This window comes from Rutidosis leptorrhynchoides, chromosome 8 (assembly GCF_046630445.1).
Source record: "Rutidosis leptorrhynchoides isolate AG116_Rl617_1_P2 chromosome 8, CSIRO_AGI_Rlap_v1, whole genome shotgun sequence".
In the NCBI taxonomy this organism is placed as follows: Eukaryota; Viridiplantae; Streptophyta; class Magnoliopsida; order Asterales; family Asteraceae; genus Rutidosis; species Rutidosis leptorrhynchoides.
The window spans coordinates 234,589,456-234,733,634 of NC_092340.1; the positions used below are offsets into that span (position 1 = coordinate 234,589,456).

At 32.9% G+C, this 144,179-nt stretch overlaps 1 long non-coding RNA gene across 1 annotated transcript; it reads right to left on the reverse strand.

Moving 5' to 3' along the window:
• Positions 1-28,515: 28,515 nt before the first annotated feature.
• Positions 28,516-99,845, reverse strand: LOC139863075 (uncharacterized). The gene is made up of 3 exons (XR_011764392.1): positions 99,766-99,845; positions 29,177-29,408; positions 28,516-28,825 (listed from the first exon to the last, which is right to left on the reverse strand). It is a non-coding gene; the product is annotated as an uncharacterized lncRNA (long non-coding RNA).
• Between the last annotated feature and the right edge of the window lie 44,334 nt (positions 99,846-144,179).

The following is a 144,179-nucleotide window of genomic DNA, read 5'->3' on the forward strand; positions in this document are numbered from 1 at the left end:
GTACTCTTGTAATTTCGAGACGTTTCTTATCAATAATTGGAACCTTTTTGATTGTCTTTTGTACTTTTGAGCTTTTTGGTCGTTTGCGTCTTCAATTCGTCGAATCTGTCTTTTGTCTTCACCTTTTATTATTTAAACGAATATCACTTGTAAATAGAACAATTGCAACTAAAAGCTTGTCTTTCTTGAGGAATAATGCTATGAAATATATGTTCGTTTTTAGCATTATCAAATATTCCCACACTTGAGCGTTGCTTGTCCTCAAGCAATATCGTCTTGAAATACTAGAATCACTTCTTTATTCTTCACACTTTGTACATCAGTGATTTCTATACGGCGGTATAAACAATGGTAGTAACGATATGGTTTACAGTCCCACATGACTATAAAAATTTAGATCCATTAAGGAAATTGGATCTTTATGAAAACATTTGATCTTTTGAAAATTAAATCTAGTTTTTACCCTAGATAAGTTTTCCGGAATAACCCTTTACCGGTGTTTGCAAAATATTTTTGTGGGTTTGGTGGGTTTCAGATTTGAAAATTTTAGCTCAAAACTTGCGGTTTTGTGTCACCCACTTGCTAACCTTGTATTTGGAAAGCAACACGTCCAGTTTACTTGTCCCGTATATTACCTTTCGGTAAACTACTGTCCGGTTGTAAAGGAAAGCGTTGAACAAGCAACTGTTAAGGCAATGTCCCGTGACATGCTTTTGATTATGGTCTATAACGTGTCGGACGCAATTACTATCCTTGGTAGGAGCAATAGTAAAGCTCACCCTTATAATTTTTCGGTATGGCACAAGGTCCTGTCCTTGACCACTATGCAACCACCGTTCTTACGGTTGACACCCGATTTAGTTCAGGTGACCTAATGAATTCCAGGTGAATTCCTAGGATTTTACGTTCAATGGTAATGAACGCATTGAAAATAGGGTTTTCAGAAAACAAATCGGTTTGTAATTTTGATCAAAATATTTTCTCGTTCAAGCTCGAGTTTAGATATCATTGAATTCCATGAGTTTGAATTCTCAATCTTTAAGATCAATCTCTAGGATTGAGTAATATCAGTCTTAAAAGCTGATTTTTAATCTTTAAGGAGATTATCCTTTCTGGGGATCTGATTCATTAGTCTTATCCAGCTAATTTGCATGGTGCCCCCCATTGTACGAGATAAATCCTTCTCATGGTTAGGATAAATCTGACCACATGGCGACCCTGTTTTATGCTGAGGTCCGTGGATTTCCTGCTGATTTTAGTGATGACTTTTCTAGATTTTTCGTCAACCTACAACTGGTCTGGACGACAACTTCATGACCTAAATCAAGAAGCGCGTGTCTTTTTCGGAAGACTTTACTTCCTTTTAATGATGGAATTGATTCATCGTGTAGATCCATCTCTTCTTTTCTTTCATTGGGTAAAACAGTTTAGTTTAGTTCAAAGCAAAAGTATTTTCAGTTATTTGTTACAGATATATGTGACATATGTTTAAAATAACTTGGTAAATTTTCCCACACTTGGCTTTTATTTTCCTTTTTATCGTCCTCTATTCCATTTTAAATGAATTTTAACATTTTAGTTTGTTTCTCAATTTATGTCCTTTCCGAGGTAACAATAATTTCGGTGTTAAAACCTAGTTTTATCGTTCATAAATATGTATAAACATGATTTGAATTCATTTAATTGAAAATTTTGAAAAATTTTACTAGAATTGGGTAGTCAGTATATAAGACTAGGGCTGTTCTTTTTTATCAGAGAGCACTAGATTCTAATACAACTACTGCTTTACTAGTATTTTTAATGGTAACCAAGTGTATAAAGTAAAAATTTTTAAAATCCGAAAGAATTTAACCCCTTCCCACACTTAAGATCTTGCAATGCCCTCATTTGCAAGAAATTAGTAACAATTTAAATTATTGAGGGTGATTTGTGTGAAAATGATTAAATTTTTACCAAAGTTTCCAAATATATTGGCGTTTGTTTGCTGAATGATAAATGGTGCACATCATTTGTTCATTCCGTCTTGTTGTTATTTCACATATATTTTGCATCTTGTCGTCAAAATTAGTTGCTTTTGCTGAACTTAATGCCAGTCTTTGAAAATGCGTTGTTTTACCCTGTTGTGTACATAAGATAAACTGCAAACACATATACATATTTTTGAAGTTTGGTATATTACCCCACATTCAAAATTATTAAAATCTAAGAATAAAAGTTAGATAATTATAAAAATGATTACAATATTAACAAAAGTATTAAACGTATCAATAATTACAAATTACAAAATAAAAAAAAATAATAAGTAAACTAAGGATGATATTGGTACCAATAGGGGTTCCAGGCATAACCATAAGTGCTATAGAATGCTTCGGCAGGGTCATACGTAGGATATGGTGGCTGCATCTCTATAGACCAAGGAGGGAAGATGGGTTTCGGTGTAGGAATATAGTTTCTACCTATATGTTGGCAATGAGCTATGATTTGGTTCTGATGAACTTGCCAATCTTCAAATGCTCTCTGTCTAGCATTTTCGTATTCCTGAGAAGCTATAAACCTATGCATTTCTTGCATCTCATTCCCCCCTCCTACATTACCTTGCTGCTGGTTTCTCTCCACCTGTGGATGTCTACCATGGTATCGTACTGCGGCGTTATTTCGCCTCTTCAAAACTTTCGCACCATGGTATACATTTAAACCTATAGTATCGCGGGGTTCCGGTTCTTCTACTAATAATCTCCCCCGACTTATATCCACACCGAGATATTCACCAATCAAAGTAATAAAAATACCACCTCCTATTATGCTATGCGGTCGCATCCCCCGAACCATAGCTGATAAATAATAACCCACACAATATGGTATACTTACAGCGCTTTGTGGGTCTCGAATACACATATGGTAAAACAAATCCTGTTCATTTACTTTTTCTTTGTTCTTACCCCTTTGTGTAATCGAATTAGCTAAAAACCTATGTATCACTCTTAATTCGGCTCTATCTATATCCAAATAAGAGTAATTTCCCCCTTTGAAACGGTGATGGCTTGTCATTTGACTCCACACACCGTGTGTATCAAAATTTTCATCTATCTTTCTACCGTTTAGTATCAATCCTCTACAATCGGCAGACGCTAACTCCTCAGGCGTATATATACGTAAAGCCTGAGCCATGTCCAGTAAAGACATGTGGCGCATCGAACCGCCTAACAAAAATCTAATAAAAGAACGATCGGTTAAACTAGCTACCCGATCATTCAACTCTATACTACATAACAATTCTTCACACCATACTTTATATACAGGTCTACGTATGGTGAATAAACATACCCAGTCATTAAAAGAAGAATTACCATACCTCTGTACAAGTAATTCCCTAATTGGCCCGGCCAATTCTACAGCTTCTAAGGGTCCCCATTCTATGACCCTCGGTACCTCAACAACCTTAGAATGAAGAGTATGCAAACCCCGTTGATATTTTGGATAATCTATCCAAAGTCTGTCAAATCTCAGGTTCGGGTGCAACTCTTCCAAGTGCATATCAGAAAAGGTCATGACTGGATGAGGTATATCCTGCTTGAAGTAGTTTTCCACCTCCTGTTGTTCCAAATTCTCAGCAGGAGCATTGCGGGCTTGGGATGAAGATTCACCCCTTTCATTCTGCAAAACACATCAAACACAATTTTTGTGCATCCAAATATGCATTAGTGTCAGCAAAATCATCAATCAAAATAATTACAATGACATTATCAATTTATATCAAACTTAAGCTCATTTTCACATTTTTATCAAATCTACACTTTTTCAAATAAGCATATACGAAAATGTTCGCCAAGTTCATAAGCATTCAACTCAAATAACATGTCAAAATAATCATTACTAGCAATTAAACAAGTCTCAAATGGCATTATCTTTCAAAAATCAAGTTCATGAATTTTAGACTTGAAAAAGTCCACTTTAATTCTCAAAATCATGTTTAGGCTCAAAGTTTGGATCATTTAACTACCTAGACATGTTACACTACTCAATTTAGCAACAATTCATGACAAAAATCGGCCATAACCTGTTTATATCAAAAAGCCCCAAATTTGCTCAAGAACACAAACCCTAGATTATTCAAAATTTGAAGTTTAAGGCTTCTAATCATGTTAAACAGCATCAATCTAGGTTATACAAGCATAATATATAAACAATTTAAGCCTAATTACACTAAAAAGCATCAAAATTAAATTGGGAAAAAAATAGCTCAAGAACACTTAATTTCGAATTAAATGGTGTTTAGGTGTAGAAATTTACCGTTTTTCTTGAGTAATTCTTAGATAGCATCCTTCTCAACATGATTTTAGCAAAAGATTTGGTGATTAACGGTTAAAAATTGTGATTTTTGGGGTGTTTTTGGGTGGTTTTTCGGGGTTTTTCGCAGCAGTTTTTCGGTTTTGAGGTTGTGAACTGATCAGTTCGGGTGTTTATATTTTTTTTCTGGGTTTTGGTCCCTCCGCGACTCGCGGTGAATAACCCTTCAAACTCCGCGAGTCGCGGAGTTTGTTATATATATATATATATATTTTTTTTTATAATCAATAACTTATTAAAACAATTAAGTAATTAATTTTAAAATTTTGTTTCCCTTGTTATTTAGGACGAGGTCGTTTCGGATTGATGTCCTAGTCCGTCCCTCGACAAAATTTTAAAATTTGTCTTTTTGTAGCGATTGTTTTAAAAGCTAAGATTTTTGGTTTTTTAATGTTTTTGGCATACTTTAATTTAATAAGATTAAAAATAATGATAATAAAAGTTCTCGTCCCTTCCTCGGGTAAAGCAATTTCGGTTCAAAGACCTAGTCTTCAACTTACGACGAATTTTAAAAATCATATTTTTAACTTAATGAGATAAAGTAAATTTTTGTTTTTAAATTCACACAACTTAAATATAAAATTCAAAATTAATATTAAAAATTCACACCAAACTTAAAATTTGAAATGCATAAAATTAAAAATTCATATTTTAAAAATTAAAAATTTACACCAGACTTAATTTAAAAATTCAAATATTTACAATTTTAAAAATATTGTTTTTACAAAGTTTACAATATTAATTTAAGATTTAAATATTTATTTTAAAAACATGGTAAAAATAAAATTAAAAATCTTTTTGGCTTTTTATCCCACTTTAATCAATCAAATATTATCAAAAATATGCGCCCCTCTTTTCGGTAAAGTAATTTCGGTTCCAAGACCTAATTTAACTCATGACGAATTTTTGAAATATTTTGGGTTGATTGATTAAAGATATTTATACCTTAAGAATAAACGTTAAATTTCGCAGTGATGTAATAAATTTTTGAATGATATCAATAATTTCGGTCGCCAAACCTAATTTTATTTAATACCAATTTAATACTTTTTAGCGAACAAATTAGCGTTTATTATCAAAAGGTTAAAAAAATAAAAAAATAAATAAAAATAAAAACTGTACAAACATACCTGTGAGATAAATTTCTTAGTTATATGATCTATCCCATTCATAAGATAGTCGGTTTAATTGGTTTTCCATGGCTACATAGGCGTAACCTCGAGCATTCAGTGTCTTTTCTTCTAAACATATGAACGGTCCGTCTCTGCATAAAGTAACAAATTCGGTATTTGAATAGGTTTGATTATTTGAACATTTACCTCCATGTGACCATTTTCCGCATTTGTGACATCGTTCTAGGTGTCGTGCTCTTCTTTTCGCTGCGGATTTTGATTTTCCTTTACCAAATTGTAACTTATTATCTTCGCATCTGGATTGTTTTCTAACTCCGTCCATTCTTTCTCTGATTACTGATACTATTTCACTCGGTAGTATGTCATTATTACGTTTAGTGATCAAAGCGTGTAGCATTAGACCATGGTTTAGTTCACAGGCAGTCTTCATTTCGTAAAAACCTAAAAAAAATAAAAATTCAGAATGGGGGGAGAAGACTAGTTCTTTAGGGTCTGCTAGGGAAAGACCATTCGGGTTCCATTTTCGAGAACTACACGAAAACAGACAATCTAACTCTAACAGAAATACATATTATCCTTTAAAGACTTGATTCTCCCCACACTTAGTTAGCTGTGGTGTCGAAATTGTGATTAACTTCGTTGTCGACTTCCATCGGACCATGTATGTAATGTTTAACTCTGTGACCATTAACTTTAAATTCAATCCCATTTGAATTTATTAATTCTATCGTTCCGTATGGGAAAACTCTTTTGACTATGAATGGTCCAGACCATCTTGATTTCAATTTTCCAGGAAATAGCTTGAATCGTGAATTGAAAAGAAGAACTCTGTCTCCTTCTTTAAATTCTTTTGGACTTCTGATTCTTTTATCATGCCATTTCTTCGTCCTTTCTTTATAGATTAACGAATTTTCGTATGCTTCATGTCTTAATTCTTCTAATTCATTTAGTTGACTTAATCGTAGACGTCCGGCTTCATGTAAATCAAGATTACATGTCTTCAAAGCCCAAAATGCTTTGTGTTCAATTTCTACTGGAAGATGACATGCTTTTCCATAAACAAGTCTAAAAGGTGTGGTTCCAATTGGAGTTTTGTAGGCTGTTCTAAAAGCCCAGAGTGCATCCTCCAATTTAATGGACCATTCCTTCGGATTTCATCCTACGGTTTTCTCTAGAATACGTTTTAAAGCTCGGTTGGTATTTTCAACTTGTCCACTTGTTTGTGGATGATATGCGGTGGAGATTTTATGAGTTACTCCATATCTTTTAAGAACTTTCTCAAGTTGATTATTACAGAAATGAGTACCCCGATCACTTATTAAAGCTTTCGGTGTTCCAAACCTTGCAAAAAGACGTTTTAAAAAGTTGACTACAACTCGTGCATCGTTAGTTGGGAGAGCTTGTGCTTCCGCCCATTTAGATACATAATCAATGGCTACGAGTATATATAGATTATTATGAGATTTTGGAAATGGACCCATAAAGTCAATACCCCAAATGTCAAATACTTCACATACTTGGATGATATTTTGTGGCATTTCATCACGTTGACTTATTTTTCCGGCCCTTTGACATGCATCACAGGATTTGCAAAGAAGGTGTGCGTCTTTGTAAATTGTAGGCCAATAGAATCCAGCTTCATAAACTTTTCTTGCTGTTAGTTGAGGCCCATAATGCCCTCCTGTTGGTCCTGTGTGACAATGGTTTAAAATTTTACTAGCTTCATCTCCAAATACACATCGGCGTATTATTCCATCGGGACAACTTTTAAACAGATGTGGATCTTCCCAGAAATAGTGTTTTATATCACTGAAGAATTTCTTTCGTCTTTGGTACGATAATCCTTTTTCAAGAAATCCACAAACTAAGTAGTTTGCATAGTCTGCAAACCATGGGATTTCTTTATAATCTATCTTCAATAGATATTCATCAGGAAAGTTGTCTTGTATGGCTGATTCATATAGAACTTCTAACTCAGGATTTTCAAGACGAGAAAGATGATCAGCGGCGAGATTTTCTGCTCCTCTTTTATCTCGGATTTCAATATCAAACTCTTGTAAGAGTAAGATCCAACGGATTAATCTTGGTTTAGCATCTTGTTTTGAAAATAGGTATCTAAGAGCAGAATGGTCGGTATAGACCACCGTTTTTGCTAGAACGAGATATGATCGAAATTTGTCAAAAGCAAAGACAATAGCAAGGAGTTCTTTTTCAGTAGTTGTATAGTTTGTTTGTGCTCCTTGTAATGTCTTACTAGCATAATATATAGGTTGAAATCGTTTTTCAATCCTTTGTCCTAAAACGGCTCCCATTGCAAAATCACTTGCATCGCACATTAGTTCAAATGGTAGATTCCAATTTGGTGTTATCATGATCGGTGCATTAGTGAGTTTCTCTTTAAGAATATTAAAAGATTTGATACACTCATCTGAAAAGATGAATGGCGCATCCTTTTCTAGGAGTTTATTCATAGGAGTGGCAATTTTAGAAAAATCTTTTATGAAACGTCGGTAAAAACCGGCATGCCCTAGAAAACTCCTAACTCCTCTAACATTGGTGGGATGTGGAAGTTTAGCAATTACATCTACTTTAGCTCTATCCACTTCAATTCCTTCTCTTGAAATTTTATGTCCAAGAACGATGCCTTCTTTAACCATGAAATGGCATTTCTCCCAATTAAGTACTAGATTTGATGTTTCGCATCTAATTAGCATTCATTCCAGATTAATTAGACATGATTTAAATGTATCACCGAAGACTGAAAAGTCATCCATGAATACTTTCATGTATTCTTCTATCATGTCGTGAAAAATCGCCATCATACACCTTTGAAAGGTTGCAGGGGCGTTACAAAGTCCAAATGGCATGCGTTTGTAAGCAAAAGTACCATAAGGGCACGTGAATGTGGTTTTCTCTTGATCTTCGGGTGCTATTGGAATTTGAAAATATCCGAAAAATCCATCTAGAAAACAATAGTAACTATTTCCGGCTAATCTTTCCAACATTTGATCTATGAAAGGTAAGGGAAAGTGATCTTTTCTGGTGGCGTCATTTAATTTTCTATAATCAATACATACACGCCATCCTGTTACAGTCCTAGTAGGAATAAGCTCATTTTTTTCATTTGTGATGACAGTCATGCCACCCTTCTTTGGCACGCATTGAACTGGGCTTACCCATGGACTATCAGAAATTGGATATATCAAACCTGCATCTAGCAGTTTAATAATCTCTTTCTTAACTACATCTTGCATATTAGGATTTAGTCTTCGTTGGCGTTGCACATACGTTTTATGACCTTCTTCCATAAGGATTTTATGCGTGCAATACGAAGGACTTATTCCTTTAATATCATGAATCTTCCATGCAATGGCTGGTTTATGAGCTTTCAACACAGAAATGAGTTGTGATTTCTCATTTTCAGTAAGAGAAGACGATATTATTACAGGTAATTCAGATTCACCATGTAAATAAGCGTATTCCAAATGGTTTGGAAGTGGCTTTAACTCTAATTTCGGAGGTTCTTCTATCGATGATTTATATCGATATTTGTCTTCTTCTTTTAGCATTTGAATTTCTTCTGTTGTTGGTTCATATCCATTAGCTATAAGTGTAGCTAACATTTCAGCTTCATCAATTGGTTCATTACCTTCTCCTAAAGAACATTCTCCTGTTCCTTGTAATTCTGGAAATTCTTCTAATAATTCTGCATGTGCATCTATAGTTTGAATATAATAACATGTATCATCTGCAGATTGTGGTTGTTGCATTGCTCTATCAACTGAAAAGGTAACACTCTCATCCTCTATACTTAGGGTCAGTTTCTTACCGAACACGTCTATCATTGCTTTAGCCGTGTTTAAGAATGGTCTTCCTAATATGAGAGGAACTTGAGAATCTTCTTCCATGTCCAAAATAACAAAATCTACTGGAAATACTAAAGTACCAACTTTAACTAGCATGTTCTCCATTATCCCTCTAGGATATTTTATTGATCTATCGGCTAGTTGTATGCTTATTCTGGTTGGTTTCAATTCTCCAAGGTCTAGTTTAGCGTATAGTGAATACGGCATTAAATTTATACTAGCACCTAAGTCTGCCAATGCTTCTATTGAACTAAGACTACCCAGAAAACATGGAATTGTGAAACTTCCTGGATCAGATAGTTTTTCTGGTATCTTATTCAACAGCACTGCTGAACAATTAGCATTCATAGTAACAGCCGAGAGTTCTTCCATTTTCTTTCTATTTGAGATTAGATCTTTCAAGAATTTAGCATATCTTGGCATTCCTGAAATCACATCAATGAAAGGAAGATTTACATTTATCTGTTTAAACATATCCAAAAATTTGGATTGCTCGGCTTCAAGTTTTTCTTTCTTCATTTTACTCGGGTAAGGAAGTGGTGGTTGGTATGGTTTAACATAAGGTTTATCCTTAACTGTGTTATCTTCATTAATTTTTTCAACTACCGGTTCTTTTTCCTTATCTTGATCAGGTTGTGGTTCTTGTGGAGTAGGAATAGTTTCATCAGAAGTTTCAGGTATTTCAGGTGGTTTAAGTGTTGTACCACTTCTTGTGGTAATAGCTTTAGCTGTTTCATTTCGGGGGTTAGCGTTTGTATCACTAGGTAAACTTCCCGGTTTTCTTTCACCTATTAACCTTGCTAGGTTACTTACTTCTTGTTCCAGATTTTGAATAGAAGCTTGTTGATTTCTAAATGCTTGAGCATTTTGTTCATTAGTTTGTTTTTGAGATGTGAAAAACTGCGTTTGAGTTTCAACTAGCTTCGTCATCATATCTTCTAAATTCGGCTTTTTATCATCGGTTTGTTGTGGTGGTTTGTTTTGAAAATTTGGTCTTTGCTGATTGTAAGTATTATTGGATACTTGTTGATTGCTAGGACCTTGTTGGTTGTTGTATGGAATATTTCGGTTATAATTCTGGTTTTGATTGTAAATTGGTCTTGGCGGTTGATAATTATTCTGATAATTATTTCCAGGCCTTTGGTTTATGTATGAAATATTCTCTCTTTGTTCCATTGTTAATTCAATACTGAGACAATCTTTTGTCAAATGTGGTCCTCCACACTGCTCACAACTAATTCGTATTGAGTGAATATCTTTAGTCATCTTTTCCATTCGTCTCTCCACAGCATCTATCTTTGCGGAAATGGAATCTAAGTCATGACTAGAATCGGCTCTAGCTGCTTTAGATGATCTAATGATATCTTTTTCTTGGTGCCACTCATGTGAGTGGGAAGCAGTGTTATCAATAATTTTGTAAGCATCAGTTTCGGTTTTCTTCATAATAGAACCACCAGCTGCTATATCTATGTCTTTCCTTGTAGTGATGTCGCATCCTTGGTAGAATATTTGTACTATTTGACAGGTGTCTAAACCATGTTGCGGACATCCTCTTAACAACTTTCCATATCTTGTCCACGCCTCATATAGAGTTTCATTTAGTTTCTGTGTAAACGTAACAATTTCTGCTTGAAGTCTTACGGCTTTAGATGCAGGAAAGAATTGTTTAAGAAATTTGTCAACTAAAACATCCCATGTATCGATCGCCCCTTCAGGTAACGATTCCAACCAATCTTTGGCTTCTCCCTTTAAAGTCCAGGGAAATAACATGAGATATATCTGTTCATCCTCCACTTCTCGTATTTTAAATAGTGTGCAGATCCTATTAAAGGTACGTAGATGTTCATTTGGATCTTCCTTCGGCGCACCACTAAATTGGCATTGATTAGTCACCATGTGTAGAATTTGTCCTTTGATTTCATAATCTGGCGCATTAATGTCTGGATGAGTAATTGCGTGACCTTGGCCAGTGCGTTTAGCTCTCATTCGGTCTTCCATACTTAAAGGTTCCAGATTCTCCATAATTGAATTTGTTGAATCGGTATCACTAGATGATTCTGATTTAATGGTTCGTTCCTCAACAATCTCTGTTTGAATGATTGGTGGCTCCGGAGGAAAGTTTAGTGGTTCAGGATCTACGAACCGTTCCTGAATATTCTCCGGATTCTCAATTGTGAGGTCGGGTTCAAAAAATGGATTATCGGAAATTTGAACTGAAGTACTTGGTCTACTGGATGACGATTCTAAAGAAAAATCAACGGCGGTTATATTTGCTAAATGTCTTGATCTAGTTACAGGTGGTGAACGTACAAAAGGTGATGAACGTCTTGCTCGGTGCATTCACTGAATATCCTATTAGTTTTTAAAAGGAAAGAAAAATTATAATAAGTTATCCAATCAATAGACTTTTCTGATTTTGCCCACGTTTCGAATAGCCAAAAGATGCAGCAGAGGGGCAGGATTCGTTTGGTCTCAATATAATTGAGGACTGTTTGGCTCCAATAACCCGGTCCACGTACAAATCCAACTATTACTACGAACCAGAAAATTTTGATGTCTATTAATTTAACCACTTAAAATAAATTTTCGTAATTTTAAGAAATTTAGATAAGAAGTAGAATAAAAATCTATGTCCTAAAACTAGAATAGCGAGAAATAAGAAAGACAAAGAGTTCGTCGAAAAAGGTCGAAAAAGAAAAAATGGTTGAAAAATAAAAGGTGACGGAAAAATAAAAGAAACTTATAAAAACTTAAAAATACTTGACTAACCTAACCTTATTACTACAATTAACTTAAAATTATAATCGCAAATTGAAATTACTAATTGGAATGATAATTGATACATAGTAAAAGTCGTCTAAAAATATTAAAGCTTACAGGAAAAACTAAATCCCAAATGGAAATAACTTAAAAAGAAACTAAAACTTAAAAAGGCGTCGCAAAATTCTAAAGCACCTAAATCTTAGTCTAAAGAAAAAGCACTTAAGGAATTCTACGGCAAAGCCTAAAAATCTAGGAGTAAAAATAACTATAGCAAAAACTAAGTTTAAAATTAAATATGAGCTAAAAATACAAATATTATGCTACAACGATTAAAAAGGGACAAAATATAAAAATATATAAAAAGTTGTAAAAAGTACAATTTTTATAAAAATATTATTTTTATATTATTTATTTAATAAAACTACTAATTTTATAATTTAATTAAACTTATTTAAACTAAAATATAAATTAAATAAAACTTAAATTAAAATAAAACTTAATTATAATATTAATTAGGGTTAATAATAATAATAATAATTAATAATCCGTAATAAATGCTGAATTAGGGCTTCTGTCCGTATGTCAGGTACCCTCCGCGAGTCGCGGTAATTAATGCAGAAAACCCCGCGAGTCGCGGAGTTCAAAAATTCAGATGACAGCTTTAAATTCGACGCGTTTTTTCTTTATTTATTTTTTTTTTATTTTCTGTTTTTAATTTTTTCTATAAATAAAAGATAGTTAATAAAACTTATATTTTTATAAACTAAAATAAAAATAAAGAAACTTATAAAACTTAAATATTTAACAAAATCTTAAAAATACTTATATTTTTGTTTTTCTTTTTATATTTTTGAATAATTAAAACGTATTTTTACAAAAACGAATTTTAATAAAAGTTAACTAAAAATCTTTTTTTTTTTTATATATATTAGCGTTGCGCTTCCGGCGTTTAAGAGTGTTCCCCGGCAGCGGCGCCAAAAATACTAGATGTTTTAGCAGAGGGGTACGAAATAGTTTATATTTTACTAGGAAAAACTATTAAATACGATACAATTTTACACAAGATATTTATTTATTTATAGAATGGATATACTTAAACCTTGCTACAACACTTATAGGCAGTGTACCTAATCGTACAGTAGTGTAGTTTTTAGTAAGTCCGGTTCGTTCCACAGGAAAATCTTTAAACAAAGCTCAACGCTATATTAGTTTACTTTTATAAAAATACAAACATATATATAAGTAATATTATTATTATAAAGGGGGTTTTTACCGTTTAATGACCGGTTTGTCGATTTTAAGACTTCAGTCGCAGTTAAAACCTAATGTAAAATATAAAATAAATACAAGACTTAAATTAAAGCGTAAAGTAAATAACGATAATGAAATTGCGAATAATAAAAGTGCGATAAAATAAACTTGCGATAATTAAAAAGTACGATAATTAAAAGTGCGATTAAATAACAATAAATAAAAGTGCGATAATTAGAAGTGCAATTAAATATAAAATAAAGGAAATTAAATATGAAATAAAAGAATTATGCTTATTTAAACTTCCGTAATCATGATGTTTGACGTGTTGATTTTAGTTTTATGCCCATGGGTTAATTGTCCTTTGTCCTGGATTATTTAATATGTCCGTCTGGTTTTTGTCCATAACAGTCCATCAGTCATAAATATAAAGTGCGAGTGTCCTCGTCAAATTATTATTATACCCGAAGTTAAATATTCCAACTAATTGGGGATTCGAATTGTAACAAGGTTTTAATACTTTGTTTAATGAATACACCAGGTTATCGACTGCGTGTAAACCAAGGTTTTACTACTTTGTTAACAATTACACCAATTACCCTTGAATGTAATTTCACCCCTGTTTTAATTATTCTAGTGGCTATTAATCCATTCCCGTGTCCGGTTAAATGAACGATTATTCGTACATATAAATACCCCGCCCATCGTGTCCGATCGAGTGTATATGGTAATTTATAGGGACGCCCAATTGTAAATCTTTATATTAATATTAACAAACTTTCATTTAGTTAAACAAATATAAAGCCCATTAATAGCCCATAGTCTAATTTCCACAAGTGTCGTTCTTTTGTCCAAACCCCAATTATGGTACAAAGCTCAATTACCCAATTTTAGTAATTAGCCCAACATCATGATTACTTCGTTTTAAATAAGCATAATAATAACTTAGCTACGAGACATTAATGTAAAAAGGTTGAACATAACTTACAATGATTAAAAATAGCGTAGCGTTACACGGACAGAATTTCGACTTACACCCTTACAACATTCGCTAACATACCCTTATTATTAGAATTATAATTAAAATTAAAATTAAAATATAAATTATATATATATATATATATCGTATATATGAGAGAAGAGAGAAATAGATTATAAATTGCGATCAGAATTCGGTTGCTTTTATAGGAAAAGTTGAAATTTGGGGCTCCGCGACTCGCGGTAAAATCCTCTTCAAACTCCGCGAGTCGCGGAGGATGAATTTACAGCTCAGTCCTTGGAGTCTTTCTCTGCCGACGGTTTTTTATTTATAAATATAATATATATATAATTAATATAATTAATTATATATTATATTATATTTATATGCATAGTTAACTTGTAATTTTTAGTCCGTTGCGTCGAGCGTTAAGAGTTGACTCTGGTCCCGGTTCCGGATTTTCGAACGTCCTTGCGTACAATTTAATATATTGTACTTTGCGTTTTGAATCTTGTACTCTTGTAATTTCGAGACGTTTCTTATCAATAATTGGAACCTTTTTTATTGTCTTTTGTACTTTTGAGCTTTTTGGTCGTTTGCGTCTTCAATTCGTCGAATCTGTCTTTTGTCTTCACCTTTTATTATTTAAACGAATATCACTTGTAAATAGAACAATTGCAACTAAAAGCTTGTCTTTCTTGAGGAATAATGCTATGAAATATATGTTCGTTTTTAGCATTATCAGTAGCGCAGCCTGTACTGCGGCTATGTTTGAAGCTAGAAAAGTATGGAATTCCTCTTCATTCATATTCACGGTGTGTTGAGTAGTCGGTGCCATTTCCTTCAAAATAGTCAAATGGAACAAGTTAATCATACAGAATATTAAGAGTAGTTAGTAGTATTTCGTAGCATAATATGAACTCATTTATAAAAGCTTTTTCTTCATATTAGCGTTTTATAAGTTTAAATTCGGGTAGTACCTACCTGTTAAGTTCATACTTAGTAGCTAATATACAATTCAACTACTACAATTCTATATGAAAAACTGATTATAATAATATTTCGCGTTCAAACTTTTACACAATATTTTACAAACTTACAATACCGCTTATTTTACATATAGCATGAAATATAGCACACAATAAATTTGATACAAGATGGTTGTGAAGATAATTCTAGCTAGTACACAAGTCGTTCAGCAAAGGCAATAAAGACACGTAATTCATACGTCCAGAAACAAGTCATGCATTCTGGTTTTACTAGGATTACTTCCCATCCTTGGTCTTGTGGAACATAACCGTTATGGCCGTTGATAAGACAGCGTGTTGTAACGTCGTCAAAGGGGCGAGGGTTACGTAATGTCCAACAGTCCCGTAACAATCTAAAAACCTCATTTCTTACCCCAATTACCGACTCCGTCACTTGTGGGAACGTTTTGTTTAATAGTTGTAGCCCGATGTTCTTGTTCTCACTTTGGTGAGAAGCGAACATTACTAATCCGTAAGCATAACATGCTTCTTTATGTTGCATGTTAGCCGCTTTTTCTAAATCACGAAGTCCAATATTCGGATATATTGAGTCAAAATAATTTCTTAACCCATTGCGTAAAATAGCATTTGGGTCCCCCGCAATATATGCGTCAAAGTAAACACATCGTAACTTATGGATTTCCCAATGTGATATCCCCCATCTTTCGAACGAAAGCCTTTTATAAACCAAGGCATTCTTGGAACGTTCTTCGAATGTCTTACAAACTGATCTCGCCTTAAATAGTTGTGCCGAAGAATTCTGACCGACTCTAGACAAGATTTCATCAATCATGTCTCCGGGTAGGTCTCTTAAAATATTGGGTTATCTATCCATTTTGTGTTTTTATACTGTAAAATAGACAAGAGTTAGATTCATAAAAAAATACTTATTAATACAAGCAATTTTTACATATATCATACAGCATAAGGACACTATATTACATATATTACACCACACGAATACAACTATCTTATTCTGACTCGCTTGTTTCTTCTTCTTCGGTTTTGGTTCGTTTTGCCAAGTTTCTAGGGATATATGATGTTCCCATAATACGAGCCGTCGTTTTCCACATTGGTTTAGAAAAACCTGGTGGTTTAGAGGTTCCCGGGTCATTGTTACAACTTAAGGACTTCGGGGGTTGACGATACATATAAAGTTCATCGGGGTTGGAATTAGATTTCTCTATTTTTATGCCCTTTCCCTTATTATTTTCTTTTGCCTTTTTAAATTCAGTTGGGGTAATTTCTATAACATCATCGGAATTCTCGTCGGAATCCGATTCATCGGAGAATTGGTAATCCTCCCAATATTTTGCTTCCTTGGCGGAAACACCATTGACCATAATTAACCTTGGTCGGTTGGTTGAGGATTTTCTTTTACTTAACCATTTTATTATTTCCCCCACCGGTTCTATTTCTTCATCCGGTTCTGATTCTTCTTCCGGTTCCGATTCTTCTTCCGGTTCCGACTCTTCTTCCGGTTCCTCTTCGGGAACTTGTGAATCAGTCCACGAATCATTCCAATTTACATTTGACTCTTCATTATTATTAGGTGAGTCAATGGGACTTGTTCTAGAGGTAGACATCTATCACATAATATCAAACGCGTTAAGAGATTAATATATCACATAATATTCACATGTTAAAAAATATATAGTTTCCAACAAAATTTGTTAAGCAATCATTTTTCAAGTAAACACGGTCGAAGTCCAGACTCACTAATGCATCCTAACAAACTCGATAAGACACACTAATGCAAAATTCTGGTTCTCTAAGACCAACGCTCGGATACCAACTGAAATGTCCAGTTCTTATTGATTAAAAACGTTCCATATTAATTGATTTCGTTGCGAGGTTTTGACCTCTATATGAGACGTTTTTCAAAGACTGCATTCATTTTTAAAACAAACCATAACCTTTATTTCATAGATAAAGGTTTTAAAAAGCTTTACGTAGATTATCAAATAATGATAATCTAAAATATCCTATTTACACACGACCATTACATAATGGTTTACAATACAAATATGTTACAACAAAATAAGTTTCTTGAATGCAGTTTTTACACAATATCATACAAGCATGGACTCCAAATCTCGTCCTTATTTAAGTATGCGACAGCGGAAGCTCTTAATAATCACCTGATAATAAACATGCTTAAAACGTCAACAAAAATGTTGGTGAGTTATAGGTTTAACCTATATATATCAAATCATAATAATAGACCACAAGATTTCATATTTCAATACACATCCCATACATAGAGATAAAAATCATTCATATGGTGAACACCTGGTAACCGACATTAACAAGATGCATATATAAGAATATCCCCATCATTCCGGGACACCCTTCGGATATGATATAATTTCGAAGTACTAAAGCATCCGGTACTTTGGATGGGGCTTGTTGGGCCCAATAGATCTATCTTTAGGATTCGCGTCAATTAGGGTGTCTGTTCCCTAATTCTTAGATTACCAGACTTAATAAAAAGGGGAATATTCGATTTCGATAATTCAACCATAAAATGTAGTTTCACTTACTTGTGTCTATTTTGTAAATCATTTATAAAATCTGCATGTATTCTCATCCCAAAAATATTAGATTTTAAAAGTGGGACTATAACTCACTTTCACAGATTTTTACTTCGTCGGGAAGTAAGACTTGGCCTCTGGTTGATTCACGAACCTATAACAATATATACATATATATCAAAGTATGTTCAAAATATATTTACAACACTTTTAATATATTTTGATGTTTTAAGTTTATTAAGTCAGCTGTCCTCGTTAGTAACCTACAACTAGTTGTCCACAGTTAGATGTACAGAAATAAATCGATAAATATTATCTTGAATCAATCCTCGACCCAGTGTATACGTATCTCAGTATTGATCACAACTCAAACTATATATATTTTGGAATCAACCTCAACCCTGTATAGCTAACTCCAACATTCACATATAGAGTGTTTATGGTTGTTCCGAAATATATATAGATGTGTCGACATGATAGGTCGAAACATTGTATACGTGTCTATGGTATCTCAAGATTACATAATATACAATACAAGTTGATTAAGTTATGGTTGGAATAGATTTGTTACCAATTTTCACGTAGCTAAAATGAGAAAAATTATCCAATCTTGTTTTACCCATAACTTCTTCATTTTAAATCCGTTTTGAGTGAATCAAATTGCTATGGTTTCATATTGAACCCTATTTTATGAATCTAAACAGAAAAAGTATAGGTTTATAGTCGGAAAAATAAGTTACAAGTCATTTTTGTAAAGGTAGTCATTTAGTCGAAAGAACGACGTCTAGATGACCATTTTAGAAAACATACTTCCACTTTGAGTTTAACCATAATTTTTGGATATAGTTTCATGTTCATAATAAAAATCATTTTCTCAGAATAACAACTTTTAAATCAAAGTTTATCATAGTTTTTAATTAACTAACCCAAAACAGCCCGCGGTGTTACTACGACGGCGTAAATCCGGTTTTACGGTATTTTTCGTGTTTCCAGGTTTTAAATCATTAAGTTAGCATATCATATAGATATAGAACATGTGTTTAGTTGATTTTAAAAGTCAAGTTAGAAGGATTAACTTTTGTTTGCGAACAAGTTTAGAATTAACTAAACTATGTTCTAGTGATTACAAATTTAAACCTTCGAATAAGATAGCTTTATATGTATGAATCGAATGATGTTATGAACATCATTAGTACCTTAAGTTCCTTGGATAAACCTACTGGAAAAGATAAAAATGGATCTAGCTTCAATGGATCCTTGGATGGCTCGAAGTTCTTGAAGCAGAATCATGACACGAAAACAAGTTCAAGTAAGATAATCACTTGAAATAAGATTGTTATAGTTATAGAAATTGAACCAAAGTTTGAATATGATTATTACCTTGTATTAGAATGATAACCTACTGTAAGAAAAAAAGATTTCTTGAGGTTGGATGATCACCTTACAAGATTGGAAGTGAGCTAGCAAACTTGAAAGTATTCTTGATTTTATGTAACTAGAACTTGTAGAATATATGAAGAACACTTAGAACTTGAAGATAGAACTTGAGAGAGATCAATTAGATGAAGAAAATTGAAGAATGAAAGTGTTTGTAGGTGTTTTTGGTCGTTGGTGTATGGATTAGATATAAAGGATATGTAATTTTGTTTTCATGTAAATAAGTCATGAATGATTACTCATATTTTTGTAATTTTATGAGATATTTCATGCTAGTTGCCAAATGATGGTTCCCACATGTGTTAGGTGACTCACATGGGCTGCTAAGAGCTGATCATTGGAGTGTATATACCAATAGTACATACATCTAAAAGCTGTGTATTGTACGAGTACGAATACGGGTGCATACGAGTAGAATTGTTGATGAAACTGAACGAGGATGTAATTGTAAGCATTTTTGTTAAGTAGAAGTATTTTGATAAGTGTCTTGATGTCTTTCAAAAGTGTATGAATACATATTAAAACACTACATGTATATACATTTTAACTGAGTCGTTAAGTCATCGTTAGTCGTTACATGTAAATGTTGTTTTGAAACCTTTAGGTTAACGATCTTGTTAAATGTTGTTAACCCAATGTTTATAATATCAAAAGAGATTTTAAATTATTATATTATCATGATATTATGATGTACGAATATCTCTTAATATGATATATATACATTAAATGTCGTTACAACGATAATCGTTACATATATGTCTCGTTTCAAAATCATTAAGTTAGTAGTCTTGTTTTTACCTATGTAGTTCATTGTTAATATAATTAATGATATGTTTACTTATCATAATATCATGTTAACTATATATATAACCATATATATGTCATCATATAGTTTTTACAAGTTTTAACGTTCGTGAATCACCGGTCAACTTGGGTGGTCAATTGTCTATATGAAACCTATTTCAATTAATCAAGTCTTAACAAGTTTGATTGCTTAACATGTTGGAAACATTTAATCATGTAAATATCAATCTCAATTAATATATATAAACATGGAAAAGTTCGGGTCACTACAATACATGCGCTATTTTTTTTATAACTATTTTATTAAATGCTTTTGCAATCTATATTTTTGGACTGAGAATACATGAAATGCTTTTATAAATGTTTGACGAGAAAAACACAAGCAAAACATTCCTCGAATGAATTATTATGCAGACAGAAGTTCTGTGGATTATTATTGAATTAGTTGGACGTTATAATTACCACCAATTGTTGTGAATATTTTTCCCTGATTATTATTGCTTGGTAACCTAAGAATTAGAAACGGGTATGGCCCTAATTCACGCGAATCCTAAAGGTAGCTACCGGGTTTAACACCCCCATCCAGAATGTTCACTAGACGGAAGAGCTAGTGGGTGTGGTGTTTAGTACTTCGAAGTTTATATATTATACAGACGAGATGTTCTGTTTTGGGGATATTATTGATGCGCATTATATGTTAAGGTCGGTTACCAAGCCAAGCAATGAATGCAAATTGAATGTTATGTATCGAGAGAATGATTTTTATACACCGATTATGTGTATTATTTTTGTGCACGAGATATGTGTACGGTTATTAAAAATCGCGAGGCAACCTACGGGGGAGAAAAGAATACGAACCTACTCTGCTAAGCATTATGAAAAATGGTTTTGTACACGAGATAGGTGTACTGTATTTAAATCTTGTGTTCTATCAAAATAATGAATTTTATTGTTTTATGATAAACCTATGAACTCACCAACCTTTTGGTTGACACTTGAAAGCAAGTTTATTCTCATGTATGAAAGAAATCTTCCGCTGTGCATTTGCTCATTTTAGAGATATTACTTGGAGTCATTCATGACATATTTTAAAAGACGTTGCATTCGAGTCGTTGAGTTCATCAAGAATATTATTAAGTCAATTATAGTTGGATATATTATGAAATGGTATGCATGTCGTCAACTTTCGATGAAATGAAAGTTTGTCTTTTAGAAATGAATGCAATGTTTGTAAAATGTATCATATAGAGGTCAAGTACCTCACGATGTAACCAAATGTAATGTATTCGTCCAGATGGATTAGTGCGGGTCTCTACAATAAGGACCTCTGCAAAACACTAACACGAAATGAATTACAAATAGAAAGGGTTGCCGACTCATTTCACATCCACCTGAGCTGAGTGATCCAAAATCAGTCTTTAAATGTGTTGGTAACTTCAACCAAAATTACCCAAACGGGGCAAAATAAGCACTTTTATCTTTAAATGGTTAAGAATGAAACCTTCAACCAAAATATATATATATAAATGATTTTTAAAACACGAAATTTGACAATACACTTATTACAACAAAGTTTAACTTATCCAAATCAACTACTTCCCAATTTCACACCAAAATGTTCAAAATGTTCAAAATATTCAATGGGTCCAAATAGACATCAAATGGTTAATAACATTATAGCACATAAATGATTATTGGAACTTTTCAAAATGAAACGGAGTAGTATCCTTGTAGTTTATATTGTTTGTACGTGTGCACCTGTGTGTGAATGTGGCAACGATGTTTTACATAGGGTGTATGATGATAAAATTTGTGGTATGTAGTGTGACAGAATGCATGCATTTATTTAACTTGCCTTTGTAATGTTTTACCCAGCAACACGCTACAACTATGATAACTGGTTTTTCTAGTGAATCGAACATTTTTATATCAAAGTCTACTCGATCAACAGTAAAGTAAGAATGACTATGATTTTTTGGATACTAACTCAATCATCAAACACACAATAAAAAAGAAATATTAAATAATGATGTGTAAGCTCTTTGAAGGAAAAAAAATAGATATTTGATTGGAATACTGAATAAAGAACTCTGTTACCTCATGAAAGTGAATTCAAATTCCTACCAATAGCATGCTATATTCTTTTATGTACTAACGGTTCCCAAAAAATCCTTAGCATCATAAAAGTAATTTATCATAGAACTATAGATGTAAAGAAGAAATGAGTAACTGAAAACAGAGAGATTAACTTTATGATAGTTAATAGCTTCTGACTTACTTATATATCTAGCTAGGTTTCATTCCTTCTGCTCCCCTAATTTATCAAATCAAAAGCATATTATGTTAGAATATTTCATATTATGTGGCCTTTTACCATTTGTATCCTTATGTTTGCCTGAATGACATAATTAACCCTAACTAACTTTTGGCGGTTATTTGATGGAAGTAACCGCCATAACCAACATAACTATAAATACATGGGATGTGGTCATTTCTCATAATCTTTGTCAATTAACTATTCTCTCAACATAAACACCAATAACTTGTTGTGAGAAATCTCTCCATCGGATCATTGACATTATTATGGAATCGGCAATCCCTAACGAGTCTTCATCATTCATTCTCAAGATCGTGTCGGTTCTACAATCAAGTAAGTTTTCTTTTATGGTGATTATATGATTACATAAGATTAATCCTAATCATGATGATGTTAATTCAACATGTGGTATCAAGAGCAATGTTGAAATTACATCTTATGATCACAATACACTTATTTTAAATATGCTTGAAATTCTTGCGGCATAAAATATTTTCTGTGTACATCTAAATTGCCAAGTCACGAATCTTATTTGGTAAAGTCAATCACGTTGAATAAGCAATTAAATTAATTGCCTACGTGTGATTTTAAGAACATGTGGATATATCCATCAGTTTGCAAATTTCATGATATCTAATGCCTGGATGTTTTGAATTTACTGAAAATTTCATAATATATAACTTCATCATGAAGTTTAACGGATAACAGTTTATAAATAAATAATTTCGTGAACGTATGTTTTGGTTTCACCATGATGATTACTTAATTAATTTTAAGTCAAAAGAATTGCATGAACCAGTGGTCAATTAAATGTTACTGACAATTGAAAGATAATGGTCAAAACTATTTTCATTGACAGTTATGAACTTGAATCAACCGTTTATAAATTACAACTAAAGTGAATATATCGTTTAACGGATAATGGGTTCACCGTTTGACCCTAATATGTGGATTATTCTTAAATATTCCATTAATAATGAATCATTTGTGTGCAATAGCATTATATTTGTTCAATATCTATTATATCCGAAATTTTAATAGTATAAATGTGGTTACTCCATTAATGATAAATGGTGATGGTGATTTATGCATATCCATCTCATGACTAATTATTTAACGGAGAGTAATTATTATCTATTAATATAAACAATCCACGACTAATATTTCGGATATAAGCAATTAAAACAATTTCAATTAAGAATCAGAACTTTCTTTTAACTGTGATTAATTCATAATTAATGTGATATGATGGTAGCTTTTATGTTAACTTTCTTTTATGAAGGTTGTTTAAGTTAAAATAAAAGTCTAAGTAATACCATATTGCACAATTATTAAAGTTGTTACGCAATGAACCCAACGGCTATTTGTGTATCAACTTGAACAATGAAATATATAACAAGCATAATTTGTATGTATGTTACGTTTCTGCCCAACGGTGATACGTGATATGCATGAATGCTTAGTCTTGATAAAGATGTATAAGGATTCAATTGTCAACTAAACCAACGTGAGGTTGATAAATTGGACAAACATCTTATATGCCCTATAATTTTGGTGTTCATGATAGGTTTTATGTTTATAATGACATGCTTGACTTTACTAAAATATATCCCATTAATTATTTATTAGCTTTATTTGAGCATGCATTTCATTCTCAATCCATATCAACATCTACCTTACCTTTAAATACGGATTACTTATCCGGAATTGAACCTTTAACTGGTACTAACTTCTCAACATGGAGAGATCAAGTGAAACTTACGGTCGAAGTAATAGACCTCGATCATGCGCTTCTTACAGATCCTCACACTGCTCTTACTAATGTTAGTACTGATCCTAGTACAACTAATCATAAAAGTGTTTATGAACAATTGGAGTGATCTAACTATACGTCCCTCATGATCATTAAAAGCTCCATATTCATTCATTCGAGGAGCCATTCATGTCTCCGAGAATGCAAAGGATTACTTAAACTTCGTAAAGAAATAATTTAAAGGGATTTCAAAAGTCCATGAAAGCACTTTGATTCTCATAATGTTGACTACCAAGTATGATGGGGTTATTGGTGTATGTGAACACATTATGTTGATGAGCGATATGGAAAATAAACTTAAAGGCATTGCCATGAAAATCAATGAAGGTTTCTCCCTATGCATTTTGATCCTTCTTTAAAGATCAATTATAATACGCAAAGGGTAGAGTGAAAAATGAAACAACTGATTGTCATGTGTGTACAAGGGGAAGAACGCCTCAAAGTTGAAATAACCTGATGTCGCTCATATTGCTTTCACAAACCCAATAAGAGAAAGGGCTCATAGAATGGAAGAGGTTTAAGTGGAGATCATTGTACTCCAAATAAAGTCCAAAAATTGGGTGCGAGTACTAGATCATTCCAAGGCGGTTCAAAATATAAGTTTTATCATAAGAAAACATATTCAATGGACTGCCCATAATTCAAGGAATGTCTAGCAACAAAAGATATATATGAATCTTTCATTTGATGTTCCTATTAATTCATGGTGTATTAACTATTTGTCAATGATACACACTGCTAATTCTTTATTGGGATTCCATACAATGCGTACATTAAAAAAGAAACCTAAAACGGTTAAAGTAGATAATTGAGTTGATTTGAACGCAGAAGTTGTTGGAACTGTTTTCATTAATATTGAAGGTGGCTTTTGTTTAAATCATTATGGAACTCTGTACGTACTCATAATGACTCTAAACTTAATATATATATCTAAACTTAATACGGATGACTTTGTATTTACGTTTGGATACAATAAGTTATATATTAGTTTAAAGTTTTCTCGTGTTGTTGGAAATGGTTATCTTGAGGGAAACCTCTTCAAGTTATGTTTAGATGATCATTTTTCGGAATCTCTATTATCATTTAATGGTAATGAGAATGTATTTCGAAATAAGTGAAAATGAGATCTAGAAACCTCATCAATGTTGTAGCACCAACGTTTATGCCACATTTCACGAGACATAATGACTAGACTTGTGAAAGATGAATTTATACCCCCATCTTATTTTCTCATATTTTGAACAATGCGTAGAATGCATATAGGCTCAAATGACCAAAGGAAATAAGAAAGGTTCCACGTGAAATACCGGATTATTAGCATTATGTGGATATTTTCCTTTAGGCATTGGTGGTCATAAATCATTCATTATTTACATTGAAGATTTTACTACACCATATGAAATCTGGACATGAAGAAAACCCAGTTTGTAACATTTACGGGTTTAGGTGATATCTAGCCGAAACAAAGCTATACGATCCTAAACACGGAAATTGGACTTAAAAACCATTAGTTTCTCCATCATTAAGTACCAATAACGATATAAGGGTTACCGACTTAATTGCCCGTCTAACAGTACAAGAATTGTCGAGACACACGATGCTGAGTTTCTTGAAAATGCTAATAACAGTGGGAGCGCTATATTTAAAAGAACCGGATTACAAGTGGCTCGAGATGATATACCAATAATTCATGTGCCCATCTCGATTAATACGCCACTTGACACCTCGAATTACTTCTCATGATCATCCAATTAATGTCGAGAAAAATGAACCGAACCCTGTGACTAATGTTAAACCACAAAAAACTCAATAGTCGTTGCGCATGTCACAGCGACAAAGGCGGCCCACGAATTATGGCGATTACTATATCCATTTGAATGAGGATGATTTTGACTTAGGGAAATGCAATGACACTGTATCATTTTAGGATGCCATTACTTGTGACCAATTCGCTCATTGGGGGAAGCAATGGAATACGAGTTGAACTCAATAAGAAAAAGTGGCGTTTGAAAACTTGTTAAAATACCATATGGAATTGTTGAACGATACAAAGCTCGTTTGGTTTCAAAAGGGTATAATCAAAATGAGGGTATTGATTATAAAGAAACCTTTTCTCTCATGTCGAGAAAAGACTCCCTAAGAATCGTAATGGCCTTAGTAGCTCATTTTGACTTGGAGTTACATCAAATGGATGTTAAACGAAATTTCTTAATTGAGATTTACATTATGACGTGTTCATGTCCCACCCACATGGTTTCAAATTAAAAGTCATGAACATTTAGTTTGTAAACTCACGAAATGTATTTATGGGCTTAAGAAAGTATCTCGTTAATGGTATTCAAAATTGATGAAGTAATAAAGAAACACAACTTCATTAGTAATCAGGTAGATAATTGAGTGTACCTTAAGATGAGTGGGAGCAATTTTATTTTACTTGTGATTTAGGTTGATGATATCCTCTTAACAAGTAATAATGTTGATTTGTTGCATGATTCAAAACTTTTTCTATCTAGAAACTTTGATAAGTAAGATCTTGGTGAAGTTTCTCATATTGAGAAAGTTGAAATTCGCCAAGATTGAACCAATGGGATATTAGGATTATCCCAGAAGGCATAAATTGAACGTGTACTCAGTAAGTTTAATATGCAACATCGCACCCCACGATCACTCATGTGGTTAAGGGTTGATATTTTGAGTCTCATCAATGTTCTAGAACTGAGGTTGAACATGAGGAAATGAGGCGAAGTCCTTATGCTTCCATAATAGGAAGCTCAACGTATGCTCAAGTTTGTACTCGACTAGATATCGCAAATATATGTAGCCTGTAAGTCAGATTCTAAGTTACTCCTGGCCTACATCACTGAAAAGTTTCTAAGAAAGTATTGTGATATCTATAAGAACGAAGGAGTAATACAAATTAACTTATACTAGATATGAAACCTTGTAGTTATTAGATACATGGATTCTGGCTTTGCGAAATGCAAAGAAACTAGTATGTAAACTGTGGGATATATTTTCATGCTGTCAAGTGGGCTTATTATTGGAAGAGTCAAAAGCAAGTGCTAAGGATGACCTCAACAATGATGGCTGAGTAAATTTCAGTTTATAAAGCGGCATATCATTTAATGTTGTTGAGACACTTGATCATTAGACTCATAATTTATAAATCCATAACAAGGCCATTAAAGTTTTATTGCGATAATAGCGCATTCATGAACTTCTCGAACTGTACGTAATAGTTCGTTTGAAGTTGATTTATACCTCGATACAACGTATTTATTTGTACGTGAAAGAGTGAAGGAATAACTTATATGTATCGAGCACATTAGAACTCATGAAATGCTTGCGGATCCACTAACTAAAGGTCTACAACCCAAACGATTTATGATTCATGTCGCTAAATTGGGTTTTTATTTAAGACCTTACGTAATGTTGAAGTTAGTGTATAATTTCATGATAACGTTTGATTTTAAAACAAGCGCTTTAAGTAAATATCCTTCACTATTATGTCTAGTTTGTCTATTATTACTTCACTCGTGCACACTTATGTTTCATTGTAGACAAACATAATTATGTACCACATTACGCACTTGTCATTTTGGCTTAAAGAAATCATACATTTTATATTAGTACCATTAGTATAATTGATGGGGGTCCCGTGTCAAACGCGATACGTAAGGCTGTATCTTTTTGCTATGGTACTGTATGAAATTATAATGCTTAACTTAAACTTGGCCAACCTAATTTTCAGTTTATTTACAAATGGTAAATTCGGCCAAGTGGGAGAATGTTAGAATATTTCATATTATGTGGCCTTTTACCATTTGTATCCTTATGTTTACCTGAATGACATAATTAACCCTAACTAACTTTTGGCGGTTATTTGATGGAAGTAACCGCCATAACCAACATAACTATAAATACATGGGATGTGGTCATTTCTCATAATCTTTGTCAATTAACTATTCTCTCAACATAAACACCAATAACTTGTTGTGAGAAATCCCTCCATCGGATCATTGACATTATTATGGAATCGGCAATACCTAACGAGTCTTCATCATTCATTCTTAAGATCGTGTCGGTTCTACAATCAAGTAAGTTTTCTTTTATGGTGATTATATGATTACATAAGATTAATCCTAATCATGATGATGTTAATTCAACATATTATTCATATATGTATAAATTACTAAAATTAATAGCATATTATTTGAATTCATAGAATTAAAATAAACAATAAATTCTACTAAATTTGAATCATTAGAATTCAGACCATTGAAACCCTTTCCATTTTCCACTGTGAATGTTCAAAATTTTGTACCTTGTTAATATAACTCTACATGTTGTCGTTTGAAACGTAATCGATTACAAAATGATCCCCATTATCATAACTTCAAAAATTCTACATAATCCGGTCACCCTATATCTACGGCAATACCATCCACAGTATATACATACTCTTTGAATGGACCCAGGGGGTTTAGCAGCATCACCAGGCATCCCACTCAATTTTTCCCTTTCTTACCATCAGTAGTCATTTTAGACATAACCTGGTAGGATGCAATAACACCGTCATTACTACTAATGGCCTTTACTACTTAAAAATGCAAAAAAACAATATAATCAAACAATCTACATAATCTATCATTATAAAGCAGTACCAATTGATCCAGGATTGGCTTCTAAAATATACATACAGTGCCCAGCTTGTATGCAAATTATAAAAAAAAAAGAACCCGTGAAACACTACCTTTAAAAACTGATGAGGCTGTAATCTTTCAACGTGACTTACCATTATCAATAGCTTAAAATGGCAACAACAGCATATCCGGAAAATAAAAAAAGATCGATCGAAAATCAAAAACGAAAAACAACGGGGAAAAAAGAAGGTAAAAACATACCTAACGCAAAGTGATGAAGACTTAACTTTTCAAACCTTCACAAACATTCGCAAACTGATAAAACCCTAATTTGTCAAACCATCGCAAAGGGGCGTACCAGTTGAAACCACTGCAAATCGTCGATTAAAGCAATCCCAGATGGTCGCGGCCGGTAAAACCATTGCTACCGTCGATTTTGGAAACCAATTGTGTGCGAAGAAAGCAGATGGGAGATAAGAAGTCTGAGAATAACCTGGAAGTGTATAGAAGACAGATATAAACCCTAGAATGTACCGTAGTGAATATTTGAAGGAAGGAAATGATGATAATACCCCTCAGACGATTTATAGAGTAAAATAAGTTGGTGAATAGTAGAAACATGTATTCTATTGATATATTATTAATATTAATATTAATATTAATATTAATATTAATAATTTACTCTTTATGAGGGGATAAGTTAGAAATGTGCAGATTTGTAGAAATATTTAATATGTATTACTTGAGAATTATGTTGTTTGTGTGTGTACATCAAATGGCAACATCACTGAGGCTATTTATAGCCATTATATGTCGGCTATGCTTCTTCAAGAAGCTTCTGATTTTTTGACAAGCTATTTTTTACTCCTTTCTAGTTAACATCTTCTAGTACATGCTTAGTAAATATCTATTAGCTACTATCTAATCTCACTAGTTAATTCTAGATTAGTCTAGAAAAACATTAACATTTTAACACTCCCCCTTAATATTTTTCGATGTTACTCCGAGCCTGTTGCGTAGGAACTCGAACTTTGGTCTTGGTAGTGCTTTGGTGAAAATGTCTGCAGTTTGCTCATCAGTGTTGCAGTGTTGTAATTCAATATCTTTCTTGGCTGAGACTTCTCGGAGAAAGTGATATTTAATGGCAATATGTTTTGTTCTACCATGGAACACCGGATTCTTCGCCATTGCATTTGCAGACTTGTTGTCGCTAAATATTTGAGTAGTTTCATCTTGTTTCTCTCCCATATCTTCTAGTATTCTTCTTACCCATATTGCTTGATTAGCTGAGTTTGCGGCGGCGACGTACTCGGCTCCGGCTGATGATTGTGCTACTGTTTCTTGTTTCTTTGATGCCAAAGAGAATACACCAGATCCAAGTGTGAATGCGTATCCTGAAGTACTTTTCATGTCATCCACCGATCAAGCCCAATCACTATTTGTGCATCCATGAAGCTTCGAATCTGTAGTGGGCTTGTACCATATTCCATAGTCCATGGTACCTTGCAAAATCTTAATATTCTTTTAGAAGCTCCATAATGTATTTTAGTGGGGTTTTGCATAAACCTGGACAGTAGACTCCTTGCGTACATAATATTTGGCCTTGTTGATGTCTGATAAAGTAGGCTTCCAATGAGACTTCTGAATCACGAGGTGTCTGCTTTCTCAGATCTATCTTCTTTTCTCAAATTCGCATTAGCAACTAGTGGTGTGGGGACGGTTTTACAACCGTATAGTTTAAACTTTTTCAAGAGATTTTCTGTATATTTCTTTTGGCATATGAAGATGCCTTCATTTTCTTGACTAATTTCAATGCCAAGAAAATAGTGCATCAATCCAAGGTCGCTCATCTCGAACGTTTTCATCATGTCTTGTTTAAACTCTTGTATCATTCTCTCATTGTTTCCCGTATATATAAGATCGTCGACATACAAGGAGATGATGAGAGTTTCAGAGTTACCTTGGGTTTTGATGTCAGAGTTACCTTGGGCCGTGAATCCTGAACTTGTGAAGTAGATGTCAATGTGACTGTACCAGGCACGTATCGCTTGTTAAAGTCCATATAAGGCTTTCCTTAGCTTTAGCACTTTATCTTCCTTTCCTTTCTGGATGAACCCTTGTGGTTGCTCTACACATATTTCTTCTTCTAGAAATCCATTTAGAAAGGCAGATTTCACATCTAGTTGGTAAATCTTCCACCTTCCTTGAGCTGCTAACGCCACAAGTGCTCGTATAGTATCTATTCGTGCTACATGTGCGAAAGTCGGTGTAGTTGACTCCGGCTGTTGCGAGTAGCCTTTAGCTACTAGCCTTATTTTTGTTTTTGTATAAAACCATCAGGGTTGAGCTTTGTTGGGGTAGAATGTGGGTTAACTTGAGATTATGCTTAATGACTATACTATTCTTAACCCATAACAATAAGTGTTTTGATAATGACATGTGCACATAGCTAAATGTGATGGTAGACATGTTGACATAAATAAACAAGTTCACTAATCAACACTTACTCTAGCAAAAGACCAATACCAAAGAAAGCTTAAAATCAGGGCCGTCTCGCTAATTTTGGAGGCCCTGTTCAAAACTTAAAAAAGGCCTATATAAATGTTAATTTTTTCAATACGTATAATATATAATACTATGATAGCGTAATTAATAGAATTAAAAATTTTCAAAACAACCGCTGCAAAGTGTTATTCTCAAATAGTTGTCAACTCGTTATAGTTACACTATTGTTTATATAAGACCGTAATCCTAACATTTTTGGTAACGAAGTAATTGGTCAACTCTTTATAGTCAATACTCTCATTATATTGTTTTTAATACCTATAAACATCAATTTACTAAGTCTTTCTTGTTAGATGATAGACCGCAAGTAAGATATTCCGTTACGATGTACGAATAAATGAATTATTATATAGTTTTTTCAAAATTTTGGGCCCCTTAAAAATTTGGGGCCCTGTGCGACTGCACACTTTGCACATGCACCGAAGACACCCCTGCTTAAAATGAAAAATAAGGTACATGGCGAGACCCACGGTCTACCGCAGGTCAGACCATGGAGACTTGCACCCAGATTTTTGAAATCAGGGTTGCACGGTCGACTCCTCGACTGACCGTGGATCGACAGCAAAATCCTACTGTCCGGATTTTGATCGAAAAATGTTTTACCACTTCCAGGCATATATAATTTATAAAACCTGTTCAAACATGCTTAGGATAGTTGCCTCTTTCATTCCCAAAGGAGCTTTGGTCACTAAAACACTAATCTTGGTTAAACACGCCTAATGACACCTCAATGACAATTAAGCCTTGATTAAGGATAACACATAAGTGTTATAGGAAAATATGTACATTTAAAATGTATCTATACATACTTAGGATGATCACCAAGTCCCAACCAAGAGTTGCACTTTCCTTGTACATATGTTGGATATTAATGTATGCTTATACATTAATCTTGAAAAATGCCACTTTGCAAGTAAAACTTACATAGCCTTAGTTTAATGCTATGTTATCACTATATGTTTAATTCTAAATAATTTAGTGATCTCTTGCTAGTCATTACATGAATTTTACTTGACTACTTACTATTAGTACATGTGTATTATTTGACTATGTGTTAAGTGCTAAATGTTAAGTAGTTAGTTAATATGTATATGTATCAAACTTGTCTTGCTATTTGTTACAAGTTGGAACTAGTATTTGGACTATTTCAATATAAGCTTGTGTTACTTGGATAATATTTAGAATGTCATAATCTAGTAAACTTAAAAGACAATGAAACATTAACACACATAGGGTTTCTTAAATCTAAAATTAAGTTTATGAATAAGTTTAAACTTGATGTCTTGCAACATGCTTAATTGTTATTACTTGCTTAATTTGTCAAGACATCATTAACACACTTAATTAATTACAAACACGTTCAAATTTGAATACTAGCATGCTTTATGATTAAAGTGGGTTTGTATCATCAATGGCATGCTGACCAACCAATAGAGATTTAGGAATTGTGTTAATTACAAATAAAGGATTATGACAAAACTGATATTGCCTCAAATGATTATCATGACTTGTATCCAAGAATGTTAGACTTTCCACTTTGAGCATGATAAGTCACTATCAAGGCAACACATCCAAGGTAAATGGACATTTAATGCATATAATACTTGTATAGGATGTTGGGTATCTTTTGCAGATGTTAAATGAATTAAGTGTCTAAAGAGTGATGTCCAAAACTGATTCAAACGGCTATACAACAGATAGGTTTTTTGGACTGGACCGCGTGCGCACGGTCGACCGTGGTCCAAGCCACATAAGTGGCTGACTTTTTTATCTCTCCATATATATAGAAAGGCTTGGAGAACTTTAAGGACTTGGACCTCTTGCATGCTACTGCTCAAAATCATCAGAGAATCACAAGAACATAACACTCATACATATGTTTGTGATTAGCAAGAGAAGTTCTATAATCTCATAGGTTATAGAAGGGGTCTTTGTAAACTTACTTTCAAATTCTTATCTTTGTGAGTTTACATAATGTTGTATTAATCCTTAGAATTGTCTTAGAATTGTCATCACTAAAAAGGGAGAGTCTTTGTAGTTTGTAATTAGAAGCATATGCTAGCTTAGCTATCATCTTCCTTAAGGGGAACTAGGGAGTTGATTAATCTCATTGGGATTAATACTTGTCCAAGATGAAGACAAGTTAATCTAAGTTGGAGGTAATCCTTTAAACGGATAGGATTAGGTTTGTTGTCTAAGGAGAAGTACAAGGCTTGTAAATCGGATCTCCACCGGATTTGGAGAAAGGTGCTTAGTGAAGAAAAAATCCCGATTAGTGAATCGGGGAGTGGATTAAGGTGGATTAGTTAACATCCACCCGAACCACTATAAATCCTTGTGTTTATGTTCTTTACTTTACTTTCTGCATTATTACAAACATAAACACACCACTCATTGGTTTGAGTTGATTGACGTGATTAAGTATTGTTCAAATCTTATTGATCATCGAAAAAGTTTTAAAAATCATATTAAGTAACTATTTACCCCCTCTAGTTACTTACAATTGGTATCAGAGTGGTTGCTCGTACATTTGCTCTAGAAACATTTTTAATTAAGTCAAAAATCATTTTGGACAAAAACCCGAGTCAAACATTCTTGGGATCAACTCAAACGATGACATATCTTGAAAGATTGGCTAATGAAGCACCAATCTTTGATAAAGAGGATGTACATGTGTGGAAGAAAGATTCGAGATCTATGTCAAATCAAAAGATTATGATATGTGGAGAATCATCACTGGAGGAAACCATGTATCTCAAGAATCTACAAACATGGTGAAATCAACATTCCAAAATAATGAAGTAGTGAACAAAGTGAAAAAGAAGATTGATGCCATATCACTACTTCAAAGAGTTCTTCCTAGTGAAGAAAGGGTTAAAATGCTTTCATGTGAAAGTGCAAAGGAATGTTGGGATAAACTATGTCCTCAAGTTGAAGAAGCCTCTAGTTGCTCAATGAAGAATGGGTTTGAAGAAAAGGTAACAAGACTTGAATGTCTTGGTGGGAATTGGTTGGTTGATCAAGATTGAGATGAAGATGAAGACTTTTGTCTCATGGATTCAAGATACTCACCAAGTCAAGATGCTCGTAGTGAAGATGAGGTTGAATCGTGCTATCAAGAAGAAGAAGGCGAAAGCTCAAGCATTCAAAGTAATGAGGTATATGTATTCTATCCTTCTAATTATGAAATTTGCTAGATGAGTACAAAGCGGTAAAATTTGTGTATACAAGTTGTGACAAAGTAAAATTGTTGGAAAAAGAATTACAAAATGTAAATCAACTCAACAAAATTTTAAGTGATAAAAACAATTATTTGAAAAGATCTTTAAATGACAAAAATGTTTTTAAAGATAAAATTGCTTTTAAATCTAGTCACAATTCTAGTAAACACAAACAAAGTACTTGTCACACCCCCAAATAGGGCCTGGGGTATTTGTGACTAATTATATCAAATCATAGTTGTATAAACGAGACCGACTCTATATGAGACATTTTATTGAGTTTTGCAGCGGAAGATAAATATATTACATTGTATTTAGAGCATTAAATATTTTTAAATGAATTGGTAAGTAATGCATGAAGACTCCATGCATGGCAAGAAATCATTATCAAAGCAGCAGATATACAGCGGAAGCAATATTTAAGTACGATACGATATGATAGTTTGTAGTAAATATGCATATGATGGCACTGAACAAGTGCAGAGTTGTCCTCGGATTCACGAACCTTTAAAAGTTTTTCCAAAAAAAATGCAACAGACAAAGCTCGAACCCGTGACCTCCCGCTAACCAGCTAACACTCATAACCACTCCTCCGCCCCTTTCATTTCTGATTATATTCGTTTTATAAAATATATAACTCGTATTTCTTTTTGAACTTCATCTTCTTCTTCTTTGATTTTTCTTCGACTATACTTAATAATTTATTCTAGCTAGTTAACTGTTTTAATTAGGATATAAAATGAAACGTAACAAACAAGAAGTAAATGAATTGATTTTTAAAAAAAAAATGTATAGAACTGCAGAAGCAGTCTGGTTACTCGCGAAAAAAAATAACTCAAAATCAAATTTCGAATTCTAGTTTGTTTTAGATAAAAATTATAACACAACATATGTTTTAAATCATTCCTATAATCTTTTCCAATCATCAATTTAACAGGAAAAATCAAAACAAGTTCGAATTTCTTCATAAACAAATCGTTTGACTTTTTGCTCAAAAACTTTGACTCCAAAATTAGTAATCGATTTTAAGAATTGAAAACCAATATTTTGCAGATAGTTTCTTTATGTGAATCCATACCACTCTGCACTTTTACATTTTTAAAAACGATTTGAATTCGAGGTTTTTGAAAAATGAATCAATAACAGAGATATCGAGCATATTTTAAAAAAAATCGTTTAATTGAAATTGATAATTGATAATGTAAATACGTATGGTATATCACTTAACTGGAATGAATTTATTTATAGCCATGGAACTTGAGAGAGACAAGATTATAACCAGTAGATGAAATCAAGATCAATTAAAAAATAAAAATGGCGATAAAAAAATCATCACGATTAATAAAAAAATAAAAAGCTGGATCACGATTTAATTTTAAATTAAAAGCAGATATGATTAAAAGGAAATAAATAAAAAAAATAAAAAGTGAATTACCTAATTTCTAACCTAATTTATATTAATAATTAATATTAATAATAAAATAATAATACTTTTAATAATAATAGAATTAATAATAATAATATTAATAATAATAATATAAAAATAATACTAATAATATAAATAATAATAATAATAATAATAATAATAATAATAATAATAATAATAATAATAATAAAAATAATAATTATACTTTTAATGCTATTAATAATAATAATAATATTAATGGTAAAATAATGATAATAATATTGATATGTCAATATTAATAATAAAAATGATAATTTTAATTATAATTAGTAATAATGATAATAATCATTATAAATGTTAATAATACTATTAATAATAATAATATTATTATTAATAATAAGTTGTATTTAATGTTATGCGAGGTGTATATAAAATAGCTTAAATTTTACTAGGAAATACTATTAAATACGATACAATTTTACACAAGATATTTATTTATTTATTGAATGGATATACTTAAACCTTGCTACAACACTTATAGGCAGTGTACCTAATCGTACAGTAGTGTAGTTTTTAGTAAGTCCGGTTCGTTCCACAGGGAAAAAAAATCTTTAAACAAAGCTTAACGCTATATTAGTTTTATTTTATAAAAATACAAATATATATATAAGTAATATTATTATTATAAAGGGGGTTTTTTACCGTTTAATGACCGGTTTGTCGATTTTAAAAACTTTAGTCGCAGTTAAAACCTGATGTAAAATAATAAAAATAAATATAACTTAATTTAAAGCGTAAAGTAAATAACAATAATGAAATTGCGATAAATAAAAGTGCGATAAAATAAAATTGCGATTAAAAAGTACGATAATTAAAAGTGCAATTAAATACAATAACAATAAATAAAAGTGCGATAATTAGAAGTGCAATTAAATATAAAATAAAGGAAATTAAATATGAAATAAAATAATTATGCTTATTTAAACTTCCGTAATCATGATGTTTGACGTGTTGATTTTAGTTTTATGCCCATGGGTTAATTGTCCTTTATCCTGGATTATTTAATATATCCGTCTGGTTTTTGTCCATAACAGTCCATCAGTCATAAATATAAAGTGCGAGTATCCTCGTCAAATTATCCTTATACCCGAAGTTAAATATTCCAACTAATTGGGGACTTAAACTGTAACAAGATTTTAATACTTTGTTTAATAATTACACCAGGTTATCGACTGCGTGTAACCCAAGGTTTTAATACTTTGTTAACAATTATGCCAAGTGTCCTTGTACATAATTTCACCCCTGTTTTAATAATTCTAGTGGCTATTAATCCATTCCCGTGTCCGGTTAAATGAACAATTATTTGTACATATAAATATCCCGCCCATCGTGTCCGATTGAGTGTATATGGTTATTTATAGGGATGTCCAATTGTAAATCTTTATATTAAAATTAACAAACTATCATTTAGTTAAACAAATATAAAGCCCATTAATAGCCCATAGTCTAATTTCCACAAGTGTCGTTCTTTTGTCCAAACCCCAATTATGTTACAAAGCCCAATTACCCAATTTTAGTAATTAGCCCAACATCATGATTACTTCTTTTTAAATAAGCATAATAATAACTTAGCTACGAGACATTAAATTAAAAAGGTTGAACATAACTTACAATGATTAAAAATAGCGTAGCGTTACACGGACAGAATTTCGACTTACACCCTTACAACATTCGCTAACATACCTTTATTATTAGGATTAAAATTAAAATTTAAATTAAAATTAAAATATAAATATAAATATTTACGTATAGATATAGAGAGGATGGATATATGATATTTTTTACGTCGAACTGCGCTGGCTTTTATAGGAATTTTCGTCCAGGGGAGCTCCGCGACTCGCGGCATTTTTTACCTTCAAACTCCGCGAGTCGCGGAGTTTGTTTTTACAGCTCACCCAGCTTTGGCTCTTTGTTTGCCGACGATTTTTAAATATATTATAATATATATATTAATTTTAAGAATTAATTATATATTATATTATATTCATGTGCATAGTTGACTTGTAATTTTTAGTCCGTTGCGTCGAGTGTTGAGAGTTGACTCTGGTCCCGGTCCCGGATTTTCGAACGTCCTTGCGTACAATTTAATATCTTGTACTTTGCGTTTTGAATCTTGTACTCTTGTAATTTCGAGACGTTTCTTATCAATAATTGGAACCTCTTTGATTGTCTTTTATACTTTTGAGCTTTTTGGTCGTTTGCGTCTTCAATTCGTCGAATCTGCCTTTTGTCTTCACCTTTTATTATTTAAGCGAATATCACCTGTAAATAGGACAATTGCAACTAAAAGCTTGTCTTTCTTGAGGAATAATGCTATGAAATATATGTTTGTTTTTAGCATTATCAAATATTTCCACACTTGAGCGTTGCTTGTCCTCAAGCAATATAGTCTTGAAATACTAGAATCACTTCTTTATTCTTCACACTTTGTACATCACTGATTTCTTTACGGCGGTATAAACAATGGTAGTAACGATATGGTTTACAGTCCCACATGACTATAACAATTTAGATCCTTTAAGGAAATTGGATCTTTATGAAAACATTTGATCTTTTGAAAATTTTAATCTAGCTTTTACCCTAGATAAGTTTTCCGGAATAACCCTTCACCGGTGTTTGCAAATTGTTTTTGTGGGTTTGGTGGGTTTCAGATTTAAAAATTTTAGCTCAAAACTTGCGGTATTGTGTCACCCACTTGCTAACCTTGTATTAGGAAAGCAACACGTCCAGTATACTTGCTCCGAATATTACCTTTCGATAAACTACCGTCCGGTTGTAAATGAAAGCGTTGAACAAGCAACTGTTAAGGCAATGTCCCCTGACATGCTTTTAATTATGGTATATAACGTGTCGGACGCAATTACTATCCTTTGTAGGAGCAATAGTAAAGCTCACCCTTATAATTTTTTCGGTCTGGCACAAGGTCCTGTCTTTGACCATGCTATGCAACCACCGTTCTTACGGTTGACACCCAATTTGGTTCAGATGACCTAATGAATTCCAGATGAATTCCTAGGATTTTACGTTCAATGGTAATGAACGCATTGAAAATGGGTTTTCAGAAAACAAATCGGTTTATAATTTGATCAAAATATTTTCTCGTTCAAGCTCGAGTTTAGATATCATTGAATTCCATGAGTTTGTAATTCTCAATCTTTAAGGTCAATCTCTAGGATTGAGTAATATCAGTCTTAAAAGCTGATTTTTGATCTTTAAAGGAGATTATCCTTTCTGGGAATCTGATTTATTAGTCTTATCAAGCTAATTTGCACGGTGCCCCCCCATTTTACGAGATAGATCCTCTCAAGGTTAGGATCAGTCTGACCACATGGCGACCCTTTTTTATGCTGTGGTCCGTGGATTTTCTGCTGATTTTAGAGATGATTTTTCTAGATTTTTCATCAACCTACAGCTGGTCTGGACGACAACTTCATGACCTAAATCAAGAAGCGCGTTTCTTTTTCGGAAGACTTTACTTCCTTTTAACAATGGAATTGATTCATCGTGTAGATCCATCTCTTCTTTTCTTTCATCGGGTAAAACAGTTTAGTTTAGTCCAAAGCAAAAGTATCTTCAATTATTTGTTACAGAAATATGTGACATATGTTTAAGATAACTTGGTAATTTTTCCCACACTTGGCTTTTATTTTCCTTTTTATTGTCCTCTATTCCATTTTAAATTAATTTTAACATTTTGGTTTGTTTCTCAATTTATGTCCTTTTCGAGGTAACAATAATTTCGGTGTTAACACCTAGTTTTGTCGTTCATAAATATGTATAAACATGATTTTGAGTTCATTTAATTGAAAATTTTGAAAAATTTTACTAGAATTGGGTAGTCAGTATATAAAACTAGGGATGTTCTTTATTATCAGAGAGCACTAGATTCTAATACAACTACTACGTTACTAGTATTTTTATGGTAACCAAGTGTTTAAGATAAAAATTTTAAAAATCCGAAAGAATTTAACCCCTTCCCACACTTAAGATCTTGCAATGCCCTCATTTGCAAGAAATCAGTAACAATTTAAATTATTGAGAGTGATTAACGTAGAAATGATTAAATTTTACCAAAGTTTCCAAACATATTGTTGTTTGTGTTGAATGATAAATGGTGCACATCATTTGTTCATTCCGTCTTGTTGTTATTTCACATATATTTTGCATCTTGTCGTCAAAATTAGTTACTTTTGCTGAACTTAATGCCAGTCTTTGAAAATGCGTTGTTTTACCCTGTTGTGTACATAAGATAAACTGCAAACATATATACATATTTTTGAAGTTTGGTATATTACCCCACATTCAAAAATTATTAAAATCTAATAATAAAAGTTAGAAAATTATAAAAACTATTACAATATTAACATAAGTATTAAATGTATCAACATTACAAATTATAAAATAAATAAAACTAAGTAGACTAGGGATGATAATGATACCAGTAGGGGTTCCATGCATAACCGTATGTGTTATAGAATGCTTCGGCTGGGTTATATGTAGGATACGGTGGTTGCATCTCTATAGACCAGGGAGGAAATACGGGCGATGGAGTAGGAATATAGTTTCTACCTACATGTTGGCAATGAGCTATGATTTGGTTTTAATGAACTTGCCAATCTTCAAATGCTCTATGTCTAGCATTTTCATACTCTTGTGAAGCTATAAACCTTTGCATTTCTGTCATTTCATTTCCCCCTCCCACATTACCTGGCTGTTGGTTTCTCTCAACCTGTGGATGTCTACCATTATATCGTACTGCGGCGTTAGTTCGCCTCTTCAAAACCTTCGCACCATGGTATACATTTAAACCTATTGTATCGCGGGGTTCTGGTTCTTCGACTAATAATCCCCCCGACTTATATCCACATTGAGATACTCAGCAATTAATGTAATAAATATACCACCTCCTATTATGCTATGCGGTCTCATCCCCCTAACCATAGCTGATAAATAATAACCCACACAATAAGGTATACTTACAGCGCTTTGTGGGTCTCGAATACACATGTGGTAAAACAAATCCTGTTCATTTACCTTTTCCTTATTCTTACCTCGTTGTGTAATCGAATTGGCTAAAAACCTACGAATTTCTCTTAACTCTGCTCTATCTATATCCAAATAAGAGTAATTTCCCCCTTTAAATCAGAGATGGCTAGTCATTTGACTTCATACACCATGCGTATCAAAATTTTCATCAATTTTCCTACCGTTCAATATCAACCCTCTACAATCGGCAGATGCTAACTCCTCAGGAGTATATATACGTAAGGCCTGAGCCATGTCTAGTAGAGACAGTGGCGCATCGAACCTCCTAACAAAAATCTAATAAAAGATCGATCGGTTAAACTAGCTACCCGATCATTTATTTCTATACTACACAATAATTCTGCACACCATACTTTATATACAGGTCTACGCATGTTGAATAAACGTACCCAATCGTTAAAAGTAGAATTACCATACCTCTGTGTAAGTAATTCTCTAATTGGCCCGGCTAATTCTACAGCTTCTAACGGTGCCCATTCTATTACCCTAGGTGCTTCAACAACTTTAGAATGAAGAGTATGCAAGCCCCTTTGGTATTTTGGATAATCTATCCAACGTCTGTCAAATCTCAAGTTCGGGTGCAAATCTTCCAAGTGCATATCTGAAAATGTCATAACTGGATGAGGTATATCTTGTTTATAATAGCTATCAACATCCTGTTGTTCCGCATTCTCTGGAGGAGCATTGCGAGCTTGGGATGAAGATTCACCCCTTTCAGTCTGCAAAACACATCAAAAACAATTTTTGTGCATCCAAATATGCATTAGTGTCAACAAAATCATCAATCAAAATAATTACAATGACATGTCCAATTTATATCAAACTTATGCTCATTTTCATATTTTTATCAAATCTACACTTTTTCAAATAAGCATATACGAAAACGTTCGCCAAGTTCATAAGCATTCAACTCAAATAACATGTCAAAATAATCATTACTAGCAATTAAACAAGTTTCAAATGGCATTATCTCTCAAAAATCAAATTCATGAATTTTGGACTTGAAAAAGTCCACTTTAATTCTCAAAAATCATGTTTAGGCTCAAAGTTTGGATCATTTAACTACCTAAACATGTTACACTACTTAATTTAGCAATAATTCATGACAAAGATCGGCCATAACCTATTTATATCAAAAAGCCCCAAATTTGCTCAAGAACACAAACCCTAGATTACTCAAAATTTGAAGTTTAATGCTTCTAATCATGTTAAATAGCATCAATCTAGGTTATACAAGCATAATACATAAACAATTTAAACATAATTACACTAAAAAGCATCAAAATCGAATTGGGTATAAAATTGCTCAAGAACACTAATTTTCGGATTAAATGGTATTTAGGTGTAGAAATTTACCATTTTTCTTGAGTAATTCCTTGATAGCATCCTTCTCAGCATGATTTTAGTAAAAGATTTGATGAAAAACGGCTAAAAATTTCGAAATTGAGAGTGTTTTTTCGTTTGCTTTCGCAGTAAAATGAGTTGTGGGTGTGTGCAACTGAGCTGTTCGGCCCTTTTTATTTTTTTTCTGTAGTTCGGTCCTCCGCGACTTGCGGTGTTGGACCCTTACAAACTCCGCGAGTCGCGGTGTTTTTTTTTTTTTTTTTTTGTAAAAACCTTATCTTATAAAACAATTAATTAATTAATTTTAAAATTTTGTTTCCCTTGTTATTTAGGACGAGGTCGTTTCGGAACGATGTCCTAGTCCGTCCTTCGACAAAATTTTAAAATTTGTCTTTTTGTAGCGATTGTTTTAAAAGCTAAGATTTTTGGGGTTTTTTAATGTTTTTGGCATACTTTAATTCAATAAGATTAAAAATAATGATAATAAAAGTTCTCGTCCCTCCCTCGGGTAAAGCAATTTTGGTTCAAAGACCTAGTCTTCAACTTACGACGAATTTTAAAAATCATATTTTTAACTTAGCAAAATAAAGTAAATTTTTGTTTTTAAATTCACACCAAACTTAAATTTAAAATGCATAAAATTAAAAATTCACACCAAACTTAATTAAAAATTCATATTATAAATTCACACCAAACTTATATTATATTTTTGTTTTTATACATTCAAACTTATATTAAAAAGATTAATTTTTTAAATATTTACAATTTTAAATATATTGATTTAAAAAGTTTACAATAATTTTTTTTAATACTAATTTATTAATTTTAAAAACATGGTAAAAATAAAATTAAAAATCTTTTTGGTCTTTTATCCCACTTTAATCAATCAAATATTATCAAAAATATGCGCCCCTCTTTTCGGTAAAGTAATTTCGATTCCATGACCTAATTTAACTCATGACGAATTTTTGAAATATTTTGGGTTGATTGATTAAAGATATTTATACCTTAAGAATAAACGTTAAATTTCGCAGTGATGTAATAAATTTTTGTATGATATCAATAATTTCGGTCGCCAAACCTAATTTTATTCAATACCAATTTAATACTTTATAGCGAACAAATTAGCGTTTATTATCAAAAGGTTAAAAATAAAAATAAAAATAAAAACTGTACAGACTTACCTGTGAGATAGTATTCTTAGTGATATGATCTATCTCATTCATAAGATAGTCGGTTTAATTTGATTTTCCATGGCTACATAGGCGTAACCTCGAGCATTCAGTGTTTTTTCTTCTAAACATATGAACGGTCCGTCTCTGCATAAAGTAACAAATTCGGTGTTTGAATAGGTTTGATTATTTGAACATTTACCTCCATGTGACTATTTTCCGCATTTGTGACATCTTTCTAGGTGTCGTGCTCTTCTTTTCGCTGCGGATTTTGATTTTCCTTTACCAAATTGTAACTTATTATCTTCGCATCTGGATTCTTTTCTTACTCCGTCCAATCTTTCTCTGATTACTGATACTAGTTCACTTGGAAGTGTGTTATTATTACATTTAGTGATCAAAGCGTGTAGCATTAGACCATGGTTTAATTCACAGGAAGTCTTCATTTCGTAAAAACCTAAAAAAAATAAAAATTCAGAATGGGGGGAGAAGACTGGTTCTTTAGGGTCTGCTAGGGAAAGACCATTCGGGTTCTATTTTCGAGGACTACACGAAAACAGAAAATCTAACTCTAACAGAAATACATAAAATCCTTAAAAGACTTGATTCTCCCCACACTTAGTTAGCTGTGGTATCGAAATTGTGATTAACTTCGTTGTCGACTTCCATCGGACTATCTATGTAATGTTTAACTCTGTGACCATTAATTTTAAATTCAATTCCATTTGAATTTATTAATTCTATCGTTCCGTATGGGAAAACTCTTTTGACTATGAATGGTCCAGACCATCTTGATTTCAATTTTCCAGGAAATAGCTTGAGTCGTGAATTGAAAAGAAGAACTCTGTCTCCTTCTTTAAATTCTTTTAAACTTCTGATTCTTTTATCATGCCATTTCTTCGTTCTTTCTTTATAGATTAACGAATTTTCGTATCCTTCATGTCTTAATTCTTCTAATTCGTTTAGTTGACTTAACTGTAGACGTCCAGCTTCATGTAAATCAAGATTACATGTCTTCAAAGCCCAAAATGCTTTGTGTTCAATTTCTACTGGAAGATGACATACTTTTCCATAAACGAGTCTAAACGGTGTGGTTCCAAATGGAGTTTTGTAGGCTGTTCTAAAAGCCCAGAGTGCATCCTTCAACTTAATGGACCATTCCTTCGGATTTGATCCTACGGTTTTTTCTAGAATACGTTTTAAAGCTCGGTTGGTATTTTCAACTTGTCCACTTGTTTGTGGATGATAAGCAGTGGAGATTTTATGAGTACTCCATATCTTTTAAGAACTTTCTCAAGTTGATTATTACAGAAATGAGTTCCCCGATCACTTATTAAAGCTTTCAGTGTTCCAAACCTTGCAAAAAGACGTTTTAAAAAGTTGACTACAACTCGTGCATCGTTAGTTGGGAGAGCTTGTGCTTTCGCCCATTTAGATACATAATCAATGGCTACGAGAATATAGAGATTATTATGAGATTTTGGAAATGGACCCATAAAGTCAATACCCCATATGTCAAATACTTCACATACTTGAATGACATTTTGTGGCATTTCATCACGTTGACTTATTTTTCCAGCCCTTTGACAAGCATCACAGGATTTGCAAAGAAGGTGTGCGTCTTTGTAAATTGTAGGCCAATAGAATCCAGCATCATAAACTTTTCTTGCTGTTAGTTGAGGCCCATAGTGCCCTCCTGTTGGTCCTGTGTGACAATGGTTTAAAATTTTACTAGCTTCATCTCCAAATACACATCGGCGTATTATTCCATCTGGACAACTTTTAAACAGATGTGGATCTTCCCAGAAATAGTGTTATATCACTGAAGAATTTCTTTCGTTTTTGGTACGATAATCCTTTTTCAAGGAATCCACATACTAAGTAGTTTGCATAGTCTGCAAACCATGGAATTTCATTATAATCTATCTTCAATAGATATTCATCAGGAAAGTTATCTTGTATGGCCGATTCATTTAGAACTTCTAATTCGGATTTCAATATCGAACTCTTGTAAGAGTAAGATCCAACGGATTAATCTTGGTTTGGCATCTTGTTTCGAAAATAGGTATCTAAGAGCAGAATGGTCGGTATAGACCACCGTTTTTGCTAGAACGAGATATGAACGAAATTTGTCAAAAGCAAAGACAATAGCAAGGAGTTCTTTTTTAGTAGTTGTGTAATTTGTTTGTGCTCCTTGTAACGTCTTACTAGCATAATATATAGGTTGAAATCGTTTTTCAATCCTTTGTCCTAAAACGGCTCCCATTGCAAAATCACTTGCATCGCACATAAGTTCAAACGGTAGATTCCAATTTGGTGTTATCATGATCGGCGCATTAGTGAGTTTTTCTTTAAGAATATTAAAAGATTTGATGCATTCATCTGAAAAGATGAATGGAGCATCTTTTTCTATGAGTTTATTCATAGGAGTGGCAATTTTAGAAAAATCTTTTATGAAATGTCGGTAAAAACCGGCATGCCCTAGAAAACTCCTAACTCCTCTAACATTGGTGGGATGTGGAATTTTAGCAATTACATCTACTTTAGCTCTATCCACTTCAATTCCTTCCTTTGAAATTTTATGACCAAGAATGATGCCTTCTTTAACCATGAAATGGCATTTCTCCCAATTAAGTACTAGATTTGATTGTTCGCATCTAATAAGCATTCGTTCCAGATTAACTAGACATGATTCAAAAGTATCACCGAAGACTGAAAAGTCATCCATGAAAACTTCCATGCATTCTTCTATCATGTCGTGAAAAATCGCCATCATGCACCTTTGAAAGGTTGCAGGGGCATTGCAAAGTCCAAATTGCATGCATTTGTAAGCAAAAGTACCATAAGGGCACGTGAATGTGGTTTTCTCTTGATCTTCGGGTGCTATTGGAATTTGAAAATATCCGGAAAAACCATCAAGAAAACAATAGTAACTATTTCCGGCTAATCTTTCCAACATTTGATCAATAAAAGGTAAGGGAAAGTGATCTTTTCTGGTGGCGTAATTTAATTTTCTATAATCAATACATACACGCCATCCTGTTACAGTCCTAGTAGGAATAAGCTCATTTTTCTCATTTGTAATGACAGTTATGCCACCCTTCTTCGGCACGCATTGAACTGGGCTTATCCATGGACTATCAGAAATTGGATAAATTAAACCTGCATCTAGCAGTTTAATTATTTCTTTTTTAACAACATCTTGCATATTAGGATTTAGTCTTCGTTGGCGTTGCACATACATTTTATAACCTTCTTCCATAAGGATTTTATGTGTGCAATACGAAGGACTTATTCCTTTAATATCATGAATCTTCCATGCAATAGCTGGTTTATGAGCTTTCAACACAGAAATGAGTTGTGATTTTTCATTTTCAGTAAGAGAAGACGATATTATTACAGGTAATTCAGATTCACCATGTAAATAAGCGTATTCCAAATGGTTTGGAAGTGGCTTTAACTCTAATGTCGGTGGTTCTTCTATCGATGATTTATATCGATATCTGTCTTCTTCTTTTAGCATTTGAATTTCTTCTGTTGTTGGTTCATATCCATTAGCTATTAGTGTAGCTAACATTTCAGCTTCATTAATTGTTTCAGTTCCTTCTCCTAAAGAACATTCTCCTGTTCCTTGTAATTCTGGAAATTCTTCTAACAATTCTGCATGTGAATCTATAGTTTGAATATAATAACATGTATCATCTGCAGATTGCGGTTGTTACATTGCTCTATCAACTGAAAAGGTAACACTCTCGTCCTCTATACTTAGGGTCAATTTTTTACCAAACACGTCTATCATTGCTTTAGCCGTGTTTAAGAATGGTCTTCCTAATATGAGAGGAACTTGAGAATCTTCTTCCATGTCCAGAACAACAAAATCTACTGGAAATACTAAAGTACCAACTTTAACTAGCATGTTCTCCATTATCCCTCTAGGATATTTTATTGATCGATCGGCTAGTTGTATACTTATTCTTGTTGGTTTCAATTCTCCAAGGTCTAGTTTAGCGTATAATGAATACGTCATTAAATTTATACTAGCACCTAAGTCTGCCAATGCTTCTATTGAATTAAGACTACCCAGAAAACATGGAATTGTGAAACTTCCTGGATCAGATAGTTTTTCTGGTATCTTATTCAACAGCACTGCTGAACAATTAGCATTCATAGTAACAGCCGAGAGTTCTTCCATTTTCTTTCTATTTGAGATTAAATCTTTCAAGAATTTAGCATATCTAGGCATTCCTGAAATCACATCAATGAAAGGAAGATTGACATTTATTTGTTTAAACATATCCAAGAATTTGGATTGCTCGGCTTCAAGTTTCTCTTTTTTCATTTTACTCGGGTAAGGAAGTGGTGGTTGGTATGGTTTAACATAAGGTTTAGCCTTAACTGTGTTATCTTCATTAACCTTTTCAACTACCGGTTCTTTTTCCTTATCTTGATCAGGTTGTGGTTCTTGTGGAGTAGGAATAGTTTCATCAGAAGTTACAGGTATTTCAGGTGGTTTAAGTGTTGTACCACTTCTTGTGGTAATGGCTTTAGCTGTTTCATTCCGGGGGTTAGCATTTGTATCACTAGGCAAACTTCCCGGTTTTCTTTCACCTATTAACCTTGCTAGGTTACTTACTTCTTGTTCCAAGTTTTGAATAGAAGCTTGTTGATTTCTAAATGCTTAAGCATTTTGTTCATTGGTTTGTTTCTGAGATGTGAAAAACTGCGTTTGAGTTTCAACTAGCTTCGTCATCATATCTTCTAAATTCGGCTTTTTATCATCGGTTTGTGGTGGTTTGTTTTGAAAATTAGGTCTTTGCTGGTTGTAAGTATTGTTGGATACTTGTTGATTACTAGGACCTTGTTGGTTGATGTATGGAACATTTCTGTTATAATTCTGGTTTTGATTGTAAATCGGTCTTGGCGGTTGATAATTATTCTGATAATTATTTCCAGGCCTTTGGTTTATGTATGAAATATTCTCTCTTTGTTCCATTGTTAGTTCAATACTGAGACAATCTTTTGTCAAATGTGGTCCTCCACACTGCTCACAACTAATTCGTATTGAGTGGATATCTTTAGTCATCTTTTCCATACGTCTCTCGACAGCATCTATCTTTGCTGAAATGGAATCTAAGTCATGGCTAGAATCGACTCTAGCTGCTTTAGATGATCTAACGATATCTTTTTCTTGATGCCACTCATGTGAGTGGGAAGCAGTGTTATCAATAATTTTATAAGCATCAGTTTCGGTTTTCTTCATAATAGAACCACCAGCTGCTATATCGATGTCTTTCCTTGTAGTGATGTCGCATCCTTGGTAGAATATTTGTACTATTTGACAGGTGTCTAAACCATGTTGCGGACATCCTCTTAATAACTTTCCAAATCTTGTCCATGCCTCATATAGAATTTCATTCGGTTTCTGTGTGAACGTAACAATTTCTCCTTGAAGTCTTACGGCTTTAGATGCCGGAAAGAATTGTTTAAGAAATTTTTCAACTAAAACGTCCCATGTATCAATCGCCCCTTCAGGTAACGATTCCAACCAATCTTTGGCTTCTCCCTTTAAAGTCCAGGGAAATAACATGAGATATATCTGTTCATCCTCAACTTCTCTTATTTTAAATAGTGTGCAGATCCTATTAAAGGTACGAAGATGTTCATTTGGATCTTCCTTCGGCGCACCACTAAATTGGCATTGATTAGTCACCATGTGTAGAATTTGTCCTTTGATTTCATAATCTGGCGCATTTATGTCTGGATGAGTAATTGCGTGACCTTGGCCAGTGCGTTTAGCTCTCATTCGGTCTTCCATACTTAAAGATTCCAGATTCTCCATAATTGAATTTGTTGAATCGAAATCACTAGAGGATTCTGATTTAATGGTTCGTTCCTCAACAATCTCTGTTTGAATGATTGGTGGTTCCGGAGGAAAATTTATTGGTTCAGGATCTATGAATTGTCCCTGAATATTCTCCGGATTCTTAATTGTGAGGTCGGGTTCAAAAAATGGATTATCGGAAATTTGAATTGGAGTACTTGGTCGACTGGATGACGATTCTAAAGAAAAATCAACGGCGGTAATATTTGCTAGATGTCTTGATCTAGTTACAGGTGGTGAACGTACAAAAGGTGGTGAACGTCTTGCTCGGTGCATTCACTGAATATCCTATTAGTTTTTAAAAGGAAAGAAAAATTATATAAGTTATCCAATTAATAGACTTTTCTGATTTTGCCCACGTTTCGAATAGCCAAAAGATGCAGCAGAGGGCAGAATTCGTTTGGTCTCATTATAATTGAGGACTGTTTGGCTCCAATAACCCGGTCCACGTACAAATCCAACTATTACTACGAACCAGAAAATTTTGATGTCTATCAATTTAACCACTTAAAATAAATTTTTGTAATTTTAAGAAATTTAGATAAGAAGTAGAGAAAATTCTAAGTCCTAAAAACTAGAATAGCGAGAAATAAGAAAGAAAAAGAGCGCGTCGAAAAAGAAAAGGGTTGAAAAATAAAAGGCGTCGAAAAATAAGAAAGAAAAAGAGTGACTTATAAAACTTTAAAATACTCGACTAACCCAACCTTATTACTATCACTAACTTAAAATTAAAATTGCAAATTGAGATTACTAATTAGAGTGATAATTGATACATAGGTAAAAAGCGTCGAAAAATAAAAATAAGAAAGTAGCGCGTTGAAACTTAAAAAGGAACTAAAAACTAAAAACTAAAAGTTGCGTCTAAAAATATAAAAGCTTACAAGTAAAACTATATCCCAAATGGCAATATCTTAAAAAGGAACTAAAACTTAAAAAGGCGTCGCAAAATTCTAAAGCACCTAAATCTTAGTCTAAAGAAAAAGCACTTAAAGGATTTTACGGCAAAGCCTAAAAATCTAGAAATAAAAATAACTATGACAAAAACTGAAACGACCCGTCCTAATCCACCTGGACGAAATCATCAACATTTGGTCCCATTGCGATGATCGACTCCAAGTAATGTCCTTAAATTGAGCAAATGCACAGCGGAAGACTTAATTCGTACCTGAGAATAAACATGCTTAAAAGTGTCAACCAAAAGGTCGGTGAGTTCATAGGTTTATCATAACAATCATTTCAATATTTTAATAGACCACAAGATTTCATAATCATAAACATAATACACTCGCAAGTGTATGTAAAGCATTCTAAGTGGTTGAGCACTTGGTAACCATACTTAACATTTAATCAACGTCGCATATTCCCTTTATTATGAAATCTCACTACACCGTACCAAGTGTAGTCACCAAAACGAAGTACTGTGCAACCGTTGAATACTGGTCGTCCAGTCCGGTTGGGGTTGTCAGGCCCGATAGATCTATCAACAGGATTCGCGTTTACAATGCCCATGTAAATAGTAGTTACCAAGCTACAGGGAAATATGCCAGTGGTACAACTCAACGTAGAATATATTTTTAAGTACTTGTGTCTATTTTGTAAACATTTATAAAAGCAGCGCATGTATTCTCAGCCCAAAAATATATTTTGCAAAAGCAATTAAAAAGGGAGCAAATGAAACTCACCTAATGTATTTTGTAGTAAAAATACATATGACGCCATTGAATAAGTATATGGTTGGTCTCGGATTCAAGATCCTATATCATTTATATATATATCAATACATATACTTGTAATCGAACAATTATATATATTATTAGTGATTTAATTGTTATTTTAATTAGGTGTTTTATTAATAACCTAAATTAGTTATTTTCATTATTATTTATTATAAAAGTATTAATAAAATTATGTTATATATAGTAAATATGGTTTTATATATCTGTGATAAGGCTAAAAAGGAACATATATTTCATAGCATTATCCCCCAAGAAAGACAAGATTTTAGTTGCAATTGTTCCATTTTCAAGTGATATTCGTTTATATTAAATAAGTGCGAAGACAAAAGGCAGATTCGACAAATTGAAGACAAAAAGGTCCAAAAAGCTCAAAAGTACAAGATACAATTAAAAAGGTTCAAATTATTGATGAAGAACGTCTAAAAATGACAAGAGTACAAGTTACAAAACGCAAAGTACACGATATAAAATAGTACGCAAGGACGTTCGAAAATCCGGAACCGGGACATGAGTCAACTCTCAACGCTCGACGCAACGGTGTAAAAATTACGAGTCAACTATGCACAAGAATAAAATATAATATTTAAATAATTCATAATAAGAATAATATTAAATAATAAAAAGTTGTTAATTTAGCATAGTTCAGGGGTCGTAAATGAAAATTCAATTTCATATTTTGCCTATAAAAGGCGATGATTATCGATCAATTTAAAAGCATCCCTTTTTCTATCCTAAAAATCTATTATCAATATCAATATCTAAAAATCTCTATCATAATGTTAATGTAATAAGATATAACAATAATCTTAATTTTAATTTTAAATTATGATAATAATAAGATTTATGATAGAGATCGTTTGAGTGTGTAAGTCGAAATTCTGTCCGTGTAACGCTACGCTATTTTTAATCATTGTAAGTTATGTTCAACCTTTTTATATTAATGTCTCGTAGCTAAGTTATTATTATGCTTATTTAAAACGAAGTAATCATGATGTTGGGCTAATTACTAAAATTGGGTAATTGGGCTTTGTACCATAATTAAGGTTTGGGCAAAAGACCGACACTTGTGGAAATTGGACTATTGACTATTAATAGATGGGGGGTATTGTCTAATTGAGTGACAACTCATTGGAGTCTGTCGAACCTATCTTCAAATTAATTATCCTAATAATTAATAATGATTATGGTTGTCCTATTTAGTGACGTTCATATGGAATCTATTATAATCATTTAATTAATTATTCGGGTTGGGTAATTGATTATTCAAACTGATCAAGTGGGTAAATTAATATTCATATCTAATCAAAACAGGGGTAGATTACATACAGTGATAACTGGTGTAATTGTTGACAGAAGTGATAACTGCGTCACAGTTTAAATCCTTAATTAGTTGGAATATTTGACTTCGGGTATAAGGGTAATTTGACGAGGACACTCGCATTTTATATTTATGACCGATGGACTATTATGGATAAAAACCAGATAGGTATCAAATAAACCACGACAAAGGACAATTAACCCGAGTAACAATTAATTAAAATCAAAACGTCAAACATCATGATTACGGAAGTTTAAATAAGCATAATCCTTTTATTTCATATTCTATCGCAATTTTATTTATTGTTATTTTATTTATCGTCATTTATTTATTTTACGCACTTTAATTATTGTCATTTATCTTTACGCTTAAAAATATAAAATCGACAAATCGGTCATTAAACGGTAAAAACCCCCCTTTTATAATAATATTACTACTTATATATATATATATTTATATAAATATAGTTTTATAAAAATATAGTACGTAATCACTAGCTCCCTGTGAAACGAACCGGACTTACTAAAAACTACACTACTCTACGATTAGGTACACTGCCTATAGTGTTGTAGCAAGGTTTAGGTATATCTTATCCGTAAATTAATAAAACTTGTGTCATATTTTGTAGTATTTCCTAGTAAAAATAATACTATTTCGTACCCTCACGCTACATCATCAATCTGATAGTTATTTGATAAAATAATATTGATACTAGTATTAATAATAATAATAATATAAAATTAGTGATATTAATGTCAAAATAATAATAATGATAGAAAAAATAATAATTTTAATGAAAATGATAATTTTTCTAATAATGATAATAATAATAAAAATGATACTTTTAATAAGAACGATAGTTTTTAATAATAATAATAATAATAATAATAATAATAATAATAATAATAATAATAATAATAATAATAATAATAATAATAATAATAATAATAATAATAATAATAATAATAATAATAATAATAATAATAATAATAATAGTAATAAATATATAATTAACTACCTCAAAGAAGTATCCCTAAAAACAAATGCCCAAGTCCGGGTTTGAACCCGCGACGTTCCGCTAACCCGATATATCCTTAACCACTCCTTTGACCTTGCTTTCTCCGATTAAAACTAGGATTTTAATTTAATTAACCCGATCCTATCTGTTTCCCTTTCTCTTTTTCTTCTTCTAAACTTGATCGACTAGGGACATTTAATAACCATCATCATCTAAACTATATCATCTTCATATCATTGCTTTGTGATCATAATCATAAATCATATCATAATCAAGATCATTATTATTATTTCCATGATATATTTCCATCATCATCATTAATCTTAATCATCTTCATACACATAAGATCATAATCATAAAATCATAATCACTACCATCATCGAGTTATTATCATCTTTTATTCACATTATAACCCTTCATAAAACGTCATTATCAATTATCATCTATGTCGCCTATTCATCATCATTTTCACTCGTGCAACCTTAAACACATTCTTAACCGTAAATCAACATTAAAATGTAGAGATCCAAATAAGAAATAAAAAGAAGAGCCCAAGTTGTTTAAGCCTATAAGAAAATCATTTGGCCCAATCTAATAATCAAATACACGGCCCAATAGTTAAATGAGAAGCCAATCGGTTCATAAGTCCATTACTTCATTTAAAGCCCGATTGATTTTGAGGCCCATTTAACAAATTTATAGATTGTCGTGGATTTGCAAAGGAAACCGGTAGAAGCCAAAAAAAAAATATAAAAGATATCGTGGATTAGAATTGTCGACCACCAACAAGAAACAATTTGGAACCGTTCGTGGATTACTCATCAACATCACCATCATTATTCACGCTCATCATCCACATCATAAACATAACGATAATCGAATTATCATCATCATCACTCTCCTTCATCATCTATCGTATCACCGTTATCCAAATCGTTTTAAAAGAATTCACGCAACAGCAGAAGATGCAAAACAGAAGTAGTCGGATACAGTTTAAGGAGTGCTCTGGTGGTTGATTTTAAAAAGGGTTGGTGACGGTTAAAGGTTGCAACAGCAGCAGCTCGCGATAGAAGGAAGAAACAGGAAACAGATTTCGAATAGCAATAAGCTAAACATAACAATAACCTTCGAAGGTTACAGGTGGGTTTGTTGTTAGTCTGAACTGGAGCAACAGTAGCTTACATCTTATTATTATTATTATTAATTCTTTTATATATATATATATATATATATATATATATATATATATATATATATATATATATATATATATATATATATATATATATATATATATATATATATATATATATATATATATATATATATATATATATATATATATATATATATATATATATATGAACCGTAGTAATTAACATAAGGTTTTGTGGGGTTTGAACCTAACCATGATGAAAACAGTACGGTAGCAGTATGTGATGGTTTCGTTTGGCCACAGGAATAGAAAGTAAGTAGCATGGGGTGATGTAGTTGTAGTTGTGGTGGTGGGTTTGATATGGGTGGATGAACCAAGGTGGTGTTGTTGTGGTTGACTAGAGTAAACGCTGGTTAAATGGAGGTGGGTTTCGATGATGAGCAAATGGTTTTGATGATGAGGTTTGGGTGACCGAAGGTAAGGGTTATCGATGGTTGTTCTTGGTGGAACTCTTGGACAGAAAATAAGAAGCGTGTAATGAAGGTGGTTGTTCATGGGTGATGAAGAATGGTGGAAGGTGGCGATAGTAACACCAAGGTGGTGGTCGTGTAGGTGTACATGAAATAGAGATTCGAAAGCCAAGTGGTGGTGGTTGTTTTAAGGTGATGGTGGTTCATTGGTGGCGGAGATGGAAGATTGCAAGTGATCGATAGAATTAAAGGGAAGAGAAGAGTGGCCTTGGGTTTTTATCTCTGTAAAAGTATATGTATGATACATATATATATAATTTATATAAATATAATATTACTAATAATCAATAATAATAATAGTTTAGCAAACTCTTTATTCATATGTGGATTAGAATGAAACTTTCTAAAACAGTAAAATAGTACCAATTATTCAAATCCCGTGATTAAATGTTGAGACACAGAGATAATGGTGAGTGGGGTATATGATTCCTATCAATCTCAATCTATCTATATATAAATAATACAACGCATTTAGATAATTATAATATTAATCACATGAAACACAGTTTAACAGTTAGGAGCCTTTTAGTTTTAGTTACTTAAATTATAAATACATAATTAAACATGATAGATGTCTCTAAACAATTGATAGTTGATCAAATTAATTTCTTACCCGGATAAAACTATTTATTTTGAACAAGTTCAACTTTTCATATATATCTTAAATCATTATTATATATAATTCTCAAGGAGAACATTTAAAAGAAGAAAAAAAATATATTTTTCGCACTTAAACTTAATAGTTATCAAGATTTATCATGGAATCTAATTTAATCACTTTGTCTCACCTCAATTATTTGACTGTAATTATTCTAATGTAACCAAGGTTGACACATATAAATATAAAATAGTGAAGTCATCATATAATCATATAATTATATATATATATATATATTGTTGTTCGTGAATCGTTGGGAATTGGTCGAGGTTAAATGAATGTATGAACATTGTTTCCAAAGTTTTCTAAATTTAACATTACATACTTTGCTTATCGTGTCAAAATACAATATCGTATCGAGAGTTTGGTTTAAAATTAGTCGAAATTTTTCAGGTCGTGACAGTACCTACCCGTTAAAGAAATTTCGTCCCGAAATTTGAGTGAGGTCGTCATGGCTAACAATAAAAATGTTTTCATGACAATTATGAGTTGATAATTAGAGTTTTATCATTATTGATTAATATAGATAAAACGATTCAATTATGTGAAGCGTACAAATGAAGCTGTCACAAAAGATTGAGATAGAGATTTAACTTTTTGACGTAGTCACGGTGGATTTCCAGAATTCAAGGAATTTAAGGAAATCTCCTAATCAGAAAGAAATGTAATAGCACGATTTATTAGCATATTGTTGGAATTACAGAAGAACAGAATTATCAATGAAATATTTACGTGATATACTTAGAGATTAAGTAGAATGAAAGAGTCGTGTAACATGGAACATGATGAGGGTAAGGTATGTGAATCATCATCACGTTACATTAGAAATTTAGCATGACTTACTGTAATATAATCACGTTGGCCAAGCGCATTATATTATACTAACTCATGCTTCAGTTCCCAACACTCCTCCACAATTCATTCACAATTTATACTTAGACTTTACAGAAGTTTCCAATATAATGGAATACAGAAATACAAAGAGGTAGATAATTTCGGACAAGAATATTTATGAAAATATCCTCAGAAATATCGAAGATATTTATGATGATATTTTGGAATTTCTAAGTTCGAAGGTTGATGAAGAAGAATTTTCCGCAAGATTTTAACATGACTTAGGAGCAAGATATTCTCTAAAGATTTCATCGGATCCAGATTTATCTGAATTCTTTGAATATAGGGTTTGGTCCTTGTATTTTTCCTTGGTCTCCTTCATGGTTAGCTCAATCCGTTTTTCAGTACCAAATTTTCTATCAAGCGTTCCTAACATTCCTTTTTTTTTCATCAAACTTTTGGCCATTAAGACCATCTACAACATGCTGCTTCGTCAGCATTTTCAAAGTTAACGGATCTGGGTCATCGGTTATCAAACCGAGGTGGTTTCAGGAGAATTGTGTTTTTAGATTATTAAACGCTGATAGTAATATGGTGGAATATAAAAGGGTTCCCAGTAACAATAAAGAGTACACATATATATATATCAAGGTTAAAATAAGGTTGTTTCGGATGAAAACTCGGAGTTGACTTGCTGGAGCTGTGATAAAATTGGCTACTTTAGAAAGGGATTGCAAAACGATCTTCGGTAATAACAATGTCAAAGGAACTAGAACAGATACGTGTTAAACGTTTACTCAGGTTTTCGAGTGTTTTCAGGTGCGTGACTATATGCATCAATCTTTTCTTCCGTAGATGAAGTGCGGCTGGTTCATCCTCTCGATCGAGGTGTTTTCAAGAATCATGAAAGATTTGAACATGGATTGAAATCGTCAAGATTCAAATGAGGTTTAAGATGAAATCAAGTGGCAAACTTGAAGAATTGTTTAGTTCCATATGTTATAATCAATATTTTAATTCATTTTAATTGTCCAATGTCATTAATCTACAGTCGATAGTCCACAGTAATAGTCCAATAATTCATATATAGTTTAATATATAATATACGGATTAATTAATACGTGTCGTGACCCTATACGTCTCAGACTCGATCACAACTCAAACTATATATTATTGTAGAATCAACCTCAACCCTGTATAGAGAACTTGATCATTACTGCATATAGAGTGTCTGTGGTGATTCCAAATAATATATATAGATGCGTCGATATGATATGTCAAAACCTTGTATACGTGTCCCGATATTTAAATGCGTAAAATAAATAACATAAATTAAATGACGATAAATTAAATGCGTAAAGTAAATAAGATTTAAATGACAATAAATAAAATTGCGAGAATTAAATTGCGATAAAATAAATTGCGATAATTAAAATGTAATAAGGAATTAACAGTTAGCTAGGAATAGTTAGCGTGGATTCTTAACAAAATTCCTCATAGTTAATTTGTTTGTTTCTAACAAATTTTATTTTGTCAAATGTTTTCTTCATTATGCCACTTGTTGGATTCTGATAAATCAAAATCCAAATATGAAATTGGATGAATATAGTTATTCTGTGGTGAACGGATTTGTATATCGGTGGATGTAAGTAGGATAGTAAACGACTGTTGAATCAGCTTCGAAGAATGTACATTGTAACTTATTAATGCGAAATCTGAATATTCCTCGGGTATTACCTACCCTTTAAAATATTTTTACAATTAACACTTTGTACGAAAGAATTTTTAATTACAATCTTTATAAAAACATATATACATATATATTTTCTTCAGATGCAATCATGGATTTAATGAGTTAATATGATATTAACTCATCTGATTTACCGTTAGAACAAGAATATATAATCTCTAAAACATTAGAGGTTACATAATCACTATGTCGAACTAAGATAAATGATGTAGAATGTCATGTAGAACGATGATTATACTCGAGGTACAGAATGAAATGTCGAAGCTGGTGACGCGGATGTTGTTGTTGGTGGTACTAGTGATGTTGGTGCTGAGGCTGGTGATGTTACTGGTGTTGATGATACTGCTAGTGCTTGCAAATTGTGTACCGTGCTCTCTAAAGTTAACACTCGAGCTCGGAGTTCTTTAACTTCTTCTACTAACCCTGGTTGATTATTAGTGTGAGGTAGAGGTAGGATATCTTCTCTAGTTCCGTTAATGGTAGCCTCAAGACGAAAAATTCTTGCAAAAAGGGTATAAACGGTGTTGCGAACAGGTTCGCCGGTGAGCGGGTCGAGCACTCCGACGTTAGGTGGTAAGTTCGGCTCGTGATATGGAGTACCTTCTTCATTTCTCCATAGGGTAAGTATTTCGCGAACCCATCCCCACTTTCTAAAGAAATCACGGTAGTTGATCGGTTGGTGCGCTCCCGTCACGCTATCTTCGGAGTCAGAAGAACTTGGTCGATTCGTAGAGGCCATCGTACGCGATCACAGAAAAGATTTTTGGTATGAAAAGCTTAGTGACAGCAAATGATAGTTGGATGGTATTCTCAATGTATAATATGCCTAGATATATATAGTACCAGGATCCCTTAAATTACGGAGAAATTTACGGAAGATATCAGGCAAAGTTTACCGTAATAGATACGCTAAGATATAAATTTGTCTATACACTATCTATGCAATAAAGGCAGTAAGGCGTGTCTAGACTTATGAATGATTAGCAGGAAATTTTCCACTAGAAATGATATACAATACTTATAATATGCAGCTAAGGTCGAAGTCCAGACTCGCTAATGCATCCTAATAACTATCAGTTAGACACACTAATGCAAGACCTGGTTCGCTAGGACTAACGCTCTGATACCAACTGAAACGACCCGTCCTAATCCACCTGGACGAAATCATCAACATTTGGTCCCATTGCGATGATCGACTCCAAGTAATGTCCTTAAATTGAGCAAATGCACAACGGAAGACTTAATTCGTACCTGGGAATAAACATGCTTAAAAGTGTCAACCAAAAGGTTGGTGAGTTCATAGGTTTATCATAACAATCATTTCAATATTTTAATAGACCACAAGATTTCATAATCATAAACATAATACACTCCCAAGTGTATGTAAAGCATTCTAAGTGGTTGAGCACTTGGTAACCATACTTAACATTTAATCAACGTCGCATATTCCCTTTATTATGAAATCTCACTACACCGTACCAAGTGTAGTCACCAAAACGAAGTACTGTGCAACCGTTGAATACTGGTCGTCCAGTCCGGTTGGGGTTGTCAGGCCCGATAGATCTATCAACAGGATTCGCGTTTACAATACCCATGTAAAGAGTAGTTACCAAGCTACAGGGAAATATGCCAGTGGTACAACTCAACGTAGAATATATTTTTAAGTACTTGTGTCTATTTTGTAAACATTTATAAAAGCAGCGCATGTATTCTCAGCCCAAAAATATATTTTGCAAAAGCAATTAAAAAGGGAGCAAATGAAACTCACCTAATGTATTTTGTAGTAAAAATACATATGACGCCATTGAATAAGTATAGGGTTGGTGTCGGATTCAAGATCTTATATCATTTATATATATATCAATACATATACTTGTAATCGAACAATTATATATATTATTAGTGATTTAATTGTTATTTTAATTAGGTGTTTTATTAATAACCTAAATTAGTTATTTTCATTATTATTTATTATAAAAGTATTAATAAAATTATGTTATATATAGTAAATATGGTTTTATATATCTGATAGTTATTTGATAAAAGAATATTGATACTAGTATTAATAATAATAATAATAATATAAAATTAGTGATATTAATGTCAAAATAATAATAATGATAGTAAAAATAATAATTTTAATGAAAATGATAATTTTTTTAATAATGATAATAATAATAAAAATGATACTTTTAATAAGAACGATAGTTTTTAATAATAATAATAATAATAATAATAATAATAATAATAATAATAATAATAATAATAATAATAATAATAATAGTAATAGTAATAGTAATAAATATATAATTAACTACCTCAAAGAAGTATCCCTAAAAACAAATGCCCAAGTCCGGGTTTGAACCCGCGACGTTTCGCTGACCCGATATATCCTTAACCACTCCTTTGACCTTGCTTTCTCCGATTAAAACTAGGATTTTAATTTAATTAACCCGATCCTATCTGTTTCCCTTTCTCTTTTTCTTCTTCTAAACTTGATCGACTAGGGACATTTAATAACCATCATCATCTAAACTATATCATCTTCATATCATTGCTTCGTGATCATAATCATAAATCATATCATAATCAAGATCATTATTATTATTTCCATGATATATTTCCATCATCATCATTAATCTTAATCATCTTCATACACATAAGATCATAATCATAAAATCATAATCACTACCATCATCGAGTTATCATCACCTTTTATTCACATTATAACCCTTCATAAAACGTCATTATCAATTATCATCTATGTCGCCTATTCATCATCATTTTCACTCGTGCAACCTTAAACACATTCTTAACCGTAAATCATCATTAAAATGTAGAGATCCAAATAAGAAATAAAAAGAAGAGCCCAAGTTGTTTAAGCCTATAAGAAAATCATTTGGCCCAATCTAATAATCAAATACACGGCCCAATAGTTAAATGAGAAGCCAATCGGTTCATAAGTCCATTACTTCATTTAAAGCCCGATTGATTTTGAGGCCCATTTAACAAATTCATAGATTGTCGTGGATTTGCAAAGGAAACCGGTAGCAGCCAAAAAAAATATAAAAGATATCGTGGATTAGAATTGTCGGCCACCAACAAGAAACAATTTGGAACCGTTCGTGGATTACTCATCAACATCACCATCATTATTCACGCTCATCATCCACATCATAAACATAACCATAATCGAATTATCATCATCATCACTCTCCTTCATCATCTATCGTATCACCGTTATCCAAATCGTTTTAAAAGAATTCACGCAACAGCAGAAGATGTAAAACAGAAGTAGTCGGATACAGTTTAAGGAGTGCTCTGGTGGTTGATTTTAAAAAGGGTTGGTGACAGTTAAAGGTTGCAACAGCAGCAGCTCGCGATAGAAGGAAGAAACAGGAAACAGATTTCGAATAGCAATAAGCTAAACATAACAATAACCTTCGAAGGTTACAGGTGGGTTTGTTGTTAGTCTGAACTGGAGCAACAGTAGCTTACATCTTATTATTATTATTATTAATTCTTTATATATATATATATATATATATATATATATATATATATATATATATATATATATATATATGAACCGTAGTAATTAACATAAGGTTTTGTGGGGTTTGAACCTAACCATGATGAAAACAGTACGGTAGCAGTATGTGATGGTTTCGTTTGGCCACAGGAACAGAAAGTAAGTAGCATGGGGTGATGTAGTTGTAGTTGTGGTGGTGGGTTTGATATGGGTGGATGAACCAAGGTGGTGTTGTTGTGGTTGACTAGAGTAAACGCTGGTTAAATGGAGGTGGGTTTCGATGATGAGCAAATGGTTTTGATGATGAGGTTTGGGTGACCGAATGTAAGGGTTATCGATGGTTGTTCTTGGTGGAACTCTTGGACAGAAAATAGGAAGCGTGTAATGAAGGTGGTTGTTCATGGGCGATGAAGGATGGTGGAAGGTGGCGATAGTAACACCAAGGTGGTGGTCGTGTAGGTGTACATGAAATAGAGATTCGAAAGCCAAGTGGTGGTGGTTGTTTTAAGGTGATGGTGGTTCATTGGTGGCGGAGATGGAAGATTGCAAGTGATCGATAGAATTAAAGGGAAGAGAAGAGTGGCCTTGGGTTTTTATCTCTGTAAAAGTATATGTATGATACATATATATATAATTTATATAAATATAATATTACTAATAATCAATAATAATAATAGTTTAGCAAACTCTTTATTCATATGTGGATTAGAATGAAACTTTCTAAAACAGTAAAATAGTACCAATTATTCAAATCCCGTGATTAAATGTTGAGACACGGAGATAATGGTGAGTGGGGTATATGATTCCTATCAATCTCAATCTATCTATATATAAATAATACAACGCATTTAGATAATTATAATATTAATCACATGAAACACAGTTTAATAGTTAGGAGCCTTTTAGTTTTAGTTACTTAAATTATAAATACATAATTAAACATGATAGATGTCTCTAAACAATTGATAGTTGATCAAATTTATTTCTTACCCGGATAAAACTATTTATTTTGAACAAGTTCAACTTTTCATATATATCTTAAATCATTATTATATATAATTCTCAAGAAGAACATTTAAAAGAAGAAAAAAAATATATTTGTCGCACTTAAACTTAATAGTTATCAAGATTTATCATGGAATCTAATTTAATCACTTTGTCTCACCTCAATTATTTGACTGTAATTATTCTAATGTAACCAAGGTTGACACATATAAATATAAAATAGTGAAGTCATCATATAATCATATAATTATATATATATATATATATTGTTGTTCGTGAATCGTCGGGAACTGGTCGAGGTTAAATGAATGTATGAACATTGTTTCCAAAGTTTTCTAAATTTAACATTACATACTTTGCTTATCGTGTCAAAATACAATATCGTATCGAGAGTTTTGTTTAAAATTAGTCGAAATTTTCCGGGTCGTGACAAAAACTATGTTTTAAAACTAAAAATGAGCGAAAATTACAAATATTATGCTAAAACAAATAAAAAGGGACAAAATATAAAAATATACTAAAAGTTATAAAAAGTACAATTTTTATAAAAATATTATTTTTATATTATTTATTTTATAAAACTATTAATTTTATAAACTAATTACACTAATTTAACTAAAAATACAAAATAAAAATAAAAACTAAATTATATAATTAAAACACCCTAATTAGGGTTTAATTTAAATAATAATAATAAAAACCCGTGATAAATGCAGGATTAGGGTTCTGTGTAACCCGTGTCAGACGGCTCCGCGAGTCGCGGTGTTTCCAGTTAAAAACCCCCGCAAGTTACGGGGTTTGTATTTTTAAACGTGTACCAGGCTAAAATCGTTCGGTTTCTGTTTTTTATTTATATTTTTATATATATATATTTTTTTTATTTTTCTGTTTTTAATTTAATTAAAATATTTATATAATTTAAATAAAACTTATCTTTAAAAACTAAGATAGAAATAAAATACTTTATAACAATCTAAAAAAATAGATTTATATATATTTATATTTTTTTTTTCGGTTTTTTAAAATTTTTTTATATTTTAAATAAACACAAAATATTTAAATAAAACTTATATTTTTTATAAAATAAAAATAAAGAAACTTTATAAAACTTAAACATTTAACAAACTCTTAAAAATATTTATATTTTTGTTTTTCTTTTTATATTTTTGAATATTTAAAACGTATTTTTACAAAAGCGTATTTTTTTATATTAGTAAACTAAAAATAAATTTTTTTTTTATATTAGCGTTGCGCTTCCGGCTTTTAAGCTAGATGTTCCCCGGCAGCGGCGCCAAAAATACTTGATGTTATGCGAGGTGTATATAAAATAGCTTAAATTTTACTAGGAAATACTATTAAATACGATACAATTTTACACAAGATATTTATTTATTTATTGAATGGATATACTTAAACCTTGCTACAACACTTATAGGCAGTGTACCTAATCGTACAGTAGTGTAGTTTTTAGTAAGTCTGGTTCGTTCCACAGGGAAAAAAAATCTTTAAACAAAGCTTAACGCTATATTAGTTTTATTTTATAAAAATACAAATATATATATAAGTAATATTATTATTATAAAGGGGGTTTTTACCGTTTAATGACCGGTTTGTCGATTTTAAAAACTTTAGTCGCAGTTAAAACCTGATGTAAAATAATAAAAATAAATATAACTTAATTTAAAGCGTAAAGTAAATAACAATAATGAAATTGCGATAAATAAAAGTGCGATAAAATAAAATTGCGATAATTAAAAAGTACGATAATTAAAAGTGCAATTAAATACAATAACAATAAATAAAAGTGCGATAATTAGAAGTGCAATTAAATATAAAATAAAGGAAATTAAATATGAAATAAAATAATTATGCTTATTTAAACTTCCGTAATCATGATGTTTGACGTGTTGATTTTAGTTTTATGCCCATGGGTTAATTGTCCTTTGTCCTGGATTATTTAATATGTCCGTCTTGTTTTGTCCATAACATTCCATCAGTCATAAATATAAAGTGCGAGTATCCTCGTCAAATTATCCTTATACCCGAAGTTAAATATTCCAACTAATTGGGGACTTAAACTGTAACAAGATTTTAATACTTTGTTTAATAATTACACCAGGTTATCGACTGCGTGCAACCCAAGGTTTTAATACTTTGTTAACAATTATGCCAAGTGTCCTTGTACATAATTTCACCCCTATTTTAATAATTCTAGTGGCTATTAATCCATTCCCGTGTCCGGTTAAATGAACGATTATTCGTACATATAAATATCCCGCCCATCGTGTCCGATTGAGTGTATATGGTTATTTATAGGGACGTCCAATTGTAAATCTTTATATAAAAATTAACAAACTATCATTTAGTTAAACAAATATAAAGCCTATTAATAGCCCATAGTCTAATTTCCACAAGTGTCGTTCTTTTGTCCAAACCCCAATTATGGTACAAAGCCCAATTACCCAATTTTAGTAATTAGCCCAACATCATGATTACTTCGTTTTAAATAAGCATAATAATAACTTAGCTACGAGACATTAAATTAAAAAGGTTGAACATAACTTACAATGATTAAAAATAGCGTAGCGTTACACGGATAGAATTTCGACTTACACCCTTACAACATTCGCTAACATACCTTTATTATTAGGATTAAAATTAAAATTAAAATTAAAATTAAAATTAAAATATAAATATAAATATTTACGTATAGATATAGAGAGGATGGATATATGATATTTTTTACGTCGAACTGCGCTGGCTTTTATAGGAATTTTCGTCCAGGGGAGCTCCGCGACTCGCGGCATTTTTTGCCTTCAAACTCCGCGAGTCACGGAGTTTGTTTTTACAGCTCACCCAGCTTTGGCTCTTTGTTTGCCGACGATTTTTAAATATATTATAATATATATATTAATTTTAAGAATTAATTATATATTATATTATATTCATGTGCATAGTTGACTTGTAATTTTTAGTCCGTTGCGTTGAGCATTGAGAGTTGACTCTGGTCCCGGTCCCGAATTTTCGAACGTCCTTGCGTACAATTTAATATCTTGTACTTTGCGTTTTGAATCTTGTACTCTTGTAATTTCGAGATGTTTCTTATCAATAATTGGAACCTCTTTGATTGTCTTTTGTACTTTTGAGCTTTTTGATCGTTTGCGTCTTCAATTCGTCGAATCTGCCTTTTGTCTTCACCTTTTATTATTTAAACGAATATCACTTGTAAATAGGACAATTGCAACTAAAAGCTTGTCTTTCTTGAGGAATAATGCTATGAAATATATGTTCGTTTTTAGCATTATCAGTATTAATAATAATGATATTTATAATAATCTTATCACTTTTAGTAAAAGTGATAATACTAATAATATTAATGATAATAATAATTATTAATAATAATAATAATATTAATAATATTGAGAGTAATAATACTTGTAAATGTTAATGATAAGTGATAATAATAATATTAATATAACAATGTAATATTAATACATAATTATTTACAAATAATGGTTCGTGAATCGTCGGAATTAGTCGAGGTTAAATGAAATCATGAAAAGATTTCGTTTAAATTTTGTCGGAAATTTCTGGGTTGTTACAGTATCCCCCCGTTAATGGAAATTTTGTCCTGAAATTTAGTTGCTGCCATCAGTCGGCGTTGTTTGTAAACAGGTGAGGATATTTGTGTTTTAATTGGTTTTCACGTTCCCAGGTATACTCGGGGCCTTGCGTGAATTCCAACGGATAGAATATTGTTTTGTTTCTAGCGTTTAAATCTTACGATCCATAAATTCTACGAAGTGTATCTTATTATTAATGCGGAGGTTATCTAAAGGATTTAACAAGAGTGTCATTGTTTAGGTTTTCTCAGAAAGAGATGATGACACTATACAAGCATTTCAATACACATGAAATGTGTTATGAATAATAGTGAGCTTATTTAAACCTTGAGCGTTTATGCCACGATATTAGGGTAGACAAAATAGAGAGGAGTTGTGAAATTCACGGTCATGAAATTTGATAGAGATCGTAATTTTTTACAACAAGAATGATGAATATGAGTTGAAAAATAGAGTTTTATCAGCATTGGGTAATATGGATGAAAGATTCGATTACATGAAGAGTATAAACGAAGCTATCGTAAAAGATTGAAATGAGAAAATTAAATGTTCGCCTTAACTTTTGATATGGTTAAAGTTGATTTCCGGAATTCAAGGGATTTAAAGAAATCTTCGTAATCTTTATAAGATTTGATTCTCCGGTAATTAAGGAATTTGAGATTTTCTTTGATTAAATGTGGTGAATTGCCTCGATTGTTGTGCCTGGAATTTCGCTATAAATTAGCTTCTTCCGTTTCATTATCTTCACCACTTTTATACTTTCTTTCTCAATTCATATTTCCAAAAGATTTGTTAATATGCTCAATCCAGTTCTTATTCTTGACCTTATATTGGTTATCGCCACAATCATCCTTCTTTTCCAACTCCCACCAGAGGAGTCTGTTTACTTCTACTATGCTCTAGGGATTATAGTGTTTATTATTCTCCCGTGTCTTTATATTGCTATACGTATTGATATACACGGTTTGTAATTTATGTGTTGTTGTCGGGCTTTATATTTTCCCTTATATGTCGGAGCTTCATGCTTTTGTAAAGCAAGTAATTATCCAGAATTCGTAGGTATGAAGTTTCGAATGATCATAATATACAAAGCTGAAAGGAAAGGTAATAGCACGATTTGATTTGTCAAATTACCAGAATATTCAGAAAAGACCGAATCATCAAGAAAAATATTTTCTTGATATGTTTAGAGGTTAAATAGAATGAAAGATTTATGTAACATGGAAAATGATGATTATAAAGTATGTGAATCATCATCTTCCATTAAAAATTTAGCATGACTTACTGTAATATAATCACGTTGGCCTGACGTCATTATATTATACTAACTCATGCTTCAATTCCCAACACTACTTCAAATCATTCAAAATTTAAACTTGAATTCTACAGAATATAGAAACTAAAACAGTTTCCTTTATGATGTAATAAAGATATCGTAAAGAGATAATTAATTGCGAACAAGAATCGTTATGAATATATCTTCAGAAATATCGAAGATATTTATAACGAAATATACGATGATATCTTAGAATTTCCAAAATATTTAAAGTCGAAGGATAATGAGGAAAATTTTCTGTAAGGATTTAGAATGCGCAAAGAGATCTTCTATGATTTCCATCAGAAATCGAATCATCTAGATTCTTTGGGTATAGGTTTAATCCTTGTGGTTTGTCCACAACCTCCTTCATGTTTTGCTCAATCCGTTTTTCAATACCAGATTTTCTTTTGAGCTTTTTCAACACACAATTCTTTATTATCAAGCTTTTGGTCATTAAGACCATCTACAGCTTTTGCTGCTTCATCAGCATTATTAGAGTTAACGAATCTGAGTCATTGGTTATCAATCCGAATTGTTTTCAAAAATTTAGAGTTGAAGTGTTTATGCGTAGGATATATCCCTCAATGGATCTAACGGTAGATGAATAGACGTTATTGATTTCAAAAGTAATGATAATTTTGGTGGGCTGATGTGATAATTCATCACAGAATATGATTATAATTTATGAATGTAGTGATCTTTAGGAAGATAATGTAGTGACCCGAACTTTTCCATGTTTATATATATTAATTGAGATTGATTTTTACATGATTAAATGTTTCAAACATGTTAAGCAATCAAACTTGTTAAGACTTGATTAATTGAAATATGTTTCATATAGACAATTGACCACCCAAGTTGACCGGCGATTCACGAACGTTAAAACTTGTAAAAATGACATGACGATATATATATGGATATACATATGGTTAACATGAGATTATGATAAGTAAGTATCTCCATAAGTATATTAACAATAAGTTATATACATATAAACAAGACTACTAACTTAAGGATTTCAAAACGAGACATATATGTAACGATTATCGTTGTAACGACATTTAAATGTATATATATCATATTAAGATATATTAATATATCATAATATCATGATAATATAATAATTTAACATCTCATTAGATATAATAAATAATGGGTTAACAACATTAATTGAGATCGTTAACTTAAAGGTTTCAAAACAACACTTACATGTAACGACTAACGATGACTTAACGACTCAGTTAAAATGTATATACATGTAGTGTATTTAGATGTATTAAAATACTTTTGGAAGACTTCAAGACATATATCAAAACACTCATACTTAACGAAAATGGTTACAGTTACTTTCCCATTCTTTTCTTTCATCAAGAATTCTAGTCGTATTTTTACCCGTATTATACACAGCTTCAAAACGTATTTACTATGGGTATATACCAATAGGAACTAGCATGGGATTCCACTCTTGATTATGTCATGTATGACTAATCAATTTTAACTTCTACCATGAGCTAGTCAACTAACTAGAACTCCTTTTAACCCCACTCACCACTCACCAATTACCACTCATCATTCACTCCATTTCACTTCCAATTCTCTTTCTAATTCTCTCTCAACACACACACACACACTATTATGAACGTATTTTTCCAGTAGTTAATCATCATCTTCATCAAAAATCACTTCAAGAATCAAGCTATAATCATCATAGGAAGAACACTTCAAGAACACTTCAAAAATCCCTTCAAGTTTACTAATTTACTTCCAAGCTTTCTAATTCATTCCAAGTAATCATCTAAGATCAAGAAACCTTTGTTATATATAGTAGGTTATCTTTCTTATTCAAGGTAATATTCATATTCAAACTTTGATTCAATTTCTATAACTATAAACTATCTTAATTCGAGTAAAAATCTTACTTGAACTTGTTTTTGTGTCATGATCCTACTTCAAGAACTTTCAAGCCATCCAAGATCCTTTGAAGCTAGATCATTTCTTGTCACTTCCAGTAGGTTTACCTACTAAACTTGAGGTAGTAATGATGTTCATAACATCATTCGATTCATATATATAAAACTATCTTATTCGAAGGTTTAAACTCGTAATCACTAGAACATAGTTTAGTTAATTCTAAACTTGTTCGTAAAAAAAAGTTAATCCTTCTAACTTGACTTTTAAAATTAACTAAACACATGTTCTATATCTATATGATATGCTAACTTAATGATTTAAAACCTGAAAACACGAAAAACACCGTAAAACCGGATTTACGCCGTCGTAGTAACACCGCGGGCTGTTTTGGGTTAGTTAATTAAAAACTATGATAAACTTTGATTTAAAAGTTGTTATTCTGAGAAAATGATTTTTATTATGAACATGAAACTATATCCAAAAATTATGGTTAAACTCAAAGTGGAAGTATGTTTTCTAAAATGGTCATCTAGACGTCGTTCTTTCGACTGAAATGACTACCTTTACAAAAATGACTTGTAACTTATTTTTCCGACTATAAACCTATACTTTTTCTGTTCAGATTCATAAAATAGAGTTCAATATGAAACCATAGCAATTTGATTCACTCAAAACGGATTTAAAATGAAGAAGTTATGGGTAAAACAAGATTTAATAATTTTTCTCATTTTAGCTACGTGAAAATTGGTAACAAATCTATTCCAACCATAACTTAATCAACTTGTATTGTATATTATGTAATCTTGAGATACCATAGACACGTATATAATGTTTCGACCTATCATGTCGACACATCTATATATATTTCGGAACAACCATAGACACTCTATATGTGAATGTTGGAGTTAGCTATACAGGGTTGAGGTTGATTCCAAAATATATATAGTTTGAGTTGTGATCAATACTGAGATACGTATACACTGGGTCGTGGATTGATTCAAGATAATATTTATCGATTTATTTTTGTACATCTAACTGTGGACAACTAGTTGTAGGTTACTAACGAGGACAGCTGACTTAATAAACTTAAAACATCAAAATATATTAAAAGTGTTGTAAATATATTTTGAACATACTTTAATATATATGTATATATTGTTATAGGTTCGTGAATCAACAGTGGCCAAGTCTTACTTCTCGACGAAGTAAAAATCTGTGAAAGTGAGTTATAGTCCCACTTTTAAAATCTAATATTTTTGGGATGAGAATACATGCAGGTTTTATAAATGATTTACAAAATAGACACAAGTACGTGAAACTACATTCTATGGTTGAATTATCGAAATCGAATATGCCCCTTTTTATTAAGTCTGGTAATCTAAGAATTAGGGAACAGACACCCTAATTGACGCGAATCCTAAAGATAGATCTATTGGGCCTAACAAACCCCATCCAAAGTACCGGATGCTTTAGTACTTCGAAATTTATATCATATCCGAAGGGTGTCCCGGAATGATGGGGATATTCTTATATATATGCATCTTGTTAATGTCGGTTACCAGGTGTTCACCATATGAATGATTTTTATCTCTATGTATGGGATGTGTATTGAAATATGAAATCTTGTGGTCTATCGTTACGATTTGATATATATAGGTTAAACTTATAACTCACCAACATTTTTGTTGACGTTTTAAGCATGTTTATTCTCAGGTGATTATTAAGAGCTTCCGCTGTCGCATACTTAAATAAGGACGAGATTTGGAGTCCATGCTTGTATGATATTGTGTAAAAACTGCATTCAAGAAACTTATTTTGTTGTAACATATTTGTATTGTAAACCATTATGTAATGGTCGTGTGTAAACAGGATATTTTAGATTATCATTATTTGATAATCTACGTAAAGCTTTTTAAACCTTTATTGATGAAATAAAGGTTATGGTTTGTTTTAAAATGAATGCAGTCTTTGAAAAACGTCTCATATAGAGGTCAAAACCTCGCAACGAAATCAATTAATATGAAACGTTTTTAATCAATAAGAACAGGACATTTCAGTTGGTATCCGAGCGTTGGTCTTAGAGAACCAGAATTTTGCATTAGTGTGTCTTATCTAGTTTGTTAGGATGCATTAGTGAGTCTGGACTTCGACCGTGTTTACTTGAAAAATGATTGCTTAACAAATTTTGTTGGAAACTATATATTTTTAACATGTGAATATTATGTGATATATTAATCTCTTAACGCGTTTGATATTATGTGATAGATGTCTACCTCTAGAACAAGTCCTATTGACTCACCTAATAATAATGAAGAGTCAAATGTAAATTGGAATGATTCGTGGACTGATTCACAAGTTCCCGAAGAGGAACCGGAAGAAGAGTTTGAACCGGAAGAAGAATCGGAACCGGAAGAAGAATCGAAACCGGATGAAGAAAAAGAAAATCCTCAACCAACCGACCAAGGTTAATTATGGTCAATGGTGTTTCCGCCAAGGAAGCAAAATATTGGGAGGATTACCAATTCTCAGATGAATCGGATTCCGACGAGAATTCCGATGATGTTATAGAAATTACCCCAACTGAATTTAAAAAGGCAAAAGAAAATAATAAGGGAAAGGGCATAAAAATAGAGAAATCTAATTCCAACCCCGATGAACTTTATATGTATCGTCAACCCCCGAAGTCCTTAAGTTGTAACAATGACCCGGGAACCTCTAAACCACCAGGTTTTTCTAAACCAATGTGGATAACGACGGCTCGTATTAGGGGAACATCATATATCCCTAGAAACTTGGCAAAACGAATCAAAACCGAAGAAGAAGAAACAAGCGAGTCGGAATAAGATAGTTGTATTCGTGTGGTGTAATATAAGTAATATAGTGTGCTTATGCTTTATGATATATGTAAAAATTGCTTGTATTAATAAGTATTTTTTTTATGAATCTAACTCTTGTCTATTTTACAGTATAAAAACACAAAATGGATAGACAACCCAATATTTTAAGAGACCTACCCGGAGACATGATTGATGAAATCTTGTCTAGAGTCGGTCAGAATTCTTCGGCACAACTATTTAAGGCGAGATCAGTTTGTAAGACATTCGAAGAACGTTCCAAGAATGCCTTGGTTTATAAAAGGCTTTCGTTCGAAAGATGGGGGATATCACATTGGGAAATCCATAAGTTACGATGTGTTTACTTTGACACATATATTGCGGGGAACCCAAATGCTATTTTACGCAATGGGTTAAGAAATTATTTTGACTCAATATATACGAATATTGGACTTCGTGATTTAGAAAAAGCGGCTAACATGCAACATAAAGAAGCATGTTATGCTTACGGATTAGTAATGTTCGCTTCTCACCAAAGTGAGAACAAGAACATCGGGCTACAACTATTAAACAAAACATTCCCACAAGTGACGGAGTCGGTAATTGGGGTAAGAAATGAGGTTTTTAGATTGTTACGGGACTGTTGGACATTACGTAACCCTCGTCCCTTTGACGATGTTACAACACGCTGTCTTATCAACGGCCATAACGGTTATGTTCCACAAGACCAAGGATGGGAAGTAATCCTAGTAAAACCAGAATGCATGACTTGTTTCTGGACGTATGAATTACGTGTCTTTATTGCCTTTGCTGAACGACTTGTGTACTAGCTAGAATTATCTTCACAACCATCATGTATCAAATTTATTGTGTGCTATATTTCATGCTATATGTAAAATAAGCGGTATTGTAAGTTTGTAAAATATTGTGTAAAAGTTTGAACGCGAAATATTATTATAATCAGTTTTTCGTATAGAATTGTAGTAGTTGAATTGTATATTAGCTACTAAGTATGAACTTAACGGGTAGGTACTACCCGAATTTAAACTTATAAAACGCTAATATGAAGAAAAAGCTTTTATAAATGAGTTCATATTATGCTACGAAATACTATTAACTACTCTTAATATTCTTTATGATTAACTTGTTCCATTTGACTATTTTGAAGGAAATGGCACCGACTACTCGACACACCTTGAATATGAATGAAGAGGAATTCCGTACTTTTCTAGCTTCAAACATAGCCGCAGTACAGGCTGCGCTACATACCAACAATAACCTTGGATCTAGCAGTACAGGAAATCGTGTAGGATGCACCTACAAAAAATTCACTGCCTGCAAACCTTTGGAATTTGATGGAACCGAAGGACCGATCGGATTGAAACGGTGGACCGAGAAGGTCGAATCGGTGTTTGCCATAAGTAAGTGTACTGAAGAGGACAAAGTGAAGTACGCTACGCATACCTTCACAGGTTCTGCGTTAACATGGTGGAATACCTATCTAGAGCAAGTGGGACAAGACGATGCGTACGCACTACCGTGGTCAGTATTCAAGCACTTGATGAACGAGAAGTACCGTCCCAGAACCGAGGTCAATAAGCTCAAGACAGAACTTAGAGGGTTACGAACCCAAGGATTTGATATTACCACGTACGAAAGACGATTCACAGAATTGTACCTATTGTGTCCGGGAGCATTCGAAGATGAGGAAGAGAAGATCGACGCGTTTGTGAAATGATTACCGGAAAGAATCCAAGAAGATATAAGTTCACACGAGCCCGCCTCCATACAACAGGCATGTAGAATGGCTCACAAACTAGTGAACCAGATTGAAGAAAGAATTAAAGAACAGACTACTGAAGAGGCCAATGTGAAGCAAGTCAAAAGAAAGTGGGAGGAAAACGTTGATAAGAATCACCAATACAACAACAACAGCAATTGCAACAATAATCGCAACAATTATCCCAACAATCGCAACATCAATCGCAACTACAACAAACGGCCCAACAACAACAACAACAACAACAACAACAACAACAACAACAACAACAACAACAACAGTAACTACAACAATCATCCCAACAACAATAATAACCGCAACAAAAACAACAATCAGAAGCAGCTATGCCAAAGGTGTGAAAAGTATCACTCGGGGTTCTGCACCAAATTTTGCAACAAGTGTAAAAGAAATGGTCATAGCGCGGCGAAGTGTGAGGTCTACGGACCAGGGGTTAATAGAACGAAAGGAACAAATGGTGTCGGAACGAGTAATGGCGGAGGAAGTAGTGTCGGAGCAAGTTATGCAAATGTAGTTTGTTATAAATGTGGAAAACCGGGCCACATCATTAGAAATTGCCCGAACCAGGAGAACACGAATGGACAAGGCCGCGGAAGAGTTTTCAATATTAATGCGACAGAGGCACAGGAAGACCCGGAGCTTGTTATGGGTACGTTTCTTATTGACAATAAATCTGCTTACGTTTTATTTGATTCGGGTGCGGATAGAAGCTATATGAGCAGAGATTTTTGTGCTAAATTAAGTTGTCCATTGACGCCTTTGGGTAGTAAATTTTTACTCGAATTAACAAATGGTAAATTAATTTCAGCAGATAATATATGTCGGAATCGAGAAATTAAACTGGTTAGCGAAACATTTAAGATTGATTTGATACCTGTAGAGTTAGGGAGTTTTGATGTGATAATCGGTATGGACTGGTTGAAAGAAGTAAAAGCAGAGATCGTTTGTTACAAAAATTCAATTCGCATTATACGAGAAAAAGGAAAACCCTTAATGGTGTACGGAGAAAAGGGTAACACGAAGCTACATCTTATTAGTAATTTGAAGGCACAAAAACTAATAAGAAAAGGTTGCTATGCTGTTCTAGCACACGTCGAAAAAGTACAAACTGAAGAAAAGAGCATCAATGATGTTCCCATAGCAAAAGAATTTCCCGATGTATTTCCGAAAGAATTACCGGGAGTACCCCCACATCGATCCGTTGAATTTCAAATAGATCTTATACCAGGAGCTGCACCAATAGCTCGTGCTCCTTACAGACTCGCACCCAGCGAGATGAAAGAACTGCAAAGCCAAATACAAGAACTTTTAGAGCGTGGTTTCATTCGACCAAGCACATCACCGTGGGGAGCTCCTGTTTTGTTTGTCAAGAAGAAAGATGGTACATTCAGGTTGTGTATCGACTACCGAGAGTTGAACAAACATACCATCAAGAACCGCTACCCACTACCGAGAATCGACGACTTATTTGATCAACTACAAGGCTCGTCTGTTTATTCAAAGATTGACTTACGTTCCGGGTATCATCAAATGCGGGTGAAAGAAGATGATATTCCAAAGACTGCTTTCAGAACACGTTACGGTCATTACGAGTTTATGGTCATGCCGTTTGGTTTAACTAATGCACCAGCTGTGTTCATGGACCTTATGAACCGAGTGTGTGGACCATACCTTGACAAATTTGTCATTGTTTTCATTGATGACATACTTATTTACTCAAAGAATGACCAAGAACACAGTGAACATTTGAGAAAGGTGTTAGAAGTATTGAGGAAGGAAGAATTGTACGCTAAGTTCTCAAAGTGTGCATTTTGGTTGGAAGAAGTTCAATTCCTCGGTCACATAGTGAACAAAGAAGGTATTAAGGTGGATCCGGCAAAGATAGAAACTGTTGAAAAGTGGGAAAACCCGAAAACTCCGAAACACATACGCCAGTTTTTAGGACTAGCTGGTTACTACAGAAGGTTCATCCAAGACTTTTCCAGAATAGCAAACCCCTTGACTGCATTAACGCATAAAGGGAAGAAATTTGAATGGAATAATGAACAAGAGAAAGCGTTTCAGTTATTGAAGAAAAAGCAAACTACGGCACCTATATTGTCATTGCCTGAAGGGAATGATGATTTTGTGATTTATTGTGATGCATCAAAGCAAGGTCTCGGTTGTGTATTAATGCAACGAACGAAGGTGATTGCTTATGTGTCTAGACAATTGAAGATTCACGAACAAAATTATACGACGCATGATTTGGAATTAGGCGCGGTTGTTTTTGCATTAAAGACTTGGAGGCACTACTTATATGGGGTCAAAAGTATTATATATACCGACCACAAAAGTCTTCAACACATATTTAATCAGAAACAACTGAATATGAGGCAGCGTAGGTGGATTGAATTATTGAATGATTACGACTTTGAGATTCGTTACCACCCGGGGAAGGCAAATGTGGTAGCCGATGCCTTGAGTAGGAAGGATAGAGAACCCATTCGAGTAAAATCTATGAATATAATGATTCATAATAACCTTACTACTCAAATAAAGGAGGCGCAACAAGGAGTTTTAAAAGAAGAAAATTTAAAGGATGAAATACCCAAAGGATCGGAGCAGCATCTTAATATTCGGGAAGACGGAACCCGGTATAGGGCTGAAAGGATTTGGGTACCAAAATTTGGAGATATGAGAGAAATGGTACTTAGAGAAGCTCATAAAACCAGATACTCAGTACATCCTGGAACGGGGAAGATGTACAAGGATCTCAAGAAACATTTTTGGTGGCCGGGTATGAAAGCCGATGTTGCTAAATACGTAGGAGAATGTTTGACGTGTTCTAAGGTCAAAGCTGAGCATCAAAAACCATCAGGTCTACTTCAACAACCCGAAATCCCGGAATGGAAATGGGAAAACATTACCATGGATTTCATCACTAAATTGCCAAGGACTGCAAGTGGTTTTGATACTATTTGGGTAATAGTTGATCGTCTCACCAAATCAGCACACTTCCTGCCAATAAGAGAAGATGACAAGATGGAGAAGTTAGCACGACTGTATTTGAAGGAAGTCATCTCCAGACATGGAATACCAATCTCTATTATCTCTGATAGGGATGGCAGATTTATTTCAAGATTCTGGCAGACATTACAGCAAGCATTAGGAACTCGTCTAGACATGAGTACTGCCTATCATCCACAAACTGATGGGCAGAGTGAAAGGACGATACAAATGCTTGAAGACATGCTACGAGCATGTGTTATTGATTTCGGAAACAGTTGGGATCGACATCTACCGTTAGCAGAATTTTCCTACAACAACAGCTACCATTCAAGCATTGAGATGGCGCCGTTTGAAGCACTTTATGGTAGAAAGTGCAGGTCTCCGATTTGTTGGAGTGAAGTGGGGGATAGACAGATTACGGGTCCGGAGATTATACAAGAAACTACCGAGAAGATCATCCAAATTCAACAACGGTTGAAAACCGCCCAAAGTCGACAAAAGAGCTACGCTGACATTAAAAGAAAAGATATAGAATTTGAAATTGGAGAGATGGTCATGCTTAAAGTTGCACCATGGAAAGGCGTTGTTCGATTTGGTAAACGAGGGAAATTAAATCCAAGGTATATTGGACCATTCAAGATTATTGATCGTGTCGGACCAGTAGCTTACCGACTTGAGTTACCTCAACAACTCGCGGCTGTACATAACACTTTCCACGTCTCGAATTTGAAGAAATGTTTTGCTAAAGAAGATCTCACTATTCCGTTAGATGAAATCCAAATCAACGAAAAACTCCAATTCATCGAAGAACCCGTCGAAATAATGGATCGTGAGGTTAAAAGACTTAAGCAAAACAAGATACCAATTGTTAAGGTTCGATGGAATGCTCGTAGAGGACCCGAGTTCACCTGGGAGCGTGAAGATCAGATGAAGAAGAAATACCCGCATCTATTTCCAGAAGATTCGTCAACACCTTCAACAGCTTAAAATTTTGGGACGAAATTTATTTAACGGGTAGGTACTGTAGTGACTCAAACTTTTCCATGTTTATATATATTAATTGAGATTGATATTTACATGATTAAATGTTTCAAACATGTTAAGCAATCAAACTTGTTAAGACTTGATTAATTGAAATATGTTTCATATAGAAAATTGACCACCCAAGTTGACCGGCGATTCACGAACGTTAAAACTTGTAAAAACGACATGACGATATATATATGTATATACATATGGTTAACATGAGATTATGATAAGTAAGTATCTCCATAAGTATATTAACAATAAGTTATATACATATAAACAAGACTACTAACTTAAGGATTTCGAAACGAGACATATATGTAACGATTATCGTTGTAACGACATTTAAATGTATATATATCATATTAAGATATATTAATATATCATAATATCATGATAATATAATAATTTAACATCTCATTAGATATAATAAAAAATGGGTTAACAACATTAATTGAGATCGTTAACTTAAAGGTTTCAAAACAACACTTACATGTAACGACTAACGATGACTTAACGACTCAGTTAAAATGTATATACATGTAGTGTATTTAGATGTATTAAAATACTTTTGGAAGACTTCAAGACATATATCAAAACACTCATACTTAACGAAAATGGTTACAGTTACTTTCCCATTCTTTTCTTTCATCAAGAATTCTAGTCGTATTTTTACCCGTATTATACACAGCTTCAAAACGTATTTACTATGGGTATATACCAATAGAAACTAGCATGGGATTCCACTCTTGATTATGTCATGTATGACTAATCAATTTTAACTTCTACCATGAGCTAGTCAACTAACTAGAACTACTTTTAACCCCACTCACCACTCACCAATTACCACTCATCATTCACTCCATTTCACTTCCAATTCTCTTTCTAATTCTCTCTCAACACACACACACACACACACTATTATGAACGTATTTTTCCAGTAGTTAATCATCATCTTCATCAAAAATCACTTCAAGAATCAAGCTATAATCATCATAGGAAGAACACTTCAAGAACACTTCAAAAATCCCTTCAAGTTTACTAATTTACTTCCAAGCTTTCTAATCCATTCCAAGTAATCATCTAAGATCAAGAAACCTTTGTTATATACAGTAGGTTATCTTTCTTATTCAAGGTAATATTCATATTCAAACTTTGATTCAATTTCTATAACTATAAACTATCTTAATTCGAGTAAAAATCTTACTTGAACTTGTTTTTGTGTCATGATCCTACTTCAAGAACTTTCAAGCCATCCAAGATCCTTTGAAGCTAGATCATTTCTTGTCACTTCCAGTAGGTTTACCTACTAAACTTGAGGTAGTAATGATGTTCATAACATCATTCGATTCATATATATAAAACTATCTTATTCGAAGGTTTAAACTCGTAATCACTAGAACATAGTTTAGTTAATTCTAAACTTGTTCGCAAATAAAAGTTAATCCTTCTAACTTGACTTTTAAAATTAACTAAACATATGTTCTATATCTATATGATATGCTAACTTAATGATTTAAAACCTGGAAACACGAAAAACACCGTAAAACCGGATTTACGCCGTCGTAGTAACACCGCGGGCTGTTTTGGGTTAGTTAATTAAAAACTATGATAAACTTTGATTTAAAAGTTGTTATTCTGAGAAAATGATTTTTATTATGAACATGAAACTATATCCAAAAATTATGGTTAAACTCAAAGTGGAAGTATGTTTTCTAAAATGGTCATCTAGACGTCGTTCTTTCGACTGAAATGACTACCTTTACAAAAACGACTTGTAACTTATTTTTACGACTATAAACCTATACTTTTTATGTTTAGATTCATAAAATAGAGTTCAATATGAAACCATAGCAATTTGATTCACTCAAAACGGATTTAAAATGAAGAAGTTATGGGTAAAACACGATTGGATAATTTTTCTCATTTTAGCTACGTGAAAATTGGTAACAAATCTATTCCAACCATAACTTAATCAACTTGTATTGTATATTATGTAATCTTGAGATACCATAGACACGTATACAATATTTCGACCTATCATGTCGACACATCTATATATATTTCGGAACAACCATAGACACTCTATATGTGAATGTTGGAGTTAGCTATACAGGGTTGAGGTTGATTCCAAAATATATATAGTTTGAGTTGTGATCAATACTGAGATACGTATACACTGGATCATGGATTGATTCAAGATAATATTTATCGATTTATTTCTGTACATCTAACTGTGGACAACTAGTTGTAGGTTACTAACGAGGACAGCTGACTTAATAAACTTAAAACATCAAAATATATTAAAAGTGTTGTAAATATATTTTGAACATACTTTAATATATATGTATATATTGTTATAGGTTCGTGAATCAATAGTGGCCAAGTCTTACTTCTCGACGAAGTAAAAATCTGTGAAAGTGAGTTATAGTCCCACTTTTAAAATCTAATATTTTTGGGATGAGAATACATGCAGGTTTTATAAATGATTTACAAAATAGACACAAGTACGTGAAACTACATTCTATGGTTGAATTATCGAAATCGAATATGCCCCTTTTTATTAAGTCTGGTAATCTAAGAATTAGGAAACAGACACCCTAATTGACGCGAATCCTAAAGATAGATCTATTGGGCCTAACAAACCCCATCCAAAGTACCGGATGCTTTAGTACTTCGAAATTTATATCATATCCGAAGGGGGTCCCGGAATGATGGGGATATTCTTATATATATGCATCTTGTTAATGTCGGTTACCAGGTGTTCACCATATGAATGATTTTTATCTCTATGTATGGGATGTGTATTGAAATATGAAATCTTGTGGTCTATTGTTACGATTTGATATATATAGGTTAAACCTATAACTCACCAACATTTTTGTTGACGTTTTAAGCATGTTTATTTTCAGGTGATTATTAAGAGCTTCCGCTGTCGCATACTTAAATAAGGACGAGATTTGGAGTCCATGCTTGTATGATATTGTGTAAAAACTGCATTCAAGAAACTTATTTTGTTGTAACATATTTGTATTGTAAACCATTATGTAATGGTCGTGTGTAAACAGGATATTTTAGATTATCATTATTTGATAATCTACGTAAAGCTTTTTAAACCTTTATTGATGAAATAAAGGTTATGGTTTGTTTTAAAATGAATGCAGTCTTTGAAAAACGTCTCATATAGAGGTCAAAACCTCGCAACGAAATCAATTAATATGGAACGTTTTTAATCAATAAGAACGGGACATTTCAGATAACACCTGCTAAAGCTTTACTTGGATTCTAATATGCCAAAATTATGAAAATGGTTGTTCTTTAGTGAATGAATACATATATCTTGTGAATGTAAGTAGGATAGCTACTGATTATTGAATCAGAATTTGAAGAATGTACAATGTAACATATTAATGTGAGATATAAATATTTCTCGGGTTTTACCTACCCGTTAAAATATTTTCACAATTAACAGTTTGTACAAAAGAATTTTTAATTACAATCTTTATGAAGATATACGTTCATATATGTATTCTTCAGATATAATATAGATTTAATGAGTTAATATAATATTAAACTCATTTGATTTGCGGTTGAAACGAGAATAGATAATCTCCAAAACCTTAGAGATTACATAATCGTAGGGGAATATTTCTCTAATGAAGTTATGAATCAATACTTCATCGTTCATTATTATTGATTTTCCTCGGTGTATGATGTTGATGCTCGTGGAATCCTTGTGAACTTCGCAAGGCACGAATAATGTTTTTTTTTTAAAAAAAATTTCGAGTACTTTGAAATGAAAGTATACAATCGAACATGTATTTGAATAATGCACTTAGTTTATTATGAAATGGAATTCATTGAGTTGAAACAGAGATTATAGTTAACGATTGTTAAGTCGTTAACGAAGGATGTACATCATAGCATATTAGTATTATGAATTAACCAAGTAGTACTTACTAGTTAAGATTCACACGTAATATCTTAGTACGAAAAGATTTATTATTGTTCCAAATTATATATATATATATATATATATATATATATATATATATATATATATATATATATATATATATATATATATATATATATATATATATATATATATATATATATATAAAGTATACATATATAATTCTATAGGAAGAATGAGTCAATACATCTTAACTCATTATTACTAATATTCATTGGTATCTATGGGGCGTATGATGTTGATATCCGAGGTACCGAGTGTGATTGAGGCTTGGAATGCGGATATTGTTGTTGGTGGTGTTGGTGCTGTTGGTGGTGATGCTGATGGTGTTTACAGTGTTTGCGGTGTTGGTGATGTTAGCGGTACTGCTGGTACTGGTGGTGTTGTCGGTGCTGGTTATGCTGCTGATGCTCTTAGATTTTGCACCATATTCTCCAGAGCCACTATTCGAGCGCGAAGCTCGTTGACTTCTTCTATTATTCCGGGATGATTGGCGGTTTGGACGAGTGGATGAATAAGATCTAGAATTATGGATATTATATATTCGTGGCGGGATATCCTGGAAATGAGGGTGAAAATAGTATTCCAGATTGGTTCGCCGGTAAATGCTTCAGGTTCTTCACTAATAGGGCAATGTGGTGGGTGAAAAGGATCACCTTCTTCACTTCTCCATTGATTAAGTAGACTACGAACCCATCCCCAATTCATCCAGAAAAGATGATGACTAATTGGTTGGTTCATTCCGGTTACGCTGCCATTAGAGCTCGAGGAGTTCGAGAAATCAAGTGAGAAATCCATATTATGTGTTTGGAATAGGGTTTGATATGAAATGGGTGTTGGATACTGAATGATATATTCGTCTCCTTGAATACGTATATATAGCAAAAAGATTCCCGTAATTTACGGAAGAAATTTAGGAAAAGTGTTAGACAAAGTCTATTGGGATAGATATGCTAAGATATGATGTGTATATACTCCATTTATGCAATAATGGCAGTATGACGTGTCGAGATTTAAAAATGATAAGTATGTAATCAGATAAACTTTCGATTAAAGACTTTCAATGCGCGATGGCCTATTCAGGTCCAGGGGCTTGAGCTATAGGATCCTTTAAATCGGTAATCCAAACCCTTCCATTTTAGAGTTTCGTAGACGCCACTCGTCAAGAAACTTCAATGATCAAAAATAACGAGAAAGCAAAGATTTTGAAAGTAATGAATATGAATAGTAGAGATTTCAAGAATCATGGATAACATTTCGTGTAATACATATGTAATACACAAAACCATGATAGATGACAAAGGAATGTCGAGAATTTCAGAAATCATGATGTCGCATTTAAATGTGGTGGCGGAATTGGATAGTACTTAGGAGAGTGAGCAGAGTTCTTAGGTTGGCTCGGCATTCTAAGAAAGATTAAAGAATTTAATAAGTATAGTTTCTAAGGTATAGTGTAGCATTTAACAATTAAAGGCAACAATTAAAGGCACTATAGTCAAGGAAAATTGTAGTCCTACATTGCTAAGGTACCTAATTGTATAAGGCACACTTAAAATGAAATCCTGGTTCTCTACAACAATACTGCTCTGATACCAATCTGTCACACCCCCAAATATTGCCTGGGTATTTGTGACTAATTATATCAAATCATAGTTGTATAAACGAGAACGACTCTATATGAGACATTTTATTGAGTTTTGTAGCGGAAGATAAATATATTACATTGTATTTAGAGCATTAAATGTTTTTAAATGAATTGGTAAGTAATGCATGAAAATTTCAAGCATGGCAAGAAATCATCATTAAAGCAGCAGATATACAGCGGAAGCAATATTTAAGTACGATACGATACGATAGTTTGTAGTAAATATGCATATGATGGCACTGAACAAGTGCATAGTTGTCCTCGAATTCACGAACCTTTAAAAGTTTTTCCAAAAAAAATGTCACAGACGAGGCTCGAACCCGTGACCTCCCGCTAACCAGTTAACACTCATAACCACTCCTCCGCCCCTTTCATTTCTGATTATATTCGTTTTATAAAATATATAACTCGTATTTCTTTTTGAACTTCATCTTCTTCTTCTTTGATTTTTCTTCGACCATACTTAATAATTTATTCTAGCTAGCTAACTGTTTTAATTAAGATATAAAATGAAATGTAACAAACAAGAAGTAAATGAATTGATTTTTTTTTAAAATGTATAGAACTGCAGAAGCAGTCTGGTTCTTCGCGAAAAAAATTAACTCAAAATCAAATTTCGAATTCTAGTTTGTTTTAGATAAAAATTATAACACAACATATGTTTTAAATCATTCCTATAATCTTTCCCAGTCATCAACTTAACAGGAAACATCAAAACAAGTTCGAATTTCTTCATAAACAAATCGTTTGACTTTTTGCTCAAAAACTTTGACTCCAAAATTCGTAATCGATTTTAAGAATTGAAAACCAATATTTTGCAGATAGTTTCTTTATGTGAATCCACACCACTCTGCACTTTTACATTTTGAAAAACGATTTGAATTCAAGGTTTTTGAAAAATGAATCAATAACAGGGATATCGAGCATATTTTAAAAAAAATCGATTAATTGAAATTGATAATTGATAATGTAAATACGTATGGTATATCACTTAACTGGATTGAATTTATTTATAGCCATGGAACATGAGAGAGACAAGATTATAACCAGTAGATGAAATCACGATCAATTAAAAAATAAAAATGGCGATAAAAAATCATCACGATTAATAAAAAAATAAAAAGCTGGATCACGATTTAATTTTAAATTAAAAGCAGATATGATTAAAAGGAAATAAATAAAAAAATAAAAAGTGAATTACCTAATTTCTAACCTAATTTATATTTATAATTAATATTAATAATAAAATAATAATGCTTTTAATAATAATAGAATTAATAATAATAATATTAATAATAATAATAATAATATCAAAATAATACTAATAATATAAATAATAATAATAATATAAATAATAATTATATTTTTAATACTATTAATAATAATAATATTATTATTAATGTTAAAAATAATGATAATAATATTGATAATACAATATTAATAATAAAAATGATAATTTTAATTATAATTAGTAATAATGATAATAATCATTATAAATGTTAATAATACTATTAATAATAATAATATTATTATTAATAATAAGTTGTATTAATAATAATGATATTTATATTAATCTTATCACTTTTAGTAAAAGTGATAATACTAATAATCTTAATGATAATAATAATTATTAATAATAATAATATTAATAATATTGAGAGTAATAATACTTTTAAATGATAATGATGAGTGATAATAATAATATTAATATAACAATTTAATATTAATACATAATTATTTACAAATAATGGTTCGTGAATCGCCGGAATTAGTCGAGGTCAAATGAAATCATGTAAAGATTTCGTTTAAATTTTGTCAGAAATTTCTGGGTTGTTACAGTACTCTAAGTCCAAGGTCAATTATCAAGAAAATTGAAAACCTAGGAAGGGTAAAGAAATCTAGCAAATCTATAGGAGGGATAAGTCAAAGGTTGGGTAATCTTAGGATAAATGAGAATCAATGATAAAACATTAAGAAAAGAGGATTGTGCATTTAAAACTTAATGTGTTTTAAGTCAATATGTCACGATTTCAAAATTGCACATCCTCTAAATGGTTAAAAGGATTTCTCAATAAGATTATGCATAACTTAGGAATAAATGCTTACTTGAATGGATTGCATACTAGTTGTAGGACAATGTGCTTTATGTGTATAATTTTTGTGTAACTATATATATATATATATATATATATATATATATATATATATATATATATATATATATATATATATATATATATATATATATATACACACACACACATATACATGTCTACATACGTGTCATTGTTGATGAAACATCGGTTGGATGTGATCATACAATGTTAAGCAAAGAAATCTTGTCCTCAAGTATTCTATAGAAACGACAAAATCACCAAAACGCGCTCGACGTGAAGAATCGTATAAGATGTCCACTATTCCAGCTGCACGGTCAACTACGACAGACCGCGGGATCAACCGAATAAATTCTCTACAGTTGACCGCGGGTCGACCGTACGGGTACTGACAGGCCTTTTAACCTTGTTCTTGCCTCATTCCGTATTTTATTCAAAATCGCTTTTATTTCCCTCTCCTCCACGACTCAAGATCTCCAACCGCACTCCGACGAATTTGCTCCTTCTCATCCTTAATCTTGAATCTTGTTAAGATTAATCTATGAATCCCTTCATTCAAATGTGTTGGTATGATGAAATCATCAAACATTGCTTGAAGAAACCCTAATTCGAAAATCCTACTTAAATTGATGCTATTAATCAATTGTGTTCATGAAAACCTCCAAAACATTTAAAATCATGGGTAACATTGTATCAATTTAAGACTTTGAATTCTAGGGTTCATCATACAACTAGATTAGGTTTTCATAAGTTCATTGTTCACATGATTCAAACACATTGTCACTAATGAAGAGTAATAATGTAGAAATTGGTAACATCAAAACATTTGTGTTGATGAAAATCAAGTTTACAATTGTGTATTGATGAAACTCGAATTTTCAAAACACGGATCCATATAAACATTATGAAAACCACTAATGATCTAAAGTGCAAACGCATTGTCACCAAAAGAGGGTGAGAATGTGAAGAATGTTAACATCAAAATACTAGGTATTGATGATAACTAAGTTTGAAAATCATTGTGCTATATGAACATTTTGAAAACATGTGTTCATATATTTGCAAACATATTCTTACCAAAAAGAGGGTAAGAATGTGAAGAAAGTTAACACTAGAACATACTTATGCTTATGTTAGCTAAGTTTGCAAAAGCTGTGATTACACAATTGAGTCATTTGTACGATCACTTTAATTTAAATAAAAGTGTTGTTGCATAGGAAAGACAATCAAAGGGAAGGGAATCTACAATCCTCCTCCAAACACAAAAAGATCGGTGTATAATCGTGAATTCATAAGCACACTGAAAATTGCAGAAGGAAGGATGATCAAATGTACATATTTTCCTGAAACGGTTCACGCATTTACAAATCTGGGTTGAAATGCATTCCTTAATCTAGAAGGTCCCGTATACACCTCCTTGATTCGTGAATTCTATACTACCTTCACCTTTGATGAAGGATTAATTTCATTCAGAATCGACGACCAACGATATACACTTTCACTTGAAGAATTTGGAAACATACTGGAAGTTCCAACGGAAGGAAAGTGTTTCTTCCATGCCACAGTCTTTCTCAACTTCCAACCTTCATAAATGGCGATCAAGCAATTAATAAACTGTGTTGAAGGAATGTGTCAAGAAGTGACTTACTTGAGGATGGGGTTCTTGGGAGACATTTACGTTAAAAGTATGACATTTGGAACAAATAATGTAAACTAGAAAATCACTCAAATGTTCATGCCACTCAATTTGCTCTTCTCTGGTGTCTAGAAAAAGGAGTACGTGTTAAGATGGCTTATCTCATGGCAACGAGAATGAGCGACGTTCCCAAGGATACTTCTAGGGCACTTCCGTACGGAATGCATCTCAACAAGTTATTTGATTACTTTGAGATCACCGATAATGATCAACATCCTCCATCTCTTCAGCTACTTAGCAGAAATAAAATCACAAAAATGGGGTATGAGTCAAAGGGACACATTGAAGATAATGATTCTGATTTAATCGAGCAAGTGTATGAAGAAATGATGAATGCTCGTGTTAATTTAGACAACATATAAGACAGTGATGAGGAAGAAATCTTTGAAGAATCAAGAGATCCTTTCTATGGTTTAGACCCCAATTCAAAAATGGAGAAAATTTATTTGAATCAACTCAAGGGTGAAAGATACCAATCCAAGATCAAGAAGTTGATAAAGAAGGTTATGAAAGCTATATCATGCCAAAGGAATGATGATGTAAGCTATTCAAGGCATGTTGGAGAGGGAAGCCGAAAACGTAGATAGTAAAATCATGATTTATAATGATGTAATGACTAATTGTGTCTTTAAACATTCAGTGGTTTGTCTTAATAAATAGTTGTTACTTGAATGGGTGATTTGAAAAATTAACAGATACTGTGCGGTTAATACAACGGTCGACCGCAGTCTGGACTGCAGACCATGTGTCTTTTCTTTTGGAGAAGAATTTAATGCACAATAAATTTTTCAAACAAAGATTTGTGTGCATTCAGTAGGTTGAATCATAATGAATATAATCTATCATTCTTAACTATGATTCATTTTCTTAAAAGATTCAATTACTTCAAAAAGGAAAAATGCTTGAAAGACTCTTCTCTTTATAAAGAAAGTATCAATATGCAAGTTCTTCACAAATCTATCCTTCACAATGAGTCATTCAAACAAATCACCTAATAATCACTTTCTAATCGACTTAACTTCATCTGTTTCTAATTCATTCGACAACCTTCCTTTGTCTTCTCCCGAAGATGTCAAGAATTTGGTTAACCACAATAGGCTATTAGTTAGCTCACGACCAATAACCGAAGGTTTCCAAGTCATAGTTGACCACTTTCATGAATCTCTCATTGAAAACTTCGCAATTATTCAATGGGATGCATTCTTAACCCTCAATGGTCCGTTCACTCTACCAATGTTCGCGAATTTTACGCCAACTATGAACTAACTCCTACAAACGAAATCAAGTTTCGTTTGTTTCATAGAGAATACTCCATGACTCTTCAAGAGTTTGGAAAACTAATGCGTGTTCCCTGTGAAGGAGTTGAATTCTTCAACCATAGCCCAAACCTTAATCGTCTTCCCATGTTTGTTTCAAAAGGTGACATCATAAGAACCATTTGTCAACCTCCCGTCAACCACATCTCAATTCAAAATGAGGGTCTTCAAGCTTACCATCTTGCACCCAAAATTCTAGGGGGAGTAACTAAACTGAATGCTTTAGATATTATCTTTCTAGGGGGAGCTTTTGCCTTCATGTTAACTCCTTATGCTTATATTTTAATTGTTACGATAGGGGGAGGTAACAAATAAAGAAGCACACATCGAGCAAATGCTCTTATTTAAAACAACATACAAAGATAACATGCGTAGTATCTCACATGACATATGCATGATATGTACATGAAGTTTGTTTTAAGGTCGATCATAAGGATGCGAAGTGCTTCCCCCACAAGTGAAATTTGCTAAGAACGTTTTTAGTAGCTTGTGGGTTTGTTGATTCTGATGATGAAGCACAACCCATTAGATTGGTGATCGAAGGGAGATGAACTGATCTTCTTCCATGCTTTCTTCAGACCCGATTGTGCTCCATGCATGTGTGTTTTCGTCCTACGTAACTTCATTGAATGCTCTAACCGAATAATAGTTGATTGGAGAGGTGGTTAGACCATCAAAGTGTAGCGCTTGAACTTTCAAGTACCTGAAGAGCTTGATGAGATGAGCTCCATACGGAAGAGGAAGAGAGTCATCATGCACAAGTTCATTCATCCTACTTGCCATGAAGAATGCCATATTGAAAGGAATATGGTGCTTGAGACACCATAGGAGAGCAGCTTCACTGGCATGCACTTGAGGAAAGAGACTTTCAGCTTTTCAGTACACATTCTTGCTTATGACTTGTAACCAGAAGTCATTCAACATCACTTAGGCTATTTATAGCCATTATATGTTGGTATGCTTCTTCAAGAAGCTTCTGATTTTTTGACTAGCTATTTTTCACTCCTTTCTAGTTAACATCTTCTAGTACATTCTTAGTAAATATCTATTATCTACTATCTAATCTCGCTTGTTAATTCTAGATTAGTCTAGAAAAATATTAACATTTTAACACTATTCATATGCAGAAACCGTTTGGGACTATAGTTGAGCTAGCTCTGATAATAATATTGAATGCTCATGGATGCTCTGAGTACATCTTATCTTATATGTTTATGGAAAGTAATCATTTACCAAATTATCTTGATTTGTTGACTTATATTTTGTGTTTTTAATCATAACAATTGGAGCTTTCTTGAAACAGGATTCCTTCAGCAGCCAATTCTATAATTGATGCGGTAAATAATCGACATTATCTTGTGCTCATTTCGGAAAAGTTTATGGAGGCTTGTGCCGCTTTAAGTCAATCAGTAATTACAAATTTGATTTCTCAGAGTCCTATTAAAGTCGATCAAACTTCTGTTCCTCCATCATGTTTCTTGCAACTTTATGTTTGTTCAGTTTTATAGTTTAATAATGCTTGCATGATTTCGTTGTGAATAACATGGTTGCAAACGGCGATTGCGGTGGCCGTTGCGATAGTTTGGTGAGTAGCCCATCCCGTCGTCTACTTAGTCGATCAACCATAAAAAGTAAGGTCAAAGTCGGGAAAGAGTCGGCTTTTTTCTGGCTTTGATATAATGTAAACGAAAATCTCAAGTCCGTTTAAAAATTAGCTGGGAAAAACACCGACTTATATATGATCCCTTAATGATAAATTAATAAATAAACTATAGTTTTAGAAAACATCTATATATTATACATTAACCCTTAATACTAAAAGCCTCACAGGTTTCTGTCGTTTTGAGTTCCTGAAAACCCTTTCTATATTAATTAAACTAACATTATATCATCTTATAAATTATTTGTAGATTATTTATTTTTTAAAATATTGTTTATTAAAATATTTATGTTTAAAATATTAATATTTGATATGTTTATATTATCCCGACCCCGTCTTGACCGACTCGGCCTTTCAAGGTCCTGACCGACTCGTCTTCGTCTCGGCGTCTCTTTTAATCTGGGTAAATAACATTCATTAATCTTTTCTACGACAAAGTACATTACCCATCTTCTATTAGGGAGAGGAATCCTTGCCATCTAATTGGTCCACGTGGCACTCTACTCACATAGATTTACTATTCACGCTATTTACACTTTTTTATACATATATTTTTTTACATTTTTTATATTGTATATATATTTTTTTACATAAACATATAATAAATGTGTGGAGAGTGGTTGGATATGAACTGTAGCGTATTGTTGTTCACCACACCCTGTTGCGTCCTCTTCTGTCCATACGCCATTCTCTTCTTTCTAACCCTATCTTTTCCCTCACCCTCTTGCTTTCTCCATTTACGTTCCTCCTTTCAGTTGCCTAAGTTTGATTATTCAGAGTTAAATCATGTATGCTTGATCGATTTCTTTTCAATTAAGCGAATTTTTTCTTTAATTTTGTTTGCTATTGCAGTCTGAAAATCGAATTACTTTTGAATTTGAACGATTTCATTACAGGTATGATTAATTGATTTCGTTACAGGTGTGCTTAATCACTCTTGCTTTCTCCATTTAGGTTCCTCCTTTCAGTTAAGCGAATTTTTTCTTTAATTTTGTTTGCTATTGCAGTCTTAAAATCGAATTGTTTTTGAAGTTGAACGATTTCATTACATGTGTGATTAATCGATTTCGTTACAGGTGTGCTTAATCGTTTTCGTTACAGGTATGCTTAACCGATTTCATCTCGATTGAGATTTTTTTTTTTTGTCTTTCACTTTGCCTTTCAGGTTAACACGGATAGTTGTTTCTGTGTTGTTTAAAGCTTTTTGCGCCTTTAATCGTTCATGCTGGTGAAAAACCTTTTACATAATTAGTATAGGAGATAAATAATAAATAATTTGTATTTTAATCTTTTTTTGGTTTGTTTTTATTTCTGTTAATAGATGAAATAAATAATTGTGCTGTATTTTTTTCTTTTTTTTCTTTGTTTTGATTGCTGTGAATACATGAAAAATAATTTGTATTTTAATCTTTTTTCTGTTTTTTTTTAATTGCTGTGAATAGATGAAATAAATAATTGTGCTGTATTTTTATCTTTTTTTCCTTTGTTTTAGTTGCTGTGAATACATAAAAAAATAGTTCTTATATGAATGAGTTTTTATGATTTTTTATTTCTTCTAATACACTTGAAATATGTATGGTTCTTTATTGTTAATTTTGTGTGGGGTATATTTTTATGTCATTAACAATGTATACTTTTGTAGGATATATTTTTATATCTTTTTTTTTTTGGATGAGCAGACGAAGAAGAGAGGCTGAGCAAGGGTTGGTCGCGTACTGTTTCTGCCACGCCAACCGTTACCATTTAAAAATAAAAATAAGGATAACTTGGCGTCGCAACATTTATGCAACTGTTGATGTTTGCAGCCATGGTGGATTTTGAATCCCATTTTCTCCTGAATTGTCAATGCCAGGTATGTGCTTATTGAGTTTTTAAAAACAAAATGTTCGTTACAGTGTTCGCTTGTATTTTGAAAAAAAACTATAGTTTTTTTAAGTTTTTCGTGAGTGTTATGTTACATGTTGATAGCGCAGGCGACGTTGATGCTTATATTCGTGGTACTTGACGTGGCAACACTCAGATGGCATTTAATTTATGCAACTGCTGATGTCTGCAGCCAGGGTGGATTTTTAATCCCTTACACCGACCCCCGTTAATATGGGGTTTGGAAAACAATTTTTCGAATCTTGGCATGGCAATCTCTGGATTGCAGCCACGACGATCCGTTTTTTCCTTGTGTGACTTTATGCACATAAATGAGCTTCGCGGTTTGTCATTTTTCAGTTAAATTTCCTTAAATGTTATGGTTGTTCGTTATTTCAGATATATTATATGGAAAGCTACAAAAGACAATGATGATCAATTTTGTATGATATGGAAGCGTTCATAAAAGTTGTAACCATATACTGGCGAAGTAATCTGCAGATTGCAGCCATACGATTCAGGCTTAATTAGTTGAGTTTATGCATCAATTTGAGTCTCGGTTTATTAGCCGGTTTTTTAGCGGTTCTTGGTTTTCGATGATCTTTATTGTTTGATCTATTGTTGGAAAACTTAGAAAATGGATGCTCAATTCGAACACTATTGATTGAGTGTTAATACAAAATAAAATCGTATACTGACGGGGCAAAATGCAGATTGCAGCCATACGGTTTGATACTTTCTTAGTTGATTTATACATCGATCTGAGCCTCGGTTCATTGTTATATTTACTTACTTTACTTTATCCATCGATCAAAGTTGTTGATAGCTGCATGTCATTATTCAGTTATTTGTGTTAACAGTCTGATTGCTTAACTGTTATGGTTGTTCGTTATTTCAGATGTATTCTATGGAAAGATACAAAATGTAATGAAGATCATTTTTGTATGATATGGAAGTGTTCATAAAAGTTGTAACCGTATGCTGGCGGGGCAATCTGCAGATTACAGCCATACGATTCAGGATTAATTAGTTGACTTTATGCATCAATTTGAGACTCGGTTTCTTAGCCCGTTTTTTTTGGTTCTTCGTCTTCGATGATCTATATTGTTCGATCTATTGTTTGAAAAGATAGAAAATGGATGCTCAATTCGAATGCTATTGGTTGACTGTTAATAAAAAAAATTTCGTATACTGGCGGGGCAAAATGCAGATTGCAGCCATACGGTTTGATGCTTTCTTAGTTGACTTTATACATCGATCTGAGCCTCAGTTCATTGTTATATTTACTTATACTTTACTTTATCCATCGATCATAGTTGTTGATAGCTGCATGCCATTATTCAGTTATTTGTGTTAACAGTCTGATTTGCTTAACTGTTATGGTTGTTCGTTATTTCAGATGTATTATATGGAAAGATACAAAAGGCAATGATGATCATTTTTGTATGATATGGAAGTGTTCATAAAAGTTGTAACCGTATGCTGGCGGGGCAATCTGCAGATTGCAGCCATACGATTCAGGATTAATTAGTTGACTTTATGTATCAATTTGAGGCTCGGTTTCTTAGCCGATTTTTTTTTTTGGTTCTTCGTCTTCGATGATCTTTATTGTTCGCTCTATTGTTTGAAAAGATAGAAAATGGATGCTCAATTCGAATACTATTGGTTGACTGTTAATAAAAAAAATAAAATCGTATACTTGCGGGGCAAAATGCATATTGCAGCCATACGGTTTGATGCTTTCTTAGTTGATTTTATACATCGATCTGAGCCTCGGTTCATTGTTATATTTACTTACTTTACTTTATCCATCGATCATAGTTGTTGATAGCTACATATCATTATTCAGTTATTTGTGTTAACAGTTTGCAGATTTTCTTAAGACAGACAAGATATTCAACAGAGAAAATTGCTTTACATGGGCTACCTTGTTGAATAACAACGAAGAAGATGAATTGCTAGGGTTTAGGGTTTGGGGTTTAGGGTTTAGTGACGTTGAAGATTCAGAGTTAAGAGCTCTATTTGAGGTAAATAATAATATTTATTGAAACTTTTTAAATTAGTTGACTTTAGATTATGGTTTAAAGTTATGATTTGTCAGTCGTATTCTTGATAATTATATTTAGTGACTTTAAAAAAAAAGAAAAAAAACCTATATTTAGTGACCTAACATATTTATTTATTATGTGTTTTGTACCAAAGCGGTGATATTAGGACGCCTTGCACACGCTGGTAAACATAGGGTTTTTTTGTGATGATATCGTACTCCGATAATCGTGCTGCTCGAACTGCCATGCGTGCGTTGCGAAATAAGCGTTTGCGGAGAAGGAAATTATACATCCATTACTCAATTCCAACGGTTAATTCCCCTCCATAGCTAATTCCCCTCCAAGTAATACTTTTTAAAAATGTTTGATATTTGACATAAGTTATCATGTGTCTCCCGTTAGGTAGGTTGATTATTTAAACGCTTTGTGCAGTTTCAGCTCGATCTTGATAGAATTGCCAGTGGGGAAGATATTCTAACAACTTTAATGATTAAAAGGAGCCCTAATAAGTAAATAACAACTCCTTTATTTTTATTATCAAACAAATTAGTAATTAAAGTGTTACTAATTTGAAATGTTTTATTAATCTTTTAGGTATACTTCAAAGATATCGCTAAACGCCATTGGAAGCCATCAGAGAGTTACGCCTAACTTCTGAAGATATCAGACCAGTCCTTACAAATATTCTGAATCTGTATAATGGCAATTGGGAACTAATTGAGGAAGATAATTATCGAACTCTTACAGATGCTATATTTGAATCACTGATGTGTGGTGATTGCATCTAATAATATTTTTGATTGGAGATATTAAGAACATGTGGGATTTAACTCCTGATGCAGAGCTGCTAATGGAACTGCCCGAAGAGTGCACATTTGAGACCGCATTGACTGATTTGACTATGAGTGATATCTATTAAACGCGCGTTATTACTCATAATCAAATCAGCCAATGCAGTCTCAAATGTGCACTCTTCAGGCAGTTCCATTAGCAGTTCTGTATCAAGAGTTAAATCCCACATGTTCTTAATCTTTACAATCAAAAAAATTACATGTAATCACTACACATCAGTGATTCAAATATAGCATCAGCAAGAGCTCGAAAATTATCTTCCTCAGTTAGTTCCCTATTGCCATTATAGTATCTGCAAGAGTTCGATAATTATCTTCCACAGTTGTCTTCCTCAATTAGTTCCCAATTGCCGTTAATCTAAGTTTGTAGTAGTTAGGTAATTGATGATGTAAATTTCTAGTCAGTGATTTCGGATATATAACCTATAATCTGTAAACGCCATTTTCGCACCATTAATACTTTGCCAACCGTTATATTTATAGATTTTTCTTTGATAATGTATAGCCGCGTAGCGCGTACCTTCAATCTTGTTTAAAACATTGTGAGACTATCATGTGGGAAAACTGCTTGCTACTTTTCATTAGTTACTCAAATAATGAAATTGATAACCTATTCGGGTTACTCGGGAGGGGGCGAGTATTTTTACTATAGTGTACGCGGCCTAATCAAATTAATCCATGATCTTTTTCAAACCCTTTCATGGTCACCACAAGATTTGCACATGAGACCTCTTGCAAGGATCTCCACCAACCTCTTAGTGATGGCCACCACAAGATTTGAACCAGAGTCCTCGAATATTCAATATTGGAAACTATGTGTATATCTTTATTAGCTTTAGTTGAATCTAACGTGTTTTTGGTCTCATGTCAACCATTGGGTAATCTTCAAGGAAACTATGTGTATATCTTCATGTCAGCTCATTTCTGGGATGAGCCAAGGGAACCTTTTGTGGACTGCAAGTGCTTCAAAGTTAATGCGAATACGATGAGTGGCGTGGGTCAATCCAGTACGCCTGGTGCAGGAACTGTTAAAATGGATCGAATAACAATCAGAACCACAACTGGGGCTGGAAGCGGGACCATGATGCCGACTATTGGTTTGCAAACTCAAAGTCTTGGAGTGAATAATAACGTGGCTGGTATCGTTGGTCTACCGCAACCGACAACAGGTGGTCCACAGTCAATATATGTCAAAAGTTTGGGAGGTAAGATCAATACTATATGCTACAATTTTTTGTTATCTAAATATGTCTAAATAGTATAAAGTAAAAGTGTAATAGTTTTTCTTTTAGATTGTTCCAAAAAACATATGTTTCGGCAGGGATATGCAAGCCCTGTGTTGACTTTGTCAACCCATCCAGCGGTCCCCCGTAGCCCACTGGAGCCTGGCGAAACACCTTCACCCATAAATCACCACAATATGCCAGCGCCCAGATTCGAGCCTGCGTGAAGTCATTGTTCCAACACTTACATATGTGGGACTGATGGGATCACAAGGGCCGGGTACCGTTGAAGCAATGCTTCGTTGGTAGTTTTTCTTTTAGATGGAAAATGGTAAATATTATGAAAATGATGCCAGGGGGGACCTATATGGGCAGAGACAAGGTTAACCTGTGTTTATAACTAGATTATAAGTAAGATGAAAACTTATTACATATTTAATTAATTACTGTAAATTTCAGTGTTAAAGTTTGGATTTCTGTTTGTTGTTGTATTTGTGTCAAGGGTACCGGAGTGCATCTAGCTTTTGAATCATAAGTCATCTGGGCTAATATCTCCAAACCTTTAATTGGTAGCCTGCCTCCTTTAGGGGAGGTCAAGAGTTCGACACACGTTGGTTACATATTAAAAACACAATTTCATCCATGCCATCAGGGACGGAGGATATAGAGGGCAGGGGAGGGCCCCGACCACCCCTAAAAGATTTGGACTAGATAGCAATTTTTTAATTTATAAGGGTTTAATATGAAACATTTACTATTGGGCCACCCGAGTTTGGGTAATCGACTTAGAGGGCTGGAGAAATTTAGTTGTTAATTTCCCTTTTGAATGCTTGTGCAGGTGTTATACTCCGTATGTTCTAAGATTAAAGTAATAAAATCTACTTTTGTTTATAAATCTAGCGAATAGGTCGGTGGGATCAAATCCCTATTACTCTATATTTTATTATATACAATTCGTTATACTTATGTATTTATAATTTATGATATACGTTATGTGTTATGTAATATGTTTGTTCGAATAATTATAATTATATACTTTATATTATTGTGGCTTTTTCATAATCGATTTAACCAAATAAGTTTAAGAATATTGTTATAAAAAAACTGAATATTAATTGATATCTTGATAAACTGAATGGCTAATATTTAACATACAACGTTATGTATACAATCACGGGCGGAGGGAGGGGGTGCAAGTGGGGTCGGCCATCCTCGACGATCGAAATTTTTTTAATGTATTTTTATGTTAAATTTGACATTTTTTCCAATTTTTTTTTTACGTGTTTTGCTTGATCTAACTCGACCACCCCGTATAAATCTTCAAGCTCCGTCCCTGCATGCCATAAAGTATCCACTCATGGCACATTTCCCATATCGTTTGGTGGAGGTAAAGGGGAGGGGGTTTTACTTGGCCGTCCCTTGGATCGGTTTCAAGGTTTCCCCCCGGGCAGCGATGGGGGCGGGGTTATTATCGCTGCATCGGCATAGTCGAAACGGGAGATGATCGCAACGGGTTGTTTAGTCCCCCTCGGGTGATCCTAATCGCTATTAAAAAAAACATATAATTCGATATTCACTTGCATATTAGCTAATATATAATGGTTAACCTCTAAAAGAAATTGGAAGGACTCATTTTTATATTTAGCTTTTCAAGATTTTTTATTAGACTTTTTTGCTTCGTTGGTCTCTGTATTATACCTCATATTGCTTACAGCGTCCCCCAGGTTATTTTTTTGCCTTTAAAATCCTTTGTTTTTCAAAAGTTTGCAATCAACATCCCTCCATCAAACTTATGTTAAATAAGTTTGTCAAGTCTTAACATGTGCAATGCATGTGAGGGTAAAATTGTCTTTTTATCCATCTAAATCTAAATCTAAATCTAAACTTTGCTCAACTTGTTCTTCTCCAAAATTACAAACCCTATTTTTTTTTTTTTTTTTTTTAAATAAAATCAAAAACTAAACTAAACTTAAACCAACACAAACCTAATTTATCCCTAACTATTGTTTTCTGAAGAGTTCTGCAGCACTTGTCATGTTTAACAACACCATGCGCATAACCAATTACCAATGGATCAACCTACCAAAACCTTCTTTACCACCTGACTTCCTAGAATCACTATTTGATTCTGTCACAAGCAACAGAACAAATTAGGTAGGTGCACTGTAAAAAATAAACTGCCATTCAACATCTATGGATACAAATTCGCATAAAATAAGAATAAAAAATCACACATAAATTATAAAAATTTAGCATAAACCATTAATTTGTTTTAGCATGAAAGATACTAAAATATGAAGCGTAGTCGACGTCGGGAAAATTTTCGTTGGCATGAAAGATATTTTATCGAGAACGTGATGAAAGATTCGGATGAGGACGATAATGAAGTTGGTTGTTGCTCATGTTGCTCCTCTTGCGCGCCCTCGGATTCGGATTCATAGTCTCCTTTACTTGTCGTCGGGTGTTTTTTAGTGTCTTCGTGCTAATGTTCCTTTAGTGTTTCGAGCTTTGTTGTTGTTTTGTGAGTTTTATTCGTGGGTTTGTGTGTGGTCTCGTGTGCGTTTGTGCGGTCTATGTTTTATCTAGCTACTTGCTAGTGTAATTCGTGTTCTTCTTTTATATATTATATAAAAAACTTGCTTGCTTTTCAAAAAAAAAAAAAAAAAAAAAAAAAAACTAAAAAATTGGCATTTTGGCATAATGTGGTGTTCATATGATTCAAATACCTGCTATACCATGTTTACTTTGTTCTTCACTCTATGACCACCTCCGACTGCTAGTAACATAATCGCATGTGTAACAACTGGCGGAAGCCTGAAGCAACTACCGGCAACCTGCAACCTGCAACCACCGCCGACAACCTGCAACCACCGCCTTCTTCAACCAAGAAAACAAAATCGAAGGTTCACCACTACCACCATGGCAACGAAAGAAATCAGAGTATATGTGTGTGTTTCACCGATTTAGGGATTTCACTTTTTAGGGATTTGGGGATGTTTCACCTGTTAGGATTTAGGATTAAAGGATTTTTCAGTTTTGTTTCAAGGTAAGCTAGTTTGTTAAATTTAGAATTAACGCATCTGACCATGTAACCATCACCGTGGAACCAGATGTAATTTGAAGTTGAGTATTTCTATTTATTGCTTTGAAATGTTTATACTGGTGTTGTAGTGTGGTATAAGAAACAATAAGACGATCGATTGCTATATATATATATATATATATATATATATATATATATATATATATATATATATATATATATATATATATATATATATATATATATATATATATATTATTTACTTTTATTATTATTATTTTTTTTAAATCAGGGTTTGTAATTTTGGGGAAGAACAAGTTTAGCAAACTTTAGATTTCAAACGAAGAAGATGGTAAAAAGGCGGTTTTACCCTCATATGCATTGCACATGTCAAAATATAACGAATTTATTTAACAAGAGTTTAAAAAACAAAGGATTCTAAAGACAAAAAAATTACCCGAGAGACGCTGTTAGCAATATTGGGTATAAAACGGAGCAAAAAAGTCTTATGGTTACATGGTAAAGCTGTTGTTTCTTGCATGCTTGCATCTAATTGGCCATCGACAATGCAACTAATTCGGCTTATATCTCAAGATCACATGAATAACGAGTATGCCTTACCATATACTCCATCCGTCCCAATTTAATAGTCCATAGACAAAAAACACACAGTTTAAGAAAAAGTGACTGTCACATGTACTTTTTGTCTACTTTTTTCCTACTTTCCAGTTTTACCCATTACTTTTTACCTATACTTGTCTTATTTAAATAAAGCAAAGGTATAAAAGTACTTTAATCAATTATTTTTTTCCATTTATGGAAGTGGACTATTAATTTAGGACAGACGAAAAAGATAAAGTGGACTATTAAATTGGGACGGAGGTAGTATGAATTTGTGATATTCTCTTTTTCAATTTGACAATTGTTAATAGCTAACAACAGGTTTTACTTTAATACTAGGAAACTTGAAACTTGTAAGAAATACAGTACAATTTTCGTTGTTTTCCGTGCAATGAATCAAGGAGTGTGTTTGGATGAAACTAGCTAGAGCTGGAACTTGTGCACTAGAACTGGAGCTAGAGCTTATTTTTAAAACTGGTAGCTGAAGCTTATTATTTTCTATAAGTGTTTGGTAACTAGCTGAAGCTTATTTTCCAATTCATAAGCTCTACTTTTTTTCATAAGCTACTAGAAGTAGCTTATTTTTCTAGAGCTTATGATTTTCATAAGCTCTACTTTTTATGTCTACCAAACAAAGCTTATTACTTGGAGCTTATTAAAATCATAATCTCAAGCTCCCATAAACTCTCATAAGCTCCCATAAGCCCTGCGCCAAACACACCCAAGATGGATTTCTAGCATTGAAGAAAAGAATCTCTAAAGATCAGAATCATCATATTTATATTCGATTTTTATGTAAATTATAATTATGTTACCCAAATTATTATGTTCTTTTTCTTAATAATAGAAATAGTAACGTCACTATTAAGTTGTAAATATTAATAAATCATCGAATTTTATTTTTGATAATTTAATGATACGTTATTGTTTTAGGTTGTAAATAATTAAGACATCAGTAACGTCAACTATCATGGTTCTGAATTTAGTGTTTTGAATATTTAAAAATTTAGCTATAATGCTATTGTAATATATAAAGATTTTATTTGGAGTTTAAAATTCGTATAATATACATTGATATATTCATAATATGCGAACTTAAAGTTAGTTAATAAGTAACATTTAATAATGATTATATTTATGTATTGTGTATATGTAACTTTGTACGTGAATGATGTTTTTAATAAAACTTTAATTTTGTTTGACATATGGTTTTAACTAAAACCGAACTGAAAATTGAATTGAAAAGTCAAAACTAAACTGAAACCGAACCGAATTCAAATTTGGTTTTCGGTTCGGTTTTTGGTTTTGATTTCAGAAGTTAAAAAAACAGAACAAACCGAACCGATTAAACCGAACATATTGAAAACCGCACCGATGAACACCATCAGATTTATTTTCAATTTTTCAGTAATTTACAATGTACCATGCGTAACTATCTAATCCTATAATGATAAGTTAGAATTTTTCGGTGAAGTTCTGTTATGAACAAGGCTATGTTCAAGCTAGGTCCGGGAGGGCAAACACAATCACTGTCTCATGGACTAGTTTCTTCTCAAGGCCCGTAAAGTATGCCCAAGTGGGAGCTTTATTGGCTAAACGAACTCAGCACAAACGTAGTTATAAGACTTCACAGAGAACGTGTTACACACTTACACATGATCTTCAAGTGTATATGCACATTTAAGCTAACTAATTTATGTGTTATGATGTATGGATGAATAACCCTATTTATCAAATAACACTATTAGTATGTAGAGATGGTTGTATATTTACCTATTCGTATGATTTTAAGATATAGTTTAACATATGGATTAGAAAAACTTCATAAGTAATTAACATCGGATTGTCATGATAAATTGGTCAGCTTACCATTAAAGTTTTTCAGATCACTATCAACTATCATACAATTTCATCTCATAACGGACAGCCACATAAGCATCACGTCAGCACTTCCTCAATTAAGGGCATAATCAATCTCAATCATCACACCCTTACTCAAAAAACAGCGACCCAGTATATCAATTAAAATTAATAGTAGTGTATAACAACTCACTATTCCATTCTTCTCGTTTTCAAATATGCTTGATTATCACAAATGGTAGCACGGGCAAGTGAGGGTGAATGACGTCATGGCGGGATGAGAGGGTTGGAGTGGTCTAAGATATGGTCTTCCTTTTTCAGGAATAATGCACATTGTAATTGATGTAGAGAATAACCTTTTATTTTATTCTTACATTATTAATATTTTTTGGGTTTTAATGTTTAGATAGCTAGTTCTTACACAAAATTTCTCTTATTGTTTGATATGTTTATGTAATTACGAGTTTGAAGAAACTACATAACAGAGTATTTGTAGTTTTATAGGTTTCATCTTCAATCTTCTGGCATTTTTGTTGCGTTTCGATTTTTCTACTCGTTATATTTTACATACTATCAATTAGAAAAGCTCTGAAATACTGTTCATGTTGGATAAGGTTGAAATTTTCTCAATATAAACCATAAACAAACCCAAAAATCTTTCCACTCCACTTCATCTGCATACATTTCAACCTCATAATTTCATCATCGACAACATCTTTCGTGTCACCAATAACTCGAGACGAATCAACTCAACTCTACACCATTTCCATTTTTTGATTTGTTAGATAAAACAATAGAGCAATTTACAATGACCCTTTATTTATAAACGCACTAAATTGTCACAATACATAAGAAACTAAATTCTTTTCAAGCATGTAGTATCAATTTCCATTAGAAAAAAAAAGGTCCTATAGTCTATTTCTTGATCATATAAAGTTTCAAGTTAAAGTGAAAAGGGATCATTGGCTACTTTTGTCACCCTTTTAAAGCTACTTGACACTTACCAACTTTTAATCAAATGAATTATTACAGGTTCTGCTAATTAATCATTTAATTTGTTTATTTACTTAAAGGTAAACCAAAACACAATAACAACTACATCACCACTATACAATCCTACCTAAAGCTTGGTATGAAGAGTTAGTAAATAGTGTTGGAAAATCGTGTGTACTTTTAAATCAGATTAACGCTGCGGATAGTTAAAATAATAATCAATTATTATTTTATAAACCATTTACAAAATTAATTATTTATATATTTAAATTTAATAAAACATGCACATGATTAACGATCCCAAAAATCCAGTTACACCACTAATAATTGTCAAAATATGTAATTCACAAAGTGAGTAAACGATATACCTTTCTTGAAGAAACTAATTGAAGGAGAGAAACCTACGATCAAAAATATGACCGTCTCTTAGGATAGTCCACACTACACTTCAAACGACCGTCAATGGATGCTAGTCTAAACTCAAATAATTTATTATAATAATCAAATTATTATAATGAAATTATAAATAAAATACTCCGTAAACCGTTTCATTTTTGTTTCCAAAAGAATCAAAAATAAATCTTGATGTGATTTTTGTCTTGATCGACTTGCACATTGATTTCCTGGGCAATATGATCACCACAATAATGTATGTAGGGGTTTTGTATTTTTCTTTTGTTTTGTATGTTTTTAAGCACCAGACACACACACACACCACATCTATCATATATATATAAATATGTGATGTGATATGCACATCAACTTTTAACTTATTTGTGAAACAAGATACGCGTTTTTAAAGATACGGAGTACAATTATTCACCAAACAATTTACTTTTTAAAATCTTATAAAGATACGGAGTTATGATATATATTTTAAATAGTCGTATTTCTCAAATACTTTAGGGGTATATTATGTAACTTATAATTAATAATTTCTATCATGTTACTTTCATGTGAATAGTAAATTAATTAATTTCATTTCATTTACTATTCATATGAATAGTAAATGAATTAATTTCGATTTACTATTTTGTTACTTGAGTAATATATATACATCATATATATATATATATATATATATATATATATATATATATATATATATATATATATATATATATATATATATATATATATTATTTGACGTCTCGGTGTATATGTGTGTGACCCCGAAGGCTCAAATGAAGTTGGCCATATAGTTATATGTTGTTCCTTGCACATTAATCCTATAGACTCCCACTTGTGCAAGGCACAACACCAAGTAACTATACAAACAATGGTAAGCGTCTAGCAACACGTCATTGTCCCCAAATTCATGTGAGGGTAGTTTCTTGAAACTGTTTATGGTAAGTTTTAAATGTCATTCGTCCTTTTGTTTCAGATACTTTAGTTAAACTTGAGATATGGATCATTGGTCATTTTCATGTCTTTAACAATTTTGTTTCTCAATCTTAGAACTGAATTAGATCACCAAATTAATTAAGTATCATCTTAATTACATCTGGGTGCGGCCACACAAATATCTTATTCATTCATCGAGGAGCTCAAAAAGTATCTAACTCCAAACATTTTAGAGGAACAAATCCTATATTGCGTACACGTGTCTATCACGAGCTTTACATTATACCCAATAATGGCCTTTATAACAGCCTTATTCAGGACAACGTTTAACCATATCAAAATACAATGCTACACTCATCAAGAAGGGCGTGCATCTCAAGTCCAAGGATACAAAGACATAATCGCTAAAAGATTCACTACTGACTACGATCCATGTAGTGACATCTCATGGTTGGGTCATTCCAATATTCATCATCAATGAATACATATGAATTTTGGTCTCAACAAGTTAACTATTCATCATCAATGAATATAACCGAAATTTCACATTAATCTTAATTCATGTTATTCCCATAACATGACCGATTATGGAGATTTTGAATAATCAACAATTATTCATGGATTAAACATGCTAATATAGAATACAGTGATATAAATGAAAACGACCATATCAAGTATGTCAATTCATTAATATAAAACTGCTTAATGTTCAAAAAATATCCAAATATTAATTTACAAATGAAAAATATTAGTAGCATAACGAAGTCCAATACTACTAGCATGATCATCATGCTTGTTGTGCATCATGGGCTTCGTGAACGGGTCAGCCACATTATCATTTGTATGAACCTTTAAGAATACTAATATCATTCCTCTTAATGACTTAATAAATGTAGTCAAACTTTTGAAGAATGTGCCAGATACTTTTATGTACATGTGATTCTTTCAAAAGTATATTAACACTCGAACTATCACGGTACATATTATAGAAGATTAAATGTTGTGTACTACTCTGAGTATAACAACAAACTTCCTTATCCAGACAGCTTTCTGAGCAGCTTCTCAGTCAACAATGTATTCTGCTTTTGTTGTAGATTATTCAATAGTGCATTGCCTAGAGCTCTTCCAATCAACTGTCTTGCCCATCATGACAAAGAAACAACGTGACTGGATCGAGAATCATCTTGATCATTTTGAAAACTAGAATCAGTATAAAACTCAATACTTAACTCTTCTTCCAAACCACCGTAAACCAAGAACATATCATTAGTACTCTGCAAATACTAAAGAATATTCTTAACAACAATCCAATATACTTTACCTGGATTATGTTGACAATGACTCGTCAAACTCAAAACTAATGAAACATAAAGTATAGTACATATCATGGCATAAATAATGGATCATATAGCCGAAGCATATGTGATACATTTCATTTGTCTCATCTCATCTGCTATGATAGGACTTTTGAGACTTTCTCACGGTTATGCCCTTTTGCATTGGCAAAGCTCCATGCTTGGAGTTTTGCATGCTAAATCTCTGCAAGATAATTGATAAGGCTAAAAAGGAACATATATTTCATAGCATTATTCCCCAAGAAAGACAAGATTTTAGTTGCAATTGTTCCATTTTCAAGTAATAATCGTTTATATCAAATAAGTGCGAAGACAAAAGGCGAAAACGACGAATTGAAGACGGAAAGGTCCAAAAAGCTCAAATGTACAAGATACAATTAAAAAGGTTCAAATTATTGATGAAGAACGTCTAAAAATGACAAGAGTACGAGTTACAAAACGCAAAGTACACGATATAAAATAGTACGAAAGGACGTTCGAAAATCCGGAACCGGGACATGAGTCAACTCTCAACGCTCGACGCAACGGTGTAAAAATTACGAGTCAACTATGCACAAGAATAAAATATAATATTTAAATAATTCATAATAAGAATAATATTAAATAATAAAAAGTTGTTAATTGAGCATAGTTCAGGGGTCATAAATGAAAATTTAAATTTATAATTTGCCTATAAAAGGCAATGTTTTCGTTCAGTTTTAGGTACCCCTTTTCAATCCCTTTATCAATCAAAATCTCTCTCTATATATATATATGTAAACGTATATGTAATATATACATTATAATTTTAATTTTACTTTTAAATTTAATAATAATGATTTAGTTTTAGTTATGGTACAATTAATTTACGGGTTTTAAGTCAGAACTCTGTCCGTGCAACGCTACGCGATTAATCACCACTGTAAGCTATGTTCTTCCTTTTTAATTTAATGTCTCGTAACTAAGTTATTATTATGCTTATTTGAGCCGAAGTAATCGTGATGTTGGACTATATTAAGACGGGACTATTGGATTTTGTACCATAATTAAGGTTTGGGCAAAAGACCGACACTTGTGGAAATTGGACTATTGACTATTAATAGATGGGGGGTATTGTCTAATTGAGTGACAACTCATTGGAGTCTGTCGAACCTATCTTCAAATTAATTATCCTAATAATTAATAATGATTATGGTTATCCTATTTAGTGACGTTCATATGGAATCTATTATAATCATTTAATTAATTATTCGGGTTGGATAATTGATTATTCAAACTGATCAAGTGGGTAAATTAATATTCATATCTAATCAAAACAGGGGTGGATTACATACAGTGATAACTGGTGTAATTGTTGACAGAAGTGATAACTGCGTCACAGTTTAAATCCTTAATTAGTTGGAATATTTGACTTCGGGTATAAGAGTAATTTGACGAGGACACTCGCACTTTATATTTATGACCGATGGACTATTATGGACAAAAACCAGATAGGTATCAAATAAACCATGACAAAGGACAATTAACCCGAGTAACAATTAATTAAAATCAAAACGTTAAACATCATGATTACGGAAGTTTAAATAAGCATAACCCTTTTATTTCATATTCTATCGCAATTTTATTTATTGTTATTTTATTTATCGTCATTTATATATTTTACGCACTTTAATTATTGTCATTTATCTTTACGCTTAAAAATATAAAATCGACAAACCGGTCATTAAACGGTAAAAAACCCCCTTTTATAATAATATTACTACTTATATATATATATTTATATAAATATAGTTTTATAAAAATATAGTACGTAATCACTAGCTCCCTGTGGAACGAACCGGACTTACTAAAAACTACACTACTCTACGATTAGGTACACTGCCTATAGTGTTGTAGCAAGGTTTAGGTATATCCCATCCGTAAATTAATAAAACTTGTGTCATATTTTGTAGTATTTTGTATTAAAAATAATACTATTTCGTACTCTCACGCTACATCATCAAGTTTTTGGCGCCGCTGCCGGGGAGCACTAAAACGCTATATTTTTAATTTATATTTGCAAAAAAAAAAAAAAAAAAAAACGTAAAAAAAAAAAAATTAAAAAATAAAAACGCAAAAAAAAACGTAAAAAAAAAAACGTAAAAAAAAAAACGTAAAAAAAAAAAATGTAAAAAAAAAAAAATTATTTTAAGTTTTATTACCTTTAGATTTTTAGACTCAGTCACAACTTTTAGTATTAAGTTTAGTTTTGCCATAGTTATTTTCATTTTTAGATTTTTTAGGCTTTGCCGTAAAATCCCTTAAGTGCTTATTCCTTAGACTAAGTTTTAGGTGCTTTAGAATTTTGCGACGCCATTTTTCGCGCTATTTTCTTATTTTTATTTTTCGACGCGTTTACCTATGTATCAATTACAATTCCAATTAGTGATCTCCATTTGTAGCTTTAATTTTAAGATAGTGATCGTTATAAGGTTGGATTAACCGCGTGTTTACAAACCACTCTTCGTCTTTTTCATTTTTCGACACTTTTCGACGCGCACTCTTTTTCTCTCTTATTTCTCGCCATTCTAGTTTTTAGGACTTAGATTTTTTTCTACTTCTTCTCTAAATTTCTTAAAATTACGAAAATTTATTTTAAGTGGTTAAATTGATAGACATCAAAATTTTCTGGTTCGTAGTAATAGTTGGATTTGTACGTGGACCGGGTTATTGGAGCCAAACAGTACTCAATTATATTGAGACCAAACGAATCCTGCCCCTCTGCTGCATCTTTTGGCTATTCGAAACGTGGGCAAAATCAGAAAAGTCTATTGATTGGATAACTTATATAATTTTTTTTCCTTTTTAAAAACTAATAGGATATTCAGTGAATGCACCGAGCAAGACGTTCACCGCCGGTCATACGTTCACCGCCGGTCATACGTTCACCACCTGTAACTCGATCAAGACATCGTTTAACAAATATCGCCGCCGTTGATTTTTCTTTAGAATCGTCATCTAGTCGACCAAGTACTCCAATTCAAATTTCCGATAATCCATCTTTTGAACCCGATTTCACAACTAAGAACCCGGAAGATATTCAAGGACAATTCCAAGATCCTGAACCCCAAACCGTTAAATCAGAATCCTCTAGTGATTCGGATACAACAAATCCAATCATGGAAAATCTAGAACCTCTAAGTATGGAAGAACGAATGAGAGCTAAGCGCACTGGCCAAGGTCACGCCATTATTAAACCAGAAGTTAATGCTCCAGATTATGAAATTAAAGGACAAATCCTACACATGGTAACTAATCAGTGCCAATATAGTGGTACGCCGAATGAAGACCCAAACGAACATCTTCGTACGTTTAATAGGATCTGTACACTATTCAAAATCCGAGAAGTGGAAGACGAACAAATTTATCTCATGTTATTTCCCTGGACTTTAAAGGGAGAAGCCAAAGATTGGTTAGAATCGTTACCTGAAGGGGCGATTGATACATGGGATGTTTTAGTTGAAAAATTTCTTAAACAATTCTTTCCGGCATCTAAAGCCGTGAGACTTCAAGGAGAAATTGTTACGTTCACACAAAAGTCAAATGAAACTCTATATGAGGCGTGGACAAGATTTGAAAAGTTGTTGAGAGGATGTCCTCAACACGGTTTAGACACTTATCAAATAGTACAAATATTCTACCAAGGTGTCAACGTTGCTACACGAAAAGACATCGACATAACAGCTGGTGGTTCCATTATGAATAAAACCGCAACTGAAGCTTACAAAATTATTGATAACACAGCCTCCCACTCTCATGAGTGGCACCAAGAGAAAGATATATATCGTTCATCTAAAGCGGCTAGAGCCGATTCTAGCCATAACTTTGATTCCGTTTCCGCAAAAATAGATGCTTTCGAGAGACGAATGGAAAAGATGAATAAAGATATTCACGCAATACGAATTAGTTGTGAGCAATGCGGTGGACCACACTTAATGAAAGACTGTCACATTGAACAAACGATGGAACAACGTGAGAATGTTGTCTACATGAACCAAAGGCTGGAAAATAGTTATCAGAATAATTATCAACCGCCAAGGCCAAACTTCAATCGAAATCAAAACATTCTTTACAATCCAAAAGGACCCGACAATAACTCGTATAACCAACAAGGTCCGAATAACCAACCAACTCAAAACAACACTTTCAATCAACAAAGACCTGGCTTGTATAAACCACCACAACAAACCGAAGAGAAAAAGTCAAATCTGGAAGAAGTGGTATTTAAGCTAGTTGAATCTCAAACACAATTTATTGAAACTCAAACTCAAACGAATGAGAGGTTTGATCAGTCATTAAGAACTCAACAAGCTTCCATTTTGAATCTAGAAAAACACGTAGGTACTCTTGCTAGCATGATGAGTGAGAGGGAACAAGGAAAGCTACCGAGTAATACTGAAGTAAATCCTCGGAATGAGAATGTTAATATGGTGTCAACAAATTCTGAAAAACCAGCACCAGAAGATGGGAAGATTTTAGATGTGAGTAACAATGAAGAAGTTACACCACCACCACCACCACCCGAGTATGTAAAGCCAGTGGTGACACCATACAAACCACCCCTCCCGTTTCCAAGAAAAGGAGTTGAGTATGAGCAAGTAATAGGTAATAAAGATTGTGATACCTCTGGAAAGAAGAAGAAGAAGAATAAAAAAGTGCAAGAAACAAAAACAGTAGAAGTAAACCCGGTGAAGACAGTTCCACCAAATCCTCCACCTAGGGTAGGTGATCCGGGTGAATTTATTGTTCCTTGTCTACTTAGTGACTGTGTCATGTATGATGCACTAGCAGATTTAGGTTAAAGTGTGAGTGTTATGCCTCTTTCATTATATAAGAGATTAGGTGTAGGTGAGTTAACTCCAACGGATATGAGTGTTCGACTCCTTGATCAAACCATTAACCACCCAGTTGGAATTGCTGACAACCTACCCGTTCAAGTAGGTAATTTAACCTTTCTAGTCGAATTTATTGTCATTGACATAGAAGAGGACCTAAACATTCCTCTAATTTTAGGTCGACCATTCTTTGCATCCACCAGGGCGTTATTTGATGTAAGAAATGGTAGAATGACACTTAGTAGTGATGACAAATCAATCACCTTTATGATTCGAAAGACTAAATCTCCACCAACCAAAACCGTTGAACCAGCAAAAACGATTGGTAAGAACCATGTTGTTTTACCAACTCCAACGGTAATACTTAGCAATAATGAAACGCCTAAGTGTGGGGAAAATGAAGTAACACCTAATGATGACATGATAACAAAGAACCCCGTTGTTGATACGAAATTAAATGATCCCGTTATTAATAGTTCAATGAAGAAAATTATTAAACGGATTCGCGATGCTAGAACCAAGGGGAACTTTAAGTTATGTAACCGGTTAGTATCCAATCTATCACCTAAAGAAAAGGAGAAACTAGTTGAAATTGTGGATATTACACAGGAATTCGACCAATGGCTTAAAGAAAAAGTCACGGATATGCAAGTTGATTATGGACCAAGAGAAATTAACGATGAAGTTAATCACAATTTTGACACCACGGCTACCTAAGTGTGAGGAGATTCAAATATTCTAAAAAGAAAATGCTGTTTGGAGTTAGTTGTTCTGTTCTCGTGTAGTTCCGAGAATGGAATCCGATTGGTCTTTTCCGCTAGCAGACACTAAAGAACTAGTTTTCTCCCCCCATTCTGATTTTTTTTATTTTGTAGGTTTTATATGAAATTAATATGCTTTTTAAATTTAAGTTTTGTGTGAATTTAAAAACAAAAATTTACTTTATTTCATTAAGTTGAAAAAAAAATGATTTCTAAAATTCGTCGTGAGTTGAAGACTAGGTCGTTGAGCCGAAATTACTTTATCCGAGGGCGGGGCGAAAAATTTTGTCATCATTATTTTTAATTTTATTGATTTAAAGTAAGCAAAAAAAAAAAAAAATTTGATTTTATAAATTTTTGAACGTGGGGTAATAAACCCAACTTTAAAAATATGTATATATGTTTGTATTTTATCATGTAAACAACAGGGTAAAACAACGCACTTTCAAAGACTAACATTAAGTTCAGCAAAAGCTACTGATTTTGACGACAAGATGCAAAACAACAAATGTGATATAATAAATGAAGGAATGAACGATGAGGCGAGCCATCTATCATTCGACGAGCTTTGTAATTACAAAATGGGCATTTTTAATCACTTTCCTACACTAATCACCCTCATGAATTTATAATTATAGTCTGATTTCATGCAAATGAGGGCATTGCATGATCTCAAGTGTGGGGAAGGGTTATAAATTCTCTCGGGTTTATACTTGGCTTATTTTCTAAATATTGTGAAAATTTTAAAATTTTTTAACTAAATGAATTCAAAATCATGTTTATACATATTTATGAACGATAAAACTAGGTGTTAATGCCGAAATTATCGTTACCTCGGAAAGGATATAAATTGAGAAACACCCTAAAACGATTGAATTCATTTAAAATGGAATAAAGGAGAATAAAAAAAGCAAAGAAAGAAACTAAGTGTGGGGAGAATGTACCAAGTTATTCAATTAAAAACTATCTATCACATGTTTCTGTAAAGTTATTGCAGGTACTTTTGTTTTGGACGATTTTAATCAGTTTTACCCGATTTACTGTAAGAAAGATGGATCTACACGATGAATCAATTCCATCATTAAAAGGAAGTAAAGTCTTCCGAAAAAGAAACGCGCTTCTTGATTTAGGTCATGAAGTTGTCGTCTAGACCAGCTGTAGGTTGACGAAAAATCTAGAAAAGTCATCTCTAAAATCAGCAGGAAATCCACGGACCTCAGCATCAAACAGGGTCGCCATGTGGTCAGATTTATCCTAACCATGAGAAGGATTTATCTCGTACAATGTGGGGGCACCGTGCAAATTAGCTTGATAAGACTAATGAATCAGATCCCCAGAAAGGATAATCTCCTTAAAGATTAAAAATCAGCTTTTAAGACTGATATTACTCAATCCTAAAGATTGACCTTAAAGATTGAGAATTACCAACTCATGGAATTCAATGATATCTAAACTCGAGCTTGAACGAGAAAATATTTTGATCAAAAATAAAACCGATTTGTTTTCTGAAAACCTATTTTCAATGCGTTCATTACCATTGAACGTAAAATCCTAGGAATTTACCTGGAATTCATTAGGTCACCTGAACCAAATCGGGTGTCAACCGTAAGAACGGTGGTTGCATAGCATGGTCGGAGACAGGACCTTGTGCCAGACCGAAAAATCATAGGATGATCTTTACTATCGCTCCTACCAAGGATAGTTCTAGCATCCGACACGTTAAAAGACCATAATCATCTGCATGTCACGGGACATTGCCTTAACAGTTTCTTGTTCATCGCTTTCCTTTACAACCGGACGGTAGTTTGCCGAAAGGTAATATACGGAACAAGTAAACTGGATGTGTGCTTTCCGATACCGGGATAGCAGTGGATTACACGAACCTAAATGTTTTTAGCCAAAATATTGATCCACAAATATATTTTGCAACACCAATGGTGGATCAAATCAGAAAACTTATCTAGGGTAAAATCTAGAATGAATTTTTAAAAGATCAAATGTTTTCATAAAGATCCAATTTCCTTAAGGATCTAAATTTTTATAGTCATGTGGGACTGTAAACCGCCTTTCAAATGTGCACTTTGCTTTAGAAACCGAAAGTAAATCGGCTATTTGATTGCAAGTGTCGTTGACCTAAACCCAAGGCAACTATGGATGACACACCCACCTTTAACCATGGTTCTATCGTTACTATTGATAATGCTAAAAACGAACATATATTTCATAGCATTATTCCTCAAGAAAGACAAGCTTTTAGTTGCAATTGTTCTATTTACAAGTGATATTCGTTTAAATAATAAAAGGTGAAGACAAAAGACAGATTCGACGATTTGAAGACCCAAACGACCAAAAAGCTCAAAAGAACAAAAGACAATCAAAGAGGTTCCAATTATTGATAAGAAACGTCTCGAAATCACAAGAGTACAAAATTCAAAACGCAAAGTACAAGATATTAAATTGTACGCGAGGACGTTCGAAAATCCGGAACCGGGACCAGAGTCAACTCTTAACGCTCGACGCAACGGACTAAAAATTACAAGTTAACTATGTATATAAATATAATATAATATATAATTAATTATATTAATTATATATATATTATATATATATATAATAAAAACCGTCGGCAGCAAGAAACTCCAAGGGTGTGAGCTGTAAATACATCTCCGCGACTCGCGGAGTTTTAAGGGCATTTTGCCGCGAGTCGCGGAGCCCCAATTTTCAACTCTGGCTATAAAGCCAACCGAATTCTGATCAAATTTCATCATCTTTTTTCTTCCTCTTCATACGTAAAACTTATATTTATATTTATAATTTATATTTTAATTTTAATTATAATTCTAATAATAAGGGTATGTTAGCGAATGTTGTAAGGGTGTAAGTCGAAATTCTGTCCGTGTAACGCTACGCTATTTTTAATCATTGTAAGTTATGTTCAACCTTTTTATATTAATGTCTCATAGCTAAGTTAATATTATGCTTATTTAAAACGAAGTAATCATGATGTTGGGCTAATTACTAAAATTGGGTAATTGGGCTTTGTACCATAATTGGGGTTTGGATAAAAGAACGACACTTGTGGAAATTAGACTATGGGCTATTAATGGGCTTTATATTTGTTTAACTAAATGAAAGTTTGTTAATGTTAATATAAAGATTTACAATTGGGCGTCCCTATAAATTACCATATACACTCGATCGGACACGATGGGCGGGGTATTTATATGTACGAATAATCGTTCATTTAACCGGACACGGGAATGGATTAATAGCCACTAGAATAATCAAAACAGGGGTGAAATTACATTCAAGGGTAATTGGTGTAATTGTTAACAAAGTAGTAAAACCTTGGTTTACACGCAGTCGATAACCTGGTGTATTCATTAAACAAAGTATTAAAACCTTGTTACAATTCGAATCCCCAATTAGTTGGAATATTTAACTTCGGGTATAATAATAATTTGACAAGGACACTTGCAATTTATATTTATGACTGATGGACTGTTATGGACAAAAACCAGACGGACATATTGAATAATCCAGGACAAAGGACAATTAACCCATGGGCATATAATCAACACGTCAAACATCATGATTACGGAAGTTTAAATAAGCATAATTCTTTTATTTCATATTTAATTTCCTTTATTTTATATTTAATTGCACTTCTAATTATCGCACTTTTATTATTTGTTATTTAATCGCACTTTTAATTATCGTACTTTTTAATTATCGCAATTTTATTTTATCGCATTTTTATTATTTGCAATTTCATTATCGTTATTTACTTTACGCTTTAATTTAAGTCTTGTATTTATTTTATATTTTACATTAGGTTTTAACTGCGACTAAAGTCTTAAAATCGACAAACCGGTCATTAAACGGTAAAAACCCCCCTTTATAATAATAATATTACTTATATATATGTTTGTATTTTTATAAAAGTAAACTAATATAGCGTTGAGCTTTGTTTAAAGATTTCCCTGTGGAACGAACCGGACTTACTAAAAACTACACTACTGTACGATTAGGTACACTGCCTATAAGTGTTGTAGCAAGGTTTAAGTATATCCATTCTATAAATAAATAAATATCTTGTGTAAAATTGTATCGTATTTAATAGTTTTTCCTAGTAAAATATAAACTATTTTATATACACCTCGTTGCACATCAAGTATTTTTGGCGCCGCTGCCGGGAAAAAACTCTTAAAAGCCGGAAGCGCAACGCTAATATAAAAAAAAAAAAAGATTTTTAGTTACTTTTATTAAAAATTCGCTTTTGTAGAAATACGTTTTAATTATTCAAAAATATAAAAAGAAAAACAAAAATATATGTATTTTTAAGATTTTGTAAATATTTAAGTTTTATAAGTTTCTTTATTTCTATTTTAGTTTATAAAAATATAAGTTTTATTTTAAAATCGTTTATTTAAATTAAAAACAGAAAACATAAAATAAAAAAAAAAAAAAAATAAAGAAAACGCGTAAAAACTCAACCCTGTCAACAGAATTTCTGAACCCCGCGACTCGCGGGGTTTTCTTCTTTAATTGCCGCGACTCGCGGAGGGTTTCTGACAGGCGACAGGAAGCCCTAAACCTGCATTAATTACGGTTAATATTAATTATTATTAATTATTAAACCTAATTATTATTATTATTATTATTATTATTAGTTTTAGTTTTAGTTTTATTTTTACTTTTTATTTAATTTGTTGTATTTAGTTTTAATTAGTTTTTATTAAATTGTAAAATTAGTAGTTTTATTAAATAATAATATAAAAATAATATTTTTATAAAAATTGTACTTTTTACAACTTTTTGTATATTTTTATATTTTGTACCTTTTTAATCGTTGTAGCATAACTTTTGTATTTTTAGCTCATAATTAATTTTAAACTTAGTTTTTGCTATAGTTATTTTTTTTACTCCTAGATTTTTAGGCTTTGCCGTAGAATTCCTTAAGTGCTTTTTCTTTAGACTAAGATTTAGGTGCTTTAGAATTTTGCGACGCCTTTTTAAGTTTTAGTTTCTTTTTAAGTTATTTCCATTTGTGATTTAGTTTTTCCTTGTAAGCTTTAATATTTTTAGACCTTTTACTATGTATCAATTATCATTCCAATTAGTAATTTCAATTTGCGATTATAATTTTAAGTTAGTTGTAGTAATAAGGTTAGGTTAGTTAAGTATTTTTAAGTTTTGATAAGTTTCTTTTATTTTTTCGTCACCTTTTATTTTTCAACCATTTTTTCTTTTTCGACCTTTTTCGACGCACAATCTTTTTCTCTCTTATTTCTCGCCATTCTAGTTTTTAGGACTTAGAATTTTTTCTACTTCTTATCTAAATTTCTTAAAATAACGAAAATTTATTTTAAGTGGTTAAATTAATAGACATCAAAATTTTCTGGTTCGTAGTAATAGTTGGATTTGTACGTGGACCGGGTTATTGGAGCCAAACAGTCCTCAATTATATTGAGACCAAACGAATCCTGCCCCTCTGCTGCATCTTTTGGCTATTCGAAACGTGGGCAAAATCAGAAAAGTCTATTAATTGGATAACTTATTATAATTTTTCTTTCCTTTTTAAAAACTAATAGGATATTCTGTGAATGCACCGAGCAAGACGTTCATCACCTTTTGTACGTTCACCACCTGTAACTCGATCAAGACATCGTTTAACAAATATAACCGCCGTTGATTTTTCTTTAGAATCGTCATCCAGTCGACCAAGTACTTCAGTTCAAATTTCCGATAATCCAGTTTTTGAAACAAACCTCACAATTGAGAATCCAGAAAATATTCAGGAACGGTTCGTAGATCCTGAACCATTAAACTTTCCTCCGGAACCACCAATCATTCAAACAGAGATTGTTGAGGAACGAACTATTAAATCAGAATCATCTAGTGATACCGAGTCAACAAATTCAATTATGGAGAATCTGGAACCTTTAAGTATGGAAGACCGAATGAGAGCTAAACGCACTGGCCAAGGTCACGCAATTACCCATCCAGACATTAATGCGCCAGATTATGAAATCAAAGGACAAATTCTACACATGGTGACTAATCAATGTCAATTTAGTGGTGCGCCGAAGGAAGATCCAAATGAACATCTACGTACCTTTAATAGGATCTGCACACTATTTAAAATACGAGAAGTGGAGGATGAACAGATATATCTCATGTTATTTCCCTGGACTTTAAAGGGAGAAGCCAAAGATTGGTTGGAATCGTTACCTGAAGGGGCGATTGATACATGGGACGTTTTAATTGACAAATTTCTTAAACAATTCTTTCCTGCATCTAAAGCCGTAAGACTTCAAGCAGAAATTGTTACGTTCACACAGAAGCCAAATGAAACTCTATATGAGGCGTGGACAAGATATGGAAAGTTGTTAAGAGGATGTCCGCAACATGGTTTAGACACCTGTCAAATAGTACAAATATTCTACCAAGGATGCGACATCACTACAAGGAAAGACATAGATATAGCAGCTGGTGGTTCTATTATGAAGAAAACCGAAACTGATGCTTACAAAATTATTGATAACACTGCTTCCCACTCACATGAGTGGCACCAAGAAAAAGATATCATTAGATCATCTAAAGCAGCTAGAGCCGATTCTAGCCATGACTTAGATTCCATTTCCGCAAAGATAGATGCTGTGGAGAGACGAATGGAAAAGATGACTAAAGATATTCACTCAATACGAATTAGTTGTGAGCAGTGTGGAGGACCACATTTGATAAAAGATTGTCTAAGTATTGAATTAACAATGGAACAAAGAGAGAATATTTCATACATAAACCAAAGGCCTGGAAATAATTATCAGAATAATTATCAACCGCCAAGACCGATTTACAATCAAAACCAGAATTATAACCGAAATATTCCATACAACAACCAACAAGGTCCTAGCAATCAACAAGTATCCAATAATACTTACAATCAGCAAAGACCTAATTTTCAAAACAAACCACCACAACAAACCGATGATAAAAAGCCGAATTTAGAAGATATGATGACGAAGCTAGTTGAAACTCAAACGCAGTTTTTCACATCTCAGAAACAAACCAATGAACAAAATGCTCAAGCATTTAGAAATCAACAAGCTTCTATTCAAAATCTGGAACAAGAAGTGAGTAACCTAGCAAGGTTAATAGGTGAAAGAAAACCGGGAAGTCTACCAAGCGATACAAATGCTAACCCCCGGAATGAAACAGCTAAAGCTATTACCACAAGAAGTGGTACAACACTTAAATCACCTGAAATACCTGTAACTTCTGATGAAATATTCCTACTCCACAAGAACCACAACCTGATCAAGATAAGGAAAAAGAACCGGTAGTTGAAAAGGTTAATGAAGATAACACAGTTAAGGATAAACCTTATGTTAAACCATACCAACCACCACTTCCTTATCCGAGTAAAATGAAGAAAGAAAAACTTGAAGCCGAGCAATCCAAATTCTTGGATATGTTTAAACAGATAAATGTAAATCTTCCTTTCATTGATGTAATTTCAGGAATGCCTAGATATGCTAAATTCTTGAAAGATCTAATCACGAATAGAAGGAAAATGGAAGAACTCTCGGCTGTTACTATGAATGCTAATTGTTCAGCAGTGCTGTTGAATAAGATACCAGAAAAACTATCTGATCCAGGAAGTTTCACAATTCCATGTTTTCTGGGTAGTCTTAGTTCAATAGAAGCATTGGTAGACTTAGGTGCTAGTATAAATCTAATGCCGTATTCACTATACGCTAAACTAGACCTTGGAGAATTGAAACCAACCAGAATAAGCATACAACTAGCCGATAGATCAATAAAATATCCTAGAGGGATAATGGAGAACATGCTAGTTAAAGTTGGTACTTTAGTATTTCCAGTAGACTTTGTTGTTCTGGACATGGAAGAAGATTCTCAAGTTCCACTCATATTAGGAAGACCATTCTTAAACACGGCTAAAGCAATGATAGACGTGTTCGGTAAGAAACTGACCCTAAGTATAGAGGATGAGAGTGTTACCTTTTCAGTTGATAGAGCAATGCAACAACCACAATCTGCAGATGATACATGTTATTATATTCAAACTATAGATGCACATGCAGAATTATTAGAAGAATTTCCAGAATTACAAGGAACAGGAGAATGTTCTTTAGGAGAAGGTAATGAACCAATTGATGAAGCTGAAATGTTAGCTACACTCATAGCTAATGGATATGAACCAACAACAGAAGAAATTCAAATGCTAAAAGAAGAAGACAGATATCGATATAAATCATCAATAGAAGAACCTCCGAAATTAGAGTTAAAGCCACTTCCAAACCATTTGGAATACGCTTATTTACATGGTGAATCTGAATTACCTGTAATAATATCGTCTTCTCTTACTGAAAATGAGAAATCACAACTCATTTCTGTGTTGAAAGCTCATAAACCAGCCATTGCATGGAAGATTCATGATATTAAAGGAATAAGTCCTTCGTATTGCACACATAAAATCCTTATGGAAGAAGGTCATAAAACGTATGTGCAACGCCAACGAAGACTAAATCCTAATATGCAAGATGTAGTTAAGAAAGAGATTATTAAACTGCTAGATGCAGGTTTGATATATCCAATTTCTGATAGTCCATGGGTAAGCCCAGTTCAATGCGTGCCTAAGAAGGGTGGCATGACTGTCATCACAAATGAGAAAAATGAGCTTATTCCTACTAGGACTGTAACAGGATGGCGTGTATGTATTGATTATAGAAAATTAAATGACGCCACCAGAAAAGATCACTTTCCCTTACCTTTCATAGATCAAATGTTGGAAAGATTAGCCGGAAATAGTTACTATTGTTTTCTAGATGGATTTTCCGGATATTTTCAAATTCCAATAGCACCCGAAGATCAAGAGAAAACCACATTCACGTGCCCTTATGGTACTTTTGCTTACAAACGCATGCCATTTGGACTTTGTAACGCCCCTGCAACCTTTCAAAGGTGTATGATGGCGATTTTTCACGACATGATAGAAGAATGCATGGAAGTATTCATGGATGACTTTTCAGTCTTCGGTGATACATTTAAATCATGTCTAGTTAATCTGGAACGAATGCTAATTAGATGCGAAAAATCAAATCTAGTACTTAATTGGGAGAAATGCCATTTCATGGTTAAAGAAGGCATCGTTCTTGGACATAAAATTTCAAAAGAAGGAATCGAAGTGGATAGAGCTAAAGTAGATGTAATTGCTAAACTTCCACATCCCACTAATATTAGAGGAGTTAGGAGTTTTCTAGGGCATGCCGGTTTTTACCGACGTTTCATAAAAGATTTTTCTAAAATTGCCACTCCTATGAATAAACTCCTAGAAAAGGATGCGCCATTCATCTTTTCAGATGAGTGTATCAAATCTTTTAATATTCTTAAAGAAAAACTCACTAATGCACCAATCATGATAACACCAAATTGGAATCTACCATTTGAACTAATGTGCGATGCAAGTGATTTTGCAATGGGAGCCGTTTTAGGACAAAGGATTGAAAAACGATTTCAACCTATATACTATGCTAGTAAGACGTTACAAGGAGCACAAACGAACTATACAACTACTGAAAAAGAACTCCTTGCTATTGTCTTTGCTTTTGACAAATTTCGATCATATCTCGTTCTAGCAAAAACGGTGGTCTATACCGACCATTCTGCTCTTAGATACCTATTTTCAAAACAAGATGCTAAACCAAGATTAATCCGTTGGATCTTACTCTTACAAGAGTTTGATATTGAAATCCGAGATAAAAGAGGAGCAGAAAATCTAGCCGCTGATCATCTTTCTTGTCTTGAAAATCCCGAATTAGAAGTTCTAAATGAATCGGCCATACAAGACAACTTTCCTGATGAATATCTATTGAAGATAGATTATAAAGAAATCCCATGGTTTGCAGACTATGCAAACTACTTAGTATGTGGATTCCTTGAAAAAGGATTATCGTACCAAAGACGAAAGAAATTCTTCAGTGATATAAAACACTATTTCTGGGAAGATCCACATCTGTTTAAAAGTTGTCCCGATGGAATAATACGCCGATGTGTATTTGGAGATGAAGCTAGTAAAATTTTAAACCATTGTCACACAGGACCAACAGGAGGGCATTATGGGCCTCAACTAACAGCAAGAAAAATTTATGAAGCTGGATTCTATTGGCCTACAATTTACAAAGACGCACACCTTCTTTGCAAATCCTGTGATGCATGTCAAAGGGCCAGAAGAATAAGTCAACGTGATGAAATGCCACAAAATGTCATCCAAGTATGTGAAGTATTTGACATTTGGGGTATTGACTTTATGGGTCCATTTCCAAAATCTCATAATAATCTATATATACTCGTAGCCATTGATTATGTATCTAAATGGGCGGAAGCACAAGCTCTCCCAACTAACGATGCACGAGTTGTAGTCAACTTTTTAAAACGTCTTTTTGCAAGGTTTGGAACACCGAAAGCTTTAATAAGTGATCGGGGAACTCATTTTTGTAATAATCAACTTGAGAAAGTTCTTAAAAGATATGGAGTAACTCATAAAATCTCCACCGCATATCATCCACAAACAAGTGGACAAGTTGAAAATACAAACCGAGCTTTAAAACGTATTCTAGAGAAAACCGTAGGATCAAATCCGAAGGAATGGTCCATTAAATTGGAGGATGCACTCTGGGCTTTTAGAACAGCCTACAAAACTCCAATTGGAACCACACCTTTTAGACTTGTTTATGGAAAAGCATGTCATCTTCCAGTAGAAATTGAACACAAAGCATTTTGGGCTTTGAAGACATGTAATCTTGATTTACATGAAGCCGGACGTCTACGATTAAGTCAACTAAACGAATTAGAAGAATTAAGACATGAAGCATACGATAATTCGTTAATCTATAAAGAAAGAATGAAGAAATGGCATGATAAAAGAATCAGAAGTTCAAAAGAATTTAAAGAAGGAGACAGAGTTCTTCTTTTCAATTCACGATTCAAGCTATTTCCTGGAAAATTGAAATCAAGATGGTCTGGACCATTCATAGTCAAAAGAGTTTTCCCATACGGAACGATAGAATTAATAAATTCAAATGGGATTGAATTTAAAGTTAATGGTCATAGAGTTAAACATTACATACATGGTCCGATGGAAGTCGACAACGAAGTTAATCACAATTTCGACACCACAGCTAACTAAGTGTGGGGAGAATCAAGTCTTTAAAGGATAATATGTATTTCTGTTAGAGTTAGATTGTCTGTTTTCGTGTAGTTCTCGAAAATGGAACACGTATGGTCTTTCCCTAGCAGACCCTAAAGAACTAGTCTTCTCCCCCCATTCTGAATTTTTATTTTTTTAGGTTTTTACAAAATGAAGACTGCCTGTGAACTAAACCATGGTCTAATGCTACACGCTTTGATCACTAAAAGAAATAATGACATACTACCGAGCGAATTAGTATCAGTAATCAGAGAAAGAATGGACGGAGTTAGAAAAGGATCCAGATGCGAAGATAATAAGTTACAATTTGGTAAAGGAAAATCAAAATCCGCAGCGAAAAGAAGAGCACGACACCTAGAACGATGTCACAAATGCGGAAAATGGTCACATGGAGGTAAATGTTCAAATAATCAAACCTATTCAAATACCGAATTTGTTACTTTATGCAGAGACGGACCGTTCATATGTTTAGAAGAAAAGACAATGAATGCTCGAGGTTACGCCTATGCAGCCATGGAAAACCAATTAAACCGACTATCTTATGAATATAATAGATCATATAACTAAGAAATCTATTTCACAGGTATGTATGTACAGTTTTTATTTTTATTTTTATTTTTAACCTTTTGATAATAAACGCTAATTTGTTCGCTAAAAAGTATTAAATTGGTATTAAATAAAATTAGGTTTGGCGACCGAAATTATTGATATCATTCAAAAATTTATTACATCACTGCGAAATTTAACGTTTATTCTTAAGGTATAAATATCTTTAATCAATCAACCCAAAATATTTCAAAAATTCGTCATGAGTTAAATTAGGTCTTGGAACCGAAATTACTTTACCGAAAAGAGGGGCGCATATTTTTGATAATATTTGATTGATTAAAGTGGGATAAAAAGACAAAAAGGTTTTTAATTTATTTTTTTTACCATGTTTTTAAAATTAATATTTAAATCTTAAATTAATATTGTAAACTTTGTAAAAACAATATTTTTAAAATTGTAAATATTTGAAAAATTAATATAAGTTTGGTATGAATTTTAATATAAATTTTTAAATTAAGTTTGGTGTGAATTTTTAATTTTTTTAAAATATGATATTTTAATTTTATGCATTTTAAATTTTGAGTTTGGTGTGAATTTTTAATATTAATTTTGAATTTTATATTTAAGTTGTGTGAATTTAAAAACAAAAATTTACTTTATCTCATTAAGTTAAGAATATGATTTTTAAAATTCGTCGTAAGTTGAAGACTAGGTCTTTGAACCGAAATTGCTTTACCCGAGGGAGGGACGAGAACTTTTATTATCATTATTTTTAATCTTATTGATTTAAAGTATGCCAAAAAAATTAAAAAACCCAAAAATCTTAGCTTTTAAAACAATCGCTACAAAAAGACAAATTTTAAAATTTTGTCGAAGGACGGACTAGGACATCGATCCGAAACGACCTCGTCCTAAATAACAAGGGAAACAAAATTTTAAAATTAAATACTTAATTGATTTATAAGTTAAAGATTATAAAAAAAAAAAAAAATACCAAACTCCGCGACTCGCGGAGTTTGCAGTGCAAAACCTCCGCGACTCGCGGAGGGACCAAAACCCAGAAAAAAAATAAAAATAGCTGAACGATCAGTATAATCCACAAAACAAAAACACCCGAATTCTGCTGCGAAAACCCACGAAAATACACCCAAAAACACCTCAAAAATCTCAATTTTTAACCGTTAATCACCAAATTTTTTGCTAAAATCATGTTGAGAAGGATGATATCTAAGAATTACTCAAGAAAAACGGTAAATTTCTACACCTAAACACCATTTAATTCGAATTTTAGTGTTCTTGAGCTATTTTTTCCCCAATTTGATTTTGATGCTTTTTAGTGTAATTAGACTTAAATTGTTTATGTATTATGCTTGTATAACCTAGATTGATGTTGTTTAACATGATTAGAAGCCTTAAACTTCAATTTTTGAATAATCTAGGGTTTGTGTTCTTGAGCAAATTTGGGGCTTTTTGATATAAACAGGTTATGGCCGATTTTTGTCATGAATTGTTGCTAAATTGAGTAGTGTAACATGTCTAGGTAGTTAAATGATCCAAACTTTGAGCCTAAACATGATTTTGAGAATTAAAGTGGACTTTTTCAAGTCCAAAATTCATGAACTTGATTTTTGAAAGATAATGCCATTTGAGACTTGTTTATTTGCTAGTAATGATTATTTTGACATGTTATTTGAGTTGAATGCTTATGAACTTGGCGAAAATTTTCGTATATGCTTATTTGAAAAAGTATAGATTTGATAAAAATGTGAAAATGAGCTTAAGTTTGATATAAATTGATAATGTCATTGTAATTATTTTGATTGATGATTTTGCTGACACTAATGCATATTTGGATGCACAAAATTTGTGTTTGATGTGTTTTGCAGAATGAAAGGGGTGAATCTTCATCCCAAGCCCGCCATGCTCCTGCTGAGAACTTGGAACAACAGGAGGTAGATAACTACTACAAGCAGGATGTACCTCATCCAGTCATGACCTTTTCAGATATGCACTTGGAACAGTTGCACCCGAACCTGAGATTTGACAGACTTTGGATAGATTATCCAAAATATCAACGGGGTTTGCATACTCTTCATTCCAAGGTTGTTGAGGTACCGAGGGTCATAGAATGGGGACCCTTAGAAGCTGTAGAATTGGCCGGGCCAATTAGGGAATTACTGGTATAGAGGTATGGTAATTCTTCTTTTAATGACTGGATATGTTTATTCACCATACGCAGACCTGTATATAAAGTATGGTGTGAAGAGTTGTTATGTAGTATAGAGTTGAATGATCGGGTAGCTAGTTTAACCGATCGTTCTTTTATTAGATTTTTGTTAGGCGGTTCGATGCGCCACATGTCTTTACTGGACATGGCTCAGGCTTTACGTATATATACGCCTGAGGAATTAGCGTCTGCCGATTGTAGAGGATTGATACTAAACGGTAGAAAGATAGATGAGAATTTTGATACACACGGTGTGTGGAGTCAAATGACAAGCCATCACCGTTTCAAAGGGGGAAACTACTCTTATTTGGATATAGATAGAGCCGAATTAAGAGTGATACATAGGTTTTTAGCTAATTCGATTACACAAAGGGGTAAGAACAAAGAAAAAGTAAATGAACAGGATTTGTTTTACCATATGTGTATTCGAGACCCACACAGCGCTGTAAGTATACCATATTGTGTGGGTTATTATTTATCAGCTATGGTTCGGGGGATGCGTCCACATAGCATAATAGGAGGTGGTATTTTTATTACTTTGATTGGTGAATATCTCGGTGTGGATATAAGTCGGGGGGAATTATTAGTAGAAGAGCCGGAACCCCGCGACACTATAGGTTTAAATGTATACCATGGTGCGAAAGTTTTGAAGCGGCGAAATAACGCCGCAGTACGATACAATGGTAGACATCCACAGGTAGAGAGAAACCAGCAGCAAGGTAATGTAGGAGGGGGGAATGAGATGCAAGAAATGCATAGGTTTATAGCTTCTCAGGAATACGAAAATGCTAGACAGAGAGCATTTGAAGATTGGAAAGTTCATCAGAACCAGATCATAGCGCATTGCCAACATATAGGTAGAAACTATATTCCTACACCGAAACCCGTCTTCCCTCCTTGGTCGATAGAGATGCAACCACCATATCCTACGTATGACCCTGCCGAAGCATTCTATAGCACTTATGGTTATGCGTGGAACCCCTATTGGTACCAATATCATCCTTAGTTTACTTATTATTATTATTTTTTTTATTTTGTAATTTGTAATTATTGATACATTTAATATTTTTGTTAATATTGTAATCATTTTTATCTAACTTTTATTCTTAGATTTTAATAATTTTTGAATGTGGGGTAATATACCAAACTTCAAAAATATGTATATATGTTTGCAGTTTATCTTATGTACACAACAGGGTAAAACAACGCATTTTCAAAGACTGGCATTAAGTTCAGCAAAAGCAACTAATTTTGACGACAAGATGCAAAATATATGTGAAATAACAACAAGACGGAATGAACAAATGATGTGCACCATTTATCATTCAGCAAACAAACGCCAATATATTTGGAAACTTTGGTAAAATTTAATCATTTTTCTACAATAATAACCCTCAATAATTTAAATTGTTACTGATTTCTTGCAAATGAGGGCATTGCAAGATCTTAAGTGTGGGAAGGGATTAAATTCTTTCGGATTTTAAAATTTTTATATTAAACACTTGGTTACCATTAAAAATACTAGTAAAGCAGTAGTTGTATTAGAATCTAGTGCTCTCTGATAAAAAAGAACAGCCCTAGTCTTATATACTGACTACCCAATTCTAGTAAAATTTTTCAAAATTTTCAATTAAATGAATTCAAAATCATGTTTATACATATTTATGAACGATAAAACTAGGTTTTAACACCGAAATTATTGTTACCTCGGAAAGGACATAAATTGAGAAACAAACTAAAATGTTAAAATTCATTTAAAATGGAATAGAGGACGATAAAAAGAAAAATAAAAAGCCAAGTGTGGGAAAATTTACCAAGTTATTTTAAACATATGCCACATATATTTGTAACAAATAACTGAAAATACTTTTGCTTTGGACTAAACTAAACTGTTTTACCCAATGAAAGAAAAGAAGAGATGGATCTACACGATGAATCAATTCCATCATTAAAAGGAAGTAAAGTCTTCCGAAAAAGACACGCGCTTCTTGATTTAGGTCATGAAGTTGTCGTCCAGACCAGCTGTAGGTTGACGAAAAATCTAGAAAAGTCATCACTAAAATCAGCAGGAAATCCACGGACCTCAGCATTAAACAGGGTCGCCAAGTGGTCAGATTTATCCTAACCATGAGAAGGATTTATCTCGTACAATGGGGGGGCACCATGCAAATTAGCTGGATAAGACTAATGAATCAGATCCCCAGAAAGGATAATCTCCTTAAAGATTAAAAATCAGCTTTTAAGACTGATATTACTCAATCCTAGAGATTGACCTTAAAGATTGAGAATTCAAACTCATGGAATTCGATGATATCTAAACTCGAGCTTAAACGAGAAAATATTTTGAAAAAAAAAAAAAAATTACAAACCGATTTGTTTTCTGAAAACCCTATTTTCAATACGTTCATTACCATTGAACGTAAAATCCTAGGAATTCACCTGGAATTCATTAGGTCACCTGAACTAAATCGGGTGTCAACCGTAAGAACGGTGGTTGCATAGTGGTCAAAGACAGGACCTTGTGCCAGACCGAAAAAATTATAAGGGTGAGCTTTACTATTGCTCCTACCAAGGATAGTAATTGCGTCCGACACGTTATAGACCATAATCAAAAGCATGTCACGGGACATTGCCTTAAACAGTTGCTTGTTCAACGCTTTCCTTTACAACCGGACGGTAGTTTGCCGAAAGGTAATATACGGGACAAGTAAACTGGACGTGTTGCTTTCCAAATACAAGGTTAGCAAGTGGGTGACACAAAACCGCAAGTTTTGAGCTAAAATTTTCAAATCTGAAACCCACCAAACCCACAAAAATATTTTGCAAACACCGGTAAAGGGTTATTCCGGAAAACTTATCTAGGGTATAAACTAGATTTAATTTTTAAAAGATCAAATGTTTTCATAAAGATCCAATTTCCTTAATGGATCTAAATTTTTATAGTCATGTGGGACTGTAAACCATATCGTTACTACCATTGTTTATACCGCCGTATAGAAATCACTGATGTACAAAGTGTGAAGAATAAAGGAGTGATTCTAGTATTTCAAGACGATATTGCTTGAGGACAAGCAACGCTCAAGTGTGGGAATATTTGATAATGCTAAAAACGAACATATATTTCATAGCATTATTCCTCAAGAAAGACAAGCTTTTAGTTGCAATTGTTCTATTTACAAGTGATATTCGTTTAAATAATAAAAGGTGAAGACAAAAGACAGATTCGACGATTTGAAGACGCAAACGACCAAAAAGCTCAAAAGAACAAAAGACAATCAAAGAGGTTCCAATTATTGATAAGAAACGTCTCGAAATCACAAGAGTACAAAATTCAAAACGCAAAGTACAAGATATTAAATTGTACGCGAGGACGTTCGAAAATCCGGAACCGGGACCAGAGTCAACTCTTAACGCTCGACGCAACGGACTAAAAATTACAAGTTAACTATGTATATAAATATAATATAATATATAATTAATTATATTAATTATATATATATTATATATATATAATAAAAACCGTCGGCAGCAAGAAACTCCAAGGGTGTGAGCTGTAAATACATCTCCGCGACTCGCGGAGTTTTAAGGGCATTTTGCCGCGAGTCGCGGAGCCCCAATTTTCAACTCTGGCTATAAAGCCAACCGAATTCTGATCAAATTTCATCATCTTTTTTCTTCCTCTTCATACGTAAAACTTATATTTATATTTATAATTTATATTTTAATTTTAATTATAATTCTAATAATAAGGGTATGTTAGCGAATGTTGTAAGGGTGTAAGTCGAAATTCTGTCCGTGTAACGCTACGCTATTTTTAATCATTGTAAGTTATGTTCAACCTTTTTATATTAATGTCTCATAGCTAAGTTAATATTATGCTTATTTAAAACGAAGTAATCATGATGTTGGGCTAATTACTAAAATTGGGTAATTGGGCTTTGTACCATAATTGGGGTTTGGATAAAAGAACGACACTTGTGGAAATTAGACTATGGGCTATTAATGGGCTTTATATTTGTTTAACTAAATGAAAGTTTATTAATGTTAATATAAAGATTTACAATTGGGCGTCCCTATAAATTACCATATACACTCGATCGGACACGATGGGCGGGGTATTTATATGTACGAATAATCGTTCATTTAACCGGACACGGGAATGGATTAATAGCCACTAGAATAATCAAAACAGGGGTGAAATTACATTCAAGGGTAATTGGTGTAATTGTTAACAAAGTAGTAAAACCTTGGTTTACACGCAGTCGATAACCTGGTGTATTCATTAAACAAAGTATTAAAACCTTGTTACAATTCGAATCCCCAATTAGTTGGAATATTTAACTTCGGGTATAATAATAATTTGACAAGGACACTTGCAATTTATATTTATGACTGATGGACTGTTATGGACAAAAACCAGACGGACATATTGAATAATCCAGGACAAAGGACAATTAACCCATGGGCATATAATCAACACGTCAAACATCATGATTACGGAAGTTTAAATAAGCATAATTCTTTTATTTCATATTTAATTTCCTTTATTTTATATTTAATTGCACTTCTAATTATCGCACTTTTATTATTTGTTATTTAATCGCACTTTTAATTATCGTACTTTTTAATTATCGCAATTTTATTTTATCGCATTTTTATTATTTGCAATTTCATTATCGTTATTTACTTTACGCTTTAATTTAAGTCTTGTATTTATTTTATATTTTACATTAGGTTTTAACTGCGACTAAAGTCTTAAAATCGACAAACCGGTCATTAAACGGTAAAAACCCCCCTTTATAATAATAATATTACTTATATATATGTTTGTATTTTTATAAAAGTAAACTAATATAGCGTTGAGCTTTGTTTAAAGATTTCCCTGTGGAACGAACCGGACTTACTAAAAACTACACTACTGTACGATTAGGTACACTGCCTATAAGTGTTGTAGCAAGGTTTAAGTATATCCATTCTATAAATAAATAAATATCTTGTGTAAAATTGTATCGTATTTAATAGTTTTTCCTAGTAAAATATAAACTATTTTATATACACCTCGTTGCACATCACTATCATTGTTCATATCGCCGTATCAAAATCACTGATGTATAAAGTGTGAAGAATAAAGAAGTGATTCGTGTGATGTATTTTATTTCAAGACTGTATTGCTTGAGGACAAGCAACGCTCAAGTGTGGGGATATTGATAAGGCTAAAAAGGAACATATATTTCATAGCATTATTCCCCAAGAAAGACAAGATTTTAGTTGCAATTGTTCCATTTTCAATTAATAATCGTTTATATCAAATAAGTGCGAAGACAAAAGGCGAAAACGACGAATTGAAGACGGAAAGGTCCAAAAAGCTCAAATGTACAAGATACAATTAAAAAGGTTCAAATTATTGATGAAGAACGTCTAAAAATGACAAGAGTACGAGTTACAAAACGCAAAGTACACGATATAAAATAGTACGAAAGGACGTTCGAAAATCCGGAACCGGGACATGAGTCAACTCTCAACGCTCGACGCAACGGTGTAAAAATTACGAGTCAACTATGCACAAGAATAAAATATAATATTTAAATAATTCATAATAAGAATAATATTAAATAATAAAAAGTTGTTAATTGAGCATAGTTCAGGGGTCATAAATGAAAATTCAAATTTATAATTTGCCTATAAAAGGCAATGTTTTCGTTCAGTTTTAGGTACCCCTTTTCAATCCCTTTATCAATCAAAATCTCTCTCTCTATATATATATGTAAACGTATATGTAATATATACATTATAATTTTAATTTTACTTTTAAATTTAATAATAATGATTTAGTTTTAGTTATGGTACAATTAATTTACGGGTTTTAAGTCAGAACTCTGTCCGTGCAACGCTACGCGATTAATCACCACTGTAAGCTATGTTCTTCCTTTTTAATTTAATGTCTCGTAACTAAGTTATTATTATGCTTATTTGAGCCGAAGTAATCGTGATGTTGGACTATATTAAGACGGGACTATTGGATTTTGTACCATAATTAAGGTTTGGGCAAAAGACCGACACTTGTGGAAATTGGACTATTGACTATTAATAGATGGGGGGTATTGTCTAATTGAGTGACAACTCATTGGAGTCTGTCGAACCTATCTTCAAATTAATTATCCTAATAATTAATAATGATTATGGTTGTCCTATTTAGTGACGTTCATATGGAATCTATTATAATCATTTAATTAATTATTCGGGTTGGGTAATTGATTATTCAAACTGATCAAGTGGGTAAATTAATATTCATATCTAATCAAAACAGGGGTGGATTACATACAGTGATAACTGGTGTAATTGTTGACAGAAGTGATAACTGCGTCACAGTTTAAATCCTTAATTAGTTGGAATATTTGACTTCGGGTATAAGAGTAATTTGACGAGGACACTCGCACTTTATATTTATGACCGATGGACTATTATGGACAAAAACCAGATAGGTATCAAATAAACCATGACAAAGGACAATTAACCCGAGTAACAATTAATTAAAATCAAAACGTTAAAAATCATAATTACGGAAGTTTAAATAAGCATAACCCTTTTATTTCATATTCTATCGCAATTTTATTTATTGTTATTTTATTTATCGTCATTTATATATTTTACGCACTTTAATTATTGTCATTTATCTTTACGCTTAAAAATATAAAATCGACAAACCGGTCATTAAACGGTAAAAAACCCCCTTTTATAATAATATTACTACTTATATATATATATATATATATATATTTATATAAATATAGTTTTATAAAAATATAGTACGTAATCACTAGCTCCCTGTGGAACGAACCGGACTTACTAAAAACTACACTACTCTACGATTAGGTACACTGCCTATAGTGTTGTAGCAAGGTTTAGGTATATCCCATCCGTAAATTAATAAAACTTGTGTCATATTTTGTAGTATTTTGTATTAAAAATAATACTATTTCGTACCCTCACGCTACATCATCAATAATGTATGTACTTTGATTCAAACTAATAAGCCAATTGGATCTATTGTATAGATCCTCATTCCAATAATATAAGTAGCTTCATCAAGATCCTTTATGGAAATACATTTTTCAAGCCAAGACTTGACATCTTGTAAGTTGGAATGTTATTTCTAATAAGTAATATGTCATCAACATATAAGATCAAGAAGACTACATTGCTCCCACTAGCTCTAATGTAAACTCAGTGCTTATCTTGGTTTTGAGAAAAATTAAACACTTTGATTTTCTCATTAAACTTAAGATTCTAGCTCCTGGATGCTTGCTTTAATCCATAAATGGATTTTAGAAGCTTGCATACTTTATTAGGATGCTTAGGATTCATAAACCCATCCGGCTGAACCATATATACGTCCTCCCTTAGGTCACCATTTAGGAAAGCGGTTTTGACATCCATTAGCCATATTTTATTATCATGAAAAGTAACCATGGCAATAAGTATCCTAATTATTTTAAGGCTCACGACTGGTGAAAAACTTTCATCATAACCTTTTGTCACCAATCGAGCTTTAAAAGTGTTTACATTACCGTCCATATCAGTCTTCCTTTGAAGACCCATTTTTACCTCATTGTCTTACAATTGGGTAGAAGATCAATCAAGTCTCATACTTGATTATCCTTCATGGACTGCATATCTGTATTCATAGAATCTAGTCATTTTCAGATTCAGGATCTGATATGGCCTCACGCAGCTAGAGGGTTCATCATAATCCCTTAGTTGAGGTTTATCTGAATTAATCAGATAATTAAACCTCATAAGCCGATGAGTTCTACTAGATCTATAAAGTGCAGGTGTAACACGTTCTGGCTCACCAACTGAAATGTCCCGTTCTTATTGATTAAAAACGTTCCATATTAATTGATTTCGTTGCGAGGTTTTGACCTCTATATGAGACGTTTTTCAAAGACTGCATTCATTTTTAAAACAAACCATAACCTTTATTTCATAGATAAAGGTTTTAAAAAACTTTACGTAGATTATCAAATAATGATAATCTAAAATATCCTGTTTACACACGACCATTACATAATGGTTTACAATACAAATATGTTACAACAAAATAAGTTTCTTGAATGCAGTTTTTACACAATATCATACAAGCATGGACTCCAAATCTCGTCCTTATTTAAGTATGCGACAGCGGAAGCTCTTAGTATTCACCTGAGAATAAACATGCTTTAAACGTCAACAAAAATGTTGGTGAGTTATAGGTTTAACCTATATATATCAAATCGTAACAATAGACCACAAGATTTCATATTTCAATACACATCCCATACATAGAGATAAAAATCATTCATATGGTGAACACCTGGTAACCGACAATAACAAGATGCATATATAAGAATATCCCCATCATTCCGGGACACCCTTCGGATATGATATAAATTTCGAAGTACTAAAGCATCCGGTTCTTTGGATGGGGTTTGTTAGGCCCAATAGATCTATCTTTAGGATTCGCGTCAATTAGGGTGTCTGTTCCCTAATTCTTAGATTACCAGACTTAATAAAAAGGGGCATATTCGATTTCGATAATTCAACCATAGAATGTAGTTTCACATACTTGTGTCTATTTTGTAAATCATTTATAAAACCTGCATGTATTCTCATCCCAAAAATATTAGATTTTAAAAGTGGGACTATAACTCACTTTCACAGATTTTTACTTCGTCGGGAAGTAAGACTTGGCCACTGGTTGATTCACGAACCTATAACAATATATACATATATATCAAAGTATGTTCAAAATATATTTACAACACTTTTAATATATTTTGATGTTTTAAGTTTATTAAGTCAGCTGTCCTCGTTAGTAACCTACAACTAGTTGTCCACGGTTAGATGTACAGAAATAAATCGATAAATATTATCTTGAATCAATCCACGACCCAGTGTATACGTATCTCAGTATTGATCACAACTCAAACTATATATATTTTGGAATCAACCTCAACCCTGTATAGCTAACTCCAACATTCACATATAGAGTGTCTATGGTTGTTCCGAAATATATATAGATGTGTCGACATGATAGGTCGAAACATTGTATACGTGTCTATGGTATCTCAAGATTACATAATATACAATACAAGTTGATTAAGTTATGGTTGGAATAGATTTGTTACCAATTTTCACGTAGCTAAAATGAGAAAAATTATCCAATCTTGTTTTACCCATAACTTCTTCATTTTAAATCCGTTTTGAGTGAATCAAATTGCTATGGTTTCATATTGAACACTATTTTATGAATCTAAACAGAAAAAGTATAGGTTTATAGTCGGAAAAATAAGTTACAAGTCGTTTTTGTAAAGGTAGTCATTTCAGTCGAAAGAACGACGTCTAGATGACCATTTTAGAAAACATACTTCCACTTTGAGTTTAACCATAATTTTTGGATATAGTTTCATGTTCATAATAAAAATCATTTTCTCATAATAACAACTTTTAAATCAAAGTTTATCATAGTTTTTAATTAACTAACCCAAAACAGCCCGCGGTGTTACTATGACGGCGTAAATCCGGTTTTACGGTGTTTTTCGTGTTTCCAGGTTTTAAATCATTAAGTTAGCATATCATATAGATATAGAACATGTGTTTAGTTGATTTTAAAAGTCAAGTTAGAAGGATTAACTTTTGTTTGCGAACAAGTTTAGAATTAACTAAACTATGTTCTAGTGATTACAAGTTTAAACCTTCGAATAAGATAGCTTTATATGTATGAATCGAATGATGTTATGAACATCATTACTACCTTAAGTTCCTTGGATAAACCTACTGGAAAAGAGAAAAATGGATCTAGCTTCAATGGATCCTTGGATGGCTCGAAGTTCTTGAAGCAAAATCATGACACGAAAACAAGTTCAAGTAAGATCATCACTTGAAATAAGATTGTTATAGTTATAGAAATTGAACCAAAGTTTGAATATGATTATTACCTTGTATTAGAATGATAACCTACTGTAAGAAACAAAGATTTCTTAAGGTTGGATGATCACCTTACAAGATTGGAAGTGAGCTAGCAAACTTGAAAGTATTCTTGATTTTATGAAACTAGAACTTTTGGAATTTATGAAGAACACTTAGAACTTGAAGATAGAACTTGAGAGAGATCAATTAGATGAAGAAAATTGAAGAATGAAAGTGTTTGTAGGTGTTTTTGGTCGTTGGTGTATGGATTAGATATAAAGGATATGTAATTTTGTTTTCATGTAAATAAGTCATGAATGATTACTCATATTTTTGTAATTTTATGAGATATTTCATGCTAGTTGCCAAATGATGGTTCCCACATGTGTTAGGTGACTCACATGGGCTGCTTAGAGCTGATCATTGGAGTGTATATACCAATAGTACATACATCTAAAAGCTGTGTATTGTACGAGTACGAATACGGGTGCATACGAGTAGAATTGTTGATGAAACTGAACGAGGATGTAATTGTAAGCATTTTTGTTAAGTAGAAGTATCTTGATAAGTGTCTTGAAGTCTTTCAAAAGTGTATGAATACATATTAAAACACTACATGTATATACATTTTAACTGAGTCGTTAAGTCATCGTTAGTCATTACATGTAAATGTTGTTTTGAAACCTTTAGGTTAACGATCTTGTTGAATGTTGTTAACCCATTGTTTATTATAACAAATGAGATGTTAAATTATTATATTATCATGATATTATGATATATAATATATCTTAGTATGATGTATATACAGTTAAATGTCGTTACAACGATAATCGTTACATATATGTCTCGTTTCGAAATCATTAAGTTAGTAGTCTTATTTTTACATATGTATTTCATTGTTAATACACTTAATAATATATTTACTTATCATTTAACATAATTAACCAAGTGTATCAATATCTTAATATGATTCATATGTACCTAGTAAGACGTTGTTATAACGATAATCGTTATATATATCGTTTTCGAGTTTCTTAAATTAATAGTCTCATTTTTATGTATATAACTCATTGTTAAAATACCTAATGAGATACATACTTATAATAAAAACATGTTAACTATATATATAACCATATATATGTCATCGTATAGTTTTTACAAGTTTTAACGTTCGTGAATCACCGGTCAACTTGGGTGGTCAATTGTCTATATGAAACATATTTCAATTAATCAAGTCTTAACAAGTTTGATTGCTTAACATGTTCGAAAAATTTAATCATATAAATATCAATCTCAATTAATATATATAAACATGGAAAAGTTCGGGTCACTACAGTACCTACCCGTTAAATAAATTTTGTCCCGAAATTTTAAGCTGTTGAAGGTGTTGACGAATCTTCTGGAAATAGATCCGGGTATTTCTTCTTCATCTGATCTTCACGCTCCCAGGTGAACTCGGGTCCTCTACGAGCATTCCATCGAACCTTAACAATTGGTATCTTATTTTGCTTAAGTCTTTTAACCTCACGATCCATTATTTCGACGGGTTCTTCGATGAATTGAAGTTTTTCGTTGATTTGGATTTCATCTAACGGAATAGTGAGATCTTCTTTAGCAAAACATTTCTTCAAATTCGAGACGTGGAAAGTGTTATGTACAGCCGCGAGTTGTTGAGGTAACTCAAGTCGGTAAGCTACTGGTCCGACACGATCAATAATCTTGAATGGTCCAATATACCTTGGATTTAATTTCCCTCGTTTACCAAATCGAACAACGCCTTTCCAAGGTGCAACTTTAAGCATGACCATCTCTCCAATTTCAAATTCTATATCTTTTCTTTTAATGTCAGCGTAGCTCTTTTGTCGACTTTGGGCGGTTTTCAACCGTTGTTGAATTTGGATGATCTTCTCAGTAGTTTCTTGTATAATCTCCGGACCCGTAATCTGTCTATCCCCCACTTCACTCCAACAAATCGGAGACCTGCACTTTCTACCATAAAGTGCGTCAAACGGCGCCATCTCAATGCTTGAATGGTAGCTGTTGTTGTAGGAAAATTCTGCTAACGGTAGATGTCGATCCCAACTGTTTCCGAAATCAATAACACATGCTCGTAGCATGTCTTCAAGCGTTTGTATCGTCCTTTCGCTCTGCCCATCAGTTTGTGGATGATAGGCAGTACTCATGTCTAGACGAGTTCCTAATGCTTGCTGTAATGTCTGCCAGAATCTTGAAATAAATCTGCCATCCCTATCAGAGATAATAGAGATTGGTATTCCATGTCTGGAGACGACTTCCTTCAAATACAGTCATGCTAACTTCTCCATCTTGTCATCTTCTCTTATTGGTAGGAAGTGTGCTGATTTGGTGAGACGATCAACTATTACCCAAATAGTATCAAAACCACTTGCAGTCCTTGGCAATTTAGTGATGAAATCCATGGTAATGTTTTCCCATTTCCATTCCGGGATTTCGGGTTGTTGAAGTAGACCTGATGGTTTCTGATGCTCAGCTTTGACCTTAGAACACGTCAAACATTCTCCTACGTATTTAGCAACATCGGCTTTCATACCCGGCCACCAAAAATATTTCCTGAGATCCTTGTACATCTTCCCCGTTCCAGGATGTATTGAGTATCTAGTTTTATGAGCTTCTCTAAGTACCATTTCTCTCATATCTCCAAATTTTGGTACCCAAATCCTTTCAGCCCTATACCGGGTTCCGTCTTCCCGAATATTAAGATGCTTCTCCGATCCTTTGGGTATTTCATCCTTTAAATTTCCCTCTTTTAAAACTCCTTGTTGCGCCTCCTTTATTTGAGTAGTAATGTTATTATGAATCATTATATTCATAGATTTTACTCGAATGGGTTCTCTGTCCTTCCTGCTCAAGGCATCGGCTACCACATTTGCCTTCCCCGAGTGGTAACGAATCTCAAAGTCGTAATCATTCAATAATTCAATCCACCTACGCTGCCTCATATTCAGTTGTTTCTGATTAAATATGTGTTGAAGACTTTTGTGGTCGGTATATATAATACTTTTGACCCCATATAAGTAGTGCCTCCAAGTCTTTAATGCAAAAACAACCGCGCCTAATTCCAAATCATGCGTCGTATAATTTTGTTCGTGAATCTTCAATTGTCTAGACGCATAAGCAATCACCTTCGTTCGTTGCATTAATACACAACCGAGACCTTGCTTTGATGCATCACAATAAATCACAAAATCATCATTCCCTTAAGGCAATGACAATATAGGTGCCGTAGTTAGCTTTTTCTTCAATAACTGAAACGCTTTCTCTTGTTCATCATTCCATTCAAATTTCTTCCCTTTATGCGTTAATGCAGTCAAGGGTTTTGCTATTCTGGAAAAGTCTTGGATGAACCTTCTGTAGTAACCAGCTAGTCCTAAAAACTGGCGTATGTGTTTCGGAGTTTTCGGGGTTTCCCACTTTTCAACAGTTTCTATCTTTGCCGGATCCACCTTAATACCTTCTTTGTTCACTATGTGACCGAGGAATTGAACTTCTTCCAACCAAAATGCACACTTTGAAAACTTAGCGTACAATTCTTCCTTCCTCAATACTTCTAACACCTTTCTCAAATGTTCACCGTGTTCTTGGTCATTCTTTGAGTAACTAAGTATGTCATCAATGAAAACAATGACAAACTTGTCAAGGTATGGTCCACACACTCGGTTCATAAGGTCCATGAACACAGCTGGTGCATTAGTTAAACCAAACGGCATGACCATAAACTCGTAATGACCGTAACGTGTTCTGAAAGCAGTCTTTGGAATATCATCTTCTTTCACCCGCATTTGATGATACCCGGAACGTAAGTCAATCTTTGAATAAACAGACGAGCCTTGTAGTTGATCAAATAAGTCGTCGATTCTCGGTAGTGGGTAGCGGTTCTTGATGGTAAGTTTGTTCAACTCTCGGTAGTCGATACACAACCTGAATGTACCATCTTTCTTCTTGACAAACAAAACAGGAGCTCCCCACGGTGATGTACTTGGTCGAATGAAACCACGCTCTAAAAGTTCTTGTAATTGGCTTTGCAGTTCTTTCATCTCGCTGGGTGCGAGTCTGTAAGGAGCACGAGCTATTGGTGCAGCTCCTGGTACAAGATCTATTTGAAATTTAACAGATCGATGTGGGGGTAATCCCGGTAATTCTTTCGGAAATACATCGGGAAATTCTTTTGCAATGGGAACATCATTGATGCTCTTTTCTTCAGTTTGTACTTTCTCGACGTGTGCTAGAACAGCATAGCAACCTTTTCTTATTAGTTTTTGTGCCTTCAAATTACTAATAAGATGTAGCTTCGTGTTGCCCTTTTCTCCGTACACCATTAAGGGTTTTCCTTTTTCTCGTATAATGCGAATTGCATTTTTGTAACAAACGATCTCCGCTTTCACTTCTTTCAACCAGTCCATACCGATTATCACATCAAAACTCCCTAACTCTACTGGTATCAAATCAATCTTAAATGTTTCGCTAACCAGTTTAATTTCTCGATTCCGACATATATTATCTGCTGAAATTAATTTACCATTTGCTAATTCGAGTAAAAATTTACTATCCAAAGGCGTCAATGGACAACTTAATTTAGCACAAAAATCTCTACTCATATAGCTTCTATCCGCACCCGAATCAAATAAAACGTAAGCAGATTTATTGTCAATAAGAAACGTACCCGTAACAAGCTCCGGGTCTTCCTGTGCCTCTACCGCATTAATATTGAAAACTCTTCCACGGCCTTGTCCATTCGTGTTCTCCTGGTTCGGGCAATTTCTAATAATGTGGCCTGGTTTTCCACATTTATAACAAACTACATTGGCATAACTTGCTCCGACACTACTTGCTCCGCCATTACTCGTTCCGACACCATTTGTTCCTTTCGTTCTATTAACCCCTGGTCCGTAGACCTCACACTTCGCCGCGCTATGACCATTTCTTTTACACTTGTTGCAAAATTTGGTGCAGAACCCCGAGTGATTCTTTTCACACCTTTGGCATAGCTGCTTCTGATTGTTGTTGTTGTTGCGGTTATTATTGTTGTTGGGATGATTGTTGTAGTTGCTGTTGTTGTTGTTGTTGTTGTTGTTGGGCCGTTTGTTGTAGTTGCGATTGATGTTGCGATTGTTGGGATAATTGTTGCGATTATTGTTGTAATTGCTGTTGTTGTTGTATTGGTGATTCTTATCACCGTTTTCCTCCCACTTTCTTTTGACTTGCTTCACATTGGCCTCTTCAGCAGTCTGTTCTTTAATTCTTTCTTCAATCTGGTTCACTAGTTTGTGAGCCATTCTACATGCCTGTTGTATGGAGGCGGGCTCGTGTGAACTTATATCTTCTTGGATTCTTTCCGGTAATCCTTTCACAAACGCGTCGATCTTCTCTTCCTCATCTTCGAATGCTCCCGGACACAATAGGCACAATTCTGTGAATCGTCTTTCGTACGTGGTAATATCAAATCCTTGGGTTCGTAACCCTCTAAGTTCTGTCTTGAGCTTATTGACCTCGGTTCTGGGACGGTACTTCTCGTTCATCAAGTGCTTGAATGCTGACCACGGTAGTGCGTACGCATCGTCTTGTCCCACTTGCTCTAGATAGGTATTCCACCATGTTAACGCAGAACCTGTGAAGGTATGCGTAGCGTACTTCACTTTGTCCTCTTCAGTACACTTACTTATGGCAAACACCGATTCGACCTTCTCGGTCCACCGTTTCAATCCGATCGGTCCTTCGGTTCCATCAAATTCCAAAGGTTTGCAGGCAGTGAATTCTTTGTAGGTGCATCCTACACGATTTCCTGTACTGCTAGATCCAAGGTTATTGTTGGTATGTAGCGCAGCCTGTACTGCGGCTATGTTTGAAGCAAGAAAGGCACGAAATTCCTCTTGGCTCATATTCAAGGTGTGTCGAGTAGTCGGTGCCATTTCCTTCAAAATAGTCAAATGAACAAGTTAATCATACAGAATATTAAGAGTAGTCAATAGTATTTCGTAGCATAATATGAACTCATTTATAAAAGCTTTTTCTTCATATTAGCGTTTTATAAGTTTAAATTCGGGTAGTACCTACCCGTTAAGTTCATACTTAGTAGCTAATATACAATTCAACTACTACAATTCTATATGAAAAACTGATTATAATAATATTTCGCGTTCAAACTTTTACACAATATTTTACAAACTTACAATACCGCTTATTTTACATATAGCATGAAATATAGCACACAATAAATTTGATACAAGATGGTTGTGAAGATAATTCTAGCTAGTACACAAGTCGTTCAGCAAAGGCAATAAAGACACGTAATTCATACGTCCAGAAACAAGTCATGCATTCTGGTTTTACTAGGATTACTTCCCATCCTTGGTCTTGTGGAACATAACCGTTATGGCCGTTGATAAAACAGCGTGTTGTAACGTCGTCAAAGGGACGAGGGTTACGTAATGTCCAACAGTCCCGTAACAATCTAAAAACCTCATTTCTTACCCCAATTACCGACTCCGTCACTTTTGGAAACGTTTTGTTTAATAGTTGTAGCCCGATGTTCTTGTTCTCACTTTGGTGAGAAGCGAACATTACTAATCCGTAAGCATAACATGCTTCTTTATGTTGCATGTTAGCCGCTTTTTCTAAATCACGAAGTCCAATATTCGGATATATTGAGTCAAAATAATTTCTTAACCCGTTGCGTAAAATAGCATTTGGGTTCCCCGCAATATATGCGTCAAAGTAAACACATCGTAACTTATGGGTTTCCCAATGTGATATCCCCCATCTTTCAAACGAAAGTCTCTTATAAACCAAGACATTCTTGGAACGTTCTTCGAATGTCTTACAAACTGATCTCGCCTTAAATAGTTGTGCCGAAGAATTCTGGCCGACTCTAGACAAGATTTCATCAATCATGTCTCCGGGTAGGTCTCTTAAAATATTGGGTTGTCTATCCATTTTGTGTTTTTTAAACTGTAAAATAGACAAGAGTTAGATTCATAAAAAAATACTTATTAATACAAGCAATTTTTACATATATCATAAAGCATAAGAACACTATATTACATATATTACACCACACGAATACAACTATCTTATTCCAACTCGCTCGTTTCTTCTTCTTCGGTTTTGGTTCGTTTTGCCAAGTTTCTAGGGATATATGATGTTCCCCTAATACGAGCCGTCGTTGTCCACATTGGTTTAGAAAAACCTGGTGGTTTAGAGGTTCCCGGGTCATTGTTACAACTTAAGGACTTCGGGGGTTGACGATACATATAAAGTTCATCGGGGTTGGAATTAGATTTCTCTATTTTTATGCCCTTTCCCTTATTATTTTCTTTTGCCTTTTTAAATTCAGTTGGGGTAATTTCTATAACATCATCGGAATTCTCGTCGGAATCCGATTCATCGGAGAATTGGTAATCCTCCCAATATTTTGCTTCCTTGGCGGAAACACCATTGACCATAATTAACTTTGGTCGGTTGGTTGAGGATTTTCTTTTACTTAACCGTTTTATTATTTCCCCCACCGGTTCTATTTCTTCATCCGGTTCCGATTCTTCTTCTGGTTCCGATTCTTCTTCCGGTTCCGACTCTTCTTCCGGTTCCTCTTCGGGAACTTGTGAATCAGTCCACAAATCATTCCAATTTACATTTGACTCTTCATTATTATTAGGTGAGTCAATGGGACTTGTTCTAGAGGTAGACATCTATCACATAATATCAAACACGTTAAGAGATTAATATATCACATAATATTCATATGTTAAAAATATATAGTTTCCAACAAAAATGTTAAGCAATCATTTTTAAAGAAAACACGGTCGAAGTCCAGAATCACTAATGCATCCTAACAAACTCGATAAGACACACTAATGCAAATTTTCTGGTTCTCTAAGACCAACGCTCGGATACCAACTGAAATGTCCCGTTCTTATTGATTAAAAACGTTCCATATTAATTGATTTCGTTGTGAGGTTTTGACCTCTATATGAGACGTTTTTCAAAGGCTGCATTCATTTTTAAAACAAACCATAACCTTTATTTCATAGATAAAGGTTTTAAAAAACTTTACGTAGATTATCAAATAATGATAATCTAAAATATCCTGTTTACACACGACCATTACATAATGGTTTACAATACAAATATGTTACAACAAAATAAGTTTCTTGAATGCAGTTTTTACACAATATCATACAAGCATGGACTCCAAATCTCGTCCTTATTTAAGTATGCGACAGCGGAAGCTCTTAGTATTCACCTGAGAATAAACATGCTTTAAACGTCAACAAAAATGTTGGTGAGTTATAGGTTTAACCTATATATATCAAATCGTAAC